We start from the raw sequence: 121,896 nt of genomic DNA, 5'->3' as shown, positions 1-121,896 counted from the left end.
CTGCTGCTCCAGAGAATAGGATCATTAGATGCAAACTACAGGAAAAGAGATTCCATCTAAACATTAGGAAGAACTTCCTCAAGGCAAGAGCTGTTCAACAGCGGAATTTGCTGCCTTGGAGTATGGTGGTCTCTCCTCTTTTGGAGGTTTTGAAACAGAGGCTGGACGGCCATCTGTCACAAGGAGGGCTTTGACTGTTTCTGAATGGGAAAATTGGGTTGGATTGGATGGCCCTTGGGGTCTCTTCCAACTAGGATTCTGTAAGTTTTCATGTTGGACAGATTGCAGGACTAATGATTTAAGCAGCATGCTAGCTTCCCATCTATGAAAAGATGTGGATTAAAAGAAAAAAGGAACAAAGGGGTGATAGTCAGAACATGGCACCCCAAAATAGTCTGAATAAACATTCACACCTCCCCCAAATATATAGGGCAGTGTTTACTTTTCTCCATCCTGTTCCGTTATTAAAGGCGCTTGCTACAGAGGCAAATTAGGAGACAGAGCCACAGCCACGGCTTTCGTTGTGGGTTTGGTTTAATTAGTAGAATCATTTATTTTGCTTAAAATATATTTAACGTCTTACAAAACAGCTTTATGACAAAAATGCATTTCTGTTCATAGGCATGAAGGCTTTAATACAGAATCCCAATTTTTCACTCTGCTTCCCTTCAACGTCTGCCCAGTCATTACTCACCTGGGAAATACTCCGCCACAAACCCCTTGAAAGAGGTGGGAGCCATGTTCTCATGACCCTCTTCTCGCTCATCTCAGTCGGGTCAGGTGCAGGAAACATTTCCCCGGGGAACCATTTTTTAAAAAGAACACTATTACTGAAAACATTGCATTTTTTCACTCGCCCAAATCCAAAGGTCACCCTTTTCCATCTGCTAAAAGGTAAGATTGCACACCTCCCATTCTGCAATTATAGAGCTTAAACTGGATGTTTAAGTTAGAGAACAGAGCACACGTTTCTTTTCTATTTTCTCTGGCTACTGCAGGAGGACTAGAAGTGAAAGGCAAATTAAGGAAAATGTAAGACTGGACTTTGCATGGTGCAATTTATAAAAACAAGGTGATGCTTTTTTTCCCCTCTATAAACTCAACCATCTTCACAGGTTTCAAGGTACTATTTTACACCAATAGGAAGGGGAAAAGGTATTTTTACAAGCCAGGTTTCTACAGCTCAAGCATGTTCATATCCCTTTAAGGAGTAGACCCAGCATCGTTCCTGGGAGCCAAGTCTTTATGTGGTTTAAGCACAGTGTATATATAAAAACCCCTATCTGCACACTCCTTGCCTACCTCCTCAAACCCCCCTTTCAATGGGCAGAATCAAGGAATTATCAGCTGTGCCAAGGAGACCAACCAACGGACTTTCCAGCATGATCCAGGATACCTAATATCGCAAGGTGGGATAGAGAAAGGAAAGGGCAGTCCAGGTATTATGGTGAGGTTTTAGTTTTCTATCCACTGTCTAGATAACTCACGCAGCAGTGCCAAAACACAATCAGAAGGGTCCTTTTTGCGCACCCATATGCCAATCCGCAAGCCTCGGGTGTCGACAAAGGTCTTCTCTGATGTTGAAAAAGGTCTTTGTTGTATCTGAGAAGAAGGTAGGAATCCTCTGCAATTTTTTTGTTAGAAGAATGACAACACAAATAACTCACAAGGGATCAATAGATGAGAACAGTCTTCATTTTGATGGGCTTGCCTGCATTTCCTCCCCAATTCTTTTCCAAGTCTGGGAGCACTGCTTGGGTCCTCTCATTTTACCATCTAGTAGGGCGCATACCAAGGAGATAGTCTTCCGCGGCCCCTAGAGAGGGAAAACACAAATACATCCTCACCTTTGCAATAAGTTTTTAACCACTCGGTTCCTAGAAAACACACCTATTTGCTTTCAAATACAACCATGCCATAGAAGGTGCATTCCAGATGAATCCATCTATGATGAACCCATCCAACTGCGGCCCTCAAGATAACGTTGGACTGAAAGTCCCATCAGCTCCAGCTTATGGGAGCTACAGTTCAATATCTGGAAGGCCACAGTTACCCACACCTAATTTAAGACTTCTTTCCATCCAATGCTCCACATAAGGAGAGATGCCACATACCAGCTCAGTCCCCAGAGAGGTCTAGGAAGGTCTGCCAGATGTCAAACTTATCAGCGCTCTCTTCATCTAAGCCGCTTTCTCCGTCGCTGGAAGGATCAAGATTTTTTTCCCCTGTTGATCAATATCTGGCCCTGACCAGGCTTTCCATCATATATATAATTGATTTCAAGTGCACTTGTCAGGCTGCATTGAGGGCTGCAGAACCGACCGCTTTATGGACAGAAAAGGTTACGTAGGTGCTGCGTTTTGGAAACTTGCCGCATGAAAAGCCACGTCTATGGCAGCATCTTTCAGCCTCAACGTTGCTCCAACAGAGCAGGTTTCTAGTCATTTCAATCATGTTTTCTCTCCTTTCACAAGGTTGGGCCACATCCTTCGGTCGGGGCTGATGGGAGCTGCAGTCTAAAATATCTAAAGGGCAGCAGGATGGGAAAGGCTGGTCTAAACTGGCAAACAGGTAGCTGCTCTCAGGCAAAAGGCAGCTCTCCAGATATTAGTAGACTACACCACCCAGATAACCGATATATGCTTAGCAATGTGAGGGATGCTGGGAGTTGCAGTCTGCTAACATCCAGGGGATTGCATTTTTAAAAAAAATTTATATCTTTTAAGCTATATTTTATTCTTTTATATGCAATTTGTTTTAATATTGTAATAATTTAATTCTGTTTTAATGTAACACTTTTCTATGTTTTTAATTGCACTGTTTCTAATCTTATAAGCCGCTCTGAGTCCCAGTTTTGGGGAAAGGACGGGATATAAATATAATAATAATAATAATATTTCATCATCCCCCCCCCCACTCTAAAACATCTGAATGATTCCTGTCTCAGTTTAATTCTATATGGTTCACGTTGGCATGTTTTTAATTGTATTTTTAATTGTAAGATGCTTTGAGTTCCAACTTTGGGGAGCGGGGAGTGGGATATTATTATTATCATTATTATTAACAGCAGCAACAAGAACTGCAGTGCCCAGGCTAATGCACCTCGCTTGGCACAAAAGGCAGACCTCCCATTTCAGGAAATCTGGGGCAAGGCTGTCAAGGCGGCACATTGATGCTGCAACAGCAACGCAGGTGACACATTTGCTCCCAGGGACACTCCGAACCAGCTGCGCCACGGTCACCGAGGTGAACGGCTGTCAGGTATGGCATGTTGCCGGCAGCAAACCACTGCTCACTTCTATCCCTTCTGATACGGGAGGGAAATAAATGAAAGCCCACTGCCAAGGGGTACTGCTCCAGCGCCAGATTCATTGCTTTCATGGAGCTGAACAGACCCTGCTGGCCTCCCAGGTGCCCAAATGATGTTAAAGCAGAGAGGCAGCTGCAATGGCGACAGCCCAGGCATTGGTGGCCTTTTAGGCTGGACTCGCTTCCAAGAGTCCCACAGAAAGACAGGACAGGAGAAAGATTCTCCTTCAGCTGCAGGGCTTGCTTTGCAGCTTTTTAGTAACTTCTGCAGATCCCCAGATGAACAGGACCCAAAGGGTGGAACTGTCTTGGATGAAAAAGCACCACCTGCACGGTTGGCAGGGTGCAAAGTAGTAGCCAGGAGGCGGCATTGCAAAAACAAGGGCAGAAGGTGGACCTCTAACCCAACTGCAGAAGTGGGGCAATGTCTCTTCTCAACCTTTCCTGCCATGGGCTGCACCTCCTGACTGTGCTCCCAAGTATTTTATTCTTTCGTCAGAGTCCTTCCCAAAATGGGGAAGTGATGGTCACCATTTTGGGAAGGTTTCTGATGAAAACAAGAGGTATCTAGAAGGTTTTTTGTGGGTTTTTCGGGATATGCAGCCATGTTCTAGAAGAGTTTATTCTTGACGTTTCGCCAGCACCTGTGGCTGGCATCTTCAGAGAAAATGCCAGCCTCTGGATTTTCCAGCAGAATCCTTCCTTATCTTCTCCCCACTGTATTTCTCCTTCTGTTTGCCTGCTCACCTGTAGACCCTTCCGCGTGGCCTTGCATGCTGCCCGCTGCAGAAGATGCCACGGCGTGACAAAGCTCCCCGGCCGTGGAAATGAGCCCGGGCACCGCCACGGTCGGTAGTGCTGATCCCTGGCATGTTGGTCCTTTTGGGCAGAACCTGAAAGAATATAGGAATCTAGCCTTGTATTGAGTCAGACCATGGGTCCATCTGGAAGAGTGCTGTCCTTTCTGACTGTCAGCTGCAGATTCCAGGAAAGATTCTTTGTTACATGTAAATCTATGGGGTGACCTTTGGCAAGTCACACTCTCTCAGCCTCAAAGGATGGCAATGCCAAACCCACTCTGAAGAAACATCCCAAGGCCTCATTCCCACTACCTTTTAAACCGGATCACAAATCGGTTTTGAACCGGTTTAAATGAAATGGTTTGCACTTGAACCGATTTGGAGAGAGCCATGCACTAGACCCATTTAACTTGCGTCTTTTTGACGCTGATTTTTCCACGTCTTTTTGGATGAATCGATTCCACGCCAGTGTGAACCACAAGCCGATTGGAATCGATTCAAAGTTCTCCTTCGGCCAGCTGGAACCAAATCATTTTGAACTGATTCATTCATGAATGTGAACCACAAATGGGTTATTTTACAGGGGAAAAAATGCGATCGAGGCAAATGTAATGGGAACCGTGGTCCGCTGTCGCCCATCAATTTGGACCGCAAACTGATTTATTTCTAAGTGGGGATGAGGCCCAAGAAAACCCCATGATAGGTTTGCCTTAGGGTCGCTATAAGTCGGAAATGACTTGAAGACAGGAAACAACAACAATCTGAAGATGCTGCTAGGGACTGAACTAGAAACCTTTCATAGAGACTTCTTCATTGTGCTCAAAATGGAGATTTTGGAATTCCTCCTGGACAGAAGGTGGAAGTGTAGGACAGGTCCTGGAAAAGGAGGACGTCTGGTCAGCTCAACATCTGAGCCTAGAAACACTCCTCTTTTGAACCACCGTTCCCAAAATCTCCCCAGCTCACATGGACTCTGTTGTCACCTGCTGCCTGATACCTTTCGAATGGAAGATATCCAGCGATACAAATGAGATCTTTTGCATGTAATGCAGGCATTCCCAACTCCAAATAGCTAACTTTTCCCTAAGGGAAAGATATCAAGGCTATCCAGTGTGCTTTGCCAAAAAGGCACCTACCTTAATGACGCGGTCCCTGAATATGCTCTCGTCCAGCTCCATGGCTGCCTTTACGGAGCTCTTGTCAGCAAATTCAATGTAGGCATACCTGCAAGAGGAGAAAGAGACCATCAGCCTTCCTTTAAGACCACCAAAAGCTCTTTCGTACTATTTACTGAGTTGTTTAAAGCATTTCACTGCTGTCTCTCAACCCGCCAGAAGTTAAATGGACAAAAAGCATTTAGAGCATTAAACTGAAAATGTTTAAGGTGCATCTGCACTGTAGAAACTATGCAGTTCGACACCACTGAAGCTCCCTCCTGGGATTTGCAGTTTTACAAGAACATTACAAGGTCTTTGATGCCTCGATCTCATAGGAGAGGCGAGATCAAATTTATTATTATTATTATTATTATTATTATTGTTGTTGTTATTATTATTATTATTATTATTATTATTATTATCAAGCCCTCTCTGCCAAAGAGTGCTGGTGACTCACCAAACTACAAATCCCAGGATTCCATAGGATCAAGCCATGTCTTAGACAAGCTTTTGAAGCTCAGTCCAATAAGAGATGGCAACTGATCCGTCCCCAGATGGCCTGATCCCTTACATGGATCTGCAATTGGAGAGAAGTATGTAACATCCAAGGATTTATGTCCCTTCTCCCACAATGGGATTCAAGGTGGATATTTGTTAAATATTAATTACTATATTAATGTATTCAAATTCATTTATTCCCAATGAGAGCCAGCATGGCGTAGTGGTTTCAGTGTTGGACTACAGCTCTGGAGACCAGGGTTCGATTCCCAGGTCAGCCATGGAAACCCATTGGGTAACTTTAGGCAAGTCACTCTCTCTCAGCCTCAGGGGAAGGCAATGGCAAACCTGCTCTGAACAAATCTTGCCAAGAAAAAAACCCATGATAAGGTTTGCCTTAGGGTCACCATTGGCTGGAAACTACTTGAAGGCACACAACAACAATCCTATACAATTGGACCAACTAAAAATGGCATTGGAACCAGGGATCTGCAATGACTGAGGAACTTCCCCAAATTTGGGGGAGCTACTTTTTCCAGGTAGCAACTCCCAGAATCCCCCAGGTGGGAACTTTACCAAGCCCTGAAGTCCAAACCAGACCTTGCCATGGCTGCAGTTCTGGTATCTCATCCCCATCTTCCTCTCCAGCTGCCCTCCCATCCCGAAACCTGTCATTTCTTCATTAATTCCTAATAAATAGCAGGACACTTGCCCTTTGGGGTGGCCAGAGAACTTATCACAAAGGATCGTCACCCGGTTGATCTTCCCGCAGCTGTTGAAATGCGACTCCAGTTCTTCTGCGGTTCCTCCATAATCCACCTGCAAGGACCACAGGCTCCATGTACGAGGCAAACTTTGCTTTATGTTACACTTTGCTTTATATTACACTATGCTAAAGACAGCTTGGTGTAGTGGTTTGGGTGATGGACTATGACCCTGGAGACCAGGGTTTGATTCCCAGCTTGGCCATGGAAACCCATTTGGTGATGTTGGGCATGCCATGCTCTCAGCCGATGGCAATGACAAACCCCTAACCAAAAAGTATTGATACCCTGCTCTTCAGCCACAAAGACTCTCAGATAGGTTTGCCTTAGGGTCATCATAAGTTAGAAATGGCTTGAAGGCACACAACAACAACAACAACAACAACGTGTTTTAAGCTGTTTTAACTTTGCGCTGCTGTCAGAACTGTTTGTTTATTGTTATTATCTTGGACAAAGTTTTCTGCCAATGGCTTATTTTTAAAGAATATTTTGCTTTAATTTCTTGGGTCACATGCTGGGAGAAAGAGGAGAGAGAGAGAGAGAGACTGACTACATCTACACTGCAGAATTAATGCAGTTTGACACTGCTTTAACTGCCATGGCTCAGTGCAATGGAATGCTAAGATTTGTAATGTTGTGAGAGGTTTTGCCTTCTCTGTCAGAGCGCTCTGGGGCTGGCACAAACTACAAGGATTCCATTGCATGGCACCATGGCATTTAAAGTGGTGTCAAGCTGTGTTATTTCTACAGTGTAGACGCACCCATAGAATCCTAGAGTTGGAAGGGACCCCAATGGACCATCCAGAGGAACCCACTGCTCAATGCAGGATCTCCAGCTGAACTAATCCATCCCCAGCAAGGGAGCTTTCCCGCCTCTTCTTATAAAGCTACAGAGATGGAGACCTTGCTGGGGATGGAGAGGCAAGACCAACTGGGAAAACCCAAGCAGCGTTTCTCAAGAGAGCCCTTTGGCGTCCGTCTCGCTTACGTTCCCCACGTAGATGGAGCGCTGGTCAGCTTCCACCTTTTCCTCGGTTGTCCTGGGTAAAGCAAGACCTGCAAAGAGGAAACCATCCTGCATGAGATCTGTAAAAGTCTTTATGGGAATCGCCTACCCAAAATGCTAACAAATATTGTGTTTAATTAAAGAACAAATGGTTATCAAATCCCCCTTAAACCCGCTAAGAGGTCTTAGCAGCCTAGACAATCCACACAGGGTTAAGTCTTAGTGCCTTCTAACCAGCTTTGCAGCATGGTGTTGTGGTTTGAGCATTGGACTAGGACTCTGGAGACCAGGGTTCAATTTCCAGGTCAGCCATGGAAACCCATTGAGTGACCTTGGGCAAGTCACACTCTCTCAGCCCTAGAGAAAGGCAATGCCAACCCTCCTCTGAACAACTCTTACCAAGAAAACCCCATGAGAAGTTGGCCTTAGGGTCGCCATAAGTCAGAAATGACTTGAAGGCACACAGCAGCAACAACGACGACAACAGCCATGCTAGCATCAACATTTTATACACCTGGGTGCTGGCGTTGAACAAGAACTTGCATATCTTGAGCTGTTATATAGGTTAGCCCACCTCACAACAATGACAAATAATCCTAACGGAGTTCCCATTATGGGGGAAACGTAAGATAAAAATGAAATAAAACAGTAAGAAGAACATTCGTGAGCAAACACAGCAGATACTGGGAAGTCAAAGGCTTTCATGGCCAGCCTCCATAGTTTTTTGTGGGTTTTTCGGGCTCTGGCCATATTCTAGAAGAGTTTATTCCTGACGTTTCGCCAGCATCTGTGGCTGGCATCTTCATCTTTTCTCAGAGAATGCCAGCCACAGATGCTGGCAAAATGTCAGGAATAAACTCTTCTAGAACATGGGCACATAGCTTGAAAAACCCACAAAAATCTACAGCAGATACTGTTTTTTCAGTGTTGCACCCAGTAATGGCAACCATTGCTTTCCATGAAAGGCAAGAAAGACAAGGAGTGGATTGCCTTTTTAGAGTCATGTTTCTCAGCTCCACAGTGGAGGTGCCCTCTCGGCCTTGGCAAGGCATGTCCCAGGGCAGCCTCCATCCCCTGGATGCCACCATCAAAGGTGCTTCATGCAGCCAAACAAGGGTCCCTTCCCAGCCCTGAGCAGCACCCAAAGCCATACCTGGGTCCGAACTCATGATGAGGCTCTTTGCTTCTGCTTGCAGCTCCTGAAGCCATTCCTCTTCTTTCTCCATCTCACGAACCTTCGCCTTGATGGCCTCCAGCTCCTGCGCATCCCAGAGAGGTACAAAATACCAACACAAGGAAGTGGTTGAGAGTGTCAAACTGGGGCTCCAGGAGGCCAGCATTTGAATCACTGGCGCAGCCATGGAAATGCATTAGGTGCTACTGAGCAAGGCACACTTTTTCAGCGTCAAGCTGCAGAAATAATGCGGTTTGATACTGTTTTAGTTGTCATGCTTCTCTCCTATGGAATGCTTGTTGTTATTTTTAAGCATGTTTTTCATTATGAATTGTTTAATTGTATTTTGGGGGGGTTGGGATATTGGGGTCGGGGACTGTATGTTTTAACATGTAAGCCGCCCCTGTTGTGCTACACAGAGAGGTGAGATATTAATAATAATAATAATGATAATAATAATAATAATAATTATTATTATTATGGAAGGCTGGGATTCGTAGTGGCACCAGAGGACTCCGACACAGAAGGATAAACGTGTTGCAAAACTACACATCCCAGCACTCCATAGCATTGAGCCATAGGTTGGCAGCCTTGGAAAGTAAAAGAGTTGCTTTTTTAAAACAAATAACGACAAATTTGGAAGGAAAGTACCCTTTGACTGTGTGTGCAATTCTGGGATGCAATTGTGTTGCAAAAGCCCTGCCGCACTCTGCTTAATCTAGATACCGAATGTTCCTCCACACTTTCTGCAACCAGGAGCAGTCAGTCTCTACTCACAGGATCCTCCGCTCGCAGAAAGTCCTTTGCATCTCCTTCCAAGGGGCTCAGCTTGGTCTGTTCTTCCAGGTGCTTCTGCCAGGTAGAGATTTCGGTGACATCCCAAGGGGAATCTGCAGCGGCCAAAGACGGAGGGTTGCACCACCAGGATCCGGCTTCTGGAAAGTGGGGACTTGGGGGAAGGAACACAAAAGCCAAGCTTTAGAAGCAAGACTGGAACTGTGAAGTCGAAGGCCTTCGTGGCCGACATCCATAGCTTTTTGTGGGTTTTTCGGGTTAAGTGGCCATGTTCTAGGAGAGTTTGTTCCTGACGTTTGTTCTTCTGAAGATGCCAGCCACCGATGCTGGTGAAACGTCAGAAACAAACTCTTCTAGAACATGGCCACATAGCCCAAAAAACCCACAAAAAACTAAGACTGGAACTCTTTACCCAGTTTATGGGGGAATCCCCCCCCTTTTTTTTTGGACTACAGCTCCCAGAGTTCCTTTCTAACCATGTTGGCTGGGGAATTCTGGGAGCTATAGTCCAAAAGAGTAAGATTCCCAAACTTTGTTCTCTTCCATGATCTGAGAAATCATATCCCTTCTAGTTTGTCCTATGTACCTTCATGTCAAGACATTTATGGGGACCCTAAAATGAACCCATCCTGGGGCTTTCTTGGCAAGATTAGTCCAGAGGGGGCTTTGCCTCTTCCTCCCTCTGAGGCTGAGAGAGTGTGACTTGCCCATGGTCACCCAATGGGTTTCCCTGGCCATGCAGGGATTTGGACCCTGATTTCCCATAGTCCATTATTCACACCACTACATTGGCTCTCTGTAATCCCTAGGATGCTCCCAGAGTCGTAGTCCAACCCTCAAACTATAATCTTCTGCATCCCAGAATTGTACACACCATCAACCTTATGTAGTTCCCCAAAGGGAAAGTTCCCCAAATTTGCCATTATTTGGCATGCTGACTCTTAAGATTAATTCCAAGGATGCTTGGCATGGCTTTCCTCTGAGGCTGAGAGAGTGTGGCATCATGCCCAAGTCACTCAGTGGGCTTCCATGGCTGTGTAGGGAATTGAACCTTGGTTTCCCAGAGTCCTAGTCCAATGTCCACTCCATGCTAGTTGGCTGTAATCCCTACAATGCTCCTTCAAACCCTGATGGTCTAAAAGTTCCAATCGTTGGACTACCACTCCCTGCATGCCACTCCCAGCCAGGATTCTGGGGACTGTAGTCCAACTTCTGCAGGTCTTCCAAAGAGGCAAGCCATGCACCTGCCCCAAACACCATGTAGCTGCTCCATAGGCCATGCAACCACGCGGGTGCACTCTGCAGAGATTTAAGTAGAAATACAGCACTGCAGGGACACATTGTGTGCAGAACAAACATTCAGGCATTATAATAAATAATAATAATAATAATAATAATAATAATAATAATAATAAAATAATAAAAGCTTTATTTATATACCGCCCTTCGAAACATCAGGCCGGTTAACAACAATAACAACATACATCCAATATAGATTAAAAACAATGCAATTACCTTGCTCCAAGTCCAAACATGGCTGCCAACAAACCCTACACCTGTTTCTCCCAGGTAAAGAAGGGAAGCCCACTCAGCTTGGAAGGAGCAACAAAGCAGGGAGGTGCCTCAGCTGTACATTTTGTGTGATTGCATTTGATACATCCAGAACCAATCAGGTGCCAAGGATGACCCATGGAGGTGGGGTTACCTTGATGGAGGCGGAGCATGGAAACACCTATAACAGGTGGCCCTCACCTGGCCCTCAAGGACTGAATGGATGGACTGTAGTTCCCAGTGTTCCTTACCCTTGGTGCTGCTGGGTTTTGCAGTTCAGCCACTTCTAGAGAACTGCATGAGAGCCAGCATGGCGTAGTGGTTTGAATGTTGGACTATGACTCTGGAGACCAGGGTTCAAATCCCACCTCTGCCATGAAACCCACGGGGTGACTTTGGGCAAGTCACACTTTCTCAGCCTCATAAGATGGCCATGGCAAATCTCCTCTGAACAAATCTTGCCAAGAAAACCCCATGATAGCTTCAGCTTCTAGTCTTCTAAAGTTGGAAATGATCTGAAGGCACACAACAACAACAACAACAACAGAATTGTATAGTTGTCACCTCTGCTACAGAGTGCTTTGAGATTAAGGAAAACTGTTGCTGGTCAGAGAAAGCAATATTGAAGTTAAGTAAGTAGTTACAGGAGCATGGTTGTCTCTTTGCAGCCATAAGGAGCATAAATGTTGAGCTATGCCATTCCTCTTTCTCTAAATTAGGCCAATAAGTACCTCTGGGTTAAAGCACCTGCATTGCATCCAAATGACCCCCCCCCCCCCCCAACAGGGCCCAGATCAATCCCTGGAAGCTTCATTTTGGGTGGCAAGGAAAACCTTTGCTTAAAAATCCTGGAAAGAGACTACAAGATAAGGTAGATGGGGGAAGTTGTGATCTTCCAGATCCTGGATTGCAGTTCCTGTCACCCACCAGCTGGGATGAGGATTGATGGGAGCTGTAGTCCCTCAACATATGGAGGGCCACAGGTTTTCTAGATGTGGTGTGCAGACAGTGCTCTGCTCAATGATTGCATTTGGCTCCATTTGCGCTTCCAAGGTGAAGCTTGTGATATCGGTGGATTCTTCCAACATGACGTTTTGAGGCAACAAAATCCGAAATCTCCTTTGCTCATTCTGATTCCCCAGAGCATTTCTAGGAGCTCAAGTGAGAATAGTTCTCTTCCCAGATGTTCAGGAAACTGCATAATATCTTACACAGATAACCCCAGGTAAGTCAACAGTGAATGAAGTCCCCGCTTTGGTTTTCAGTGGTTGCAGAGCTGCTAGAACCTGGTTTGCAATCTCAAAGGCTACTGCTGACTTATGGAAGTGGCATTTAGCAGCATTGTTCTAAGCTCTTTCTCATGCCTGTGGCCATTCTACCCAACAACGCAGAAGCACATATGGACAAGAAAGACCCTTTCCTTCTCATGCTCACTGAATCCTTCCTAGGTGCCATAACAAACCCTTCCTGTAGTGATGTTCTTTTTCTGGCTTTCTCCTATCCCCATGGCCTTTTTGGAAAGATTGTGGGTGGCTATGAAAGGAATGGGCATTTCTCATGTGCTGCCCATGTTATAGAGTTCCCAAAATGTATGTGTTCACGCTGCACCTTCTTGTCTATCCTTTTGCTGCATACGTCTTCCACAGAAGTTGTGTGCAATGCCTTTTTTAATGTTTTCCAAAACATAAGCAAAGTCTATGCCCAGGATGGGAATCACAGCATCCTGCAGGAGTTGTTGGACTATAAATCCCAACATTCCTCACCTTGGAGTGTGCAGGCGGAAGCTGTTGAGATTTGCAGTCCAACATCTGGAGAATTGACGAACTGAAAACTCTGATCTGGCAAACCTTCCAAAGTGTGGCCAAACAACATCAGAGTTTGTTCAAGATGACATAAATCATCAAAGAAGAAGCACATAAGAATCCTCTCCAGCGTATGTTGTTTGATTTTTAATGGGTAAACCATGCAATATATTTTAACCTTTAAAAAACATCATCACTGTTGCTAGTTTTAAATCAATTTATTTTAAGTTGCCCTGAGATCGTTGGCTATAGGGTGGTAAATAAATAAATCTAATTTAATTAAGCCTTGCAAATTGTTGTAATCTGCTTCTCTACTAAGGCCTGATTCCCACTACCTTTTAAACTGGATCGGAAAATGGCTCGAACCAGTTCAAATGACTCTGGTTCCCATTTGAAGCAATTTGGAGAGGGGGGCATATGATAAACCCATTTAACCTGAGTCTTTTTGATGTTGATTTTTTCCGCATCTTTTTGGATAAATTCATTCTGTGCAACTGTGAACCAGATGTGGATTGGAATAGATTTAAATGTGCCCTTCAACCAGCTGGAGCGGGTCCATTTTGAATCGACTCATTCATGAATGTGAGCCACAAGTGGGTTATTTTACAGCGCAAAAAATGCGATTGGGGCAAATGTAGTGGGAACGACGCTCCACTGTTGAATCGATCTATTGATTCAGATCACAAACCGATTTGTTCGTAAGTGGGAATGAGGCTTAAGTGAGCTAGGGATTTGTGCATAGCCTTGTTCTTTTGCCTGGAGCTGAGCTCCTCAAAAGTGGAGAATCTGCACCCTTGTCTCCCCACTGGAGATGACCCACAAAACCTGGCCCTGAAACATGGCAACCCTAGCCAACAGAGTCCTGGGAGAGCAATGCTGGGATTTAGAGTTCAACCGCATCTGGAGGGGTGCCGAATTTGCCTCTCTGCTTAAGTACCAGAAGGAGGAGGAAGCCAAAGAACTGGATCCGGATGGGTGATATTAAATTTTCTTTATTACACAGATACAGAGTTAAGAACAGACGTAACCTGAATCATAATGTTTACATCTTTCACAGGTCAAACATACAGTACATTTAGAGAAAGCAGGAAACAGCGAGGGACAGGGAAAGGGAAAAGGGGCACAGCATGCCAAAAAGAAGAGCTGGGGGGAAAGAAGAAGAAAACCAAAACAACCCTCCTATCACTTTTGTCAATTCTCTGGAATGGCCACAGGGGAAAAACCCACAAACACCGGGGCAAGAGGGGAAGGATGGGGGGTATTTTAAAATTTTCCTTTTTTTGTTTTGCTTAAATTTCTATTATTCTCCTCTCTTTAAATCCTCTTTGCAAACACACACCCATGCACCCAAACACACACTCGCGCACACATATGCCGGTTTGTACAAGTAATACCTGTCCTTCCCTCCTCTCCCCCCGCAAACCCTCTCTTCTGTTTCAAGTATTGCACAGTTCTAAGTGTGGGATTTGCCCCTCTCAAATACCCTGAGAGCATGGGGGCCGGGAAGTGCCATGCGTGCCTGGCAACCTTGAGGGGGGGGGTCTTTTTGGCAGAACCACTCCAGGGATGGGAGGAGACCTGAGGATGTGCCATATATATATGTGTGACCCCAATCCCGAGACGCTGGAGCCAGCAAAGTTAGCCGAGGAAAGAGTATATGTGGTTTCCTTAGAACTGCTTTGACCCACCGATAGGCAAAAAGAAAGCTTGAAAAGAAAAGAGTTCTACGGATGCCAAGGACTGGCAAAAAAAGACAATACGTTTTGTGAAGTTGAAGGCTTTCATGGCTGGCATCCATAGCTTTTTATGGGTTTTTCGGGCTAGGTGGCCATGTTCTAGAAGAGTTTATTACTGATGTTTCACCAGCATCTGTGGCTGCCATCTTCACTGAAAGATTCATCTTTAGTCTCTGAAGATGCCAGCCACAGATGCTGGCAAAACGTGCAGAATAAACTCTTCTAGAACATGACCACATAGCCTGAAAAACCCACAAAACCCAATACATTTTGTGCTTGACAGCAAACCAAGCCCGAACTCTCTCTCTAGAAGCCAGGCTGATTAAACTGAGGCTATTGTACTTTGGACATCTCAACAGACGACACGACTGAACGGAAAAGAGGATAACGTTTGGCAGAAGGCATTAGGAAAAGAGGGATGACCACGTTCCGGGTGGATTAAGTCAAACAAGGAAGCCACAGTTGCTGTCCTGAGTTGGCAAGATGGCTGGAGTGATGGAGATTTCCCATCTGGAGAGTTGCCCCAAGTCAAAGCTGACCTGAGGGCAAAGAACAACCACAGACTCTTACACACTGCACAGTTATAGTGCTTTTGATACCACCCGAACTGCCATGGCTCCATCCTATATAGTTTTGAGATTTCTGGCTTTATGCAGTGTTTCAAATTCTCTTTCAAAGGTCCCAGTCAGGAGTTCTGGGAGATGAAGTCCAAACCACTGAAAGCAGCGGTCCCCAACTTTTGGTCCTCCAGATGATTTGGACTTCAACTTCCATAACTCTTGACTGCTGGCCAAATTGGCTGAGGATTCTTGGAGCTAAAGTCCAAACTAAATGGAGGACCAAAGCTTGGGAGCCAGTGACCTAGAGGACCAAAGTTAGAGAATTGTGGGATTCTAAGCCTTTCCCCAAATTATAAATGCCAGGTTCCATCGGATGCATCCATAGCAGCTAAAGTGGGATCATCATGCTATAGTTGTACAGTGGGAAAGAGACCCGGGTCCTCCAAGGAAAGGAGATCCAGGGCCAGCCAGGGCCAAGGATGTGTTTTGGAAGGATCTGAGCCAGATTCTGCTCCTGAGCCACTTGTTTTTTTCTTTCTTTTGGAGGGTTGAGGGGATTCTAGAACGGTTGGAACTGGCTGGGTTCCCAGAATTTGCCCATCTGCTGGCGCTCAGAAGCGGAGTTTTAAAGCTAGATTGGAATTCTGTTCATTTCTGTGGTGAGCCTTTTTCTCTCCCTTTCCCTCTCATTTTGTTTTCAACCCTCCGAGCAAAGGTTCTCCCCCAAGAGACTGAGGGCCACATCTGACACGAATTCCCCATCTACTTCTTCGTGTGCGATGGAGCATAACATGGGAAAAGCATCCCTTTCCAAGAGAACTCTGTATGTGACCGTTTGCCCTTCATCCAGATCATTCTCCAAAAGTATCTTTGCACAAAAGAAAATGGCCAACACCGCTTACTTTTTTGCATGCCACACTTTTGCACAAATTGAACTATAAGGGTGGGCATCCCAAGCATTACCCTCGGAGGAAATGAATCCATCAGATTATTGGTCACAATGGCACTCTCTCCTGCCTATTTGTACTAGACACACAGGAGCAATTCAACAGGGAAAACTGAGGGTTGGAAGGAAATGTCAAAACTTCACATTTCTCATTTTGGATGGCAGATCTTTTGTAGCCAAAGGAACTCCCATGTGGAGAGAAAGTTATTGCATCAAACCAAGGTGCCAGCTTCCTATTTTGCATACTGGGGGAAGATAACAGAAGCAAAGGATAATGCAGTAAAGCCAGACTCTTCCAGATGAGGCATATATTTTAGGAGACTGCAGTATTTGTTGCTTTAGTTTTCAGGTTTTTTAAATTATCCAAATGGCATTTCAGATTATTTTCTGGCAATTCCAGGCACCAGCTGCAACATCTTGTTCCCGCTCTTTTAATTCCAAGACATACTGGAAGGGAAAAAAAGTCTCCTTCGCTGCATTCTCTTTTTAAAAAGAGTTACAAGTGGCACATTTGCACTATAGCATTACAATTCCATTCAAAATAAAACAACAGGAGGAAATTTGTTCTTCAAACCATAAGACTACCTCAGAAAATGATGCCCTGGTTTTTAAAAAAGACTTTGGATGAACCCTAGCTCAGATTCAGATTATCGCAACAAGCAGCCTGTCCAAAACGACGGAGTAAGTGAAAGCAGAGGCGACAATGTCTAGCAAACCCTCACAAAACCCAAGAAGCTCTGTTGCGAGAACCTGTCCTCCTTCTATCAATCTGGATAAGACCAGGAGAGGTATGCTTTGGTGCTGTTTCATGAGAAGAACCTATTCCTTTTTAGTGAAACACAGACTAGCTGCAGCAAGAGAGGCACAGGACAGGAATCAAGAACTTGGAGGAAGAGCGAGAGAGAGATCTGAGACGGTCTCATAATTCAGTGAATATGGAAGAATTTATTTATTGTACCCAAAGAGACATTGTGGCATAACTGTTTGATGCTGAAGTAGGACTTCAAGGGTTCAAATCCCTGCTTATCCATGAAAGCCCATTGCATGACTTTGGGTAAGTTGCACTCTCTCGTCCTCAAAGGAAGGCAGTGGCAAACCTTCTCTGAAGAAATCTTGCCAAGAAAAGCCCATGGTAGGTTCGCCATAAGTCAGAAACGACTTGAAGGCACACAAGAGCACCAATAATCTGAAAAGAGAGAGATGGAAAAGATGGGAGCAACCAAAGAAGATGCGATTAAGAACCAGCAACCGCTCAAAGAATGTGAGTTGAGAAGCCATTTGCTTACATACAGGGATCAGAATCAAGCTATCAATTTCCAAAGTAAGGAGTTGGATGGATGGCCAGTTGACCACTTGTTGTTGTTGTTGTTGTTGTTTTTAACTTGGCACATTCAATGCAAGATGTGTCTAACCCACAGACCTGGCTGCATCAAGCCAACCTTCCAAGTGGCATCAGTCCAGATCAAAAGATCGAGGAATGACACCATATCCTTGTGTCATCTGGATTCTGGAAGGCTGCGGCGTGAATCATAGCATGGGACTCACAAACTGAATCAACAGCCTGTTTTTTAAGAAAAAACATTCTACGCGAAAAATGCTTGTAAAAATGGTGTGAATTTGATCCTTCTGTGCCCCAAAGGGCATGGCTGACAGGGATGTCTGGCCACTGACATTCTGCTTTGGTTGGGAACCATTTTGGTAAAATTAGATATTTGGGAGAGGTCATACTAGAATACCGTTAAAGCTATCAGATTTGGGTCAGCGACTGAAATAGCCCCTTCCCCCATTTTTTCCTTTTAGCTTTTGGTCTGAAAATAACAATTATAACAGAGAGAGAGAAAACAACCTTTATCTCCTGGCATACTGCTAATTCCTAAGGATTTCCATCTGTCTACAGTTTCTCCGCCAGTTGGAGGTAGTCCCACAAGGTCTGGACACCGGGCGAACGAGAAAACGGCTAACACCCAAAGCTGCTAAAATCCCAGAACATATGGAGACGTTATTTTGAACGGCTTTAACCTCTCCGCCCCAAATAACCTCCGCAGCAAAGCCAGATTCTGGGAAGGGCAGCCTTTGCTTTCCCGGTTTCTGCAAAATTCCAAGCAGAAGAGCAAGTTTAGCAAAGAAATGAAGAATAGCACGAGGCCCTAATTCACGGCATAAACACTCCATTTTATATATTAGTTCTTTTCAGGACAATGATTAGAGAAACAAACCATGCACAAATACCATGTGAGAAATGTGGAACGCTAATTCTCTCCGCTAGTGCAAAAAAAAGTGGGTCTGTTATGCCTTCTTTTTGTTTGTAAAGACCCCAAACTGGAGGCAGGTAATGCAAGGTAACAAGGGGTGTGTGTGTGTGTGTATGAAAGAGAGAGAGAGAGAGATCTTATTCTTGTATATCTGCAAACTACAACTGCCCAAACCCTTTGGGGATAAAAAGAGTTTTAAAAAAGTAACTTTCCCAACCTTTGGAGGCAAGAAAATGCCTTGAGTAATTGTTGGCCCCCATTATTTCTATCTGTGCTTTGTAACTGCACCGGCAATGGGTTGGATTTGATATCCCTTCCAACTCAGCTATTCAATGGCTCTCTGAAGTTCAATGGCTCTCTGGTGGACCAGGCTGGCTCTTTTCCTTCCTTCCTTCCTTCCTTCCTTCCTCCCTCCCTCCCTCCCTCCCTTTCCTTCTTGTTTCGCTAAAATGAAGAGGTTCTTGCTACAGTTGGCCACAAGTTCTGCTAAGGCTGACATGTGGACCACAGGAAAACATACAAACAGAGGAAAGACACAAAAGCAGTGAGAAGTATCCAAACATCTTCCCATATAGGAATTGTAGGACTGACGATGACAGGAGGTGCAGGGATCCAAAGTACTAAGAGAAGGGACACAATGCCGTCTCCATGCTAAAGCTTCGGGAAGCCCCTTCTCTGGACTACAGCTCCCAGAAACTGCCCAGGCAATGTGGCCAAAGCAACCTGTGGGATGTTGGGAGTTGTAATCCAAAAGGTAACTTTCCCCTCAAGCTTTACTCTGGCTTCCCCAATCAGTTACTCACAGCAGTAATAAGTGCTAGAACCTTTTTTATTTCAAGAGTAGAGAGGGGAAGGAAATAAATAAAAACGAAAGTCAATAACACGATGAATTCTGTGAATTCCAGAAAAACAACACCTCCAAAGGAGCGCATGGATGTTTTTCTTTGGAAGCCTGTTTTCCTAACCTTTACATATTTCAGTGGCTTCTACTATTTGGCAAACATCTCATCAGCATCATCATCCACATAATTATTAGTATTTTTGGACCTTTGCAAATACTATATACATTCACATTTAACGGTACAGGATTCCTGCCCTGAGCCCATATGCCTGGGCAGTCTGTCTGGGGTCTCCCTCCCTGCAGCCACACTGTTCCCCCCATTCCCCTTTTATATTGCACTCCCGTCCTCAGCGCTTTGTACAACGATGCAAGAAATGCGATCAAACGACATCGTCTCCCCCAGACATGCATCTGTGGGTCTCCTCCCGGAAAGCATTGCTAAAAACCTGATGGGGACGGAAGACAATTGCTGACAAGAAGAGAAGAAAACCCAGACTGCCGAAGAGGGTCAGGGTTGGGGGACAGAAGGACCCTTGGAAGATGCAGGACTGGCGGAGAAGACCGTGGAAAGACGTGGGACAGTGAAACCGGGGTTTTTAATATTTACAGGCTGCCAACAGAGTCTTCGGAAGAGGGGCAGAGAATGACAAAAACACTTTTTCTTTTTGACTTGGGTGGGTGCTTGGAAGAAGCCAGGGTGAAAATCTGCCTGGGATTTGGTAGGTTATGGAGGGCAGAGAGAGGTAGTGGTGAAAAATACAACTCCAGGCAGAAAGTCCTAGTGGGCAGAGTTACTGTTTGCTGGCATTTGGAGCCGGAGGGGAGCGGGGAACGGTCAAGGATGGGCAAAAAGGATATATATCACAGGTATTTCTGAAAACAGTGCTCTCTCTGGAACAGGCTGGCTAGCTGGGCAGTGGCCTTTCAATTTTCTTTTTAATGCGCTTTGAATTTATTTGTTTTTAAAACTGCAAAAGCTTTATAATCCACCCACTAAAGGAGTTGGAGGAAGAGTTTCTGCCGCATCCATACACACACGCAGACACACAAACTTGCATTCAGACTTGCACAAAAGTGGTGGATATCTCTTTTTGTGTGTGTGTATAGGTGGTTTTTTTTTTTTTTTTTGCTTTATTTTAAAGGGGGGGAATGGAAAGAAATCTTCGGATCCCTTAACTTGCACATCTTGTCCTCCTTCAAGGGTACACCGAAACGTGGCGAAGGTCCAAGTGCACGCAGCCCCCTCCCGCCCGAATCCAAGAACCGTGAGGAGTCGAAATTTCCACCAGCAGCAGCAGCAACAACAACAAAAACCGTCGTTGGTAGAAAGTTGCCGTCGCTCTGCCAGACCAGTAAGATGTGTTACTCCTCATTTGCAAAAAAACAAAAAAAATTGCATATATATATATATATATATATATATGAAAAAATAACAACCACTCCCCACAGAAACGAGGAGAAAGAAGGAACCAACCAAGCAAGCAACCGAACGAAGAAACAAACGAAAAAGAAAGAAAGAACGAAAGAAACTTTGGCAGTGGAAAAAACGTTTGGATCTTTTTTCTTTCTGGTTTTTGTATTTTTTGGGTTTCCTTTGGAACAGAGGTGAATCTGGTATCTTCTTGGCTAACTAGCAAGGTAGTTTACAGGTAAGCTTCCTTCACTTGGTTTCGTCGGGTTCTTTTTTTGGATTTTTCTCTTTTTTATTTTCGTTTCTGTTTTACTTAAAGCCAAAGAGTTTGATGTTTTTATGGTTTATTTTTATTCATTTTTTTTACAAAAAAGAAAAAAAAGATCTTGCTTTTTGTAACTGAAATGGTTTACCTCTTTAAAAAAAATGCTTATTCCCCGCCTTCTTTCCTTTTCTCCTTTCAGGGAAAAGTTTTTTTGTTTTTCCCTCCGTTCACTCCTTTCACGTCTTTTTCTTGAACACATCTCCGGCAGAAAGGCAGACGGAAGTTATTGTCTTTCGTGGCGTCCTTCCCCGACCCCTGAGTCCAGATGTGCGGTATATACTGTATACCTGCAGACAAATTCCTCATCCGAAAAAATAATAATCAAAATCAAATCATAAATTCCCCCAAATCATATTGGTAAGACGTATCGTCATTAGCATCATCAGCGTCATCATCATAAGTATTTTTAAAAAATTGACAAGTGAACGGAGCAGGTTGGGTTTTTTTCCCTTAACTCCACTTAAAGCCCAGGTTTTTGAGAAGTCATGAGGATTTCGTGTGAGAGATAGAGGTCGTTTTGGAGGTCAAATGCGTGTCAGGTAGCTGAGGATTTGCATTCAATGCAGTTTTGTGTCTTTTATATTTTTATTTTTCATTTGGAGAGAACTGGTAGCAGCAGCAGCAGAAGAAGAAGCGGCAACTATTCTTGGTCAGTTTCCCGGTTTCCTTTTTCCCTCTCCGGTCTGTCTTAGCGAGACGCAGTGTCCAGAGGGACCGGCGTGGCCGGCGTCCCAGAACGTGAAGCTGCAGTTGAGCTGGAATCACTGGGGCTCCCCGCCACAACAGACACAGCGGCGATGGAGGTCGCCCCGGCCACCACGTCCGGTTGTGTTGACGCCACCGTCATGCCAATCCCTGTGGAAGACGGTGCTCCGCTTGCTGCCGCGGCCTGGAGTCCTTGGAGCGTCTGCCCACAGACATGGTGGTGCTTCTCCCAATCTTTGTGCTGGCAGAAAGATCCACAGTAGTGGGCCGTGTTGCATCCACTGCAGGTCTCGCTCGCCTTGCGCCCGCAGTTCCAACAGCTCTGCAGGGGAAGGCGAAAGCACAGAGGGTCAGGGCGGCGCGAAAGACATGCGGGAAGCAAGGCTAAGTGCCTGAACTGTCTACTCTTCACTGGGGCACGCACTGGCGGTCGCTCCCTTTTGGCCGGATTCCCAATGGGCCGTGGCTCGGGTCCATCAATTCAATCAATTCATAACATTTAAGGAAATGGGACAAGGAGAAAAAGATAAAAAAAGGAAAAAGGTTGGCCGGAGAGGGGCATGACCACCAAGCCTGGCCAACGGGCCCCCCGTCCGAGTCATTGGTTACGGCTTCCAGCCTGCTATTCTCGTGCCAAGCGCCAGGTTGGGAGAGGGTGTCACTACCTCACTGGAGTCCTCCTGCTGGTTAATGACGGTCAGGGCGTCCTCCGAGGCCTGGCGCTTGGCTTCGGCTAGGGCACGCTCCATCTTGGCACGCTCCGTCGTGATCAGCTCGTGGGCTTTGCGTTCCGCGTCGGAGACAGCCTTCTGGAGCTCGGACATGGCCTGTCGCTTGACTTCGTTCACGGCTTCTTCTGAAAGGAAGAGCACAAAGCAAGGCGGAAATCATGGAGAGGAGCTAAACAAAGACTGACCCTCAGGTGGGTTTACAGTCAGAGGGTCAAGAAAATTTGGGAGTTCTCCACATTCGCTGGGGTTAGGGCTGAAGGATCCCCATGAAAGTGGGAAAACCGCAAATAAGAAAAACACTATTCTTTTAGCGAATACCTCTCTAGTAATCTTCAGGTTCTCCATTGCAACTCTATGCTCAACATCTGCCAGAGGTTGATTATAGAATCGTGGCAGAGGACCTACAAATGCCTAGAGAAGTGTTTTCTCTACTCACTTCTATGTTCTCCAGCACTACTCTATGGTCAATTTCCAGCAGAATTTTGCTGGAAGGCCTAGAGATTCCTAGAGAGAACATATTAAAACTGCAAAAAATCAAATCCACAAAAGTTAAAGCCACAAATGTGGAGGGCCAACTGTATATGTGTATTTATGTTTATATATATATACATTGACAGTAACTATCGGTTTCCCCACCAAACATGGCCGGCTAAATGTTACCTATTTCTTTGTTTGGAATCATAACCTGACCCCCTCAAAGTGCTATATTTCATAGTGCTATAATCCCAGAATCCCATAGCTCTGAGTTGTGGCAATTACAGCAGAGTCAAACTGCATTAGTCAGCCCTTCGTCTCCACAGATTTTTTTTATCCAGAGATTCAAGCATCCACAGTTTGAAAATATTAAAAAAAAAAATACATAAATTCCAAATAGCAAACCTTAATTTTGCCATTTTATATAAGGGAGACTATTTTACTCTCCATTGTATTTAATTGGACGTGAACATCCACAGATTTGGGTATCCACAGGGGATCCTGGAACCAAACCCCCGCGGATACCAAGAGCCCACTGTATTTTTGCAGTGCAGATGCACCTTAAGTGAACCTAAAGATCTTTTGGAGAGTCTTTGCAAGTTGCACCCTTGGAAACTGTAGGAAGCTTCAGTTCTATGTATTAGCTGAGCTGGAGATTTGCATGAAGTCCTTTCCTCCTACCTGGAGCTAAGCCCCCCCAAAACTGGAGAATGTACACCCTCATTTCATGCCACAAGATGATATACAAAACTGGAGATTCAGGGCCAAGCCTTAAGATCTGACACTCCTAACCCTGTATCTTATTTCACCTAGCAACCCTACTCCACAAAGACTGAAAAAGTGGGTTACCACAGATGCCAGATGACATCTCTTCCCTTCAGCATTGGATCTTGTCCAGGGAGAAGACTAGAACAATTGCATCCACTGAACCATTGATAATCTGGCCCCATCTGTCTCAGCTATGAAGTGTTGGATGAGCCTCTTCTCCCCCCGCCCCCCAAAAAATGTACTTCCTTCCAACAAACTCACCAGCTTTCCGCCAGATTTCCTCCGGCATGTAGCCAGACAGAGGCCTGGATGCGAATTCGCGATGAGCATCTGACCGAAAGAAAAGGCAGAAAAGAGGAGGTGAGCTCTTTAGAAATGTTCACTGCTCAACAAACCTCCCCCAAACCCCTTTGCGCAAGCATAGCAGCACCCTTTAAAGAAGAGGAGCATTGCTGCAAATGCTCAATAGAATGTCCCCCATTCTGGTACCCTTCAGATGAGTCAGACTACATCCCCCATTCTCCCCAGCCAGATGGCAGGACATGTAGTCCAATGCATCTGGAGGGCACCACTTTCAGGAAGGCTGGCCTAAGAGGAACTCAGGTCACTTGCTCTGTGGTTCTCAATTGTTAGCCCTCCAGGTATTTGGGGCTTCAATCCTCAGCAAACCCAGTGGTCAAGGATCCTGGGAGCTCAAGTCCAGCAACAGCTGGTGGTTCAAAGGTTTTGAACTGGTTGGCTGGCTACTTAAGACAGAGTTGCCTCCCCTCTTCCTCCCAAGGTTTACAGTTCTGAATTCTATTGATTAGACTCAGCTAGAGCAGACCTACTGATTCCCACTGAATGGGGAGTCAACCACATACGTTAATCCTATTAATTCAATGGCTCTACTGTAGTGGAGACTAATAATGCGATGGAGGCCGCCATTTTGTATTTGAACTGCTATCAGCACGAACTGCCCCTCTCCATTGATACCTATAGGGGGAGCCTCTGTGTTGGCTGTACTGTTGTGGGGACGAGTGGCAGGGCTGGCCCCCTTCTTCATGTCCTCGGCATCGCTATAGCGGCGGATCCAATGGTTGAGCTCCTCACGGTCTGCCTCCTGACAACGGCGCAGGACAGTGAGTGAACGGCGGGTCTTCTCCACCATGTCCATAATGCAGTTCAGGAGCTGCTGGGCAGAAGCCACACATCAGAACTTGGCCAGATGGCAACTATAGATTAGCTAAGACCAAACCTGCTGGTTTTGCAAACTAGGGCCAAGCTCCTACGTTGGTGAGATAGAGCGTAACAGTTCTGCAATGCCACATTGTCAGATAATTGCTACGTTCTCCCATAAAATGTGTATCATGATGAACTGATGTGGAACATGCAACCATGGCCAAAGGCACCAAAATGTACTTTTTGGATTAATAGTAAAATATCACTTTTTTAAATCTCTCTTTCTAACTTGCTAAAGTGTTTCACATGTACTAAATCACTTCAGTTATTAATCATTTCAGTTATTCACACTATTTTAAATGGTCAGATTAGATTTACTGTTAGCATTTCCAGACTGGACAAAAATATCCAACTGTTTTTGTAGAAGAGCTTAAACATCTGTCTGTCATCCACAGGATGCCAGTGTTTGTCATCTATACAATGCCAGTGTCTATCGTCCATGGGATACTGGTGTCTGTCATCCACAGGATGCCAGTACCTGTCTTCTATGTGATCCCAGTGTTGTCATCAACAGGATGTCAGTCATTGTCTCAATGGCTGCACTACTGTAGACCCCTTGGCTTACCCTATGATGACCCTGTCCTCTCACCCAACAGCCCTAGTGGGCATTAGCTGCCACCGAAATCATACACCTGCTTATGCCACTGAATCCATCCCTCATCCAGATTCCATCCTACCAAAAGAATAACTGTGCTACCCATCAATTCATGCCCCTCAAATTTTGGGCAGCAGGATTTGGTGCCTACATTGTTGAGGTGTTTCCACTCTTCGGCCCATTCTCTGTCCGTTAGCCTGTGGTCAATCACTTCTTCTTGCCTGGTACTGTGCACAGCTGGAAAGGAGAAAAAGATGCCCATTAGAGAGGATGGAACAAGGCATGGAGCAAACCTCTTACAAAGAGGCACCAAGCACATTGGGAGGAAGTGCCAAACACAAGTGACTCCCAGGTAGAGAGGCAAATCTCTGACTAATTCAATCTCACACACAAGGGCAGTGAATTCCTGTAATTTTCTCCCACTGTGAGAAAAACAAACATTTCTGCACAGTTCTTTCATGGTATTTGTTCATCCCAAAGTGTTTTGCGAAACTGTTCTATGGAGTACATGTGCAAAAGACTCTGTTTCCAGTAGCAGTGTGCTATCACTATCTCAGCCACCCATGTAGATGATTTTGGAAAGCAAAAGATTAACCAGGCCTGTCCCAGCTAAATTGAGACAGCTGGAGGTCAACATCAGAATGTGTTCAAGAGGGCAAAATGTATTAGCGGTTGAGTCTCCCTTATCCAAAATGCTTGGGACCAAAGTGTTTTGGATTTTGGAATTTTGGATAAGGGAGATTTATCCAAACACAGAAGCTAGGAGAGGCTGTAGCAGTTTGCTTTTGCTGGAGTCAACTGGGAAGGACATGATTCCACCTCTCCTCTTCTCTATGCTAGGTTAAACTACTTTTGCACATGGAACTCAGTTTGCAGCAATGAAAGTAAGCTGAGGGGAAACCAGAAGGAGTAGAGAGAAACCAGGACATTTTAAAAGGCAGCTGAGAAAGTGGGAAGACAGAGGATTAATTGGGACTGCCCTGCCAAATAAGGACAACAATGAATGTGAGATTTCCAAGGCATTCCTCCCTCCTTCCTGCCACTCACCAGCTTGGCGGTGGCGCTCCCGAAGCTCCCGGGGGTCTGGGTGCCGGTAGGTGTCCCGGTAATGGTGCGCGATGGCCATGTCTTCGAGGCGGTAGTGCTGGGGAGGTGGAGGGGTCGGGTGGGGAAGCCCATTGGGCTGGTGGCTGATCCCATTGCTGGGGCTGTAGCGCTGGGCCGGGCTCATGGTGCACGGCCTTTTGCTGAGATGCTCCGGGTGCAGAGGGTCCCGCTCCAAGCCATTCTCTTTGGTCCTGCTTTGGGCAAGAAAAAGAGGAGACCTCAAAGTTGTTCTGCAAAGCCAAGACCACTTAAGAAACCGTTTGCAACAAGTATGCAAAGGGATCTTGCAGCACCTTTGAGATTAACTGAAAGAAAGAAGTAAGATCTGCTACAGATAATTTTCCTTCCTTCCTTCCTTCCTTCCTTCCTTCCTTCCTTCCTTCCAGCCCAAATTAGCATTGCTTTGCTATTTATGCACACCTATAAACCAGTATGAAAGGTCCCTGCTCCAAGGGGGGCTGCCTTCTAAAACAGACACTGGGAAAAGAAATTAAGAAGGCTGTCTTTATTTTTTATTTTAATTTTGTTGTTGATGATCTGCCTTCCTGTTGCAGCTGAGAAAGTAGAGTCTAGTCTACCAAAGCTCATGCAACAGCTTCTTTCTTTCAGTTAGTCTCAAAGGTGCTTTCTGTATACAGTGGGTTGATCCATGCTACCCAAATCTCTAGCACTGCAATAACTTAAAACTTCACTCAAGGTCTTATAAATAGCTGAGGCCCATACCTGTCTGGCGTCCTCCTCTTGCCCCCCTCATTGACTTCCAGAAGCAATTCTGAGGAGTCGATGGGAGAGGAGGCATTGGCATCCAGGAGAAGCTGCTCATGTTGTGCCAGGTACTGGGCAGGCGTCTGCTTGGCCATTCGGGCACAGTGGAGAAGCTCACGCTGCAGCAATGGCAGGTTGGCCTAGGAGGAGGAGGAGGAAAGAGAAGGGGAAGAAGAGAAGATGCAGTTGCTCTGTAGTTTAGGGCTAAGTAAGCACAACCTGACTTTGAATGAAGTGCCAGCTCATGGTTTACATGTGGGGGCCTGCTCCAAGTTTTAGTCCAAACTTTAAAGGAACAGCCCAAGGCCCTGAAGGAGGAGTGTGATGACCCTAAGGCAACCCAACATGGAGTTTTCTTGGCAAGGTTTTTTCAGAGGAGGTTTGCCATTGCGATCCTCTGAGATGGAGAGAGTGTGACTTCTCCATGGTCATCCAGTGGGTTTCATGGTCATGCGGGGAATTGGACACTGGTCTCCAGAGTCCTAGTCCAACACTCAAACAACTACACCACTTCTGTTGTTTCTTTGCATTTAAATCATTGGTGGGGGGCACCTTTTCACTGATGGAAAAAACACGTCAATGGCTCCCATTATCACTGCTATTTCTTTAGTCCTGCTGGTGCAATAGGTCTCTTCTGCTGCAGTAACAATTATATGTTAGAAGGGGATATGATTCTCATCCTATACCCCTCTTTCCCTCCTCACTATTCCCAAGCAGGCCAAGGTTGTTTTTACTCCATGCCTTTTGGGGTTTTATTTTTGGTTTTGCTGTGATTGCGTAATTATAGTTAAACAATAAGATCAAATTCTGTAATGACAGAGTTGCAGCAAAAATAAAAACAAAATTTGAAAGACAGGTAAGTACTGAGCTGGGCATTTATAAATAGTAAGATGGGGTTATGGAGCCAGTGCAGAAGGGATCAAGGGCTGCCAAAGCAGCAAACTCACGAAGTTGCAGAGAACTGTGATACTAAATGTTTTTGCTTCACTAACACAGTTGTTGCAAAAAACAAACAAAAAAAAAAAAAACTAGGCTGGTGTGATAAAGTCCTGCCTCTCTCTACTGAGAGGAACAGCTTCCTCTGTTCCTGAAATAACCTCCAACATGTAGCCTCAGTGTCTATCAATGGAAGGCATTTGGGCTCTGCTCCCATAGGGCCAGCCATGGTCTCATGGCCCTGCAGGATCGTCCTTCTCATTGCAAGCATTCTCGGTGGGAAGTGTTTGTAAATATGCCCCCCCCCGCGCTTGAATGCCAACTTTGCTCCTTCCACTCCCCACCCAGTGAGTTTCTCATGAAGCTTCAACCCCGAGAAGGCCATCCGGAGAAGGAGCCGAAGCAATTAAGCGGCAGCCCAGAGCAAAACCGAGGCTTTCTTTCTTTTCATTTTTTGAAAATGCTGTCACCAGGCCCTGGTTTCCTCTTCAGGCTGCCGCTGACCACCAGCCAAATCCCCATCTGTTGAACATGTTAGAGCGTGAACTGACGAAATGCACCGACGTGGATTCCTCCGTCGTCTCAGATCCCTCCCCCCATTTCCCATCTCTGCGTTCCCACTCCCCGCTCGCCTGCCCTGATTCTGGATTTGGAGAAAGAAAAATTTAAAGAAAAAAACATCCCTGGGAAAGGCACGCGGGGGCTGCCTGGTTGCAATTAATGTAATGAGAAGCATCTGGAGTCCAGGTTGGAAACAGCTGGAAGCAGGGTGTCAGGAGGAGAAGGAGGGCTGTCAGAAAAGTCCTTTCTGTTTGAAAACACTGACTCTCTCACGCTCAGCGGGCTGGGTCAGGAAGGACCGGGATTACAGGAAAAAGGAAACCTCTTTTGGCAAGAACTAAAGAGGTGGATGAAGGATAGGGGCCCCACATCCCATGGCTTTTCCCAGCCTTAAGATGGAGAGGAATCTCAGGGTAAGAGCTTTGAAAGGTGTCCCCATATATTTGTTGTTAAGAGTCAACTCTGATTCTTGGGGACCCTGCGAATGAGATCTCCATGGCCCCCGTCCTATAAATCCAGCCCCATGATCTCCCTGAGTCCATCCATCTGACGTGTGGCCGTCCTCTCTTTCTACTTCACTTTTCCCAGCACTGTTACCTTTTCTAGCTTGTTTTGCCTACTTGCAATGTGGCCAAAGCACAACAGCCTCAATTTTGATAATCTTGGCTTCCAAAGGGGTCTTGTAGCACCTTTGAGATAGACTGAGCAAAAGAAGTTGAAGCATGAGCATCGGTAGACTTGGTTTACTTCATCAGTGGCATGCTACAACTTCTTTCTCACAGTTAGTCTCAAAGGTGGTACATGATTCTTTTGTATATTTTTGCTGTTGAGCCCTGGTTTGAGTGCTGGACTATTGGACTCTAGGAGACCAGGGTTCAAATATCTCCTCGGCCATGGGAATCCGCTAGATGACCTTAGGCAAGTCACAGAGTCTCAGCCTCGAGGGGGGGAACAAAAGCAAACTCCCATCTGAATAAATTGTGCCAAGAAAACCCATGAAAAGTTCGCTTTAAGGTTACCATAGGTCAGAAATTACTTCAAGGCACACCACAATAGAATATATATTGTAGAATGAGTACCAGTTATGTTGGTGTTGAGGGATTCTGGTGGCATTTGATTCCTGAACCCCAAAGGAACCTTCCCAAGCTCCGATCCTCAACAATAAAAGTGCTTTATACAGTGGGTTGATCCATATTACCCAACCATAGAGCTATAGTTTCACTTTAATTGCCATGGTTGAGTTGTATGGTACCTTGGGATGTGCAGTTTAGGAAGGGGCATTTGGAGCTCCTCTGGTACCTACCCAAACTACAAGTCCATAGGAAGCAACTCTGGCAGTTAAAGTGAAATCAATAAAGCTATAATTGTGTAGCATGAACAGGCCACAGTGGGGTCAAATCAGGAATTGATCCAGACAAGGGGCCATCTTATAAAGGGGCTTACCTTCAAGAACGGGATGACGAAGGGACGCAGCGGGAAATTGGTGGCCTCCTGGAGCTTGGAATGGAATTCTTCAATGGTCAGCGTGGAATTCTGCAGGATGGGGAAAAGGGACAGGTGATGAACGGCGCAGTGGCACCCCCACATATTCCCCAATATTACTTTGGTCCCCTCGCCACCAGTAAGCTTTCCAGGTGACACTTCCATCCCAAAGCCTTTGAGGCCATATGTAGCCCACAGGCTTCATTTTATTTATTTCAATTGTATTCATTTATATCTTAAAATATCTCTTTCCCACCCCAAAATCACAAATTCTTGAAGTGGCATACAAGTAAAAACCAATAAAAATGCATTAAAATTCATCTGAAGCAACGAACAATAATTACAGTGGGTCCTTGGTATCTGCTAGGGTTTGGTTCCAGGACCTCCTGTGGATACCAAAATCCATTGATGCTCAAGTCCCATTATATACAATGGGATATTGTTGTTGTTGTTGTTACAGTGGGCCCTTGGTATCCACTGATTTTGGTTCCAGGACCCCCTGTGGATACCAAAAAACTTGGTTGCTCAAGTCCCATAAATATACAATGGGGTATTATTATTGTTATTATTATTGTTACAGTGGGTTCTTGGTGTCCTCTAGGTTTTTGCTTCAGGACTCCTCATGGATACCAAAATCTGTGGATGCTTGTGTCCCACAATATACAGCAGAATAGTAAAATAGTATCCCTTATATAAAATGGCAAAATGTACCATATTTTCCGGCGTATAAGATGACTGGGCATATAATGCGACCCCAACTTTTCCAGTTAAAATATAGAGTTTGGGATGTACTCACCGTATAAGACTACCCCTCTTCCAACGCACACCAAATAAAAATTTAAAAAACATCAGATTTGATTTCAATATGGTAATTTAAATTCAAATGCTTATGACATGCAGGTCCTTAGCAGGCAACCTTGTTGTATACAAAGCCTACTTGGGTTGGTTAGCTCTCCCTGCCTGCCCAGTGCTCCCTGTCTCCAAGACTATCAGGGCAGTAGCTGCTTTCATACGATCGTCGCATATGGTGGGGATGCGGCCGCAGTCATTTTTGAGTTCCCCCCACCATATGCGGTGACCGCAGATTCTCCAGTCCAGCTCGGATGTTTCAGCACCTGCCCTATAAGACAACCCCCAACTTTTGAGAAGATTTTCCTGGGTTAAAAAGTAGTCTTATACTCCAGAAAATACAGTAGGTTTGCTTTTGGGGGAGTGTTAAATATTTGAAGCCACCAGCGGTTGCAGAATCTGTGGATACGAAGGTCCGACTGTAACTAGGGGAAACTGGGATTGCACTGACCACAAGGCCAAGCACCAAGGTGCGGACGCGCTCCCCGATCTCGGGAGAGATGTCGTTGCCAAACTGCTGCAGTGTGGTGAGGAAACGCTTGAGCTTGCTGAGCTGCCGGGCACCGCAGGCCGGAGGGAGTTGGTGGTTGGAGAGGGAGGCAGTGGAAGAGGTTGCAGGGCCATTGCTGAAGCCATTGGGGGTGGACGGTGCTCCGTTGATCGCTGTCGGAGAGTGGCTGCTTCCATTCATCACTGCAAGGGGAGAACAGAAAGCAAAGAGAGAGGTCAGTAATGGCAGGGCTAAGCCTTCCTTGCCTTCTTTCACCTCTGAGTTAATTGAGTGCAAGCTACTTTTGGACTCAGATGTCATTTGCTAAAATTGGAGAAAGCCAAGGACAATGGGAGAAGAAGGAGAAACCAGGACATTTTAAAAGCAGCTGGGAAAAAATGGGACCGCAGAGGATTAATGTGGACTACTAAACTGGGCCAGATGGAGGGAATACTAAAATTAGCAGGGGTTTTGTGTGCATGTGCATTTTGTAGCATCATAGAAATTCTAGACACTGGGACATTCCTAAGAAAACACAATTTGCCTGGGGGCTTTTGTGTTTCGTCAATATCCCCCAGTTGCATCATGGACAGAAATTGGGAAAGACTACAAGCAGGATGGTCTGGTGTCTGAACCTCCACCGATTCATGTCCAGAATTTGGACATGTCACTTTTTTGGACAGCATATCCCAGAATCTCCAAGACAGCTTGCAGTCCAAAACCCTCTCATTTTTTCCAAATGGTGCATTTCTCGTTTTGCTACTCTTTTTTTATAGCTTGGATATTCCCTTGAAATCTTGAAGTCTATAGCCTGGAGAAGAACTGATGAATGCAAGGGAGCAAACTGCTCCTCCCACGATTCAACTTGATGTAGCTGAATCACTCAAGTGGTAGGCGGCCGCTGGGCTGTGGAAGGAGAAGGCAGTTTGCTATCTACCAGTTGCATCATGGATGGAAACTGGAATGGATTGCAAATCCTCTGGAGTGTGTGTGTGTGAGAACAACCTTACAAACTATTCCGCTGGCTAAATCCAGTCTGCTATCGCTAAGGCAAGTCAGCTCAAAGCAAGGAGGCATGCAATCTCAGGAGAAAACACCTGACTTTAACATTTTAAGGCAGAAAAGACCTGGACTGGTGGTAAGGTTGCTGACAAACAAAAGGTGAGCAGAGTCACAGGGGAGTGAGTGCACAAACTGACCATGGCAACCTTTCCTTGAAGAAACCTTGCCAAGAAAACCCCATGATAGAGTCACCTTAGGGTTGCCATGTGTTGGAAATGACCTGAAGGCACACAACAACAGCAAACTCTATAACAATAATAATAAAAATAAAATATTTATTTATATCCCGCCTCTTCCGTTTGGGGATCGAGGCGAGTAACAACAGAATTTATGCAGTACACAATACAAAAACAATAAAACCCACAAAACCCTGACCCAACCCTCCCTCCCATGCTATAACTGGCATGCCACAGCACACACAGACACACTCTCTCTATATATATAAATGTGTGTGTGTTGTTTTTTCTTTCCCATCCCAAAGTGGTAAACAAGCACTGATAAGCTCTGCCCATGAACCACAAAGCATGTGAGATAAGCATCTTCCCTGGTTGCAAAGACTGTCCTCCCACCCTGCATTTTGCATGCAACTTTTGGCTGGAGCAAAGCAAACTTTTTAAGGCTGTTGAAAAATCCAGTGTGAAAGAGCCTTTGGATGCATACGTATGTAACCATAACTACACTTCTTCCCATCCCGTTGTTCCCATCCAACAGGTGTTGCAGTTTTTCAAATAAGTGAAACCACACAAACCGCTTGCAATAAATTGTTTTTCCTGAGAAATCCTGGAAGCACAGACAACCACAAGCCTCTTCTTCTCCAAAATGAGAAGACAAAGCCTTTGTCTCCAGCATTTTAGGGGACATATATGTGGCCGGCACACCCCAAAGGAGATCCTGTCCCCTTACTTTGGAGAGGAACCTACAAATCCAAGCATCCTTTTGGGGAAGGAAAGTCAAGCTCTCCAAGTTTTCGAGAAGGCCTTGAGACCATGCCAGGCTTTCTCCTCGTGCTTCCTTCCCGTCCTTACCTGCCACTAACCTTTCTCCTTGCTTCGTCCTGGCACTCCCTTTGAAAACTGTGGCCTCTCTCCAGGATTTTGGGCCGTTTCCCCGGGTCTCCTGCTCGCTCTCTCCAGCAGGACAGGGAGACGCTGCTTGCTAAAGAGGTGCCGAAAATAACCGCCTGCCCACAACTGCTTTTATTCCAGTGACAGGTGTGTTACTAAGTTAAACTCACACACTTGTCTCTGACGTTTTGGGGACGGAGGAGGCTGCGCCGTGGTTGTTGGGTCCCCTTCAGCAGAAGGTGGTGGTGGCAGGGAGGGTTGTTTGGGAAAGTGAGGTTGAACCATGGCACCTGGGGAACTAATGCCAATTCAGTTCTGGACCTGTATCACAAAGTGCCATAGGCGATAAGACTGGATGGGCAACTTTATGGGGGTGCAGATGGTTGGACATGTTTGCTCCCTACAGAAGCTCTGCTCTTCACTCCCAAGAGCATACCAACAGAACCAAGCAAAGCATCTGAGGAAGTAGACTGCAGTCTGCAAAAGCTCATGCTGCCAACTCCTTCCTTTCAGTTACTCTCAAAGGTGCTACAAGATCTCTCTACATCTCTGATTCTACAGACTAACATGGCTATATCTTTAAATTCAAGTGAAGCAAAGAATTACAATATTATGCATTCTTTGCACAGATTGCTCCATTAACTCCACTAACTCCATTAACTAGTTTTTGTTGTTGCTGTGTGCTTTCAAGTCATTTCCGACTTATGGCAACCCTAAGGCAAACCTAACATGGGGTTTCCTTGGCAAAATTGGTTCAGAGGGGGTTTGCCTTTGCCTTCCTCTGAGGCTGAGAGAGTGTGACTCACTCAAGGTCACCCAGGGGGTTTCATGCCCAAACAGGGAATCGAACCCTGGTCTCTAGTCATAGTCCAACAGTCAAACCACTATGCCATGCAGACGCTCCCAAGTGCGGAACCCTAAAGCCTAAAGTTGCCTGGAATCCCATACTGGGAGAAAGGCAGGGTATTAAATAAATAAATAGGCTTTTGATACCTTTAAAGCTTGGATGGAAACCCAGAGCAGACTCACTACTGGCACCACCCACCGTAACCAACAGAAGGGCCATTCTGCCATCCCTGGGGTCAATAGTAAAACTAGTGTGGCCCCAGGGATCCCCCTCCTGTCCAGGGAGCAAAGCTGTGCTATCCAGCCTATACATCTCTCTCTCTCTTTCTCTCAATAACTCTCTCTTTCTCTCTCACTGGCAGGTACGTTTCATCTTACTTACAGAGACACACCATGGACCATTTCAAGCAACCATGAAAACGGCCGCGGGGCAGAAACATCGGCAGCCCAGCATCTCGATCTGCAAGCAAAATAAAACATACGCCATCAGGAGAGACCAGAGGCGGCAGGGTACTTTCCCCAGACCCTGAGCAGAGTGGGGCCAAACTGGGCTGGGCTGCCCCACTCTTAGTGGCCAGGGTCTCATCTGCACTGCAGAGTTAATCCAGGTTGACACCATTTTAATTGCCATAGTGCAATGCTATAGCATTCTGGAGTTTGTAGTTCTGGGAGATATGGTGGGGACCCTTGGTATCCACTGGGGTTTGCTTCCAGGACCCCCATAGATACCAATGTCCCATTAAAGACAATGACATAGTAAAATACTGTCTCTTATATAAAATGGCAAAATCAAGGTTTGCTTTTTGGAATGTATATTATTTCTGAATATTTTCAAGATGTGGATGGTTGAATCCATGGATAAGGGATCCATGGATACGGAGGGCCAAGTGTATTTAACCTCCTCTGTCAGAGAGCTCTGGTGCCACAACAAATTACAAATCCCAGGGTACCATAGGATAGAGCTTATGACAGTTAAAGCAGTGTCAAATTGCATTATTTCTGCAGTGCACATTTAACCCAGGTACCTCCTGGTAGGACCCATGTTTAACTATACAGCCTGGGAAGGAAGCTTCATTCCAATATGCAAACGTAGATGCAACATGTTTGTGTGAATATGTGCCTTCAAGTCACCTGTTGGCTTATGGCAACCCCATGGACTTCACAGGGTTTCCTTAGGCAAGGAATACTCAGAGGTAGTTCTGCCAGTTCCTCCCTCTTAAATATAGCTAACAACACCTAATATTCCTTGGTGGGCCTCACAACCAAGTACTAACCAGAGCTGTCCCTGGTTAGCTTCCAAGATCAGACAAGAATTACAGTATTTAAACCCAACTTCACATGACTCCTGAAAAAAAATGTAGGCCTAATTCTTTATTAATCTCAACAACTGACTGAGCTGGATGTAGAAATACTAGAAATTTGGGGACTGAAGGACAATTTCATTGACAAATTCTTGGTCAATGCCCTCATAATGCCTCCCTTCCCATAGCCCTCCCCTTGCATATCTGCATGGAGATTGCCAAAAAGACCTACCATTGCTGTTTGTTCCTCGGTCCACAATCCTGAGCCTTTGCCACCCCAATGCCAGGTGGTTATTAAAGCCATCGGTTTAGGCTGAGCATCTTAGCTGGGCTCTTAGGGCAACAGTGCCAGCTGTTTGCTAATATCCACTCGAATTAAGTGTAAAAGTCACGGCTTCCAATCCGCTCCTTTTCCGATCCTCTAAGCGCTTTAAATGCTTCCACGCAGAAGAAACAGCAGGAGGGGGGCTAGGCTTGGTGCCGGTCCTTCCAAGCAAGGCTGGGGGGCATGCATGGCAAGTCCCCCCTTTCCAGAAAGCCACGAATCAGCTGCATTTGCAGCAAAGACACCACAACGAAAGGCAAACCCCACCAGATTGCAAGAGTTGGATCTCCTTTCCAATTAGAGAACATTTGGTTCCTAAAAGGCAAGTTAGAGCTGATTTACGAGAGATATGCCACTCATAATCTAGGAGTGGCAGAAGTGGTAGGACAAGAATTAGGATGAAGAGAGTAGAAGGGGAACATGCAACATCACATCCTGATGGATAATACAGTGATGGAAGAAGGATTCCTTGAAGCTTGAAGATTGGAAGGCCAAGGGTGCATCTACACTGTAGAAGTAATGCACTTTGATACCCCTTTAATTGCCACAACTCCATCCTATAGGACCCTGGGGTTTGTGGTTTGGTAAGTCACCTGAACATTTTTGGCAGACAAGGCTAAAGATCTTGTAAAACTGCAAATCTCAGGATTCTACAGTGGTGTCAAATGGCCTTAAGTGGGCCCTTGGTATCAAGTGGGGTTTGGTTCCAGGACGCCCTGTGGATACCAAAATCCATGGATGCGCAAGTCCCATTATATACAATGGGGTATTATTATTATTATTATTATTATTATTATTATTATTATTACTACTACTACTACTACTACTATGGGACCTTGGTATCTGCTGGAGTTTGGTTCCAGGATCTCCTGTGGATACAAAAATCTATGGAGTCCCATTATACACAGTCCTATACTATTATTATTACAGTTGGTCCTTGGTAATGTTATTTTCTGCACAGAAATGTTGTTGTTGTTTGGATAGAAAACATTATCTAGGAAACTTGTTTTCTGTGCAGAAATGTTGTTTTCTTCACAGGATATGCTGGCAGGACTTTTTGTGCAGGGAAGTTTTTATCTCAATTAGAAATGTTATTTCTCTGTGCAGGAAATGCAACAATTTTCTCCACACACACAAACAAAATCCCTGTCTATTTTTCATGAAGAATAAATCCTGAGCTGCAAAAATTCTCACTCTTCTAGGATGCTCCCCATGAGGTTTCCCGACATTTGGAATAAAAAGACAGAGTTTGGCCATCTTCCAGATATTTTCAATTGTTCTTTCCACTCCCAGCTTTATTTTCCGTGCTTTTCTGGCCTTCCCTTCAAACAGTTTTTCCCCCCTTATGAAACACTCTCATTTTGCAAGGCTGGTAAAGCAAAGGAGACTAGAGACCTTGCAAGCAGAGTGATTTATGGGAAATACATGCATTTCTTTTCACACCATTTATTTTGGAGTTGCTTTGGGGCACAAGAGCCCAGGGGTGGGTTGGATGAGCATGGAAAGGTTCTGCAGAAATGGCAAAGCCCAGCTCATTATTACTCAGAAAAGGGATGTCAAATCCTACGGCCGATTTTCTATGGCATGAATCACGCAGAGATGCAACTGGGGGATACCTGGATTTCGCAGTGCAGCTGCTCAGTTTAGAAAAAAATACTGCGATAGGTTGTATTTAAGGTTGCCATAAGTCGAAAACGACTTGAAGGTGCATAATAACAGCAGCAGCAGCAGCAGCAGCAGCAGCAGCAGCAGCAGCAGCAGCAGCAGCAGCAGCAGCAGCGTATACTGAAGTCTGTTATGTGCACTATTTCATCTCTTTCCAGAACTTGGCAAAGCTACTTTTTAAACTCCAACTCCAACTCTATGAGTCGATTATTCTAAGGGAATTCAAAGCCCCAGCCTGGATGGCAATTATAGTTATTGCTGGTATTGAAGGCTGCTACATTTCCTAAACCATAGCTTAGAAAACTTACTTTTGGAGTATGACTCCCATAATCCCCCAGACATCATAGAAATGGTAGTTATGGTGCCACTGAAATTTGTCACATTCTTTAGCTCAACAGCCAGTGCAGTTCAGAAAACCTAATTCTGGGTGACATTTCCCAGAATCCCCCCAAGCCAGCATATACCTAAGACTCTTAAATTCCATGACTGAGCCCCCGTCAGAACTTAGAAAAGTGTGTGTGTGTACATACATACATACATACATATATATCAATCAACAGCTACTAGGATTGCCAGCCAACATGGCAAGTGCTCGTGCTTGCAAGTGAATTCTGGGAGCTGTAGTCCCCCAATAGGAAGATCTCCCAACCCCCACCCCACCAAAGCTTTGCTTCACAGCTTTGATTTCAAACAGATTCAACTATGGAAGGATTGCTTTTCCAGGGCCACAACTCATGTGACATTGCCATTCCTTTGAGCACATTTTTCTTTTATGATGAAATATATAGGCTGCACACTGGCACACATTTGAGTTGAGAAGCCCAGGTTGTAACAAGGTTTGGGCCATGGCCCGCCTCTCATTTTTAGAAATTAATCCTAAACTGCAGTTGTCGATTTCATGGTCAGTTTGGAAAAGCACGCACACAAACACCCTTCGCCTAGCTGCCAGGGTCGAGCTGTCCTCCTGCTTTTCTCTCTGCGATCTGCCTCCTAGCAGCGATTTCCAGCCTTGCTCTCAAAACAGCTTGAGCTGAGAGGGAGAAAGAGAGAGCTGGCATCCGCAGAAGCAAGCTCTTCCCACGGCCGTTCGTCGGAGAAGGAGAACAGGGGGAGGTTATTGCTTTCCTGGCACTCCAAATGGGATGCCATATGGCACTGCCATTCGTTCGAAAGCAGAAGCAGCGGCAGCAGGAGGAAGAGGCGAGGAGCGACACAAGTGGAGGTGGACGTCATCCAAGCCCACCCAGCCTGGCATTTGAAGCAGCTCCAGGTCTAGGGAGAACCGGAACCATCACAGCATGGACGTGGGTGGCATGGCATCAGGGGCGGGTGTGCCGGCACAGCTCAGGTTGTGGATAAATCTGGGAACCAGGTCTGGTTACAGAACCTGCGCAGGACTCTAAGGACATGCAGTGTTTCGGTCACATCATCCTCCCAGGAATGCTGAGAAACAGCCTGCTCAAGAACACCAGGACCACAACCCTACCTAATATATGTCTGGGAATCTGCACGCTAACTGTGCAAATGCCACCCGACTGAACCAAAGACACCCAATGTGCAACCAAATGCTCACACATATATCTATGTGCCATGTACATCCTTGTGCATTTATGCACAGTGTGTACCTCCATGGAGCAATGGTGTCACGTGTGGCGTTCTGCTTCTGCAAGCTTGAACTGGGCAGAGGCCAGGGTCTAACTTGAATGCGTAAATGAATGCCCATGTGCCTGTGCATCTGCATGAGTATATGCACATCTCTGTATGCATGCATATTTGCATAAGCATGCACATCCCTATGTGCATGCACACAACCACATGCACTGATGTGTGCACTGGACTGCAGATCGGTACCATGGGCATAAATCCATTTATGCAAGCTGGAACTGAATGCAGGTATTCTGTATCAGACCAAAATGTCCAGCTATTCCTGCAGGGGAAGTTACACATGTGTAATACGCCAACAGGATTCCAGCCAAGAACAATCAGACTCACAGCCATTCTAGTCTGGCATTCCATTGCCACCATGGCCAACCACTGGAAGGATCTGAATGCAACTTCAAATTCTGTTGTAACCACTAATATAAACAGCCTCTGATCCTGGTGCCTAGCCAAACTGACTAGTAGCCACAGATGGTCCACTTTCCATGAATTTATCCCATCCTCTTGTGAAGCCATTTCTTTTTTCCTAGGCTTCACCCCCATCCCACAATCCCTGCTGCAGAGGTCATTGTGAAATGGATCTGTTTCAGTTCAGGTAGTCGCCCAGAGTCAATGGAGGGCAGAAAAAGGACCCAAGCCAAACTGAAAGGTTGCGAGATATTGCTAAGATGTTCAGAAGCCCTGGCAAAACTTGGGTGCCAGCTATGCTGGTCAGAAACCCCTTTTCATCAGAGTTTGGAAAAAAGAGAAATGCTTTTTTGGACTGCGGTGCCTAGAACCTCCTTGCCAGCAGGGGTCTTGGCCATGGTAATCCAAAAATTGTCCTCCTCCTTACTTTTCTCAGCTGAGAGCAATAGCCCCTCCTTTGCAAATTCTGAATGTAGTAAATATATATGTATATATATTAACATCCTCAAGCTGTTTTTTTTCCTGCCTGGCTTTTGCAAGTCCTGCTTCTCTTTCCTTCTCAACTTCATTATGGCAAAACCACTATTCTTGCCCCAGATGACCCTACAAAGGTTGGCATTCCTTTAACCAAACTGTACAGCAGATTCAAACAAGTTCTTTCAGCTCAAGGCACTCCACTGCACTTTAGCTTTGCCCAATTAGTCCCAGCAAACTCCAATTGATAGGGATGGCTCTGCACCCAAAGCAAGGTGCCATGGTGGTGTTCACACTCAGCATGTTGCTGCATTGCACAGTGGAAAGGGATACAAGCAGAAAGGTCCTTGATCCAGAGCAAGCCTTCCAAGGAAGGGAGGGAGGTCACTGTATGTCACCTTCTATCCTTGCCCCAGTTCCTTGCTGGCTTTGGTACCCATCCCTATGTTTGATGGGAACATGGTTACTCACTGGGGTTTGGTGTAAAGGTGGGATGTCGTGTCGCTCCCTGCGTGGCAGCTGGCGAAGGCGGTGGCATGTTGGGTGGCGTGGACCGGGACGGCGTCTTCACGTCAGCTGGTGAGTCTGGCATTGTTGCTGCCTTATTCTCTGTACTACCTGCAAAGCGGGAAGAAAGGCACAGAGAAAGGAAGGAGGAAAGAAAGAAAGGGAGGGAGGAAAGCAAGATCAGGACAAAGAGGTAGCACAAGGCACTATCTAGCCAGGGAGATGGGGAAAATAATATGCATACATTGCTATTCCTCTGTTCTGACGCCAGCAACTAATACTTAGTGCTATACTTCCTCTGAGACTGGAGGTTCCAAACAGGGATCTGTAAGTAATCTCTAACAAGCAATATCAACATGTCTTCTCTCACTTAGCTTCAAACCCAGCCTGATCTTGGATGAAGTCAGAAACCATGATTTTTACCTAGACTCCTCAGAATTGCTAGCATTCTGAGTGGACTTTCTCTGCATTTCCCCCTATGATCTGAACTTCTGGCCTCTGTATTGGTAATATATAGTTCCCATCCTTGTAATGTCTATCCCATTTAACCTACCTTTAATTCATTAGCTTTTGTATGAGTGTGTGAACATTGCAACCCTTTTACTGTCTTAATAAAGCTACATTTTAATCTTGCATTCTGGAATCTGGTTTCTCAGAACCAATAAACGCAGGCAAAAGATCCTTAATTTTTAAAGTTACCAAAAAGCCTCCTTGCTGCTCCCTTGAGTTAATCAATTAATTCAAAATTAATTTGTAGCAATTTAGGTAACACATCACTGTTTGTGGGGTGTTGCCATGGAGTGATACAAGGATGGGGTGAGAGGGGCAAGGAGTGTGTGTGTCTGGATGCCAAAGGGCATTCTGTCGACTGATGCAGCTGCCCAATCTTTGCAGAGGCACCTGCCACTGAGTTTCCAGGCCGCTAAGTTTCTCTCCTTCCCTGCTCCATCGGAGAGGATACATATGAGTTTGACGGATGGACGCCAGTGCGCTTGCAGCTGTGGCGCTCCATAACCGAGCCTCGCGGGGCAGCCATGCCGTGCCAAGACCCTGACGCAAACCAAAGAAGGAAAGCATCCCCCCTTTGCTGCTCCTGTTTGGGGTCACCCAGCATCTCCTCACAGTGACACCGCCTTTGTAAGATCAGCTGAGCTTTGAAGCAGACGGGCGCTGCTGATAAAACTCTAATCTGTGGCACATTCCTAATCTGCTGCAACTGTTGCACGATTAATTGAACCTCACAGAGGAGGGAGAAAGAGAGAATGGACACAATCCAAGCTAAATAAAGCTGCCCAAATGAGATATTATTGGGGTTTGCAAAGACCTAACACTGAACTGAGTAGAAGCGCGCATAGAAAAAGGCTCTCTTGCCACAGAGGTTGGATGCTGAAATTCTTCAGAGAGGGATGGAGGGGTTGTAAAGCCGAGCATCAAAAGAGCACCCAAAAGTTTTGACACAGAGGGGGCACATGAATATAGAATGGTATAGTTAAATGGTGTCCCTTATGGCAAGCACCAAGATATGCTTTTGGGAATTAAAAAACTATATCAAGCCATGGTTGAATTTGGGAATTAAAAAACTATATCAAGCCATGGCTGAATTTGTAGGTGCAGAATCCATGGACATGGAGGGCAGACTGTTGGGACGGAGGGGGCAGGAAATGGTTCATTGGAATCTGCTGGTAACTTTAAAGTCTAGCAATCTTATTCATTTGAATGTAAGGGGATCTTAAATGCCTGCAGGTTTTTGTGGGGTGGGAGAGGATATCTGTCACTCCAGCATGTAAGTAAAAAGCAGCAGACCATGGGCAAAGTTATTTTCTCAGACTGCAGCTCCCAGAAATCCCCCAGACAGAACTATTCTGAGTTCTGTCATACCTGCAATATCTCCCTCCCAGTCATGACACACGTTGGTAGCAATCCTGCTGGTGACTTACACAAGTGTAAGATCCCTTATGGAAGCAATTGGACATTTTGACCTGATACAGGATGCCTGCATTCAGTTCAAGGTTGCACAAAATGAGTTATGCACATGGTGCCACTCTGCAGTCCAATGCACACATCAATGCACATGGTAGAATTCAAAGATATAGCTGTAGTAATCTATAAAATCAGTATGTAGAGAGATCTTGTAGCACCTTTGAGACTAACTGAAAGAAAGAAGTTGGCATCATGAGCTTTTGTAGGTAGACTAGTCTACTTCCTCCAATGCATCTGAAGAAGCAGCCTTAGGTTTATGAAAGCTCATGCTGCCAACTTCTTTCTTTCAGTTAGTCTCAAAGGTGCTACAAGATCTCACTACATATCAATGCACATGGTGATGTTCATGCAGATGTGCATGCACACAGCAGATATCCAACATTGCCATTCAACCAAAGGGCTGCATTGCACAATCAATGCAAACTACTACATGCAGAGATTTATGTGGTACAACCCCAATGTAAGGTCTTGGTCAAAGATCAATGCCATATTATTTGCCCATAAGTGATGCCAAGAGCAAAGTGAAAGCTCCAGGCACAGCTTTGAGATGCCAAGTCAGATGACAGAAGATGTGGCCCTCAGCTGGCCTTTGGGAAGGCCCCTTGCCAGTCCCAGATTCCTTGGAGAGCAAAGACATGTCACTCCAGGAATGCAAAAGAAAAAGAAAATCAGATGCCCTCTGTTCCTGGCAATGTGCTCAGGTTCCCAAGCTGACAGATGCCTTTCCATGGAGGCTGTGAGGGCTCTTTTCCAATCTTTTCTCCCCTTTCCAAAGAACGACACTTTGTGGAGGGACCTCTGGCAGGCTACCATCCTTGGAAGCATGTCTTTTGCCCCAGCAAAGGCAGCCTGCCTGCCTCCCCCTCGCCATTCCCAGCATGCAGCCATTGAGTTTGGGCCAAGAATTACAAGGCAGCCAGAAAGCCCTGCCGGTGATAAATCAACTCCTGAGGCAGGTCTGGCTGAGGATGAGGAGAAGGAGCACAGACTCCCCAGTTGACCCAGACTTGTGGAGTCCTCTTGGCTCCGAAGCCCTTCCTGGCATGGCAAAAGCACAGCAGCCCTGTCCTCTCCGATGCCCCTGGGATACATAAGGCAGCATCCAGTTGGTGTCCTAGCATGGGTAAGCTCCCCTTGGCAAATGGTGAGACATGTTTTGTCAAATGCACCAATTAAAAACTATTATGCTCAACCTTTCCCTTAAATTTCAGGCTATTGTTAGTCAAAAGTACCAGTTAGTCAACAACAGGGTTAGGCCTGCTCTGGTAATGCTCAATCTGCTTTTCTTTGAGATTCCCAAATGCTTTAATAACTCTGCAGCTTCCATGATCTTCCTTGATTCAGAATGCATTTCCTTTAGCAAGGTTCCCGCTTATTTTGTCCTTATGGTCAACCTCTGGTGACCATAGGCAAGTCCTCTCAGCCTCAGGGCAAAGCAATGGCAAACCGTCTCTGAACAAATCCTGCCAAGAAAACCCCATGATAGGTTTGCCTTAGGGTCACCATAAGTCAGAAACAACATGAAGGCCCACAACAACAACCTTACTTTGCCTTTATGGTCAACCTCTGACCTTTTCCTTCCATATGTGCCATGATTTTTGCTCACTCTGTTCCAATGTCCATTACTCCATCCATTGAACTTAAAAAGCTGAACCAAGCAGGGCCAGCCATATATTTTGGAATTGTTTCTGAGAGCAGATTTGGGGTCCCACAAAAAGACAACAATGTTTAGCTGTGTAATTTCTGTTGCGTTGTCATTTTCAAACATTTGGAGAGGAGCTTATGGGATTTCCCCCCTTGGCCTCTTGTGCCAATTCACTTTAGCTGGCTTTTGCATTTTGGCTCCAGAGGATGAGCAGCTGGACACCATTTGCTGCTCTGCCTCAGGCAGCAGAAAGTCTTGGGTCAGCTTTGGAGCCAGTGGTTCAACCCCAGAACCCATCTGCAGTCTGGAGCAAATACAAAGTGATTATGGACAGCTTCTGATCATCTGCAGAATAATTTTCTGTTGTGAAGGTGGATATTGAGCCAAGGAAGTAGAGTTTCTCAAGGGGAGAGAAGGGCTGTGAATCTCTCTGCCTTTGCTTTTTTAAAGATTGCAGTTTGGTCCTGATTGTATTTACTTTTATGGCCCAGTTTGCACATTACGTATGATCAAACCTGAATTAGTTATCCAGTGCACAACCCAAATAAGTGCCATTCCTCTGACTGACACTGCGTCTACATTGCAGAATTAATGCAGTTTAACTGGCATGGCTCAAATGCTATGGAATTCTGGGTTATGTAGTTTTGTGAGCTATTTACGCATCTTGGTCAGAGAGCTCTGGTATCAACAAACTACAAATCCCAGGATCCCATAGGATGGCGCCGTAGCGGTTAAAGCAGTATCAAACTACATCCATTCTGCAGTGTGGCAACAGCCAAGATTGCTGCGGCACCAGAGCTCTCTGAGAGAGAAAATAAATACCTCACAAAATTATGAATTCCATTATTTCATAGCATGAAGCCATGGCAATCAAAGTGGCATCAATGCATTAATTCTGCAATATATATGCTGCCCTTTCAAAGTTTTGATTAAAACCCAGAATCACTGAAACAAAAGGGACAGGCCCTCACTTCTTACATTCTGAGATGCAAAATTTGCACAAAATAACTTTTGGGGACTACCGCTCCCATAAACCCAATGGCTGGGGCTTCTGGATCTTGTAGTCCCAGGGAGTAACTTTCCTAAGCCCTGCTAGGATGATCCCATTGCTTCTAAATATTCAGGCTGCCATGTTGGTGCTTGACACATTTCGGTGTTCGGCTTTAAACAGACAAACACCTAAAGACAGAAGGTGTTAAAAAAACCCGTTACATGGATCAGCAGTGTTTTTGTTGTGCAATAAATAATTTTCATCACTTCCTCTGACTGAATAATAAAAACAAAGACTGTCTTGAAAGACCTGTTTCTGTAACATTTTTAAAATGCTGAAAATGAACATAAATATCATTGCAACTGAACAGAGCTTTTGAAACTACAAATTTCAAGATCCTTTCTCCTTCCCAGCCAGTGTGGCCAGAGGTAGGTTTGGGACTGTAGTCCAAAATATGTAACTTTTCCAAGCTTTGGAAACAAATGAGAATTCTGATGCACAACCACTGTCCTAATAAGAAAGTAACCCGTGCCTTTAATTGTTAATGGCCTACATTTTATGGTTTTCTAGCTCAATTGGACCCACTGAATCAATGGGATTTACCTTTGTGTTGACATGTCATTCAAGAGTTGATTCAATGGATCTACTCTAGATCCATTGCAATGTCATTCCACCATTCCCTCGCTCCCTATAGACTTCTAGGGCCAAGATCCCACACCAATGATACAGAGAGTAATTTTTCACTCACAGTTACACATTGATTGTGCAATGCTGCTCTGCGAGAGAATTGTGACTTTGCACAACTGAAAGCACAGCTCAATGCAAGTGTGCACCTATGTGCACAATGCACACCTGCAAAGCACTCCATGTGCAATGTGCAGTGCAATGCATAATATACAATTCACAAACACAATGGAGCAATGGCGCAACTCTGCCTCCACAACCATGAAATTAATATAGATAATCCCCATCAGAGGAAAACATCCATTGGCTTCTCTAAGTGAATTTACAGTAGTCCAGCCTATAGGTTTGCCTCAAGAGGGCAAGAAGTTAACATAGACAGACTAATGAAAAAAGAAATTGTTGCTGTTGTGTGCCTTCAAGTCATTTCCAACTTCTGGCAACTCTAATGCAAACCTTAGGGCCAACATCACCATGTTGGAAATGACTTGAAGGCACACAACAACGAAGGTGAACTTATTTTGGTGAGATTTGTTCAGAGGAGGTTTGCCATTGCCATCCGCTGAGGCTGAGAGAATGTGACTTGTCCAAAGTGGGTTCCTACAGGTTGAAAAAGTCTTTCCCATCCTCAGCCACTTGGCTTTTTCTTTTAATTGGAGATCCCAAGGATGAAACCTGGGACCTTCAGCATGGAAAGCTGCTCAAATAGATCCCCATAGCTTCGTGCTCCAGAGGACAGATACAGAATGAATGGATTCAAACTCCTAGAAAGGAGATTCTAACTAAACCTTAGGAAGAACTTCCTGATGGTAATTGCTATTTGACAGTGGAATATTTTGGAAGGGACTAGTCTCTCCTTTGCTGAGGTATGGTTTTTGTTTTAAAGTTGGATTCCTCCCTGCTCCTCATGCTTCATCTCTGGATTCCTGCAGTGGCCAGGGGTTGGGTTACATGACCTTTGGAGTTCCTTCCAACTCTTCTTGAGTCTATTCAGTCTAAGATCTGCTACTTCATTCTTCATTTGGCTAATCAGGGATGAGAAGACAGCTTGCCAGAAACCCCTCTCTCTTCCTGGAAGACTTTTCTTCCTTAGATCCTAACTTCTGGGGAAAGATACTGCATTCTGCGCATCCTCAGAGGTCCCAGGGCAGTGCATGTAAGCAACAGGGCTCAGCTGCGGCGTTTGAATCCTTGGCTGCTTGCAAATCCCTTCTTGGGCCCAGATCCCTGCTTATTTCCAGACAGTTCTGCTTGCGCCGATAAATTTTCCAATCCTCCCTGTGCTGTTTTTGGAAGTGTTGAGGAGTGAGAAGCATCATGTGAAATACTGCGCATTGCCCGGACCGATGACAGCATTCCTGTGCCTGTTGATGCCTGAGAACGGAGCCTGGCACGGTGTGGGACCGGCTGACCCCCGCCCCCCCCTTTTAACGTTTCCTGATTTATTTATAAATCCCATCCTCCTGAGTGACAGCCAGCAGCTAAACAGCAGCTGGGAGAGCCCCATGCAGAGCAGATGGAGGAGACCAGAAGTCCTGGCATGTCCAGACGGCTGTCATCCTTGTGGGAGAGACTGCAAAGGAATCTCAGAGCAGCAGCAAGGGCGGGAAAAAGGCATTGCTTTTGTGGGGTGGGAGATCTGGTTTTTACGGGGTGGGAAAGTAGGGGTGCCTAGAGGCAGGGGCAACACTAGGAGTGTGTGAGGGGTATGGACCACGCCAGAGGATACCCCAAAAGGGGTGGCACCATTGCACCCAAACATTTGCCTTTGGGAAGAAACAGGCAATGGAATTCACCTGCATCCCTTTAAAAAGATGAAGAGGTGGTGTGAGTCGGGTGAGGTTCAATGGGAGGGGAAAGGAGAGCCCCCCTCCGGTTTTAAAATACATTAAATTTAAATTGAATTGCTCCAGCCAGTGTGGCTAGGGACCTAAGGGATTGGCCAGAGCCAGTGTTGTGGTCTGAATGTTGGACTAAGTGTCGGGTTGTTGACTAAGTTTGAGTGTTGTGACTAAGACTCTGGAGACTAGAGTTGAAACTGCTGCTCAGCCATAGCAATCCATTGGGTGGTCTTGGGCAAGTCACAGACTCAGAGGAAGGCAGAGGCAACCCCTCTCTGAAGAAATCCTGCTAAGAAGACCCTGTGATTGGGTTGCCTTAGGGTCCCCATAAGCTGGAAATAACTTGAAGGCACACAACAGCAACAACAACAACAACAACAGGGTCTAGAAAGGCAATTTCTGGTTTTCAAAGACAGGCTGGATCAGTCTGCAAAGGGCTCTTGTAGCACCTTTGAGACCAAGGGCGCATCTATTGTAGAAATAATGCAGACTGCCATGGCTCCATCCACTTTAACTGCCATGGCTCCATCCTAAAGTATCCTAGGATCTGTAGTTCTGTAAGGCACCAGCACACTAAAGAACTTGTAAAACTGCAAGTCCCAGGATACCATAGGATGGAGCTACAGCACCTAAAGTAGTATCAAACTGCATTATTTCTACAGTGTAGAGGCACCCTGAGAGAAGAAAAAACTGGTAGAATAAGCTTTAGTAGACTGAGTCCATGAAGGCTAAGCCACCAACTCCTTTCTCTCAGTTAGTCTCAAATGTGGTCCAGATCCCATTGCACAGCTCTGGTTTTGACTGATAATAATTAACAAAAATGTGTATGAACATAGACATTTAAAAACACTGAAAACAATAATCGTACATTTACATTTTTCTTCCATTCTCAGCATTCTCCTCCACTCATTGGCTTCCATCCTAGCAGGCCTTTTGCATTTGTACTGTCTCTTATCATATAGGTCATTTTGATTCTAATCCTATATATCTAAAGACAATTACCATATTATATAATATCTTTATCACTTTTAGTTTATAAATCCTATAGTTGTAAGCTCCCCCTTGCAATGATAAATCTTTTTGGAAATTCAACAGTGCAAGGAAGCCTGCAACCTATTGCAAAGAGGAATCATTGTTGCTCTTGGAGGCTCCCAAGAAAGGCCATTTGTTCTCTTCTTTGGCCAGGAATGGGGAGGTCTGGAGAGGTTGGGGGGGGTCCTTGCAATGAGCCTTGAGGGGCTACACACAGCCCCAGACCCACCCACCCATTGCCCAGCCAAGCCCAAACTGATCTGATCTTCCCAGGCCAAAGTCCGCCTTGGTCATGCAAAGACTGGTCAAGTTTAGCAGGGATGCTGGGCTGCAGGACAGAAAGCCTGTGCTTGTGTGCTATGAAGGTATTTGCCAAAATAAATAAATACATAAATAAATAGAGGATTGGCCCTCCCCCATTTGATGGAGCCAGGGTCTGGGAACTGAGCTTCCTTCACTCAGGCAGGAGTTTGTAAATGTCACAACATCCCTGTCCCAGTCCCCCCCAAGCCATGACTCAAAGGATGGAGGAATGAATGTTTTCTTTCTTTTTTTTCCTTGGGGTGGGAAAGGGAATGAGTTGAGGAAGGAGAGAAGGGAGAAATAATTTGTCCCAACTGCAGAAAGTGGTGTGTCTGCTTTCAGACATCTGTTTTCCATTAGGGGCTGAGTGGCAGAGACGGAGAAGCGAGGATCTAAAAATGAAACAGGGCTTTGCTTTCTTTTCTCTGAGGTCTGAGGTTTAGGGGGAAGAAGGGGAAGGATGGATGGATGGATGGATGGATGGATGGATGGATGGATGGATGGACGGACGGCTTTCCATCCAGATCCTGAACCTCCCAGTGGGAATGGGAGGCTGGGGTCCTGAGGTCCCCCTGTCTTCCTATCTGCCCCCATTCATCTCATTTGAACCTCTCCTTCCTCCATTTGCACCCTGGTCAATCTCTTCTCTTGCAACTCAGCTCCTTTCGAACCCATCTGGAGTTCACAGTGATATGGGAGACAGTGTGTCTGAACAGTGCTTTTAATAGGGGACAGATGTGCATTCAAGACCCCTAGGGTGACATCTGACTGCCACCGGAACTGGCCCAAGACATTTGTCGGTCTGAAGCCAGGGGCAAGATGGAGACAAATCTCCATTCAGTGGCAGCTCACATCAATGGGAATGGTGGTCCGCTCTAGTTTATAGTCTGAACTTTAAATGGCCAATGCAAAGTAGCGTGCATCTACACTGCTGAAATAATGCAGTGTGTTGGTGTTGTTGCTGTGTGCCTTCAAGTCATTTTTGACTTATGGCGAACCTATCATAGGGCTTTCTTGGCATGTTTCTTCAGAGGCGGTTTTGCCATTTCCATCTCTCCTGAGGCTGAGAGACTGCAACTTGCCTAGGGTCATCCAATGAGTTTCTATGGTTGAGTCGGGATTTGAACCTTGGTCTCCAGAGTCATAGTCCAATGCTCAAACCAAGCTTGGAGAGCATAGTGTAGGAAATTGGCAGTTATATCCAGATCCCTTTCTGGCTTGTGAGAAAAACTGTGGTGAGAGAGATGCTCAGCACATAATTGAAAGAAAGAGAGAAATATATCATCTCCCACCTAAGGTCTTTGGAAAAGGATCAGTCTCCAGCCCCAACTTTCCCTGCCTGGCTCCATCCGCACTGCAGAAATAATCCAGTTTGACGCCACTTTTAACTTCCATGGCTCCATGCTGTGGAATCCTGGGTTTTTCAGTTTGTTGCGGCACCAGAGCTGTATGGACAGAGAAGGCGAGATGTCTTACCAAACTACAAAGCCCAGGATTGCATAGCATTGAGCCAGGGCAGTTAAAATGGTGTCAAAGTGGGCTATTTCTGCAGTGTGGATGTAGTTCCCTTGGAGGAGGGCGGCTGAGCCAGGAGGAAAGGGTTAAAACAGGCTATGGCCTAACATCCCAGCATTTCATGCTCTTCAAATGAAACCCAGATGCCTGGGGGGGCGGGGAGAAGAAGGAGGTGTAGGGAGTTGGCCCCACTGCCTTCCAAATAAAGGCCCTGCATTCCTGCTCCTCTCAGCTGCCGGGGACCATGGAGCCAAGAACAACTCCTCCGATAAGCTCACTAGGGACATCTGGATTGTGTTAGGCAGAGCGAACATCGGCAGCGCTGGCGGCAAACTGGAGATGAACTACAGAGCCGGAGCATGTGGGAAAAGCCAGAAGGTTGAAGAGGGATATGAGGGAGAGGAAGGAAAGCAAGGCTGCCCTATCTCCTTGTATGCATGGGTCTTCAAACCCCATGAATTTCATAGTACAATCCCTGCATTGGGCCAACCCAAATCCCCCATTTTCCCGCTAGGACTTACAGTAACTTACATGTTGAAATAGACCCAATATAGCTAAATAGCCTAAACTTGCATTGATTCCCAAATTCTGATCCTCCAGATGTTTTGGATCTCATCCCTCAGAATTCCTGATGGTTGCCCAAGTTGTCTAGGACTTATGTGGGAGCTGAAGTCCAAAACAAGTGGAACACCAAAGTTTGGGAGTCATTGACCTAAAGGAAGCAGATCCTATCTGATCTTGGAAACTAAGCTCAGCCCAGGTTAAGGCTCAGGTGGGAGACCACCAAGGAATCCCAGGTGCTGTAGGATATATTTCAGAGGAAGGGACTGGCAAAACTATCTCTGATGATTCCTTGCTTAAGAAAATGCTATAGGCATTATCACCACAGTACAGATTTCCCTAGAAGCACCAGTTTCATCTGATCTTGGAAGATAAGCAAAGTCAGCCCTAGCTAGTACTTGGATAGGAGACCGCCCATGCAAAACCAACTCTGAGGATTCCTTGGTAAGAAAGCCCTAGGAAATCCTTGGGTTCACCATAAGTTAACAGGTGACTTGAAGACACATACACATACAATATTGGTATTATCACCACATTCCTGTCTGATCTTGGAAGTTAAGCAAGGGCAACCCTGGTTAGCACTTGGATGAGAAACCTCCAAGGAATACCAGGTGCTGGAGGCTACATTTTGGAGGAAGGAACTGGCAAAACCACCTTTGAGTATTCCTTGCCTAAAAAACCCTATGAAAATACATGGGGTCACCATAAGTAGCCAGGGGATTTGAAAGTGCACAACCATGCATAATATAGCACAGGATCTAACCCTAAAAGCATCAAATCCCATCTGATCACTGAAGCTATGTAGGGTTAGTCCTGGATAGGATTTGGAGGACAGACCTTCAAGGAATATGGCTACAGTTATTGGGGAGCTGATAGGGGAGAAAAGACTGTCCTCTGCATGTTCCTTTGCTTCCAGAGGGAACTGGAACTTCACAGACCTATTAGAAGATATTCCATACACTTCGCTGGTCCATCGCCAGTTTTGGCAAGGAGCGAAATGCAAAATTGTGGTGTTAAGAAGTCACGCTGCCTCCGCCTCACCTTGGCCCTTCCTTGCTATTCATTAGCCTGTGATGCCGCATCTTCTTCCCAGGACTGTTCAAGGACTCGGCACACCTGAGGCCAGCTGCTTCTCCTCACAGCTGGGCTTCCAGCCATCTGTCTTTTGGCCGGCAGCCTGCCAAGGCCTTTCCTCTGGCATTCGCCAAATGTTTCCCTCTGCTTTTCTTTTCTGCAGTGGGCAACAACGCTTGGAAAGAAAGGTGTGCATGTGCTTTCCCATCAGAGGCCAAAGCTGAGCTTCTGCCCTGGCAAGGAAACCATTAGACCCTTTCCCCTAAAGGTCCGATCATCCTTTCGACAGGGAAGGCTTTGAGATGAGGACTGGAGCCTGGAAAACTTACTCTTTTGGACAAACAAAATCTCTCCAGCCAGCGTAGCCAGCATGGAGCTATACTGCAAAAGAGAGCAACTTTTCCAAGCTCTAGATAAAGGTTGGCATTATCCACAGAGCTTTACTGGATGTCTCATATGCACAACATTTCACAGATGAAATCTGTGAGCACGACTTATCAGAGCAGGCTCAGAGGAGGAACAAGAAAGGAGTGGCTGCAGTGGTTTGCCTTTGCCCAGGTCTTCTGGGAAGAGCAAGACACTAACCCTGCTGAGTACAAAATACATTTGCACTTTGAACTCAGTTTGCATCAAATGACATAAACTAAGGATGAAGGCAGAGAATGGGAGGAGGTGAGAGAAACTGGGACATCTGAAAAGCAGTGGAAAAAGTGGGAACTTTCCCCCTAAGCCCCATCACACTTTATTTTCTGCTGACCCACTCTGGGGTAAATCTGAACATTTGGACACACACACATACAGAGTTGCAGCCTTCTCTAGAACCTATAGACATGTTGGACTGCAAATCCTATGCTGGCTGGGGTTTATGGGAATAACAGTTGAACACAGATAATTTGATAGCCATCTTGAAATATCTAGAGGGGCACATCGTGTAAAAGATGGAAGGGAGATTATCTTCTGGTGCTCCAGAGACTTGAAGATGAACCAGTGGTGGATTTGAATTACAAGAAAAGAGATTCCATTAGGAAGAACCATTTTGCTAAAAGTGCTGCTCAACAGCAGAATAGATTGCCTTGGCAAGGGAAAGTGGAGATTATCCTTAAACAGAGGTTGGAATGGCATCTTTCGTGGGTGCTTCCTTCATGATGAGGTTGGACTACGTATAAAGATTTTGCCGTCCCGTCCAACTCTATGATTCTATGAACAGATGGAAGGGCTCTCTGTTTCCCAGCTATCCTAAAAAACAGCAAGAGTTGTGGAGCTGCTGTCCTGAGAACAGTTTGTGCCTCGGTTCACACATTCCCAACAGAAGCTGCAGCAGAAATAACGGGCACATGTGTTGAGTGTGACAGAAGAGCCCCAGATGTTGGAATAAAGCATGGCTTGGAAATATCTGAAAATGTCACATCTCTATCCAGGGATGTTTCCTGCTTGGCGAAAGAGGTGCCAGCCAGTTCCATACCCAAGCCTTTGGATGCACCTGGGAGACAATGAAGAAAGAAAGGGATGCAGCAGATTCCTCCTTCCCAGCTCTCCCCTCGAAGTCTAGTGAGAAGAAGCCAGGGAAAGATGGCATTCCTGCCCTGTTTGGAAGATGAAGAAGGCAGAGGAAGAAACCATGGCTCTGTTTTACAAGCCTTCCCTCACCATTGTTTATATAAACAGGTAAATTGTTTCGTATCTCAATTAAAAACATCTGCCACATAAATGAATACCAATTAACTCATCCTGTTTTTAATTACTCTGTTAATTACACACAGGCAGCAGCAAGGATGGCATGGGAATAAGGCAAAGCAGGCAGGCGAGAGGGAAGCCCCCTCCTCTTCTGCCATACTTTAACCACCACCCACCTACCCACCCAGGCACATGCCAACTCATGCCCAGCTCAGCTCTGAAATATGCCCAGTTCATGATGGATTCAGGCAGGGAGAGGATGGGACAGAGCCACCCAGAAGGAGAGTTGCAAAGTCCTCCCCTGAGGTTCAGGGGGGGGAAAGATATTTGGGCACCAAGACCATTTCACAATCCCCCACCTCACATTTTGCACCCACATTACCATCTTCTGAGCGGGAAGGGATGCTGATGCCCATTGGGACTGACAGAATGGAGGGTAGGACCCCCAAAGAATCAAAGGAGTTTATCACACGAAGGAGATTGGGAGTTTATCCCGTGAATATCCTGGAAAAATCATGTAATTACACGAAACAATTTCACATGACATTGCACAAAACCCGCCATGAAAGTGGTCACAAAATAGCATTAACACACATCTTTTTACTTTCAGGATTTCAGCGACAATGCATTTCTGATATCGCTTTATTTGCACAACTGCGTGTGATCATCATTCACGCAATTACTCGCCATTTTTGCTTTATTTGTGGGATGTTTTAAATGCACTTTAATCTCTCTTTAATGCCAAAGTTAGCCCCAGTGTCATAAACTCCATAGACTCACAGAGCTGGAAGACAGAATAACATAGCATAGCATAACATTTACATTTCTATACTGCTTATTAGTGAACTCAGCACTCTCTAAGCAATTTACAATCTGTAAGCCAACTTCCCCCAACAAACTGATTACTCATTTTACCAACTTACAAAAGGATTGAAGGCTGAGTCAACCTTGGAGCCTTGCCTGGGGTTGAACTCACAACCTTGTGGCTACAGGATTGGCATTTAACCACTGAGCCACCAAAGCTCCTACCCCAAGATGCGCAAAGGGTCATCCAGTCCAACTCCATTCTGCCATTCAGGAATACACAATCAAAGTATTTTCAACAGATCATCATCCAGCCTCTCTAAAAAAATCTCCAAAGAAGGAGACTCCACCACCCTCCAAAGCAGTAGCATCTTCCACTGTTGAACATCTCTCACCACCAGGAAGTTCTTTCTACCGTTTAGATGGAATCTCTTCTCTTGTGATTTGACCCCATTGCTCATCTCTGGATCAGCAGAAAACAAGCTTGCTCCATCCACAGTATGACAACCCTTCAAATATTTAAACATGGCTATCATGTTTAACTGTCTCTCCTCTAAGCTAAACATACCCAGAGGGTGTAGTGGTTTGCAGACCTTTTACCATTTTCACAGAATCACAAGACTGTAAGACAACCCAAGTGCGCTCTAGCTTCCCTGTGATGGTAAAGCTTTGAAAGAGTTCAAAAGGGAGTTCATCACCTTGGACAGGACTTATAAACTTCACACAGGAAAACAAGAGAGTTTGCATGGCAGAATGAGGTTGGATTGGATCACCTTTGGGGTCTCTCCCAACTCTATGATTCTATGAACTCCTAGATTTCTAATCCAACACTCAAACTGCTATACCAGGCTGATTTTCATAGAATCATAGAGTTGGAAGAGAACCCATTCAGTCCAATTCCCTGCCATGCAGGAACTCACAATCAAAGCACCCTCAACAGATGGCCATCCAGCATCTGTTTAACAAAACCCAAAGAAGGAATCTCCATCATACTTTCAGGGAGCATCTTCCACTGTCAAACAAAAAGTTCCTCCTAATACTGAGGCAGAATCTCTTTTCCTGTTGCTTGCATCCATTGCTTTTGTGTCCTATTCCCTGGATCATCAGAAAAGAAGCTTGCTCCATCCTCAAGATGACACTCCTTCAAATACTTAAAGCAGGCTATCATAGCACCTCTTAGCCGTCTCTTTTCCAGGCTAAACATACCCAGCTCCCTAAGTCTCTCCTCATAAGGCATGGTTTCCAGACCCTTCACTGTTTTGGTAATTTGTGACTTAAATAAAAATTGCACAGCCGTGCACAATCCCCCGATAGGAAGACTGCAGTGACTTTACACTCCAATGCAACCCACCTTGCCATGCAGGCCTGCTGGTGTTGCTGGGCGATCGCCCTGCCTCTTGGCTCAGTGGGACCAGGTTGCCCTAATCCTTCCCGGCTTGCATGCCTCCTGGTTTCAGGAAGCGTTCCAAGTGAGCAGATGGAGGCGCCGGGAGTCGGGTGAAGTGGGGTGTGTGTGTCTGTGTGTGTGTCTGTGCATGAAGAAGCAGAGGGAGAGAAACAGATAGAGAAAGTGGTGGGGAGGAGAGAGAATGGAGCACAGCTAGAGCATCACTAAGTGGGAAGGAGAGACAAGAAGATCTTTTATTTAGCTCTTTCTGCAAGCAAGGTTGTTGTTTCTCCCTCTGCGTTTTCCCCTCTCCCAGGATTGGGAGTTTATTGTTTTGTGGTGGACCTATGAAAGGATATAGATGAAGGGAGGCTCCCATAAGCAGAGAAAGGTACATGGGGAAATATTTGACACATGCACACCTGTGTTCCTCATGCATGGCAGAGATGTCTGCTAGTCAAGGGGGAAAGATATCCCCCAAAGCCAAGTTGTCAGCCACACTGCAAAAATAATCCAGGTTGACACCACTTTAACCACCATGGCTCAGTGCTATGGAATCCTGGGATTTCTCGTTTGTTGCAGCACGAGAGCTCTCTCTGGCACAGAAGGCTAAATAGTTCACAAAACTACAAATCCCAAGATTCCACAGCATTGAGCCATGGCAGTTAAAATCCAGCTGCCTTCTGCCATGCAGCAAGACACAATCAATGCCCTCCTGTGACAGATGGCCATCCAGACCCTGCTTAAAAACCTGTAAATAAGGAGATTCCACCACCCTCTCAGGCAGCAGCATTCTCCTCTGTTAACAGTTCTTACTAACAGGAAGGTCTTCCTAATGTTTAGGTGAAACCTCTTTTCCTGTAGTTTGGATCCATTGCTCTCATTCCTATTCTCTGGAACAGCAGAAAACAAGCTTGCTCCATCCTCAATATGACACCTCTTCAAATATTTAAACAGAAGATCATGTCTTCTCTTAACCTTCTCTTCTCTAGCTCCCTAAATCTCTCCTTGTAGGGCTTGGTGGTTTCCAGACCTTCCACCATTTTGGTCACCCTCCTGTGGACACCCTTCAAGCATGTCCAAATCCACCTTGAATTGTGGTGCCCAGAACTGGACACAATATTCCAGGTGAGGTCTGACCAAAGCACAATAAAAATGCACCACCACTTCCTCGAAATAGACACTATATTCCTATCAATGCAGCCTAGAATGTAACAAGCAAAGTTTTTAGTTATTTCCACCTGACACTAGTCTCAGGCTTCCCCTTACAAACTCTACTGACGGAGACTGATTCTTCATTGAAATAGTCTTCATCCTTCCCCAAAAAGGGGCCAACACCCTGAGAATCTAACCCTAATCCAACCAAAAAGGAATAATGACAAAAACAAAGCCCATGTTGGTCCCAAGCCAGTTGGATTCCAGCTGTCCCAAATCTAAGAGCCTTTTAAGCACAGGAGACCCAAGCCAACTTCTGAAGTTTTCCTTTGCTGGGATTCAGCACAACCAGAAGGAAGCAAAACTGTGTTGTTGTTTTTCTTCTCCTCCCATGCCTCCTTTTGGCATTTTGGCTCTGGTTTCTAGGGGAAATAGGACACATTCCATAGAACAGACAAAAACAAGGAACAGCTTTCTTTAGCAAGAGGCAATGGAATCCTCTTCAATTTCCCACCCTTGTTTAGGAGAAAAATCCCAGGAGTCACAAGGGAAAGGAGGCATTTTGCCTCTGGGGTTTCAGGGCCTGACCAAGGGCTCGTCTACACCAAGGTGCATTATGCGCACTGCTATGGATTTTTGCACATTTGCCTCCACGGTTGTCTTTACTTTCCTGAGCAAATTTACATCTATTTGCATCTATTCACCTGCTTTATATCTATTTGCATCTGTTCACCTTCCCTCTGCTGAAAATGTGCAGCCATCTGCACATTTGATTGTTGACCATTTAAATTGTTGTAATGGCTATGAAAGAAATTGAAATGGAAAAAATGAGGTTAAGATCAGCTGAACTTGATAAAGAGAGGGAATGTGCCATTTAAATAAATTTATAAAAGGTCAACAAAGGAAAACACACACAAAGAGAGTGCGGGAGAGATTTCCAAGGTGGTGGTCTTGCCCTGAGATTCCTCCCTGTCCCCCTGAGGATTGGAGAAGACGGACCAGGCCTTGAGGTCTGGGAACCTTAGAGATCTTGCCCTGCTGGTGCCACCAAAGCCCACTAAGAGGAGCTCCCATCCTGGGAATCATCTCATGCAGGTCTATTTTCTGGGGAGAACATGGACTGGGTGACCCTGGCAGCTTGACATTGGTCTCATTGGGAAGAGAGGCATCATGTGCTCTCCACCATTTTGCTGATGGTTACTAGGAAACAGAGACCAGGCAGCTGGGCAGCTTCCTGGCAGAACAGGTGGGAAGCTGAGCCCTTAATGATCTTGTCACTAGACAAAGGAGTTGGAGACCAGCTCGGTCAGGGAACAAATGAACGCACCGCTGTTTACCAGCTGCCTTGTGCTCACATAGAAGCAGAGTGGCCTCCCTGACCGTCCTAAGTAAATACCATCCAGCCCTTGGATGGACGGATGAAGCCGCAAGGAGGCAGAGCAGGTCCAGAAAGGGCGGCTGGGAAAGAAATGAGATGCCCAAGTGCAACAGTTGTGCATGTGCATGTGTGCAAGCGTCTGCATGCAAAGGCAAGATATGACAAGGGTGCACCCATGGAGCAGTTGAGCAAAGGTGGAGAGCTCAGAATACAGCCAGCCCTCCACATCCAATGATTTTTTTATCCACACATTCAAGCATCCACTGTTTGGCAATATTCCAAAAAGATAAAAATTCCCAAAAAACAAACCCTGATTTTGCAATTTCATATAGGAGACACTATTTTATTATCTGCTGTATTTAATGGGATGTAAGTATCCATGGATCTCGGTATCCACCGGGGGAGGGGGCTGGTACCAAACTCCAGCAGATGCCAAAGGCCCGCTGTGTAACATCTTGCAAAGACACAGGCTCATTTGCGTCCAGACTTTTCCATTAATTTTCTTAAAAAGAAGGGTGTTACTCGTCCACATGGTTCTAGAAAAAAATCCTGATTCAAAAATATAGAACACAAAGACCTGTGTTAACACAACTCCCTAATCTGTTTCTTCCTCCCATTCTGAAACGTGATGCTGGAGAAGAGCCCTGTGGCTACTATGGACAGCCAAAAAGACAAATGAATAGGTCCCAGAGCAAATCAAGCCTGAATTCTCCCTAGAAGCCAAAACGAATCAATAGAGGCTATTGTACTTTGGATAATAGTGACATAGAGATGACACTATTAAAGATAACATGACTCACTGGTAAAGATGGAAACGTTTGGTAAAGTGGAAGGCAACACTGCAGATGGATTGGTTCAAACTAGGAAGCCACATCTGCCCTGAGTTTGCAGGACATGAGCAAAGCTGTTGAAGGCTGGGGATCTTGGGGGAAACTCTTATGCACTGGGTTGCCCTAAGTCAAAGCTGTTGTTGTTGTTGTTGTTGTTGTTGTGTTCCTTTACGTCATTTCTGACTTATAGCGACCTTAAGGTGAACCTATTCTGGGGTTTTCTTGGCAAGATTTCTTCAGAGGAGGTTTGCCATTGCCTTCTCTTGAGGTTGAGAGAGTGTGACTGACCCAAAGTCAGCCGGAGGGTTTTGATGCTCAAGCTGGGAAGCAAACCCTGGTCTCCAGAGTAATAGCCCAACACTCAAACCACTATGAAACACTGGCAGGTCGAAGCTGACTTGATGAAAATCAACAGCAAAAGCAATAAGCCATGCACCCAGCAACATGTGAGTTACTTTCAAAACAATCACAACAAGGAGAGACAAAGAATGTGTCCTGAGTAACAGGAATGAATTTTTTTAGAAAGTTACCTGAGGCCCTCTGCATGCAAGAAGCTTACACTATGGTGGAGCTACAGAGCACATAATCCACATTTTCCTCTCCGCATCCAGTTGCCAGGAGAGCCCAAAGGTGACACCATGCTCACCCTCCCTCCCTCCTTCTTCCTTCCACGATTCTGTTCCCGAGCCATATGTCTGGAATTAAGCAAAGCACTGTTTTCCCAATGTGGGACTGGAAACATATGGAAACGAAATAAATCAGTGGAGTGCAGCAGGCTTGGTCTCACGGCTCTAGCCTGGCTTCTCTCAAATTGCTGAGACGCTGAGCACACATTTAAGGTCTCCCACAGGAAACTTCTGTTAGGTTGAGGCTGAAAAAGAGCCCCTGAGAACCAAGAGAAAGCCACCTCTCTTTCTCTTTCCCTTTCTCTCTCTCTATATAAAGTTCAAGCACTAGCTATGCTAGTTTGGGGATTCTGGGAGTTCTCATCCTGAAAAAGGAACTTTTCCAAGCTCTGGATCTGGAGCAAAGGCCTTGACTTGTATTACTGCAGTCAGGGAATCTTTAAAATACTGGCCAAGGTTTTACACAAGAGTTGCCTTGAGTGCATCGCCCCAGGCAGATGCACACAAATCTTGCAATGCAAAGCTTGGGTCAAATGGCAATGTTGTGCCAACTGAGTGGAGACCTCAAATGCAGTGCACAACTGAATGTGTGTGTGCATCCATTCATAATGCAAATCCGTTTGAAATTGCACCCATGTGCAATGACATAACATTGCATACTTCTGCTCCGTCAACTTTGAACCTTGCATCTGTGCCTTCAAATCACTTCTTACTTATGGTGACCCCAAGGTGAACCAATCTCGGGGTTTTCTTGCCAAGATTTGCTCAGGGGAGATTTGCCTCTGAGAGAGTGTGACTTGCCCACAGTCTCCCAGTGGGTTTCCATGGCCAAACATAATCTCAGCATGTAAGACAGCAGATCCTTTACTCCTCCAAATTGTGTTTCCATTTTTAAAAAGTTTACAAGTGCCCGGGGGGGGGGGGGCACACAAATGAATTTGGGGCTACATTCAGCCCACCAGCCACGTTTTCTCCACATTATTAGACAAAAAAGGTGACCAGCCCTCCCCAAAGTCTTTTAGATTTGCAAGCAGTCTGTTTGGAATGATCAAAGTGCAATGCATGCTACTAAAATACTCAGGCAAAGTGTACCTCCTTGTAATGTACACAATTTCAAACAGAAATCCATGACACATTTAATCTATGCCAGCTGCCAAACATCCAACTGTACCTGTCAAATACATCCAGTCCTACTTTTTGTACTGTGTGTACAGGTTGGGATAGATAGGACCGGGTTTATATTTGGCTAATACTGGAACTTGGCTGCCCCAAAGGTATTTCTCTTTGTGTGGCACAGGAAATAAAAATAATAATAAGAAGAAGTTGTGGGCAGAGATAAAAATTTCACCTCCTGATGGACAACTGTTCCCATCCTACACAGGAAGTGCCACCAACAGGTTGTTGGAAGGGGACGATGGGAGCTGTAGTGCCACTACATCTGGCAGGACCCAGGTCTGAAGAAAGCCGGATTGCATGAATGATGCTGACCTGTTTTGGACCTCTCCACCACCCCAGATGTGCTTTTTAGTACAAGAGACGCTAAATATGACAAGGAACAAAAAATACATCTGCGTATGGATGAAACGCGCCCCATCTCCCACCGAGTAAGTACAGCCAACGCAGCTTGCAGGTCATGATGCTGGGATCAAAGGGCACCATTTGTTTCTATGTTTTGGATCCCCACATCAGCCCCTTTTTGGGGTAACTGACAGTGATGGAAGCGGTATGACCACACACGCGCACACGCCGGCAACGGCACTCTGATGTCTTAAGCATATTGATTTATGAGCCCTGTCAAGTCATAATCGCAGAGGTTCATCTTGCTCACACTCCGGAGTGGTTTGCTCAGGCGCCTCTCCGGATTCTTAACTCACAGGCAGCAGACGCCCTGGTTTCCTAAACAAGAAATGTAAGGGCTTTGCAACACCCTGGACCTTTGAGATGTGGAAGTCCCACACCCCTCCTTGAGCCCTGGGAATTGGGCATCAAGCCTGGAGAGTTATCAGAAGGTTGGCACTCTGCACATGCTCAAGGACATATAATTTGTGACACACCAGCACCCTTGGGTTGCACCCAGAAGCAAATTTCAGCACATCATTTGGTAGTTAGAATGCCAGACCAACACTTGATAGATTCAGTTTCATGGGGGACCTTGGAGCAGGGAAAGCTCTCAACCTGTCCTACTCCACAGGATTATTGTGAGAAGAAAAGTGAGGAAGAGGAAAGCCATGTAAGATGCTTCGTATCAAGAAATGCAGGATATAATTGCAGATCACATCAATAAATAAGAAAGGCATTCTCCTTTCCATCACGATGCCTGTGGAGCAGCCCTGAATGCGACATCCCAAATTTAGAGCCACATCTGGGGCACTTCAAATTGATTTACAATGGCACCTCATATCTTTCTGCTCCTCTCATATCTTTCCCCCATCCTCTTCCATGCTATTTCTCGCCTTCAAAATGAAGATTTGTCAAATCATTACATCTCCAATCATCAGAACTCTGTCCCTGCTTCCCAAAACCCACTGTTGCAGGAAGGCCAGCGACAGCCAGTGGGTCTGGGGCCATACCTTCCCTTATACGCCTTCCTTCTCAACCACACCCTTGTAATTTTCCTAAGGAACCATTGCCTCAACCTACTCACGCTTTACCATGGGATGCTTTTTTAGGGCATAGAACTAACTAACCAGTCAAACCAGGAGCCCTAATATGACCACCACAGGACAAAGAAAGCCCTCCTTGGGGGAGCTATGGGGCTACTGATGTGAACACATTGAAGCTGCAGTAGGAGCCAGCCTGGCATAGTGTTTTGAGTGTTGGACTGTGACCCTGGAGACCAGGGTTCGAATCCCCGCTGGCCATGGAAACCCAATGGGGTGACCTTAGGCAAGTCACATTCGCTCAGCATCAAAGAGAGGCACTGGCAAAACACTTCTGAACAAATCTTGCCAAGAAAAACCTTGCCATAAGTCAGAAACCACTTGAAGGCACACAATGACAACAATAAGGGAAGCCACTGTCATTTCAGAAGCGATCTTTAGGGCTTGTTCCTTAAGGCAATGTTAAGGAACCTGGGCACTACACTGATGCCTATTAGGTACAATCATCTCTCACAGACCACCAAGGATTTAGGGACCCCCACCCATCTAGAGACCCCACTATATGCTTCCCACATTGCAGAGGACCCACAACTACTATTCTCCAACATACCAAGGACCAGCACCCTATTTATGCCCATGGTCTACTACAGTGAGCTTTTTCTTCCCAGGAAACCTCCACCTTGGGTATGTTGCTTGTCTCTATGGAACTGGGAGAGTTTTTTTTGTTGTTGGGTGCCTTCAAGTCATTTCTGACTTACAACGACCCTAAATATGGGGTTTACTTGGCAAGATTTGTCCAGAAGAGATCTGCCATTGCCTTCTCCTGAGGCTGAGACAGTGAGACTCACCCAAGATCACCCAGTGAGTTTCACGGCCAAACTGGGAATCAAACCCTGGTCTCTTCCAGAGACCTACTCTGCTTAATATATAAAGACCAATTTTAGTCAACGCCAACAACGTAGGGTTGATCGAAGGGGATGGCGGCGTCTCTCCATCTCAGTGGGTTCTTGTGCCCATGCTTTCAAGCTGGCTTTGGTACCCAAGGGTGGGGCGGCCATCGCCCTAAAGGTCATGCTGTCCGTTAGTGGAACCCACACCCTAAAAACAAAAGGAAGCTTATACTTCCCCAGGTTTCAAAGGTGCCCACTTTGGAAACATCTCAGCCTGCAAATCTCAGCTGCGGAGGCGCAACCGATGCCACTGTGGTGAAGCAAGGAGGGTGCACGACAAATGGGACCGGTTCCTACTTTCAGCTGCTACTAGTCTCCCCATCCCTGAGTCCCTAAAGCCACCATTTTGCCCTTCCAGAGGAGCATTCAGGATCCCTTCTCTCAGGAAACCACTTTGCCCAGGAAAACCCCCTTTTATAGAGAAGAAAGGCTGAGAGAACATGGCCAGGTTGGAGTACCATAGGCAGGTGAAGTGCATCTGGCCACATGTGCCTTTCCCTTTCTTTCTCTTTCTCTGCCTTTGTTTGGAAGCAGCAGCCAGGTCTAGAGGGATGAGTTGGGGGCTTCATTCCCAAATAGGAAGGAAAGAGGAAACCATCCTCCCCATTTTTGGAGGGACCCTGGACAGATCCAAAAACATGTGTGCTTTGAGTGCCTTCTGTTTTCTGATTTATGGTAACCCTAAATCATAGGGTTTTCTTGGCCAGTTTTGTTCGGAGGGAGTTTGCCATTGCCTTCCCCTGAGGCTGAGAGAGTGTGACTTGCCTGTGGGTTTTATGGCCAAGCTGGAAATCAAAACCAGGTCTCTTGAGTCCCACTCCAACACTCAAATGCTATGCCACAAACCCAGGCTAAACGCAGAATGATGGGCTCTTAGAGCTGGCAAGGACCGCTGCAGGTGTGTGTTGTCTGCCTGCAAGATATTTCCCACTTATAGATTTTAATATTATATATTATACATTTCCAACCCTATTGTGGGGTTTCCTTGGCCAGATTTGTTCAGAGGGTTGTTTTCTTGCCATGGCCATCCTCTGAGGCTGAGAGAGTGTGACTTCTCCATGGTCACCCAATGACGAAGCAGGGATTTGAACCCTGGTCATGAGAGGCAGTATGGAGGAGTGGTATGAATGTTGGGCTACGACTCTGGAGGCTAGAGTTCGAATCCCGAATCGGCCATGAAACCCACTGGGTGACCTTGGGCAAGTCACACTCTCTCAGCCTCAGGAAAAAGCAATGGCAAAACCTCCTCCGAACCAATCTTGCCACGAAAACCCTATGATAGGTTTTAAGGGACGGCTGGGATGCTGTAGTGATCCATAGCGCTTGAAGGAGTTTTCTCTTTTTCAAAAACTGCGTTTTCTTCTTATTACAAGCCATCTCTTGTAATATTGGGATCCTTGAATTCTGTCGGAATGGATCTGATTGTACCGTCCTTTTGTAAACAGTTTTACCTTTTAAAACTGCACTTCATTCCTTTCAAAGCCCCTCTTTTAATATTGGGATCCCTGAATTCTGTCTTAATGGACCGCTTCTCTAGGTTCCCGCCTGCGCTGTTCTTTTAATCTTGTGAGCCGCTCCGGGTCTCAGTTCTGGGGAAAGAGGGGCAGACAAAGAAGAAGAAGAAGAGGACCAAGAAGACGACTACTAATACTAATAAGAAGAGTCTCCAGCAGAAGTTGCAAAGGACTTGAAGGCACACAAGACAGAATGGTAGCCCAGCACTTAAACCACTAGCCACACTGCATCCGTCCACATATATCCCTGCCCTCCCAATATCCTGGGAAGGAAAAAGGGGGGTGGGAAGAGCCCCCCCAAACCAGATCTGCCCCCTTGACCCCCTTTCTCCGGGTCCGAAGCCCCAAAGGGGCAAGGCATCCCATGCCACTGAATCCCCCTCCCTCCCTCCCAAATATAGGGGTGCCCCTTCCTCCTTTCTCTTGCCCCCACTTTAACGCCGATGGGGGGCACTTACAGTCCTGAGGTCGAGGTGGAGGTGAGGTAAGTCTCCCAGGAGAAGAAGGAGGAGAAGTAGTAGTAGTAGTAGTAGTCCAGGTTCAAAGAGGAGGATGAGAAGTAGTAGTCCTGGGGGAGCCAAGTAATCCAAAAGCAGCGGAGGCCTCTCGGTTTGGGTCGCCAAGCCAGGCTGGAGGGCTCCAAGGGTCCCGAAGGCTCCTCGTCCTCCGGAGCAGCAGTCCGGTCCTCTAGCGGCCTCGGCGCTCCAGGAAAAGTCTCCGGGGTCTTCTTTTTTTTTGGGGGGGGGTCCCTGCTTTCAGCTCTGCCTCCTCCTCCTGCTCCTCTCCCTCGGTTCCTTGGCTGCTCGCCCGGCACCCGATGATGCCCAGCGCCCGGGCATTTCGGGGGGCATGGCCCCTCTCTCTCCAGGAGCCCCTCAAGGAAGAGCAGCAAGGGCAAGAGCCAGGGGCCTTCTCCTTCTCCAGGACGAGGGAGCCTCCCCTGCCTTGGCCCCGGGGGCCATTCGGGGGCAGGGAGGCAGGGACCCCCAAAGCCCCACAGAGCCAGCCAGGGAAGGGAGGGAAAGAGAGAAAGAAGGAAGGGAAAAGAGAAAAGGAAGGAAGGAAGGGAAAGAAAGAAAGAAAGAAAGAAAGAACGGTAGGAAGGAAGGAAGGAGAGGAAGAAGGAAGAAGAGAGAAGGAAGGAAGGAAAGAAAAAAAGAAAGAAAGGAAGGAAGGAAGGAAGGAAGGAAGGAAGAAAGGTAGGAAGGAAGGAGAGGAAGAAGGAAGAAGAGAGAAGGAAGGAGGGAAGGAAGGAAAGAAAGAAAGAGAAGGAAGGAAGGAGAAAGGGAGAGAAGGAAGGAATGAGAGAGAGAGGGAAGGAAGGAAGGAAAGAAAGAAGGGAGGAAGGAGAGGGGGAGAATCAGGGAAGGGAGATGCGGGGCTGGCGTGGGTCCTGTGCTGGGAGCTGAGGCGGCTGCTTCCCCGGCGCTCTTTCCTCCTTTCCTTCCTTCCTTCCTCCCTTCCTCCCTTCCCTCCTTCCTTTGCCGAGCGGAGGCTCCCGGGCGGAGGGCGGAGGGGGCTGCCTGGGGCAGTCGGAGCCCCTGCCTCTCTCGGCTCCTTCTGCTTCTTCTTCTGGCTCCGGACGCGGCGCAGACTAGCTGCGCTGCTGGCTGGAAGAGGAGGAAGAGGAGGAAGGCCAGGAGGAGGAGGAGGAGGAGGAAGGAGGCATGTGCCCCGCTGCTCTTCCCCGGGATGCCGGCAGGGGGCGCTCCCCGCCCGCCCGCGGAGCCTGGCCAGGGCCCCCCTCCTCAGGGCCTGGCTCCCAAAGCCTGGAAGGGAGGCTGGGGCTCCTGGGCTCAGGGCTGCTTTAAAAAATATATCCTTTTAATGTTTTATTTTTCTTTTAAAACGTGACATTTCCCCCAAACCTGCCCTTGCGATAATATATGCAAATACATTGAGGTTGTGCTTATGCTCCATCAGTGAGACCTCCTTCTCTTGGCCGATTGTTGCAAGCCTTCGAAGCTTCACAGGCTTCTTCTTCCTCAGGCAAAGTGTTACACACCAAACAGGAGGGGGAAAGATCATCATCATCATCATCATCATCATCATCATCATCGGAGATGTCAGTCAGATGCCGGCATGTTAGTCCATGAGTCCCAGTCCTGGGAAAAGAGCGGGATACAAAGACATATAATAAACAAACAAACAAACAAATCTTTCACTCCTTAGTAAAGATGGTATAATGGGGAGGGTACCTATATTTTGTGCAGGCAGGCTCCTCCTCCTCCTTCTGGCCATGATATTATAATTTGAAGGTATAATTTTAAATTTGGCAAGTTGTTTGTGTCACAGCTGTTAGCGCGACACTGAGTGGCATATGGGAATTATGATTGACAAGTGACAATAGGGCAAAAAAAATACGACTAAGGATTCTGTATGGAACAGGAGAAGGAGGAGGTCAATGCGGGGACGGAACCATGAGTGACCGCACCGGGGGACGCCAACCCTGGAGACGCCACTGCCCTCGGCCACAGGGACTGATCCCAAAAACATCCTCCTTTTCCAGGACCAGAGGCTGCAGAGTTTGCCCAGTAGTCCCTTGGTGTGGTCTTCATCCCTCTCACTCCCCTATTGATGCCATTAGACTCATTCCCAGGAGGTTTATCCCCTTGTCTTTTTGCAAGGCTGAGACAGTGTCTCCTTGGGAGGGTCTTTGGACCAGAGAAAGCTCTCCCCTCCAGACTGCAGGACTTACTCTATACAGTCGGTCCTTCTTATACACGGATTTTTTATACACGGATTTAAGCATACATGGTTTGAAAATGTTCCAAAAAAGTATAAATTTACCTTGATGTTCCATTTTTTATTAGGGACACCATTTTGCTGTGTCATTATACTTAATGGGACTTGAACATACACGGATTTTGTTATACACGGGGAATCTTGGAACCAAACCCCAGCGTATAACAAGGATCCACTGTATATACTATGTATAAGTCTAGACATTTAGGTTTAAAAACTGACCCCCCAAAAAACTGAGTCGACTTATCCATGGGCCAATGTAAGTGCTGTACTTTAACTCATGCATATATAAAACCATCCCCTGGTGAAAGGCAAGAGTTTAATCCGCCCTGGAAGCATCGATCCCCTTCTACTCTCCCATCCATTCAGTACAAATGAATACAAACGAGTACAAAGAGTTATGCCTGCTGGGACTTTGTAACTTCTTTGCCATTCTTTTCCCTTACTTCAACCGTTACATCTTACATTACATGCCCCTAAGTTTTACCCTCGACTTATCCATGGGTCATAGTAAAATCCATAATCTTGGCCCCAAAACCTGCCCCCGAGTCCTACATGAGGTCGACTTATAGTCGAGTATGGAAAAAATCTACTAAGTTTGTCAAGGAGCTCAATAGAGCCAAGAATAACTTCAGGAATGGAAGTTAGGAAGGCCAAGATGGGATGGAGGAATGGCATGGAGGAAGGAGAAGAGATGGAGGGGAGCGGCCGATTGAATGAGTTGAAACTGGCCGTTTAGAAATTTTGAGAGGCAGAACATAAAGGTGGTGTAAAAGAAGTCCAAAATGTGACAAACACGCCAGCAAGGCAGGTGCCATTTTAAAAGTTTCTCCTCAGGAGTAGAAAGGGAATCTTAGAAGCGTGCCAATGAGGTGGGCACCATTTAAAAAAGTTCTTCCTCAGCAGTAAGAAGGAATTCTTACAAGCGCGCCAATGACGCGGGCACCATTTTAAAAGTTTCTCCTCAGGAGTAGAAAGGGAATCTTACAAGCACACCAACGAGACGAGCGCCATTTTAAAAGTTTCTCCTCAGGATTAGAAAGGGAGCCTTATAAGCGCGCCAGTGAAGGCGAGGCAAGCTGCCGTTAAAACCACGTTTACCTCAGAATTTAAATTCCCATTTAGGTACAAGATTCTCTAAGAAATCGCAGCGCAAGCGCTGTCGTTAAAACAACTTTTACCTCAGAATTTAAATTCCCATTTAGGTACAAGATTCTCTAAGAAATCGCAGCGCAAGCGCTGTCGTTAAAACAACTTTTACCTCAGAATTTAAATTCACCAGAACCGAACCATCCCTTTGAATACACTATAGCCCTACTCACTCGCTTTTGTTCCTTTTAATGTATGTTTTTAATAGTTAACTGTGTAATTGATGTTTTAGGGGAGGGTGGGAACTATTGGGGCATGAGGTTTTGTATGTACACTCATCCCTCCATATTTGTGGCTTTGATTATTCACGAATTTGATTAATATGTTCTCTCTAGGAATATATAGGTCCTCCAGTGCAACTCTATGGTCAACTCTAACTAAAAGTTGCACTGAAAGACCTAGAGGTTTATCAGACAAGGGAAACTGGAAGTATAATCCAATGGCGATCTGAACGCAATCATGGGGTTTAATGTTATTGCGTGATCGACTACCACACGCAATTTCAGGCAATGGGAAGTCAGTCCAAATGCAATCGTGGGGTTTCATGGTATTGCGTGAGAGGTGATCACACGCAATTTTGGGCAATGGCAAGCTATTTTCGGGCAATGGGAAGCCAGGTAGAACGCAATTCAAATTCACGTAAATTCACTGAACTAGCGAATTCACGTGAATGCGTTCTGGTCCCACTTTTTTTTCATTTGAAATTAAGAGAAATTCCTCCCGTGTGATAAACTCCCTAGAGATTCCTAGAGAGAACACTCTACTAGGCCTTTGTAGTTCCTCCAGTGCAGTTCTATGGTCAGTTCCTAGACGCTGCTAGAGTGGCGGACGACAAACAGGAGTTCACGTTAATGCGATTCCGTTCAATGACAGGACAATAACGCTGCAATCTGAAAGCCTTTTGCGGGATTGCGGTCAAAGACCGTATACGGATGTGACAGTGAACCCATCCTTATCCTGTCTGTGTGTGATAATCTTAGAAACTGCTCTCTGCTCCCCTTTAAAGGTCTCCTTTTTTTGTAAGGTTATACAGAGGAAGGATGACATTTCCCATCCGAAGAGAAGGAGATGACATTTCCCTGTGCATTGACCCTCCTTCCATAAAAAGGCAGAAGGGAAGCTTTTGTCTGAAGGCTGAGCAGGTCTCCTCCTGCCCTACGGATCGAGATTTGAATGCTGCAAGGGCACAGCGATGATTTTGGCCCAATATGACATTTATCTCCCCGCCAGCCAAGAGACGGATAACTTATTCATGGCTGGAGTTATCAGCTCTCTCCTTGCAAAGAAAGATATCTCTTTTTGATCCAGGCCTTGGTGTCAGGATCAAAAGTGCCCCTGCCGCCGCTAAGATCCTGCTTCCAGGATGGCACACATGCCAAGATTTTTTAACCTGGCATGAATTGGGGGTTTAATAGGAGACGTGTCCATGTTTGTCTCCTAAAAGAGGCCTTTCAATCAAATTTCTCCCTGACTGGCATCCAAATCGCTAACAGAAAAGCTGGGCAAATTCAAATTGGTTGTTGCACGCAGAAAGGTTGTTGTTTTTAAACAAAATGGGAAGGATGTTCTCCTTTTATTCTCAGTGTGTTGTTTTAAATCAAGGGTCTGCAAAGTGTAGTGCTGGGTCCGCATGTGGCATCCTAAGGATGTTTTTGTTGTCCTTAACAACTCCAGAATCCCTAGAGGTTTTTTCTTTCTGGCAATAATAATACACTCATCCTTCCATATTTGTGGCTTTGATATTTATGGATTTGATTAATATGTTCTCTCTAGCAATATGGTACTCCAGTGCAACTCTGTGGTCAACTTTAACTAAAAGTTGCACTGAAAGACGTCCTAGAGATCCCTAGAGAGAATATCTTATTAGGCCTTTGTAGCTCCTCCAGTGCAGTTCTGTGGTCAGTGTCTGTCGGACGTTGGCCACAGAGTTGCCCTGGAGGACATAGAGATTATTCCTGGAGAGGTGTCCTCTCAAGTAAAAATATGGTGTTTTTGTTATTTGCGGTTTTTCCATATTCACGGGGGTCTTGTGCCTCTAACCCTAGCGAATATGGAGGGACAAGTGTAATAATACAGTAATATGCAATAATGCTATTGTATGGTTCAATGCAGACACACAGGGGCATCCATGCAATATTCCCTTAGCACAGAGTAAATACATGATGCGCACTTGCAAAGACAAGACACAAAAGAACATGCTGTTTGCACAATCCTGTTTCTGCCACTATGAGTTGAATATGTCCATTTCCAAGGATGCTTTTTGGGGCTCCACCTGTGTGGTGTGACCTATGCATGCATATGCCCCTAATAAATCTGACTGTGGTGGTTCAAAAGTGATGGTAACTTGGATTCCAGGACAGTGGGAAAATGGGATGTTCCCACAGGGACGTTAGTTCACAGAGAGCTGTGCCCTGACTGAGCATTTCTTGTGTTCCCAGGATCTTGGGCATGCACCCCCAGTCCATCTCCATCTGCACAGCCCTGATATGTGGAGCTTGGAGAGAGAAGAACCCATGTTGTCTATCTCCCAGAGCAATGGAGCAACCGGCTTGCCTTGCGATTGATATCCCCCGGATGCAGAGGTCTCCTGCCACCCTGGGAACAGCTATCAAGTCAGCCACAGACTCACAAAAGGGCTTCCTTGAGCAGAGAAGGTAAGAAGTCCCTCCTGATGTGATACAGATTCACTTTTCCTGAGCCAAAATGCTTGGGACTGAAGTATTTTGGATTTTGGAATACTTATACAGTGGACCCTTGGTATCTGCTGGGGTTTGGTTCCAGGACCCCCTGTGGATATCAAAATCTGTACATGCCTAAGTCCCATAACAACAACAACAACAACAATTTGTTTATTTATATCCCGCCTTTTCCAGAAGGAATCATAGAATCATAGAATCGTAGAGTTGGAAGAGACCGCAAGGGCCATCCAGTCCAACCCCTGCCATGCAGGAAATCCAAATCAAAGCATCCCTGACAGATGGCCATCCAGCCTCTGTTTAAAGACCTCCAAGGAAGGAGACTCTATCACCCTCCGAGGGAGTGCATTCCACTGTCGAACAGCCCTTACTGTCAGGACGTTCCTCCTAATGTTCAGGTGGAATCTCTTTTCCTGTAGCTTGCATCCATTGTTCCGGGTCCTGTTCTCTGGAGAACAGGACCCGGAAGCAGAAAATAAGCTTGCTCCCTCTTCAACATGACATCCTTTCAAATATTTAAACAGGGCTATCATATCACCTCTTAACCTTCTTTTCTCCAGGCTAAACATCCCCAGCTCCCTAAGTTGTTCCTCATAGGGCATGGTTTTCAGACCCTTCACCATTTTTGTCGCCCTCCTTTGGACACGCTCCAGTTTCTCAATGTCCTTTCTGAATTGTGGCGCCCAGAACTGGACACAATATTCTAGATAAAGGTAAAGGTAAAGGTATTCCCCATAGACAAGGTTGTCAAGTCGTGTCCAATGTGTATATTATTATTATTATTATTAATCACAGTGAACCCTTGGTATCCGCTGCAGTTTGGTTCCAAGATCCCCTGTAGATACCAAAATCCATGGATGCTCAAGTCCCATTAAATACAATGGATAGTAAAACGTAATCCTTTATATCCAGTGGCAAAATCCAAAGTTTGTTTTTTGTAAAATATATAATTTTTAATATATTTTTCAAACCATGGATGCTTAAATCAGTGGATTAAAAAATGGGTGGATATGAAGGGCTGACTGTAACAGAGACAAAGAACATCTTTCACTTCTCATACAAGTCTATAAATCATGGAATATCTCAGTAGACAATTTGTTATTACAACAATTGGTATACATATCTTCAGTTTTAAATATTACGTATTTAAATATATTTAAGTAGTTTCCACTTCTATTTTTCCAGTTTTACTTATCATTAACCTAAACATTAACATTCTCATTGTATTATAGTAGATCCAATACGTAATGGGATAGTAACATTTGTGTTACAACCTTAAAGCTCTTTTGTACCTTAGGAATATTTACAATGTTTTGAGTATATTTTTCCTCTGATTAGTTGTGGTGCTGTTTATCTATCTATCTGTTTCTCATCCACTTTATGACTTTCTTTTATAGCACTGAACTTCATCTATTAGCCTGTAACATATATTCCCCTTATCTCAGAGAAAGAGATGTGCTGTTTGAGTGGGATAACACTTTAAGTTTCTTCCATCCACCCCTCGCTGCCCCTTAAATGCCAGTTTGGGCTGCGCTTCCCCTCCCAGATATATGCCCAGGCTCATAATTTCAGCCTATGGAAGTCATAATTTACCACTAGGAGAAATAACAGTCTGTTGAAGCTGTAGGGCTGTAAAGGTATGTTAAATGCCACACTGGCCACCTTGGCTCAATTGCAGCTTAACCACAGCTTTCATCCAGGGGTGGCTAAAGGCTTTTTCAAAAATTACTGCTGTGCCAAAGGGTAGCACCATGCAAGGAAAAGGGAGCCCCTTAGAAGAACTTGTAATGGAGGAATGCAGTTTAGGTGTCCAAAGAAAAGAGGCAGGCAAAGCGACCAAGAGCATGCAAACCGCAGCAAATAGGAAAGTCCTAGGTGTGGCTGATTGTCAGTTTCTGTAGCCTTCCAAATGTGGTTGGACTACAATGCCCAGATCTGATGCAGTGGCGTGCCTGGAGTCAGTAATGGGCTGGATGAGGGAAAACCAACTCAGTCTGAATCCAGAGAAAACGGAGGTGCTCGTGATAGGTTCACCTGGCCCAGGGATGGCGGTGGTTCCACCTGTCCTGAATGGGATCACGCTTCCCGTAAAGGACTCGGTACGCAGCTTGGGGGTGCTCCTTGACTCGTCGCTCCACCTAACATCTCAGGTGGATGCGACGGTCAGGAGCGCCTGTTATCAGCTTCGGCTGATCCGCCAACTGCGTCCCTACCTGGGCCAGAGGGACCTTGAAACAGTGGTACATGCTCTGGTAACCTCTCGTTTGGATTTCTGCAACGCGCTCTACATGGGGCAACCCTTGTACCAAACCCGGAAGCTACAATTGGTACAGAACATGGCAGCCAGACTGGTCACTGGTACATCCAGGACCAGTAATATAACACCTGTACTTAAAGATCTGCATTGGCTGCCTATTCGCTTCCGGGCACAATACAAGGTGTTGGTTATAACCTATAAAGCCCTACATGGCTTGGGCCCAGGATACCTTGAGGACCGCCTCTCCCCATACGATCCGCCCCACACACTCAGAACATCCGGGCAGCAATTATTGAGGGTCCCAGGGGCAAGACTATCCTCCACTGCAAGGAGGACATTCACCATCTCGGCCCCGACCCTCTGGAATATGCTGCCCATAGAGCTCCGCTCGGCCACCTCCCTGGCACAGTTCAGGAAGGATCTAAAAACCTTCCTGTTCAAGCAAGCATTCCCCGAATAAGTCCTAGTTAGCCCCCCCCTTTTTTTTTTTTGATGGCAATGGTGAACTGGCTAGAAGGTATTTTAATGTAATTTTAATGTATTTTTATTGTATTGTACTTTGTATTATGTTGTACACCGCCCTAATTGATAGAAGGGCGGTATAAAAATAAAGCTTTTATTTTTTATTATTATTATTTATTTATCTCCTACTTAGCAACTCACAATTGTTGGACTGCAACTCCCATTCTTTGGTAGGGGTTCTGGGAGTTGCAGTCCAACACTCGAACCACTACACCTCACTGGCTTATAAAGTGAACCTATCACAAGGTTTACTTGGCAATGTCTTTTTCAGAGGAGGTTTGCCATTGCCTTCTTGGAGGCTGGGAACGTGTAACTTGCCCAAGGTCACCCAATGGGTTTCATGGACAAACTGGGAATCAAACCCTGGTCCTGAGAGTTGTAGCCAAACACTCAAACCACTGTGCCATGCTGGCCCACGTCATTGCAGTACACTAATAAGAGGCCAGACCTCAGTCTTCAGATCCTTATTAGAAGATGAGGTTTGGTGATGGGTCAATGCAGGCTACGTGGGACTAGTGAAGCTTTGGAAACGTATGTTGTTCTTCTCCCTGCTCCCCATCGAATCTTGCCAACCTAGGCTTTCAGTGTGTGCTTGGTTCCCCTTGGGAAGAAAGGCGAAGAGAGAGAGGTTGATGATCAACCCCAGGGGAGAAATGTTCTTTGCATGGTCCTAATGCATTTTTGGAAGGCCTTTCCAGTTCTCCCAGGATGAGGTATAACAGAAAAGAATATGAACAACTGAAAAAAAAAGGGAGCACAGACGTCAACCACAAACTGAGCAGAGAAACTGCTGCTTTGAACCAGCCATGAGTGTTGGAAGGAAGCAGCCGACTCCATTACATCCTTCAAGGTGACTGTCCATGTCTGTCTGTAGAAACACATTGTAGAAACAGCACAGGGTAGAGCAAGTGGAGGAGGCGAGGCTCAGTGGAAGAATACAGTTTTCTGGTGAAGTTGCCTCATAGTTGGACTAGGATGCTGGGAGACCAAGGTTCAAATCTCAGTTCATCATGGAAACCCACTGAGTGACCTTGGGCAAGTCATACTCTCTCAGACTCAGAGGATGGCAATGGCAAACCCCCTTGGATTTAATGTGCTAAGAAAATCCTATGATAAGTTGCCTTAGGGTCACCATAAGTCAGACACTACTTGCAAGCACACAACAACAACAACAACAACAACAACAACAACACAAGGAACCCAGATAGTAAATGCAGGGAAAGGTTTTTGTTTTTTGTTTTTAGTGCTTGGGGTACATCCATATGGCATAGCTGTAGATGGCTTTCATCCCATTTTAATTACTATCACTTGACCCTATGGAATCCTGGGTTTCATAGTTTGGTGATTGACTTAGGTCTTATTTGCACTGTAGGAATAATGTAGTTTGACACGACTTCAGCTGCCATGACTCTATGCTGTGGAATCCTGTGATTTGTAGTTTGTTGTGGCACTAGAGCTCTCAAACAGAGAAGGCAAAATGTCTACAAACTCCAGAATTCCTTAGCATTGAGCCCATAGAAGTTGAAGTGGCATCAACCACTCTAGCACCCTACCACCATCCATATCTCTCCATCACTGACTCCATCTGTTCTCAGTCCTTTTAGCCACAATGGGGCAGAACTGAACTTGGGCCTTCCAAATGCAAGGCATGGACCTGGGGCCTTTGCTTACCACCCTGATCCTCCCTCAAAATCCCACTTTTTCCTTCTTTCTCAGCATGTGCCACTTTCTCTTCCAACCCCATCAGCCACCAAGAGACCTGAGCTCTGGGGCAGCAAGTGGTCCAGCAGAATATATGAATTGGGGGGAGCATCCTAATGAGTTTATGTCCATCACCTAGACATGGGATTGTTGGCTCCAATAGCATGGACTGAGCTTCGGGGATCAAGGGGTCCATATTCTATCAACTTCTCCTTTCTCCTCCTCGTTTCTCTTTTTCTCTTCTCCCTTGCACTTTGATTATATATATATATATATATATATATATATATATATATATAGAGAGAGAGAGAGAGAGAGAGAGAGACAGACTCTCAGTTCCACCATCCTTCAGTGCTGCAGTGTGCATTAAAATTAACTCTCTCTATGCAAATCATTGGTAAAAAGATATTATATTTAAAACACACACACACACACACAGAGAGAGAGAGAGCTGGGAAGAGAAGGGTGTGAAAACCCATCTCTTTGTTATTCTTCCTTTCCAGAAGAAGAAGAAAGGAAGCAAGAAATGCTGGGACTGGGCTGAAGCTGCATTGGAGTTCCCTTTAGGCATTGTTGTGTTGTGTTGTGTGTGTCTCTATGTGTGCCTACCAGCAGCTCCAGGGCTGCCTCAAGAGGCTTTCCTCCCCCATTGTCATTGCAGCCTGCAAGGGTGTTTGCTGCTGCTGTCGCTGCTGCTTGTGTTTTTGTTTTGTTTTCCAACAAGCATCATGTTGGACATATGGTGCCTCTCAGCAGGGCTTTGGGGCTTTGGGAGGTGCTCTGGGTTGTGTACAGCAGATCCTTTTAATACTAAGCAGATCCCCAGACTCACTCATCTGTCCATCTCTGTCAGGAGGATCTTCCCTAAACTGCAGAGAGAGGGAAAGATGTTGGAGCATAACATGAATGCTTGTGCCTATAGAGTTAAAGGAGTGCCTTCCTCGTTGTTGTTAGCTGCCTTCCAGTCAGCTCTGACAGTGACCCTGTGGATGAGACAGCTCCAAAAATCTCTATCCTCTGCTGCCTTGCCCAGATTCTGCAAGCCCTTGCCCATAATAACTGCCCTGGTTGAGTCTATCCATCTGGTTTGTGGTCTTCCTCTCTTTCTTCTATCCTCCACCTTTCCTAGCATTATTGTTTTTTCTAGTGATCCATCCATTCTCATGATGTGGCCAAAGTATGATAGTCTCAACTTGATCATCTTAGCTTCCAAGGAGAGCCCTGGTCTTCTTGGCTTTCCATGTACTCTTCTCCAGCACCACATTTCACCTTCCTCATAGCTTCATTGACTACCTCAACGGTCATTTGGTCAGTGTGACTGTGAAGGAGTCACTTCCTACTATCTCCTCCCACTCTACTAAAGGTTAAGAGTTTTACAGCTCTTTGCTCTGAATCCTCTCCCCTTTCCACCGTCACCCAAGATGGATGCAGGCACAAGGCTATTCCCCTGGAGATGTTTTTTCCTTCTTACCTGCATACATGAGGGTCAGCTCTAGGGAAATCTTGTATTAAGTATATTTTTCTCTACTGATTACTTGTTTTTCTAGAACCTGGATGTATTCTTGGAAACAGTAAAGTAAGTCTTATTTTTACCCTACTTATGTATCCTGTTTATTTACCAGATGCTCAGATATATCCTGTTGGGGCACACGCTACTGCTGCTGCACTTAATATATGTAATTCCTATATACTATCCAAGAGGTTACAGACCCACCATGCTCCTGCCGTTCTCGCCAGTGGGAATGACATTTACAAAGATTTACATCTATAGCTCCAGGGTTCAAATTCCCACTCGGTCATGGAAACCCATTCGGTGACCCTTGGGCAAGTCACACTTTCTCAGCCTCAGAGGAAGGCAAGGGCAAACCCCTTCTGAACAAATTTTGCCAAGAAAGCTCAGTGATACATAAGTTTGAAAAGGCACATAACAACAATTTAAAAAGATATATATTGTAAGCCCCTTTGCACCTCAATATGGGAAGAAAGATAATAATAATAATAATAATAATAATAATTTGTTGGACATAGTGTTTTTTTATTTCAATGGCATCCTCTTTGCAACTGACGCTTAATGTCTCATGTTCAACAACATGACCAAATGTCATCCTTCTTCTTCCTCTTCTTCCCCTCTTCCTCCTCCTTGTTTCTATATTTATTTATATCCCATATTTTCCCAAGATAATAACTCAAAGTAGCTTATAGCAAATGTTAAAAAACACGTAGTTAAAAATTCACAACATACCAACGTTGAAAAGAGAATAAACAATCAAAAAAATTAAAGGCATTTTAAAATATACGCCATTAAACATGCACAAACACACACACATGACAACATCACAAGGGGCTGTTTCCTAGGTCTTGGGTTTTGACCTGAAATCTCAATCCAGACTGGACAAGCTTGTTCCAGACACAAGGTGTTGCACCTCTCACAAAGCATCAGGGCAGGTGTGTACACCTGTGCATAGGAGGGTATACACATATGTTTGTTGCACCTACGCAACCTGGCACCCTTCCAGAACCTGCCACCTGGGCATCTCTCCTGCTCCTTTTTGTTTTCCTTTCTTCCTTTCTTGCCTGCTAATTTTCCTTACTCCCTTGACAGCTCCTGCTCTGAGTTGTTTGCTGAGATCATAGAGTTTCCGAGTACACAGCAAAGAGCTGATTGGTATTCAAGTGGCATTCCCCTGGCTCATAAGTATATGGCTTCTTTTAAAAAGAAGAAGGGGAAAAAAAGAAGACAAAGCTGCCTGTGGCATTAATTTATCACACTTTCTGCTGCACCACAACACTCAGGGAAGTCCTTCCCTTGTTCATCGAGTGTGGCCAGCTTCTGTGACAGTTTCCACAGAGAAACCCAGATCACCAAACTCATCACAAGAACAAAGGGGAGTTATAATAACCAAGAGACACTGTGGCATAGTGGTTAGGGTGTTTGACTACAACTCTGGAGACCAGGGTTCGATTCCCAGCTTGGCCATAAAACTCACTGGGTAACCTTGGGCAAGTCACACTCTCTCAGCTTTGGGGGGGAGGCAATGGCAAACCTCTTCTGAACAACTCTTGCCAGGAAAACCCCATGATAGAGTCGCCTTGGGGTCACCATAAGTCAGAAATTGCTTGAAGGCTAACAACAACAGCAACAGTCCTTATGTATGTCACTAAACAGGACATAGAGAGCTGAGAAGACATCAACCTTTAGACTGTAATAACAGATGCTGTATTATTTGGAGAGAGAAGCCAGAGTCGGCTCAGTACAGCCCTGTATCTCCATAGCTGATGAATCTGGGAGATGCCCCAGCTGTACTCCTTGGGTGGGATCAGCAGCTGTGCAGAGAGGAAAGACATGCAAAGGCTTCCAAAGTCAGACACTCAGAAGCTTCTTGACCTTTCAAGCTCTAAACATCTGGAAGCAACTCATGGCCATGCCTTCTGGCTTTCAATAAGGACCCAAGAAGCTGGCTTTAAAGTGAGTCACACTCTAGTGGCACCCTTCCTCCTAAGCAAAATACAGCTGACCCTCCATATCCACAAATTCTTCATCCACAGATTCAACCATCCATGGCTTGAAAATATTTTAAATATATATATAAATTCCAAAAACCAAACCTTGATTTTGCTGTTTTATATATGGCACACCATTTTAATATGCTATTGTATTTAATGGGACTTGAGCATGCATGGTTTTTGGTATCCAGGGGGGATGTCAAGGGCCCACTGTATTTTGCTTTGCTAACCAAAGATGACCATTCTGCATTGGACAAAAACATCCAACCGCTTCCAGTGGGGAACATATACAAGCGTAATGGGGAACTTATGCCAATAGGAAACTTTTTCAAGCATCAAGCAGATCCTGGCCACAGTTTTCCTGATTTGCAAGACCCATTTCAAACCAACCTCAGCAGTGGTTCTCAACCTTCCTAATGCCGTGACCTTTTAATACAATTCCTCATGCTGTGGTGACCCCCCCCACCATAAAATTATTAATATAATAATATAAAATATGTGTTTTCCTATGGTCTTAGGCGATCCCTGTGAAAGGGTCATTTGAACCCCAAAGGAGTTGTGGCCCACAGTTTGAGAACCACTGCACTACAGCAACACTCTCTTGTGTGCACATTGGTGTGCGTGTAGTCACAACCCACTTGCAAGACTGCGCCGCTGCAGAGGTGGCCCAGTTTGCCCATCCTCCCACTCAGAAAGACAGCCGCACACTCCTTTGCACACTTTCCCTGCTGTTCCTAGGTGGGCCATTGGTATTCCAAAAGCAGCACATTTCTCCCCATTGATGCCTGGATGCGTTTGTCTTAATCTCAGTGTCTAAATCCAGCTCGCAGCTAATCCCAGGAGCCAGGCTGCAGAGGGCATGTGGCTGCCTTTTTAATTTCATTTGAAACAGAAGCTTTCTCTCTCTCTCTCTCTCTTCTTTCTCAGCTCCTTTTTTTTGTGGTCCCCCCCCCCCCTTTAATTCAGGGTGGAATGTGCAGCGGAGATAAGGGACTTGGAGGCAGCCAGTGGGCTGAGGAAGTTATCGCCACTTGCAGCTGCATCCGCCTGGGTGACATCTGCAAGGAGCCAGGAAGTTCCTCTTGCCAGTTCTTGAGAAAGAGAAAAAGTCTGGGCATGTGTGCGTATGTGTTGGCGTTGGCAGGGAAAGCAAAGGGACCGCATTGTTTTGCTGATGTTGTTGTTGTGTTGCCAGTCCCCAAGGTGGTTTGCTTGTTACCAGGGAATTTTTTAAAAATGTTTTCCTCCACCTTCCCCCCTTTCGCCTTCACTTCGCCGGGACGTTCCAAATGCAAAGCAGGTGCTCTGCCACTGAGTAGGGCAGAATTTAGGAAACACTTGCACCATCGCTTTCAAAAAGTGCCCTGATTTGGGAGATATTTTTAAAAAGTTTTCCTCCAAGACAAAAAAAGTCTGCAGCGTAGGAACTAGGGCCCCATACAGACAGTCCAAAATAAAGCTGCTTCAGGTCACTTTGGAGGTATGCTGTTTAAATGATGCATGCATCCTAAGAGTCCGAAAGCTGCACCAAAATTGTGCTCCAGTTCTTAGGACTGGATCGTGGCTTTGATGCGGCTTCCGGACTCTTAGGACGCATGCATCACTTAAACAGCATACCTCCAAAGTGACCTGAAGCAGCTTTATTTTGGCCTATCTGTATGGGGCCTAGGAGAACCTAGGAATTCTGAAAATTGGGTGTCAACACATAAAATGTCTTTCTTGCATGCCCTCAAATTCCCCCAGTTTGGCAGGAGCAGCCTGATTCATCCTCCATCATTCCTCTTCCAGCCTTCCACTTTTTCAGCTTTTTAGAAGGTCCCAGTTTCCGTCCTCCTCCCAGTTTCCCCTTATTTCAATTGCTGCAAAATGGGTTTGAAGAACAAAAATAATTTGCATTCAGTTAACACAGTAGTGGGGAGAGGAGAAGACAAGGCAGAATTTTCCCCTTCCTGGTCAGCTCAGGCAAAAGCAAACTGCTGCATCCTCTCCTAGCTTCTTCCTCATGAATAACTTTTGCCATCTTCACTGCACTCTGGTGTTACTTGGCCATATGTGTCCTGGTTTCCATCTGGGAAAGGCTGCAGGACACAGACCAGAAGTTGGAAAACGTTACCTTTTGGGACTGCAACACCTAGGATCCTCTAACTAGCATGGCCAACAGGATAATGGGAGGTGTAGTCCAAAAAAACATACTTTCCCAAACTCTGGGAAATTGCAACCTGAGATGACCACACAGCTCTACATGGATAGCCTGGCCTTTGTCTGCCCTTCGTTTAGCAAAAGGAGGAGTTATTTTTTTGTGAATGGAACAGAACAGAGGCATTTTTGGGAATGCAGCCAAGGGTCCAGCCTGGCCTTGGCCACCTGCCCCATTCCCAAGTTCCCAGGCTAAAAACAGGTCCTTTTGTTATCGGTGGGAGAGGGGTGGCTCTCCTGGTGTGAGTCCATTTCCCTTTTTCCTAGCCGCACCCGGTCTTTTGCCGGTGGTGCTCCGGGAGATAACAGGCCTTTCTGGATCCTGGCTGGGGCAAAAGGTGGACTGGGGTGTGAAAATGCATCCCTGCCAAAGAACAAGAGGGGGAACTGGGAAGTTTACTAAGCTACCCAGCTGGTAAAACAAACATTCCCTTGCCAGCAATTGCTAAAAATGCATCACCCTTCTTTTTTCACCCCTGCCTGTCCACTCTTGCCTAGCGCAAGAGCATAGAAAACATGGAAGTATAGAGCTGGTGGGTCCCAGGGTGACCAGACATCGTCTTTCTCCAGGACATGGCCTACATTTCAACCTTCTGTCCAGGAGGAATCCCAAAATGTTCTCCATTCAGGGTGAGCAGACATCCTCGTTGTCCAGGACATATCCTACATTTTAGCCTTCTATCCAGGAGGAATGATCATTCCATTTTTTTTTCCTGAGTTGGAATTTGAACTCGGGTTCAAGTTCAACACTCCACATGCAATGGCCTTCTCCTCATTCAAAGAGATGGGCCTCCAGACTGCAGAAACAATGTAGTCTGACACCACTTGACACACCAACTGCTATGATTCTGTGTAGAATTCGGCACTTTGTGTAGCTTTGTGAGCTATTTACCCTTCTCTGTCAGAGATCCCTGGCATTGCCACAAACTACACATCTCAAGACTCCATAGAATGGAGCCACAAGAGTTCAAGTGGTGTCAAACCGCATTAATTCTGCAGTGCAGATGGCACTGATTCTGCATTAGTTAAACTGCATTATTTCTGCAGAGGATGAGACTAGATCCTTTCCATAGCCACAATATTGTCATTCCTGCCACTCTTGTCGGCACCTTCTTTTCATCCCTATTGTATTCTCCGCAATTTTGAGATACACTTTCCAACATTTTAGCCTGTTTACCTGTTGCCAAAGTGTGTGTAACCGGCCCACTCAGCTTTCCCTTACAGTGCCCAACTGCCTCCTTCGTCCTTCCTCCACCCATTTAGAAAATAGACCCATTTCCCAGCTGCTCTGCCAACAGGATCCGGGTATACCATGTTTACCCTGGACAGCTCCCTTCCGACTGACACCTGTTTGCCTTGTTGGAACAGCCCTTCCCTGGCTCCGAATCCCTGTTTGATATTTGGGATGAGTCAACAGCTTGTCTCTCCGTAGGTCAACAGAGGGAAATAGCGTGTCTCTGTGTGTGATTGTGTGTGAGTGTGATGCTTGGAAGGAAAGCGGGCATGTTTATATCTCTGTGCATGTGTGTTTGTAGAATCAGAGCCAGTCTCTTCTGTCAACTTCAGCATCTCACCAAAGAAGTACACAAAATCCTCAGAGCCATTTCTGTGGTTCCTAGTTCCCCCACCAAAAAGTGTAGGCTTTCACCCTTTCCAAAGGAAAATAATGTATCGCAGCTTCTGAAAGACCTCCAGGAACTTTTTCAATTGGTCACTTGCTCCTTCTTTCCTGCCTCCAAACTGTTTAACACCAAAAAATGTCCACTTTTCAAAATTATGCGGGTAAAAGTATATGTCAAGCTTTAGAGCTGGGGAGCCAGTGTGGGAGATCAGGGTTTGATTCCCAGCTTGGCCATTAGACCCACTGGGTGACCATGAGCAAGTCACACTTTCTTGGCAATGGCAGACCTCCTCTGAACAAATCTTTCCATGAAAAACCCTTGATAGGGTCATTGTAGGGTTGCCATCAGTCAGAATTGACTGGAAGGCACACAACAGCAACAACAAGTGGTGGAGCTACTTCTAGTTTCCTCATTGTTTTTTGCAGTCCGTGTGTCCCCCAGGAAATCCTACAAAGCTTCACCGACCCACATTGTGTCTTCCTCCATGCAGCTACCAGAAGCAGAGCAGTCATGTCAGCCATGACAATTGTTGACTTCCATTTGAGAACTGGTTCTAGATTTTAGTCTAAACTTTAAAGGGTCTAAAGATCCAAGGTAGCAAACCCTCTTATACATCAGTGGAAGCAGTCAGTCTTTTTGTCTTTAATGGAGTCATCCAAAGTTGAATAGACCTAGGGTGACCAGGTAACCTACATTTCAATCTTCTGTCCAGGAGAAATTCCAAAACCTCCTCCACTCAGGATGACCAGATATCCTCTTTTTCCAGGACATATCCTACATTTCAGTCTTCGGTCCAGGACAAATTCCAAAATGTCCTCCATTCAGGATGACCAGATTTACCCTCCTTTTCCAGGACATATCCTATACAATTCAGCCCTCTGTCTAGGAGGAATTCCAAAACGTCCTCCATTCAGGAGGACTAGATATCCTTCTTTCCCAAAATATAACCTACATTTCAACCTTTTGTCCAGGAGGAATTCCAAAATGTCCTCCATTTTGAGCACAACTAAGAAGCATGGATTTATATTTATATGAATGGTGTTTTTTAGCTTTTATTTGGTCATGCCCTCCCTATGACTTGAACGTCCAACATTTTGAAGTGCCTCATCCTCCTTTGTGGTTAGGACATCAGGGTCACACTGAGTAGGCCTCAGACAGGTCTGTCCATTGAAGTTCAGGCTGAAGCCCAGAGCAGATCTGTCGCCCCAAAAGGAAAGGTGACTTTGTGTCTCCCGCAGAGTTCCTATGGAAGACCTTCCATCATCTCATCCCACCCCATCTCATCCACTCCTGCATTTTCTTCTTCTTCTTGCCCAAGCTGTGGGCTGGTCTTGCATGGGATGGAAAGAGAGGGTCATGTCCCATAGCAAGAAGGGAAGGTGAAACAGCTGTGCCTTGGCGATAGTGTGGGTGGAAGAGAGGGAAGGCAGCTGCGCCCTTCCTCTTCCCCCCAACAGGAACCATCTGTCTCAGTGGCTAAGGAGCCCAGCTCTGCATTGCCTTACCCACCGATCTGGACCGATTTCCTAACAGCTTCCCCTTCGTACTTCCCCACACTTGGAGGCAATGCAAAGGCCAGGATTGAGCAACCTTCCAGACTACTTGATGAAGGGCTGGTAATCTGGGACAGTCATATCCCTTCCCATGTCATAGCAAGAGGGATTGCTTTCATATCAATCAATCAATCACTTTCATATCAATCACTGAATGGCGCATAAGGTTCTCAGGGCTTCATCCAAAGTCTTGAGGCTTGGCCCCTTTCTTCCAGGCCTCAGAAATTAATACAGTTTGACATAACTGTAACTACCATGGAATCCTGGGATTTGTCATTTGCTGTGGCACCAGAGCCCACTGACAGCATGCCAAAACACACTGTAGAAATAATCCAGTTTTGATACCGCTTTAACTGCCCATTGGGATTGGAGCTTTGTAAAATAGTTAGCCTCCTCTATCAGAGAGCTCTGGTGCCACCACAAATGACAACCCCAGGATTCCCTAGCACTGAGGCAGTGCAATTAAAGCGGCCTCAAACTGGATGATTTCTGTAGTGTTTTCAACCAGAGAAGGCAAAATATCTATCAAAAAAACCTCAGAATTCTCTAGGATGGCACCACAGATGTTAAAGCGGCATCAAACCCCATGATTTCTGCATTGCAGAAGTAGCCTATCACTCCTGAGCTATAATGAAGGCTCTCTGGAAATGGCGGAAAGTTTAATTTTGGAAATGTTTTTCTCTGAGATGCTTTCAAGTGCAGTCATGAAGTCAACAGACTGGTTGAAGGTGAAGGCAGCTGGGCTTCTGCCTTGCTGCTCTGTCCATCACCAGCTGCACTGGTTTTTTTATCAACATGTAGATCTAAGTCAGTAAAGATCCCACACCTGCATCTTCCTCCCTGCTGCAGATGCTCATATTCTATGCACCAGTGACTCCACTGAGATAGACACTGGGCACCCCATCCACACATACCCACAACGCATCCAGACTGTTATTATAGTTGGGGAGTCCCCACTGTACCCCACCTCCTGGCCATAAAATCAGTAATACTTTCATTATGAGCAATAGGGGAAGCTGTTTCATTGCTCTCAGCACAATGGGAAGGGGGAAAACCTCCTCCCAGCTCAGAGAAGCTGCTCTCACATCTTCTTACCCAAGTTAGGTCCAAAAAGGGAACACAACTTAGAAGGGACCCCCCCTCCACCCACAGCCCTCCCCTTCAAAACAGATGCTGAGTATTTCTGATCACTTCCTCTCTCAAACACAGGATGAATTCAAGCCTCAACTGGTCTCAAAGTGGACTCTCTCTCTGTCCATTTCTGGTCTCCTTATTTGTTATCGTCATCATTCTAGAAGTCAAGTTGACTTTGACTTACGTTGACTTTACAAATGACTTAAGCTGACCTCCAAGAGATCCTGGCTGATATCCTATTTGGTATAAGTCCAGCTTCAGAGGAAAGCAACCCCTTTGAACAAATCTGGCCATGAAAATTCCCCAATAGGTTCATCCTAGAGTTGCCAGAAACTGGAAATTACTTATCCATCATCTGCATCCAGCTTACACCATTGTAACCCACTTATTTGGTCACATTGTATGGGTCCTACCATACAAAGGTCCAATTCCCCTATCCTGATCCTCTTGAAGTCTCAGTCAGGCCCTCAGGAGTCCCCCAAACATTCACAGTCCCTTCCCTATAACTCTCATTGTTTGGGTGGATTCCCAAACTTGTCTGGGTTTCCCCTGTTCTAAAACCAAGCCCAAAAGCTTAGCTATTGGCAACTTGCAAGTAAGTTTTAATATGTGTAATTGTTTTTAACACAGCTGTCTTTATTCTTACTGATCATGCATGCATTCTGCATTTTATGCTCTTGTGATTTTGTCATAAGGTAATTTTGATCTTGAAAACCGGGTTGAAGACCTTCAAAACAAATGAAGGAATAAACTTTAAGTTTTCATTGTCATTATTTCATTGGTCTGCTTGTGTTTATCCAAAGCCAAACAGCTTTGAGATTTTATTGCTGTATTAGTTTTACTGTTTTATACTGTGTACTCCTGTCCAGTGCATTTTATTGTCTGCTCATTTTACTGGGTTTTAAATGTTATTTGCTGTCTTTCCTGGAAGCTGCTGTGCACATTCCTTTGAAATTGAAAGTTGGGATAATAAACAGCTTGGCTTCCTCTTATCTTTAAAACTAGGAGCATGGATTGTTAGTCAGATCTTTGCCTGAACTTACAGAAGTGGTTGGACATTTTCATCTGATGAGGAAAGTCTACATTCAACTCTGGTTTGTGGAAGTAGAGGTGTGCCTGTGGTGTCATTGGGCATGCAGACACACATTGCACATGGACATGCGTTGTGTATTTGGTTGTTCACTCAGCTGTGTATTTAGTGCCTTGCTTGAGTTGAGTTGTGCCTTGGTTGAGTTGTGCAATCTTGCCATTCACTTACAGGTTGTAAACTGCTTAGAGAATGCTGAGTTCACTATTAAGCAGTATAGAAATGTCAATGCTAAATTTGTTGTTATTGTTGTCCACCCTCGAGTCGATACTGACCCATGGTGAGGAAGCCCATGGAGATGAGACATCTCCAAGACTCTCTATCTTCCACGGCTCTGCTCAGGTCCTGCAAATTCATAGCCATGGCCTCCTTAATAGAGTCCATCATCCATCTGGCATATGGCCTTCCTCTCTTTCTGCTTCTCTCTACCTTTCCTAGCATTATTTTTTTCCAATGAGTCTTGTCATCTTGGCTTCCAGAGAGATTTCTGATTTGCTATGCTCTAGGACCCATTTATTTGACTTCTTGGTTGTCCATGTTATCCTCACCACTCTTCTCCAGCCCCACATCTCGAATGAATTAATTCTCTTCCTATCCGCCTTCTTAACTATCCAGCTCTCACATCCACTCAGGGTAACAGGGAATACAATGGCTTGTATGATTCAAACCTATGTGCTAAAATGCTAAATGCTAAATTCAAACTAAGGGTTGTGCAGTGCATTGAATGCATTACTCTGCGGGTGGAGTTTTCCACCATATAACCCTGATGTAGGAAAGCTAGCCTGGCATAATGGTCTGAGCTTTGGTCTACTACTCTGGAGATCAGGGCTCGATTCCTGGCTCAGCCATGAAATCCACTGGGTGACCTTGGGCAAGCCACATCCTCAGGGAGGGCAATGGCCTCTGAACAAATCTTGCCAAGAAAACCCCACGATAGGGTCACCTTGGGGTCACCATAAGTTAGAGACGACTTGAAGACACACGACAACAAACAAAACAGGAACTGACCCAGAGTCCCTAGGGAAATGACAAGTGGCAGATCACTGCTGTGGCATATTTTAAAAAGAGAAAGAAAGAAATCTCCCCTCCTGCAAGAGATTTTGACAGCTGTCCAGAGAAGTCACTCTGTTTGGCCATTTGGACCAAAGCATTGTCCTTCTTCATCTCACAGCCATCTCAGAAATCTGAGAGGTACAAAGTCACCCTTGAAGACAAGAATTGCTCCAGGAGAGGTTTGTGGGGGCTGCCAGGGATGGAAGGAAGGGGGGAAAAGAGTGAGAAGTCATTAAAACAAGCCCTGACCAGAGAGGGACTCAAGAAGAAGCTCAGATAAATTATTTCTTTTTTAAGAAGAAGAAGAAAAAGCAATCAGAGGGAGGTATGGAGTTGGAGATAAGCAAGAAGACAGAAAGGGTAAGGGTAAGAGAGGAAAAGAGAAATGAGATTAGGAGAGAGGGAAGGAAATAAAAGCTAGAGGAGAAGAGCAAGCAAGCAAAGGGGAGGGGGAACTGGCGTGGCACCCCGCCCCCCAAGCAGGTGCCATATCACTCCTCTCCATCACATTAGCCCAACCTCGAGTAGTTTTTCACCAAGATTGGAGAGATCAGGTAGTGGAGAGTGTGCAGCTGCCGCAAGGCCGGGTGAATAAGCACCTGCTTATCTCGGCCCAACGGCTGTGCGCAGCTCCAGATTGTGTTGGGGATGAGGTGTTGGCTGCGCACAGCAATTTCCATATCAGCAACCTGCAGCCGCTCCAACCGAATAAACACAACAGCCACGTGGACAAAAGGTTAATTATCAATTTTCAGAGAGAGAGAGAGAGAAAGCGAAGGAGGGATGGAGACAGAAGTGGCAGGGGAACTCAAGGAAGAGCCAGTGATGTCCAGTGGTGAAGGTGGTTTGGTCCTGGGGCACAATTCCTGCCCACAACCTGGTGCAAAGCTGATGGTTAAGCTCCATGCACCAAACTGAAGTGATTTGGGGACCACCATTTGCAAAAGCCCGCTGAAAAGATCTTGCCAAGAAAACACCCATGATAGGTTTCCTTTTAGGTCACCATAAGTTGGAAATGACTTGAAAGCACACAACAACAAGAGCAACAATGACAACAACAACAAACTCTAGTAACCAACAGGATTCAGACTTAGAGTTGCCAGGTAGCCGTTATTATTAGTGACATGGACATTACTGTGTCAATACTTCTACTGTACAAGGTGCAAGTGTTTGATGTGCAGAATGCAGCAGCTAGGAAAAACAATATGGTTCTAGGCTGCATCAATAGGAGAATAGTGTCTAGATTGAGGAAAGTCATAGTACTACTTTATTCGGCTTTAGTCAGACTTCACTTTGAATCCTGTGTCTAGTCCTGGGCACCACAATTCAAAAAGGATGTGGACAAGCTGGAACTGTGTCCAAAGGAGGGAAACCAAAATGATGAAAGGTCCAGAAACCACCAAGCCCTCTGAGGAGCAGATTAGGGAGCTGGGGATGTTTATCCTGGAGAAGAGAAGCTTAAGAGGGGACATGATAACCATGTTTGAATATTTGAAAGGATGTCATGTTGAGGATGGAGCAAGCTTGGTTTCTGCTGCTCCAGAGAACAGGACCCAGAGCAATGGATTCAAACTACTGGAAAAGAGATTCCACCTAAACGTTAGGAAGAATGTCCTGACAGTAAGAACTGTTCACAGTGGAAGATGCTGCTTTGGAGTGTGACGGAGTTTCCTTCTTTGAAGGCTTTTAAACAGAAGCTGGATGGCCATCTGCTGGGAGTGTTTTGATGATGTCTTCCAGCATGGCAAAAGGGTGTTGGACTGGCTGGCCCTTGGGGTCTCTTCTGACTCTTGGATTCTATGAAATATGGCAATTTATAGCTGTTTCTGTCACCCACAGGATGTCAGCCAACCTGTGGTTGCCTTGTTCCAGTTTCATCCATGCTTTAGCCTCTCAAGGCTACTCCCAGGCAAGTTCTATGAATGGAGGTGCTGGCAGATAAGAGCAGGAGAGCGCTCCAGCTTTTCTCTCCTTTTCATCCACTGGCTTGCCATCTGGGCTTCTCATCTTTCAGCACAGGCCATCCTCTTATCATCAAACCTCTTCTGGATTTATGTGCTGTTGTCAGGCCAGGGGTTACCGATAGAAAGAGAGAAGGGAGGGAGGACAGAGAAGGAACAAGGTATCCTGGCTTCACAAGCCCTCAGAGTCCCAGGAAGAGAGATGTGTGAACATTGGCGATGGGGCTTACATTATCTCTCAAGCACGGCCGCTTGGCCTGCCTTTAATCCCATTGCCTGGGAGCTTGGAGAGCATGATGCTCCCTGCCTTCTCACACTCCATGCCTCTCTCTAGACCAGCGATGAGGGAATAATAAACCACTAAGCAGGGCCATGAACTCCGACTGCTTTCTTGCCACTGGTGAAGGGGGGGGGGGGGTAAGAAAGGCACAGGTCTTCCTCATGAGCCACTAAACACTTTGCCCTTTTGATTTCCTTCTGCCCCTCTGTTGTGGGAGAAGGCAGTAGTGGAGAGACAAGGTAGTGGCTGGTAACTCCTGTGTCATCAGGGGACTCTGGAGGTCAGCCAGGGGTGAAATATCAGGCAAAGTCCATCAGAGATGAGACAGAAGCAGCCCCAGTCATGTAAAAGAGCTTATCAACTAGGCGTACATAGTTTTCAGAGTCCAGACAGTCTAGGTCAGTAGGGTTCAGCAATAAATCCAAGGCATCAATCCAAGAATGTGGCCAGTAGCATGGTCAGTTTATGGTGCAGAATCCAAAGTTGTTTGGAAACATGAACCAAGAATCAAGAGTGTTGCTTCCTCCAGAATGGTCGGTTGTTAGCAATGACTTCCCAAGGGAGTTGCTGGAATATTTATAATCTGGCAGCCTCCTGCAGCTGTTGCCTGATTAATGAGCGTTTCCTGTGTAAGTGCTGTACTCTAACTGTTGCAGCACCTTCTTTTCTCATCTACATTCAGCTGTGGTGCATACTGTTGAGTCCATGTCCCTGTGCTGTGGCTGATGTGTGTCTCATGCACTGGCATGTCCCCCTATTCTTCTGTTTCTGTGTCTATGTCATAGCCTGAACCTGGGTCCTGGAAATGAGGCATGATACAGGGTTTCCTCTGAAGATTAAAAGAGCTGTCCATGGTGCCGAACAATTCAAGGATGGAGTTCAGTAGCTGGCATAGCTTCTTTAACTAAAACCGAGAATGGACTCGCCTGTCACAATCCATCTTATGGAATCTGAGGGATCCAGTGCAGAGGAGCCAGATATAGAAAGGCCTCTGACTCCAGATGACATACAGCAATCTGAGCAGCTAGTGAAGAATCCAATTGACAAGAAACCAGAGTTGAGGGACACTGAAGAAGTATACTTATCATTTGTAAAATGTCTTCATGACAAGGAAAAGCGGCAGAGGCACCAACACCACTTACATAGGAAATACTGAGCAAACAGGCACCCACTGTTTCAAGATCAGGTAGCTATCAGTCCCACAGCAGCTGCTTGACTTTTGTGTGTCCTGTTTGTGGATTTATTTGGATTCTTGGCCTCTGAAGTGGTGCATAATGTATGTCTTTCTGCGATGGCATCTGTTATCATGACTGTGGGATTGTGGCATGGATAGGCCCTTGTTACTGCACCTCCTGTCATCCTTGGCAAACTCCCTTGACTCTTTGTGCATCACCCAAAGTGACTTGGTTAATCCATATCTGCTTCTTCTGGCACTTACCAGAAGTCAAAGTGCATTGCCACCCTACTGCTATGGGAGGGAACAATGCACATCCTCCTTCTTTAGTGATTCTTGTGATTCTACATCATGCATGTGCACTTTAAATCTAATCTCCCATAGTTACACAATGGTTACACTACACCACTCTTTTTTGCTGAATACAGACATCGTGCAACTCAAGGAATTCCTACCAATGTGCTTGGTGAATCAAGTGGAATTTAGGAGCTCTCATTTCCTACCAGTGGCTCATCATAAACCTCCTGACAAGGAGCTAAAAATCAAGCAAAGGGCAGGAGGGTAATCTGTAATCCCAGATGTCCCAAGCACTGTTTATTCAATGGGGGCCTCTCGCTTGTGGGAAACCACTTGCTCCATGAAGCAAACTCACAACCAAAATCACAGTGCTATGTCACATGAATGTTGGGAAAGTACGAGATTCGTGAAATTGTAGAGAGGAGAGGGCCAAGAAGGCTGCAAGTAAAAAGTGGTCAAAGAGAATGTGGAAGAATTGGTTTGGGGGTCACAGCAGTGCTAAATCTGAGATCAAGCCTGATGAAGATTTTTGGAGTCACAATGGTCTTTAGATGTCTTTGCAACCAATGACTTGAAAAATTGTCTGTTTTCCTTTTCTTTCTCTTTCCCTCCTTCTTTCTCTCTCTGCTCTTTCCTTCCTTCCTTCCTTCCTTCCTTCCTTCCTTCCCATCCTCCCTCTCATAGTCTCTTCTCTTCCTTCCCTCCTTCCTTCCCTTCCTTAGTTCTTTTCCTTCCTTCCTTCCTTCCTTCCTTCCTTCCTTCCTTCCTTCCTTTCCTTTCCTTCTTGGCCTCTTTCCTCCCTCCCAGCCACTTCCCTGGACACTTGGCCTGGGGCTGGCTGGAAGCCCTGGGAAACCTGAGAGGCGTGTGAAAGGCCCCCTGCCTCCTTCCTTGCTTGGCCTTTTCCCAGGGCTGCCTCTGCCTCTGTCCCTAGGCTTCCTGCCCCCCTCCCCTCCGCCAAACTGCATCCCAAATCTGAAGAGAGATGGGGCCCATCTGTCGCCCAGCCCAGGAGGAGAGCAGATGTGCCCAAGATTTCCCGTCTGGCTGGCAGCCCCTCAAGGAGGGCAGGACCCCCCACCTGCCAACCCCCCCTCTCCATCTAATCCCCTTGCCCCCCCCCACCCCCAGGCCTGGTTTTTGGAAAGAAAAGGGGGGCAAGAATCCTCAGCCTCCCCCCAAACCCCCTTATTTTGCTATCTTATGTATGAGACACCATATTACTATGCCATTGTGTTTAATGGGATTTAAGCATTCATGGATTTTGGTATCCACGGTGGGAGGGGGGAGTTCCTGGAACCAAACCCCAGAAGATACCAAGGGCCCACTGTATTTATATTTTAACATTTCATAAGGAAATGTCATTGTTCAGATTTTACAAATAAAGACGTTTAGGAAGAGGAGGAAGCAAAGAGATCAGAGCCTCCCAAGTCTTGAGCAACTGTTGCACCCCACTGGGGGTCCTGCCCCACGTTTAAACATTGGACTCTAGTGATCAGGGTTCAAATCCTCCTCTGTTGCATCAAGCAAAGCCTCTGGGTGACCCTGGGCAAGTCACACTCTCTCAGCCTTAGAGGAAGGCATATCCCCTTGGACCAAATCTTGGCAAGAAAGCCCACGATTGGTTCATCTTAGGGTCGCTATAAGTCAGAAAAGAAGGCATAGACCAACAACAACAAAATACAAATGCATCATATCTTAACAGGGCAATAAGGAGGAGCAGAAGACATGGAAAGAGAAACATACCAGCCTCCATCCACTCCCTGAACTCAGCCTTGAAGTGATCCAGCTGTTGAGAATGGAAAGTTTTCTTCTGCAACAACTGCAATGGGTTTTGCTTCTTGTAATATCAAAGTGTGGTTTGGTGGATGAGGAGGACTCTGGGAGACCAGGGTTCAAATCCCTGTTCTGCCACAGAAAGGAACTAGGTGGGCTTGGGCAAGTCACACTCTTTCAGTCACAGAAGATGGCTATCACCTGTAAGGCTACAGCATATTTGATGTGGCATAATTAGGATTAGCCATAGACCATGCTCTCTGGAGGATGGTGGGAGCTGTAGTACAAAAAGTCACGTTCTCCAAGGTCTTCATATACCTTGGGGGGAAATGTCATCTGTCCCCTTCAGCCAAGGCCCCTGTTTGTTGGACTGTGTCATGACACTCTCTGTCTTAACCTGAAAACCTGCTTGTCTACCAGCCAGTTAGCCAGCAACACAAAACCGAATCCAAGTGACTTTTGTCATTGTTGGATGGCGAATCTCTTGGCTCAGATGGTGACCCTGTAATGATCCCATAAACCTTGAAGTGAATAAATGCCAGTAATCCCTTTTTAAATGCAGCCCTCCGCAGGGAGAGAGAAGGAGGATTAGGAGCATCCCAGCCATGCAGGGGTTATAGGGTCTCTCTGCCACTCCATTGGCCCCACTGCAGCTGTGCAGATATGTCAGCCAGGAGGGCTTGGGGTGGGCTCTTGGGACCGTCTGGAGATGGCCACGCCATCTGAAGTAGCCCCTTGTGGGATGTGGGGTGATTAGGATTAGTTGCCCTAAGGGAGGAGTGGCACACGGCAGAGAGATGATAATGTCAGACCCCTGGGGAGCGATGGGGAAGGGGGATTAGTTTTCTTCTGCCGTCTCTCCAAAGAGGTTGCCATCTGCATCTCTCCCTTGTTGTGTCTTCTGCCTAGAAAACCCAACTAGGCCACGCTGGAGGTTGTTTGGAAATGAGCCTTCCAGCCATTGGTGTCACTGGGGTTGGCATCAACTGCTGTGGTAACTCATGGTGTCATCCCCCGCACTGACCTCCTCTTCCCATACCAAATCCATACAAAATCCTCAGTAATATTTTTGTACTAATTTATTCATAAACCATAATTCCCATATATCCCTGAATGGAATGGTAATAGCTGTGGCATATACAACTAACAAAGTTAACATTAGACCGAAATAAAGAACCTTATACAATCAAAAGAAATGGAACAAAGGAAGAATTAGCATGAATGATTAAAACAAGCAAGAGTGAAAATGATTAATAAATTTATTAATAAAGAGGAGAGATAATGAGGATTCATCCTAAGTAACGATGGATCAATGAAAAGGCAAAGGAGGGTGGCAACAAGTGGGTCACACAATATGTTATGTGAAAATATAAAACTAGGTAATAGAACGTTTATGTAGTAGATGAATTTCAATTTGAATTGTGAGAAAATAAAGAAAATTAGGGTATATATGAGTACAGGAGGAAATCTGCATAGTACTGTAGAACATAATTGATGGAAGTCTTATAAGGTAATTGTGATGATAACAAAAGGTGAATACTTTGAAGTTTGAACCAATTTATTTTATCTTCATCTTCTTGGATTGTCTGAGATCTTCATCATCTTCTTGGATTTCCTCTGCTGGATGTGGACTGGAGTGATTTACCTGTAGCTGCTTCTCTTAGGTCCCCTTGGGCCCTTGCTGGCCTTAGGCATAGGGCTATTCTACCTTACATTTTCTCCAGTGATGTCAATATGATTACACAGAGTGTACCCTCCTTTCCATTCGACCATCACAACAACCTTGCGAGGTGGATTAGCTCAAGATCATCTACCAAGCTTTGGGGGCTCAATGGGAAATTGGAACCAGGGCCGTCCCGGGGTGACTCTCAGGCTGACGCCAAGCTGGCGAATCCATGTGAAGGTTACAAAGAGAGACAGGAGCATGTGGGCGAGGGTTATAATCATGGAGGGAACGAAGTTTGCAAAAGCTTTAATTGAAGTGCTGGCTGCCATTAATTATATTAAAGAGCATGTGAGAGAGAGCCAGCAACGGGCTTTTTATTAGCTAATGAGGAATTCCATTTCCCCCACCCTTTGATGTTTGGAAGGCTAATGGCTGCTAAATTAAAATGAGTTGGTTTCCTCTCTCTTCCCACTCCTATAGCTCCCTTGGTTAAGAGCAAGTGAAAAAAGTCACCTGGATTTGTGGAGGTGTGTGGCAGGGGACCTGAACTAGGAAAGGGAGAGAAAGGAGGGCATTGAGCACCAAGCAAGAAATTGGTTTTGTATAATGCAATGGTTTTATCCTTTTAGCATCTCTGGCCTGTCCAAAGGAGAAACTCAACCCCTCCCAATCCTTCTGTTTGTTGCTGGCGTGATGTATAGTAACAGAAAATGTATAGTAACTGCACCATTAAAATCATTATTCTGCTGAAAAGGTTCCATCTCCTCCTCCCAGGGCACCGACTAGTGTATAGGGCAAGGGATTAGGCCCCGGAGGCCAGCAGCTGGCAAAGGGAACATTGACTGCCCTCCGGAGAAATCTCCAGTCCCTGCCAAATCCAGGAGGAGAACCATGCTGGCGTCTGACCTTTTGCCCTAAAGTGGACTTCCTCGGGCCGATCAGAAGGCAAATTAAGGGCTGCTGGGGGTAAAAGGAAGAAATGGGGGGCTGGAGGAGAAGGGATTGGCTGTCATTATTTTGCAGTATGCAAAAAGGCTTTGGGGAAGAGGGCAAAGAAGAGGCAGCTCAGTGGCAGCGTCTGGGGGAGAATAACGCAGGCAAGGAATGTGGGGTCCCAATGGCAACAGGTCTTTAAGAATGATAGAACTGGAAGGGTCCCCCAAGGACCATCCAACTCCATTCTGCCATGCAGGAATACACAATCAAAGCACTCCTGACATCCAGACATCCAGCTTCTGTTTAAAAACCTCCAAAGAAGGAGACTCCACTGCACTCTGAAACAACAGCATACATACTTGACTGTCAGTCAACCTCATGTATAAGTCGAGGGCAGGTTTTGGAGCAAAAATTATGGATTTTGGTATGACCCATGGATAAGTCGAGGGTTAACTTAGGGGCATATAGCAAAGGATCTAAAGGATAAAGCAAAGCGCTAAAGAACATAAAAAATCCCAGCAGGCACAATTGTTTGTGTTCACACTAAAGGCTGGATGGATGAGAGAGTAGGGGTGGATAAGTGCTTCCAGGACAGATCATACAAGGAGATGGTTCCTTTTTAAAAATAAGAGTAGCACTATATAGCACTAATATTGACACGTGGTCAAATTTTGGGGTTAATTTTTAGACTAAAATTTCTAGACTTATACATGAGTATATACAGTGTTCCACTGTAGAACAGCTCTTACCATCAGGAGGTTCTTCCTAATGTTGAGGTAGGATCTCTTTTTGTGTACTTTAAATCCATTGCTCTGTGTCCCAGTCTCTGGAGCAGCAGAAAATATGCTTGCTCCATCCTCAATATAACATCATTTTAAATATTTAAATATGACTATTGTTTCATCTCTTATTAGGTCAAGTAGGTAGAGGTGGGTCCCATTGCAGTGGTTTGGTTAATCCACTTTGGCTTTTGAAGGAGGTTCTTCCCATTCTAAGGTGGTCTTTTATGGGACTTGTCAAAGGTATTGAACTACACTCATCCCTCCACATTCGCTGGGGTTAGTGGCACAGGACCCCTGTGAGTGTGGAAAAACCACAGATAACAAAAACACTATCTTTTTACACCTCTCTTGGAACCTCTAGGTCCTCCAGTGCAACTCTGTGGTCAACATCTGTCAGACATTGACCATAGAATTGTGCTGGAGGAGCTACAAATGTCTATAGGGAATGTTCTCTCTAGGAATCTATAGGTCCTTCAGTGGGACATTTGGTTAAAGTTGACCACAGAATTTCCCCAGAGGACCTAGATATTCCTAACAGAACATATTAATAAAATCCATGAATAATCAAATCTGCAAAAGTCAAAGTCTCAAATGTGGAGGGACAAGTGTATATTCCTCACCAGCAAGTTTCAGCACCACTAGCAGCACTGGTAAAACAGATGGACTGCAAAATGGCACCCAGTAATAAGCTGTGTTATGCAGTGTTGCTATTCTGCGTCGGGGTTGCACACTGCTGACACAAGGTATTCTTGCATGCACATACAGTATGTTTAACATCTGCTTAGAGAATGTTGGATTGCAGCCTTAGTGTATAATTCTACATGTGAAAGTTTTGACTGTGTAACCCCAACCGACAGTGGAATACTGGTTTGAGTGTGTTATCTGAGCTGGGAATCAGGCTTTTAGTCTTATGAAGCTGAAGGGCTGAAAGTGGACTCTTAACACAAAGCTTTTTTGCTCTTTATGTCCATTGTTCCTGGCTTTTATTTATCCTTTATTCATATATTGACTTGATTCCTATGCCACCATTCCTAGGAGAACATTCACACCTCTGGACAAAGGGGAGCCTATTTTTGAAACAGCCTCAAGGCCCAACTCCCCTTAAACTGCCTTCCCCAGCAGTAAGGTCAGAAGTGTTTATCTTTTGTAAATTCCCCTACAGAAGCAGTTGGGTGTTTGGGCCTGATGCAAAACAGCCATATTTGGTTCAAGTTTGCAAAAGTGGAGCTGAGCATCAGGTCTCATTGCACATGGGGTTGCACTGGGCATAGGTGGACATGCGCATTTGGTTATGTGTTCTGCTCCCATCTTGGTCTGGTCATACCATGCTGCCATTCAACACAAAGTTTGTGCAGCACAATTGGTGTATAACTCAGCATGCCAGAAGTTTACAGTAAGCAATCCCAGTGTATGATCTCCACCAGTATGTTCCTATGTTTCAGAAGGAGTGCTGCCTGTATTTGCTATGGATCTCCACCTGTAAACAAACCCCAAAGCCACCTGAAAGCTCCTGTGTTTGCTCTCCTTCCTTCAAAGGTTGCTCTGAACATTCCCAGCCCTCAGAGAATGGTGGAACAGGGCCTGGCATTCAGCTCTACCCAACCTTGAAAAGAAAGAAACCAAGGTAGAGGAAAGCAGTTGACAGGATAATTCTCTCCTCCTCTTTCTCCCCGCACCCTTCCTTTCTCATCCTTTTCTTTTTGCCTGCAATGTGGGAATGGCAAAGAGTGGGAAGGAGGCGGCAAAGAAAGAAAGGGTGGAAAAAAATCAGCTATCAATGGCCCTGCCTTGATGGGAATAAAATATGCACTGAAAGACATTAAAATGGAGTAAATAAAAGAGATAAAAATGGAACGATCAAGCCGGGAACTTCTTCTCCTCTGATTAAAAAGAGTGGGGAGGAGGGAAAAGGGGGGAGACGGTGGAGGGGTGCGCTCCAACCCTTGAAGAGGCAGCTGCTGTGCAAGCCGAAGACTGATAAAGGGTCCTCGGGCTGCCTGTTTGCAAGAGATAAAGCCAAGTCCCAGCTCTGCTTGTCCTCAATCCAAGTCTTACCATCAATGTTAATACAGCCTGACAAACTGGCATTTAAGATAGAATAAATATAGGCTGCTTCTGCTATTACCTAGACCTTATTAATCTGCTTGCAGGCATTTAAATGGCGTTAAAAATATGGAGTTTACTACTCAGTGCTTCAATAGCTCTGCAATTTATCACGTTTCTCCCTCCCTCCCTCCTCTGTCCGCCTCCTCCGCCTTTCCCATCTCCTGCCTCTTTGAGCTATTGTCTCCCATTCCCAAGTGACCTGGGTTCTTCTTTTAAAGTGAACTTAAGGATGGGACGGGAGGGCAAAGGTGCTTCAAGGTCAGACAGGTGGGAGATGATGTGCAGTGGCATCCAGAAAGCACCTGGGATGCATTGGCACAGCACTGAGGTATGAATAGACATCAGAGGCCAGAGTTAACAAGGCTGATGGGACTTGGGAAGTCAGCTGAGATCCTATGTCAAGGGGACAGAGTGTCATGTTCTACTCATGACAACAGTTGTGCAACTCCACCTTTTTAGTGAACTGTGGCATTGTGCAATGCAGTGTGAATCTCAGTGAGCACACTGAGGATGGAGCATGCTTCTTTGCTCCAGAGACTAGGACATGGAGCAGTAGGTTCAAACTACAGGAAGAGATTCCACTTAAACATTGGGAAGAACTTCTTAATGGTAAGAGCTGTTCAACAGTAGAAGATGCTGCCTTGAAACATGATGTAGTCTCCTTCTTTGGAGATTTTTAAGCGGAAGCTGGATGGCCATCGGTTGGGATTGCTTTGTGTCTTCCTGCATGGCAGAAGCGGGTTGGATTGGATGACCCTTGGGGTCTCTTCCAACTCTATGATTCTTTGAAAATGTTTTAAGCCCTATGAGGAGCATCTTAGGGAGCTGGGTATGTTTAGCCTGGAGAAGAGAAGGTTAAGAGGTGACATTATAACCATATTTAAATATATGAAGGGATGTCATATTGAGGATGGAACAAGCTTGTTTTCTGCTGCGCCAGAGAGCAAAGGGTTCAAACTTCAGAAAAAGAGATTCCACCTAAACATTTGGCAGAACTTCCTGATGGTAAGAGTTGTTTGACAGTGGAATACACTGGCTTCGAGATTGGTGGAGTCCCCCTCTTTGGAGGTTGGCTAATCATTGGTTGGGAGTGCTTTGTGTCTTCCTGCATAGCAGAAGGGCATTGGACTGGTTGGCCCTTGGGGTCTCTGCCAACTCTGTGATTCTAAAGAGAGCATTCTGAAGTTCTCTAGTTCCTAAGAGGCATTCTTAGAGATGCATTTGACAATTGCAGGAAGCTGAAAATTGGCTGGAGTGATCTTTGTATGTCCGGGTGTCCAGCTTCACAGCCCCAACGACTGCACTCCATCTTTGCTTAGCAGAATTCTGCTTCCACCTCCGCCGCCACCCCACCTCACCCACCCAGTCCTCAACCAGCTTCTCTTCTCAGCCATTAACAACCTGAATGATTTCCCTCCACTGAAGTGAGCGGCTTAAATAGCGTCTTTAATTGCCCCCTTTGATGTATCTCCCCCAACCAGGCTTTACTTTATAGGAAAGACGGAGAGTCATTAAGAGAAGCTCTTAGCAGAATCAACTATTAATGAGACAACTGGGCCAAGGCAGGAGATTCCTCTCTCTGCTGGAATGACAGGGGCAGGATTCCCTATGGAAATGGCACCAATGCTTTCCAGAGAGAGACAGCCGGAGGGGATGCGCCTTCCCTCCTCTTATGCTCCACACCTGTAGAGAATGACACAGGATTCACCACAGACTTCACCAGTTCTGAAAACATATCCAGGCATGACTGTGTTGTCCATATAGCAAAGTGCAAAATCCACAAAACAGGGGTACCTTTATTGGACCAACCAAAATAATGGGTATTTTTTTTGCAGTTCAGGACTTATTCTGCACAAAATTCACCTATGTCAATATGTGTGTGTGTGTTTGTGTGTGTGTTTGTGTGTGTGTTTGTGTGTGTGCAGAAATGCAAAATAGAGCATGAAAAAGCATTTTCACTGTGATTTTGTTGGGTGTGTATGTGTGTGCAAAAACTGTTTCTGGTATCTTGTGCCTCCTTGCTTTATGGGGGGAGGAGTATTAGCACAGAACGCACTTTGTAGAGAATTTGTTTGTAGAGAGATCTTGTAGCTCCTTTGAGACTAACTGAAAGAAAGAAATTGGCAGCATGAGCTTTCCTAGACTTAAGTCTACTTCCAAATGCATCTGAGGAAGTAGACTTAAGCCTACGAAAGCTCCTGCTGCCAACTTCTTTCAGTGAGTCTCAATGGTGCTACAAGAGCTCTCTGTGTACTGATTCTACAGACTAAGATGGCTATATCTTTGACTTCTATTGTTTTGTTTGTAATGGTTGACCATTTTCTTGCTGGGCAGACTTGGTGTGCCAAGGGAACCTTTCTCCCAGAGGATGACAGAATCTGCAAATATTTCTAAGGTCTGTAGAGCAGAAAAGCCACCCCTCCTCCTTGTACAGCCGCTTCACAATCTGGAAACCAGACTCTTAGGTGGAAGAGTGAATTGGATGGTCTCAGCCTAGTCCCTAGTGGACACCTGGACAAATGACAGGATGGCCCTGTTCTCCAGACCTGAGGAGAGAAAGGCTTATGGCTGAGAGAGAAGGATGGAAAGAAAGGCACTGACCACCTCACAGGACGATATCACATGGCTGAAATTGGAAGTATAATCCAGTGTCATCCTGAACGCAATCAAGCGCATTGCGTTATTGCGCGAAAGGTTACCGCACGCAATCACTGGCAGTCCGAACACACTCTGAACACAATCATGCGTCAATCTACAGTTAAGTAAATTTGGTGAACTAGTGAAGTCACAAACCCTGTTCCTAGGCAACTCCGCACTCAGTGCACTGTTGTTTGGTGTGATGTGCATGTCTCCTTTGGTCCTGGTTCCCCCCCATCTGGAAGGGGGGGTTTCCCATGAATCCACGCTGCAATTCTGCTTCAATTTTGCTTCCGCTTGCCCTTCAACATTGCTGGGGGCGCCCCTGCTGCCTGCGAATGAAGAGACATGGACTGGGAGCTATTGGATAACCATTACATTCATGTTTTAACGTGACAAGAGTGAATATATGCTCGTTTTAACGTGAATAGCACATGTTCTTTCAACCCTTCTTCCCGCCCGCCCCCAACCTCTTTTGTAAATTTTGGGGTTCCTTGGTTCCTCTCTATCACTTGCCTAAATATGCTATGCTCCAGTCATCTGGAGTCTCACTGAGCATGCGCAAGGGTGCCAATTCGCAATTAAGAACCCACCGATGTGATGGCTTACTTTGCACAGAATCTGGGTCGCGCTCGGGGAGGCCATTACAGCGAATTTAAGCTGTGATAACTAAACACGTAATTGCGTGAATTTTTGAATTGCCCGCGCTATCTTCTCTTTTGAAACTGAGAGCCTCCTGTCCTGTTTTATAAACTCCACAGAAATACTGGATCATACTTTTAGGAGGAACTCCCAGGGTCATCTAATCCAACCCTGCAAGAGAGCATGAAGGCCTAGGTTGCAGCTGCTGCCATATTGCAGAATTAATGCAGTTTGTCACCTCTTTAACTGTCATGGCTCCATCCTATGGGATCCTGGGATTTGTAGGGGCACTTCTTGATGGATGGACCAGCCAACCAAAGGTTTATCTTACACTTAGCTTGCAGTTGTAAGCCGCTTAGAGACTGCTTAGTGCGGTATGAAGTGGTATATAAATGAAGCTGCTATTGCTATTGCTACTAACTGTCTTTCCTCCCCAAGACCCCTTTCATAGATTGCAGGAATGGAGAAAAGGACAGAAACCTTTCAGATCCAGCTCTCTAACCCACTCCTTCTCTGCGCTCTGGGAAGACTAAGGTTTCCTCATTTGGGTTTTTTCTTCTTCTCTGTCTGTGTGTGTGTGTTAGTGAAAGAGAAAGCTCTTCTCTTGGTGATAATTATTGGAAAGTTCAGAGCAAAGGGAGGGAAGGGAAGAAGAGAGAGAGAGAGAGAGAGAGAGGGAAGGAACCCAGGGAAAGCGAGCTATTAAAATGCAGGCACACAGCTTGCCTTTCCAGCAGATGTTGGCATAATTAGAGAGGAAAAAATTATGAAATTAATTTGTGGTTCAATGTAAATTTCAGCGATGGGGGGAAAAGCGTGGCTCCAATCACCTCTTGCGCATAGAAAGCAGCATGTGCCCACACTCTCGCACACACTCGCACACACACACACACACAAAACAGCACACACCAGCTGCCGGGGAAGTGGTAATTGTCAGAAGGTATCCAGGGGGGAGAGACTGGCATGAAAAACAAGGAGAGGAGAGGAAATGGGAGAAATAATTCATCCTCTTAAAGGTGCAGGTGCTCTTTTCTTGGAGCAGGGATGGAGGGGGGGGGGGGATATTTCAAGCTTCTCCCAGGTAAGAGAATAGGAAACAAGGTAGGAATTAGGATGGCGAGGGAAGGGCAGGATAGCAAAGGCAAGGATTTCAGGTAGAATGCATATATATGTGCAGGCAAATGTAGGAATTTGGTTGACATAAAGACACAAAGTGTCCCCCAAAGCATCTATGGCATGCCATGCAATCTATGGCCTGCAGTGCCACAGGGAGCGAAATGAGTGCACTTTAGAAAGTTTCCCAGCTTAACCATAAAGCCCACTGGGTGACCATGGACAAGTCACATGCTCTCAGCCTTAAGGAAGGCAATAGCAAACCCCCTCTGAAGAAACTTACTAAGAAATTATTATTATTATTATTATTATTATTATTATTATTATTATTATTTATACCCCGCTCCTCCAAACTCTCAAAGTGGCTTACAATAAAGTATAACAATATAATAACATTATAACCCTACCCCTCCCAAACCCTCCCATCAATAATAATAAAATACAATTTTAATACTACTACTAATAAAATACAACCCCATGATAGGTTCGCCTTAGGGTTGCCATAAGTGAGAAACAACTTGAAGGCACGCAACAAGAAAGATGGCTAGTGACCCCACTGAACAAGATGACCCAACTAACAATTTTAAAATGCCTTGCATTGTGTTGACTTTCATGCTCATGTACCATTTTTAGTCACTGGGAAACAATGGTGAAAAAGAAATATTTGATCTGCAAGCCATGACTTAACACTGTCTGGAACAGCAATGAGCAGACAGGGAGTTTGAACTCCTTTCTTGGGATGTCATGGCTCTGGTTGACCCTTAATCTGGAATCCTGTTGGTTTCTCATACTTGCATCAGTTCCCTATGGAAGTGGTTGGGCACTGCAGCTCTGATGCAAAATGGCTGTATTCAGTCCAAGTGGATTGCGCATGTGGATAGGGGGAAATGGAGGTGTCTGTCTCATTCACATGGGCAGCATGAGTTGATGTCAACTCGAAGGTGGTTAACAACAACATCAATTCTTGTATCTACAATGTGTCTGGACTCTAGGCTTGGAAGATAAGGACTAGATAAGATCCTCAAGTGTAAAGATCTGCCACTGAAAACCAAAGTCAGATTCTTCATGCCATTGTATTTTCTATTTTCTATGTATGGATGTGAAAGCTGGACCATGAAAAAAGCTGACAGGAATATCAACTCAGTTGAAAATACAGTGCACCCATGTCATACGCAGGCACCTTTTACATGGCTTTCAGCTTACTCTGAAAGCTGTGAGATGGAAGTTGCAATGGCACACATGCCATGCACAAGCCCCATTATTTTCAATGGGGCTCGAGCATACTCACTATTTACCTTACGCAGAGGGGTCCGGAACGGATCTTCACTTAAGGCAAGGTTGCCCTGTATGTCCTGGAAGAGAGTTTTACAGATAATATGGGCTGTAAAAAATGGACAAATAAATGGGTCTTAGAGCAAATCAAGCCTAAACTCTCCCTCGAAGCCTAAATGACTTAACTGAGGCTGTGCTACTTTGGACATATCACGAGGTTCTATGTTTCAATGGAGAAAGAGGAAAAACCACAGTACAGGTGGAGTGACTTCATCAAGGAAGCCAGACTTTGTAAGACCTTTGTTGTTGTTGTTGTTGTTGTTGTTGTTAACCAGCCTTGAGTTGATCCCAACTCATCGCAACCCTGTGGATGAGACATCTCCAAGTCCTGAGCAGGGCTGTTCCTAACAGAGGCCCTTGCAGGGCTTCTCATTCAGAGGGTTGCACAATGGCACATAACAACAACAAATGGATTTTAGACTTGATTCCACTTAGCCTGGTGCATCCATTTTGTTTGGCACTTGTGCTGGTTTTTGTTGTTGCTGTTTAAGTGGATGCTGCAGTAAAATGCACGACCATTGAAAATGTCTTTGCACTTTTCAAATGCTCAGTAATGTGTACGGAAACACTCCCATCACCAAGAAAGGTCCCTTTGGACTTGAAATGGTGATATTTCCATATTCTATTCTGTCTAGTAAATAGCAAGAGAAGTTCACAGGTGCTGCTTGGTGTTAAGTAGGAAGTATCTGTCCACAAAGCCCTGGTGCTGAAAACCAAAAAGGGACTGAGAGTGTTAACTGACATGAGGATGTATCTTAACAGCTGGCCATAGATAAGAGCTTTGGAAAAGTTACTACAGCTCCCACTTGGTACGCTGTTTGGAGGATCCTGGGGGGCAGCAATCCAAATAAGTAACTTCCCCAAGCTCTGGACTCTTTCATGGCCAACATTTAGACTCTTCAGCAAAGCTTGGGGAAATTAGGTTTTTGGTTCTCAGCTCCCAAACACCTCAAGCCCTGGCTATGTAATGGCTAGCAAGTTTTGGAAGCTATAGTCTAAAATACAACTTTCTCAAGTACAGATATGCACACTATAAATCTGATTCATAGCAAGATTAGGGAAGCCACCAGTTCCAGTTTTTGAATCTTTTTACAAAATAAAAAAATTAAAATGGGACCGTTGACCCTAGGAGTTGTTAGCCCTAGAGTGTTCCTACACTGTGGAAATAACGCAGTTTGACACCAGTTTAACTGCTGTAGTTTCACTGTATGGAATCCTGAGATTTGTACTTTTACAAGGTCTTTAGCTTTCTCTGCCAAAGAGTGCTGGTGCCTCACTAAACTACAAATCCCAGGATTTTGTAGGATGAAGCCATAGCATTTCATAGAATCATAGAATCATAGAATCGTAGAGTTGGAAGAGACCACTGGGGCCATCCAGTCCAACCCCCTGCCATGCAGGAAATCCAAATCACAAGCATCCCTGACAGATGGCCATCCAGCCTCTGTTTAAAGACCTCCAAGGAAGGAGACTCTATCACCCTCCGAGGGAGTGCATTCCACTGTCGAACAGCCCTTACTGTCAGGAAGTTCCTCCTAATGTTCAGGTGGAATCTCTTTTCCTGTAGCTTGCATCCATTGTTCCGGGTTCTGTTCTCTGGAGCAGCAGAAAACAAGCTTGCTCCCTCCTCAATATGACATCCTTTCAAATATTTAAACAGGGCTATCATATCACCTCTTAACCTTCTTTTCTCCAGGCTAAACATCCCCAGCTCCCTAAGTCGTTCCTCATAGGGCATGGTCTCCAGACCCTTCACCATTTTTGTCGCCCTCCTTTGGACACGCTCCAGTTTCTCAATGTCCTTTTTGAATTGTGGCGCCCAAAACTGGTGGTGTCAAATGGCATTATTTTGACAGTGCAGATGCACTCCTAGTCTAGTTCTGGTGTGGGCTAGTTTTGTCTGGAGTAGTGATTTGAGTGCTGGAATAGGGCTCCAGGAGTTCAAATCCGCACTTAGCTGGGGATTTCCCAAGCTCTGCATTTCTTGGCTCAGAGATCAAGAGCCCAGGAGAGTTCTCTTACTTCTCTCTCCACTTGTTGCTCCTCTGAAAATGTATAGACAAGTCCTAAAGGTGACAGCCATCCATCCATTGTTGATACGCATCCTAAAGTCTAAAGGGCCACAAACGTGCTGGTGTCTATCGTATGCATTAAGTTCCTTTCAGAAAGTTGCTGGACATCTTGTCTGATGTGGACCATCCATCTTCAGTCTGTGGAGCTGCACATGAAGGGCCATTGCTCATGCAGACTAGCATGCACAGGCAAATAATGTCCATGAACATACTCATGACTTGTGGATGCAATTCAGGTGTGCAACCCTGCCACATAACAGCACAAGCCTTGCACAACCCAATCCGTGCATAACTCCACATGCAGAGATGTAGAATTTCAGCCATTCCAAAGATAGTAAGAGACAGAGCTTGGAAATTACTTTTGGAACTTAAAATCTCCAGAAATGCCAAGACAGTAGGGCCATATTGTCTGGGGGATTGTGGGAGCAGTAATCCAAACAAAGATCCTTGCGGTGTTACATGGCACACCCCAAATTGCATCCACATGTCATGCATCCACAAGCTCAGGGCCTGCTCAGCTGAGATTTCCTAAAAGCTCCCAAGGAGTTTGTTTTATGGGGTTGTCATTAAGAAGAACCAAGGGCTCCTTTCGGTTTGCCTGCATTTCAGTTCCTGAATCAAGAAGGCGAAAGGAATGATTCCAGCTCACCTGAGAACATCCAGCCGTGCTCTCCTCCCTTTGATTTCCTTTCAAGGGTCCTTTTGATCATTAAAGCCATTTTAAAGAAAAACAATTGTTGAATGATAACTCTCAATCTCCTCTCTTTTCTTTCCTTTCCTTTCCTTTGCTTTATCTTGCTCACTCGTTCCCTTTATTCTGATGCCGAGAAGGTGTAGACTGTCTCATTTAGCCTTCTATTCCCCTGCGGTTTCTCAGAGACCTTAAGCAGAGATTCCAGGTTTAATGAAGTCTTTTGTGACCATGGTGACTGCCTGGTTCTTTTGATTAAATTGGCTTTTTACCTGCGATAACACAATGACATGTTTTAAGTTCTTTCCCCATCACCACCCCCATGTCTGTTCTCCTTTCTTAGACACCTAATGAAAGTCCTCCATCCTCCTTTCCAGACATGAGAACATGGTTTTCCAAAGAGGCGAGGAAGGTGCTGGTTTGCATGGGACAATGCGGCTGCATTGCACATCCCAATAAGCGGTGGACCTTCCCAGCTTGAAAACCACAATTGCACCTGTGATTATTCCCTTCAGATGCCAGACTTAAAACTGCTCCTTCCCCAAGCGACCTTTTTGGTTTTGTGCAGCTACCTGGAGCAATTTTCACAGCTTGATTAATAAAGCAAAAGTGAGGCGATAGAGTTTTATTACTTGATGGATCAACATCTTCAGGACTTAACAGTCCTGCCATGTGGATCGTTAAATCAGTTTTCTGCTACTCCCAGAGGCCTTTTGCAACCTTACCATAGCTTCCTCTTGGTTGCATGTTCAATGATGCTGGGAGAGAGCAAAGAGTAACCGTGCAAAGCAAAGCCAAAATTGGGGTGGATATTTTGTCTGTCTTGTGTTGATTTTACACCATAATATTATAATACCATTCAATGACTCCGGATGGGACTAAGCCACAGGAATAAGGTTGCAAGAAGTAATATAATTTCATGTAACAAGTTAACTTTTTGGTTAACAAAAGCCTTAAAAAGTGACATTTCCAAAAGAAGCAGCATTGGAAAGAAAATGGCTTTATTGGCATAACAATGGATAACATTTTCTAGCTACTTTTTGATGTTGTTGTATAAAAATTAAATAAAAAACTATTTTAAAACTTAAAAAAATATATATTATGCCATTCTGTTCTTTGCCTTCTCCTCTTGCCTAAAAAGTAATGGAAAAGTAGCTAAATAACAAGCACCTTAATCAAGAACACAATGAGTTACTTTTTAAAAAATGTTGCAATGGGTAATATACTTGATAGTCAAGGCTAAGAGTAGGATTGAGGCCACTTTCTGTGATCTCAGCCTGAACATCAGAAGCAGCAGCAGCCATGGAAGACATTTGGGTTGCTCTGGGATGGGGAGCTTTCTTGGGGATGCAAAAGTGCCCTTACGACTACAGTCGTCCCTTCAGATTTGCAGCTTTGACTTTTGCCGTTTTGATTATTGACGGATTTGAGTAATATGTTCTCTCTAGGAATCTCTAGGTCCTTCAGCATGTCTCTATGGTCAACATCCACCAAATATCACACTGGAAGACCTAGAGATTCCTAGAGAGAATACTTTTCTGGACATTTGTAGATCCTCCAGCATACTTCTATGGTCAATGTCCGGTAGATGTTGACCACAGATTTGCACTAAAAGACCTAGAGATTCTTAGAGAAGTATAAAAACATCATTTTTTTTTATTTGCAGTTCTCCCACTTTCATGGGGATCCTTCACCCCTAACCCCAGTGAATGTGGAGATCCCACTGTCCTCCCCTTTTATGGTCTGTCCCTCCCTGCCATCAGGTCCCATGTTTGTGCCCAACTATGCGCCAGATCAAGGACGTAGCCGGGGGGGGGGTTTGGGGGGTCGGAACCCCCTCTATCAGGCCCTGGGGGCATTCAAGCTCCTTCCTCCCCCCCTCCCCTCCATTAAAACCACGGCGAGGGAACAGAGGAAAGACAAAACAAAAGTTCCCCTTTTCCCTCTGCTCCGTGGCTTTAATGGAGGGGGGAGGGAGGAGGGAGGAGGAAGGAGCTTGAACGCCAGTTGCAAGGTCAGAGAGAGGGGGGGGGAGAGAGAGAGAGAGAGAGAGAGAGGGAGTCCCTGTGACTCCTTTCGCTTTCGTTTTGGAAGAAAGAAAGAAAAAAGGAAGGAAGGAAGCTTCTAAAAGGAAATATAAAAGAAAGAAAAGGTGACTTCTAACTTTTAGCTGTTATATCCATGTACAATATAGAATAATAATAATAATAATAATAATATCCCTTACCCAAAATGCTGAGGATTAGATGTATTTTGGATTTTGGAGTTTTTCAGATTTTGGTATATTTTTATACAGTATGTCTGATGGGATATACTGGGAGATGGGATCCATGTATGTTTCATATGCATCTCATAGACATAGACTGAAGGTAATTTAATGCACAATATTTTTAAAATAATGTTGTGCTTCTGCATACTGAGCTTCAGCAAAACCCTGAGACCACTATGCCTTGTATAATTCAATAATTCAGTAATTGATCTAAACCTTCAGGATTTCCAAGTTTCCTTGAGTTGGGGGTCAGACCAGATGCTCTCAGGGTCAGTTTTGGGTTTTGGAATAATTTAGGTTTCAGAAGTCCAGAGAAAGGAGACTCAGACTCTACTCTGGACATTTCTCCTGAGAATGGACTCATGTTTTCAAAAACAGTCATTTCTGGATTTTTGCAACAACAAAAAAGAGGTGGGTCTGTGATGCAAAAAGGCAAGAGGCTTCCTTCCAGCCTTGTTTTTTCTCTTTTTTAAAAGACAAATAGAATAAAATACAGTTAGCTGGCCCTTTTTCAGCATGTCAATGGGGATGCTTTCATGGAGAGTTCCTGCATGGCAGAATGGGGTTGGACTGGATGGTCCTTCTAGGGGTCTCTTCTAACTCTATGATTCCATGATTCTGTAGCACTCTGAGCCTACTGTGATTTTAATAGTTTTTAAATGTATAAAGGTATAAAGTCTTATAATGTAAGCCACGCACTGATGGACTATTGCACTATAATTTTTTATTGATTGATTTTATACCCTGCCTTTCTCCCAAAATAGGATTCTCTTAAAGGGGTTTGTTTAATATAAAAAGAAAGGAACCTATAATGGCTTGGAATTAAAAATTATGGTAGATAGATAGATAGATAGATAGATAGATAGATAGATAGATAGATAGGTCTTGGAATTAAAAGGTGTGTGTGTGTGTGTGTGTCTCAAAATTAAAAATCCCTCTTGGAAGTGGGAATGAAATGTGTGGATGCAGCCTGGGTTCGTAGCTCAGCTCAGATGTTGGAATACAGTGTCTCAAAGCATGAGCAGAGTGTCTCTGAGCATGAACAGAGTGGCTGCCGCTCATTGCTCGAGCAGCTGCACTTTGCTTTATCGAGCTGAATTTATCTGATGTAAACACCTTCAGAGGAAGGACTCAGTTTGCATCTGCACTGAAAAAATAATCCAGTTTGATGCCACTTTAACTGCCCTTGGCTCCATGTTGTGAAATGCTGGGATTTGTAGTTTGTTGTGGCACCTGACAGATGACTCAACTACAGTTCCCAAGATTCCATTGCACGAAGCCATAACGGAAGTTAAAGTGGTGCCATCAAGGTGTCGAGGGTAAACGCTCGACCCTCTTTTTGTGTCTTGGGGGGGGGGCTCTTAGCCTCTCAAAATGGTGGCACTTAGTCTTGACCCCCCCCTTCCCAAAATCCTGGCTACGTCCTTGGCCAGATGGACCCTGGGTGTCATAGACCATCTGATCTGATCTCAGCTGCTTTTGGCAACAGCCCCTCTTTGGCTTTGGAGTTGTTTCTTTCTCACTCGCTCGCTTGTTTGTTCCAGCTGTTCTCAAAGGTGGCTGAAGGGGCAGCTTCACTTGGAACGGTTCCATTCCAGAGGATTATGGATAATGCATCTGGAATGCCATGCGCTCATCCTGCCTTGTGATTTATCTGGAAATCAAATTCCAGTAATCTCCCCTGCCATCTGGTTTCACGTCTACGGTGCTCAGACAGCACACATGTGTATCTGTGCAGAGACAGTGGTGGATAGTGTCTCCCATGTCATTGGGGCAAATGCATCCACTCTGGGTTTTAGCCTGAATTTTAAAAGAGGGGCTGAACATAATTTGATGGTTTCAGAGGATCATAGCATCACAGACCAACATCACAGACCAACCCTCTGTCATGCTGAAATACACAACTACAGCACTCCTGAAAAATGCCCATCCAAACCCTGTTTAAAGATCTCCAAAGAAGGAGAATCTACCAACCTCTGAGGCAGTCTTCCACTCTCAGACATCTCTTAAAGTCAAGAGATTACTTTCACGTCAACTCTGAATATGGTGATGAACCTACTTATCCTTATGGTTGTATTTATTATAGTTATGGTTGTGAGACCTGGACACTGAAGAAAGCTAATAGAATGAAAACCAACTCATTTGAGATGTGGTGTTGGAGAAGAGTGGTGCAAATACTCTGGAATGCTAAAAAGACCAATAAATTGTTCCTAGGGCAAATCAGACCAGAACTTTCCCTAGAAGCCAAGATAAGGTTATCATATTTTGCCCATATCAGGAGAAGAAAGGACTCACTAGAAAAGATGACAAAGTTGAAGAGGAAGGCCATATGCCAGAAGGATGGATTCATTAAGAGAAGCCATGAATCTGCAAGACCTGAGCAAGACAGTTGAGGACTTGGAGGTCTCTCATTCATAGGGTTGCCATAGGTCAAAGTCAATTTGAAGGCAGTCAAAACAACAGGCTTATCTAAGGTTTTCTTGGATTTCTTCATAAGAGGTTTGTCATTCCTCTGAGGCTGGCAGATCTTGCCTAAGAGCACCCAATGGTTTTCCAAGGCTGAGCGGAGATTCGAACCCTGGTCTCCTGGAGTCCTAATCCCAACACTAAGATCACTGCACCACACCAGCTTCACACCTACCCTCCTCCAGTGCAAAACCATCTTCCTGGCCTTCTCAGATCCATCCTTCCCTCCCCACACCATTCCTTGAGATACGGGCAGCAATATTTTCTGTGAGTGTTTGCAAAGAAATACGCTGAAATTATTCTGCAAGATGGTGTGTGGGGTTTATTTTTTTGGAGGGTGGAATAAATTGTTGCAGGAGTCATATGTTCATGCAATCTCACTTCATTTTCTCCCATCGCCTTGCCGTATATTCCTATAGTTCCTATATAAAACTATATAGAACTGTAGGTGACAGCTGCATGCCAGAGAGGTAAATTCTTTAGTGGGAAATGTAGCGATCTGTGCACTGCTGCTCATACTTTTTGATTCCTGGCTTCGGGTTGTTGGAATTCTTCAGGGTGCATGTGTGCGTGCGTGCGTGTGTGTGTATGTGTGTGTGTGTGTAGCAGGGGAAGAACAATTCTTCTCCCCTCCCCAATCTTCCTTTAAAGCCGTTTGTGTCCCTGCTCTGTTCTGCCTCCTGAGCTCATCAAAGCTCTCCCATTATTCTGACATTTGTGCGCATCACGTACCGGGAAGAAGTAATTTACTTAGAAGAAATTAAAAGTTCATTTTAATTGAGCGCACACTGCAGTATGCAAATGAGCAGTGCATTATGTACACTGATGCAGAGACAAAGGCAGTCATCACCGGTTAACCCTCGGCGGGCTGGGTCCTTGCAGACACCATGGCGCCCAAATCTTGCCTTTTGCCCACCTGGCCAGGAAGGCTTAAGGCCAAGACTTTGCAAGCAAGGCTGCTGCAACAGAGCAAAGCGGAGAGGGAAGAGGACAGGCCACCAAGAGTGGGCTATCAAAGCCAAGGAAGGGCTTGCAGTTTGGAAATTTCGATGGTAAGGAAAAGTGATGTGATAGAATACCAGGCGATGGTATCCCTAGCAACTGTGGGAAAGAGGGGATCTGTCCCTGGTTGGTGCAGCATCCTCACCTTGCAGCAACTGTTAAAATTCCCTTGTTTACACATCAAGAGCCTATCTTCCCTTGTGCCAGATTTACCCTCTGCAAAAGAGCACATGCCATCTAGGATGGTACCTATAGTTCAGTGCCAAACAGATATTTTGCAAATATCTTGACCCTTCATGTCTGGCCATGATCCCTTGTTTTGCAAATACAGGTTCTTTGTGCTGCCAATGAGAAAGACAGCATAGTATAGTGGTTTGAGTGTGGCACTAAGATGCTGGAAGACCAGGGTTTGAATCCCTGGTCAGCTACGAAAAACCCGCTGGGTGACCTTGGGCAAGTCTCTCAGCCTCAGAGGATGGCAATAGCAACCCCATTCTGAAGAACCTTTGCAACACTTTGGGACAGAATACTGGGAGGAAAATTGTACAAGGTTCTCCCTTGTTGGCCATTCTTCCTGGGAATTTTTCAACCTGAGAATAAACAATAATGATATTCTTCATTCCTCGCCCTCCCCATTCTTGCCCTGAGCTATTTCTGCTCCGGTAGGAAAGAGAAGAGGGATGTTGGGTGGCGGTGGGTGAATGAAGCTCCCTCTTTTTACTACCTGTCAAACCTGGGGGGGGGGGGGGGTATTTTTTTTAATGACGGTGCAAATGAAACCAGTTCACAGATGTGAAATGACAGCCAGCTGCAGGAGACAGACAAATTATTGCTGAGCCCGGTTCGAGACGCCCACAGCTTCCAAACAAAGGGAGCCATCTCGACTCACTCGGATGAGCAAGAGACAGTGGGGGAGGCAAGAGACAAGCTGCCGCACTCTTTTCCCTGCTTGCTGCTCCCTCGAACCCGCTTCATGCTGTGCAGCCAGCGCAGAACAGTCCCAGATTGGAAGCCCTGCTTTGTCTCTGTTCTGCAATGCGCAACTGACGTGCCATTTCTGGACCCCTGGAACACCCCTGCTTACCTATGGTTCCCAAATTTCAGGGCCTGGCCTCTTGTCCCTGGCCTTCAGGGTGTGTGTGTATGTGTTGTGTACCTTCGAGTTGTCTCCGACTTATGGCAACCCTAATGCAACTCTATCATGAATATGATTTGTTCAGAGGAGGTTTGCCATTGCCTTCCCCTGAGGCTGAGAGTGTGTGACTTGCCCAAGGTCAACCAGTGGGTTTCCATGACCAAGCTGGGATTCGAACCCTGGTCTCCAGAGTTGTAGTCCAACACTCAAACCATGCTGGCTCTCGAATCTCATGGGGAGAGAGCTGCTCCAGGCAGCCACACTGAAGGATGGCATTTGGCAGTGTTGGTGAGCATCATCTGCACAGAAAATAATGGCTGGCATCTTCCTAGGTAGTTACAAGATCATAAGCTCAGCTTACAACCTCGTAACTGTTTGATATTCACATTTACAATCATGGCACCATTGCCACAACCATAAATATCTCCCCAAACCCACCTTATGGTGCCCATAGAGAGTGATGGAGTTCAGTGACACTGAAGGATGGCACATCCAGGCTCTTCTTGATAGTAAGCTCCAGTGGCAGAAGCAGGTTGTGGGGTCCAATCTCAATTTTTTGTGGCACCAATGCTTCACTGCACCATTATAACTGCCTTACAAGATGCCAGCCATTGTTTTCTGTGCAGAAGATGCTTTCCCTGCACAGAAAATGCTATTTTCCAAGTGAAAGCCCACATGCAAATATTTATAGTTGCAGCAATGTTGCCACAATTGTAAATAAGAATACAAAACAGTGATGAGGTTGTAAGCTTAGCTTATGATCTTGCAACCGCTTAACAAGATGCCAGCTACTATTTTATGTGCAGAAGATGCTTTTCATATGCTATTTTCTGAGTGAAAACTCCACATGCAAATTTTGTGCCAAACTGTGAAGAGTCTCCCCAGTCTGGGATTCTCCTTGCCATGGTTTCCTGATGCTCAAGAAATATGTTTGCCTACCATTTTTAAAAAATATTTTGGAAACTTCTTCCACCTCCACCTCCAGAATGCTATGATGGCCAAATGGTTGGGAAGGTGATTTCATTTTTAAACCACTCTTCTCTTTGTCCCTCCTTAGGTGACTAGGCAGGCCTGCCCAAAGGCCTTGGAGACTTCCAGCATCCTCCAAAATCCACATTTTCCCCTTCCGCAGGCGGTTTGCACAGGCATCGCCCAGCGCTATGACTTCCAGATGGCACCCGCGAAAGAGTTAAGTCCTCTGTGATCAACACCGAGAAGCAAGTGGTAAACAATTTTCCCCTCCCTCCCTCTGCTAAATTAATATGCAAATTCCAAGGCCCTTCCCCCTCCCCCTCCCCCTCTTTTCTCCTGCTTCAAAATTAGCGAGGTAGAAGGCTCAGGCTAATTATGCACTCAAACGAGCCAGCTTCGTTAATGTAGCTCTGAGAGGTGGCTGAAACTGATTGTAAGCCCATGAAATTTAAATTCCAGCATGGCGCTGCCTCTGCATCTGGCACCACTCTGGCACAGCCTGGCGCATGCAACCATGTGGCAGCCACCAGCAAGAAGCATGCCTTTGTATTTGCATACACACTCATTCATGTGCATGCGCACACATATGCATTTCTGGGCTGCAGAATCCCCAAGAAGCATGCCCTTCGTCTTTGCACACTTGGGTACAATGGCACACCCACAGGCATTTTCCTAAATGCCTGCTCCAAGAGTGCAAGGGTGCACAAGAACACCTACAGTCAGCTCTCTGTAGCCACGGATGCCTTATGCACAAATTCAACCATCCACCATTTGAAAATATTATATATCTATTGATTTTGTCATTTTATATAAGGGACACCATTTCTATGCCATTGTATTTAATGGGACTTGAGCATCCATGGATTTTGATATCCCCAGGGGGTCCTGGAACCAAACCACAGTGGACACCAAGGGTCCTCAGTATATATTTGGTTTCAGAAAGAAGGACACTGGCTGGGAAGTGGTCAAAAAGACCACTTATTGAGTGGAGGGATCTTTATTTTCAGCACATCTGTTCTGTGCAAGGCTTTGAATGTTGGTACCCACAAAGAGAGGGGTTTTAACAGTGGTACTTAGGTCATTGGAGTCATGGATCCATTTCTGATTTTATTTTGAACTTTAAAGGAGAAATCCACAGTTCTGAATTTGATCCCTCACAAAATAGGTCCTGCATTTTGGATAATCTCTATAAAGTTTAACGTTTTGAATAGTAATTGTGAAAAGCTTTTTAAAAAAATTAAACATTTTCTCTTGATTTGTGTAACTCTCTTAACCATAGAATCGCAGAGTTGGAATAGACCCCAAAGGCTGAGAGTCCAGCCCCGTTGTGCCATGCAAGGAGACACCATCAAAGCACTCTTGACAGATGTCCATCCAGCATTTGTTTGAAAACCTCCAAAGAAGGAGACTCTGCCACCCTCCAAGGCATCTTCTTCCACTGTCCAACAGCTCTTACAAGGTACTTTCCTTGCTGTAACAAACTCAGTTTTTAAAAACAGGGCAAGAAAACATGAGTAAGAAAGAGATGTTTGATCAAACTCTTTCCTGCAAGGCCAAGGTTTCCCAAATTTATTGGTGTGGGGGAATATTGAGAGCAGCAAAATGCTCTGGTGTTGCAAAACTGTTACCAGATGTTGACAGCAGTTCTTTTTCCATGCGTCCGAGGGATCAAGGTTTTGGTCTTGGGTGACTTTGCTATGCAACCACAGTTGAACAAAGAGGGAAAGTGGGGAATGAATTATCTGCGTGTGGGAATGGAAAGCAGGATTACACATCTCCCACATTCTCTGACAGGGTAAAGCACTTAGGTTTTTACATTCCAATTGGTATGATCCAAGCTGCATCCAACATGCCAAGGGTTGCTGAGAAGCAATCTCCCAGATTACCCTCGTAGAGTCTAACACCCAATAGAATAATATCATGGCATAGTGGTTTGAATGGTGGACTGTGACTCTGGAGACCAGGATTCAATGCCCAGCTTGGCCATGAAATCCACTGGGTGACTTTAGGTGTGTCACATGCTCTCAGCCTCAAGGGAAGGCAATGGCAAACCTCCTCTGAACAAATCATGCCAAGAAAACCCCATGATAGGTTCGCCTTAGAGTCTCCATAAGTCAGGAACAACCTGAAGGCACACAACAACAACAAGAACAACAACAACAACAACAATATGTAAACAGGTCAGCCCTCCTGACCAACTCCTGCTTGAAAAATCCATTCTCTCTTTCCTGATTCCAATATCTGTTCAAAGCATCCATAAGTATGTCCTTGATGACATCTATAAGAAGTAGCTTTAATGTATGCCAAAGAGCCCCATGGCACTTAAGGTGCAGCTGCCAAGGAGACAGAAAATGACACCTCTGATCCATGCGAGGCTGTGCTCCCTTTCAGTGCCATTCATTCTCAAAGGGGTGACATTTGCATGTTTGCAGCACCCCGAATCTTCAAAGAAACTCTGCTGCCTCTGGCTCAGAGGGTATGTTTTTGATAACCCAGATGTTCATGCACAATGCATGGCATGCCTGAATAAATAGATAAATAAATGCAGAGTTTTCCAAACCCACTGGATAACTGGGTTCAGTTAGGAAAAGTCACCAGCTTCACAAATCCACCCATTTGGTTTGATGTGCTGTTTTTGGAATAAGAAGAAGCAGATGCAGTATTATGAAGCAAATATTTGAGCTGTTGGATACTATGCAGTTGGTTTTGTGTGGTTTTTTTTAATGGAAATAAATGTCACACTTGAGGTCAGCTTATGTCTGGTTGCACATGGAGGACATGGGTCATGTACAAATGGATCATATGCGTCTCTTTAAACCAAATGTAGAACACCTTCTTTGGAAATCATCTCTCAACCATAGCCTTGTTGCATCGTTCCTTCCCATCAAAAAAGTAAAAACTCCAGATTCTCCATTGGGGTTTCTCCCTATCCTTCCAAAGATCTGTACTGGGGGTTGTGGGTTCTTTCACACCAAGGAGCGATCTACATCTTCTCTGGCTTTTATAGACCCAACTTTGAAGCTGTTCCCAAGCTGTTCTCTTTGTTCAGTGTCTCTACATTCCCGAGGAGATGAAAGGTGGAACTTGTGTGTGAAACCTGAATAACCGATGAAGAGGTTTGGAAAGGAGCAGATCAGAGAGGAGGAATGGAAGAGGCTTGTACAATATCTTTCCAGCTTTTTGGATGGGAAAGAAGAAATGAGTAATGAAGCAGAGACACTCTCTTATGCCCTGATGGTGGTTTTCCAGAGAGGTATCCTGATGGGACCAACGAAGAAGTTCTTGCATCTTTAGTCGGATGGCATGGATGAAACCCCAGTGAGACTTCCAAGATCCAGCAACAGTGATTCCTGTGGAGACACCAAAACAATGGGATTTAGACATGGTGGGTGCAAGGCTGGTTTGCAAGTGCATGTCCTTCACTCCAAGACTGCTGTGTTTTTGACCCTTTTACAGAGAGGAAAAAGAGTGATGTTTGCAGTGTGTTCTCATCAGATGGACTGAACATGATATGCACCCCATCTCATGGACTGGCATCCTATTAATGTCATGTGCAGAGTGATGGGGAGAAAGTGCATAATGGTTTATCCAGCTGACAAGGTGTAAATGGAGCTGTGTCTATGGGACTGTTCTGCATGCCATCGCACATTACAGAGGGTTCATCTACACCGGAGATTCCCAAACTCTAGCTTTCCAGGAGTTTTGAACTTCACTCTCAGAATCCCAGACCATTGGCCAAGATGACTGAGGCTCCTGGGTGCTGAAGTCCAAACCACCTGAAGGACCTAGGTTTGGGAAGCATTGATCTGCACTGTAGAAATCATGCACTACTTGAAGGTGCTCCAGCTCCAGCCGATGGAATCCTGGAATTTGTAGTTTACCAAAGAGTGCCAGTGCCTCACCAAACAACAAATCCCAGGATTCTATAGGATGGAGCCTAAGCAGTTAAAGTGGTGTAGACTGCATTTTTTCTACAGTGTGGATGCACCCAGAGTAGCATGCGAATGCCTCTATGCGTCGCATTTGTGCACTGGACACTCCAGTTGCACAAGGAGTTGTGTGAGCCATGCACCTTGGGCATGGAGCCACATAGCATCACATTATGTCGGTATCAGAGTTGGTAATGTAACTCCTCCAGCAGAAATCTACATTAGGCTGAAGCTATGGAGAATCTCAGCTAAGGCTGGATTTCTTCCAGAAGGAAGCCCAGGCAGTTTGCATTGTTTAAAAAATGGGAAGCGGGATCCTGTGACACCTTTCGGTGGGGCTGGTGGCATAGGCGACATTCCTGGTGGATGGTGCCCGTGCCTTCCCTTCCCTGCCTTGTTCAGCTGGTTTTTCTCCCTCTGACTATGATGCATGGTGGAGTTAATTTGGTGTACTGCCATTAATTCCAGCACAGCTGTTCCCCCCTCCCTCCCTCCCTCAAGGCATCTCGCTAATACGTGGCTTCAGAGCCTCTCAGCAAATTAACATCATTTGTTCTCCAGAACATGTTTTTATTTCTACACGACATGCATAGCTTATTACCAGCCGGCCAACTTGGGGAAGAGCGGGGAAGGAATGGGTCATTGGGGAGGGGCTCTGCCCATCAAATCAATCTTCCCCCTCCCCACCTTCCCACCTTTTGTCCCTTGTTCAATCTGCCAGGCGGAGAAAGGACAGGCAAAGGAGGGCTTCTTCATCATCATGATCCTACGGCTGCCATGCTGGGCCCATTTTCCAGCACCTTTTTTTGCAAACCAGAAGTATCCTGCAAGTTGCAACAGAATCGATTTAAATTTGCCCTTCGGCCGGCTGGAGCAGGTCCATTTTGAATCAATTCATTCGTGAATGTGAACCACAAGTGGGTTCTTTTATAGGGACAAAATGCAAATGTAGTGGGAACCAAGATCCCACCCTGCTCTTCTCCTCTCTTTGCTGAATTAAATGAATGCAAATTACTTTTGTGCTTTGAGCCCAGGGTGTATCTGCACTGTAGGAATAACGCAGTTTGACACCACTTTAACTGTCGTGGCTGCACCCTCCATAATTCTGGGATCTGAAGTTTTGTGAGGCACCAGTACTCTTTGGCAGAAAAGGCTAAAGACCTTGTGAAACTATGAATCCTAGGATTCCATAGGATGGAACGACAGGCCTTCAAGTGGTGCCACATTGCATTATTTCTACAGTGTAGATGCAGCAGTGGAAATACACTAAGGACAAAGGAGGAAAGTGGGAAAGAAGGGAGAGAAATTGGGAAATGTTGAAAGCAGCTGAAAGACTGGGATAGCAGAGGATTAGTCAGGGCTGTCCTTGCAAAAAGGGGACAGTTGGAGGATGTGGGATTTTGTGATTTGCATTACTACTGCCTCTGATTTCTACCTTTCCTTTCCCCAAAACTGGGGCTCAGGGCATCTCACAAACTGAAATGACTTCAAGGTAGGTAGAAACATACAAAAGAGCAACGTTCAAGTTGAAGAATTAACCTATTCACAATATTTAGACAATTCAAAACACACGCTTGTAAAATTGTAAAAAGCAGTTAAAAGCAGTATAATTAAAAACCGTAGTACAGCACCTTCTTGGGAGCCCTTCCCTTAAAAACCTGCCGTTTTAAACACCTGTTTTTAAAAAGTCTTTATTTATTTCATTATTTTATTTATTGGATGTATAGCCCACCTTTCTCCCAAAATGGGATTCAAGAAGGCTGCTGAAGGAAGGACATGAAGAATGTGGCTCCCAAGGAAAATAGTTTTAAAACATAGGGGCAGCCACCAAGAAGGCCATGTCTTGTGTCTCCTGTGAAGACTGTGGGACTAAGGCTGCATCCACACTGCAGAAATAATCCAGTTTGACACCACTTTAACTGCCATGGCTCCAGGCTATGGAATTCTGGGAATTGTAGTTTGTTGTGGCACCAGAG

The 121,896-nt window shown here is 45.5% G+C and overlaps 2 protein-coding genes and 1 long non-coding RNA gene across 12 annotated transcripts; 1 reads left to right on the top strand and 2 right to left on the bottom strand.

Moving 5' to 3' along the window:
* Positions 1–582: 582 nt before the first annotated feature.
* On the bottom strand, positions 583–11,038 carry LOC149305828 (embryonic polyadenylate-binding protein 2-B-like). Of its 2 annotated transcripts, none has more exons than XM_089540530.1 (8): positions 11,019–11,038; positions 9,486–9,657; positions 8,676–8,793; positions 7,517–7,584; positions 6,477–6,583; positions 5,246–5,333; positions 4,057–4,202; positions 583–1,816 (listed from the first exon to the last, which is right to left on the bottom strand). In XM_089540530.1, the coding sequence occupies exons 1-8, from the start codon at positions 11,036–11,038 to the stop codon at positions 1,777–1,779; spliced, it is 759 nt and encodes a 252-aa protein (XP_089396656.1). In that variant the 3' UTR covers positions 583–1,776. The 2 variants fall into 2 exon arrangements, with proteins under 2 accessions (XP_089396656.1, XP_089396657.1); XM_089540531.1 differs by having other exon boundaries at positions 8,688–8,793.
* Positions 11,039–20,929: 9,891 nt separating this feature from the next.
* Positions 20,930–67,081, bottom strand: LOC149305827 (transcriptional corepressor CBFA2T3-like). Of its 9 annotated transcripts, none has more exons than XM_089540686.1 (13): positions 65,922–67,081; positions 65,401–65,538; positions 40,887–41,033; positions 34,966–35,043; positions 31,573–31,814; positions 30,234–30,323; positions 27,252–27,433; positions 26,469–26,722; positions 25,573–25,658; positions 24,581–24,776; positions 23,867–23,935; positions 22,298–22,488; positions 20,930–21,954 (listed from the first exon to the last, which is right to left on the bottom strand). In XM_089540686.1, the coding sequence occupies exons 3-13, from the start codon at positions 41,005–41,007 to the stop codon at positions 21,616–21,618; spliced, it is 1,848 nt and encodes a 615-aa protein (XP_089396812.1). In that variant the 5' UTR covers positions 41,008–41,033; positions 65,401–65,538; positions 65,922–67,081; the 3' UTR covers positions 20,930–21,615. The 9 variants fall into 9 exon arrangements, with proteins under 9 accessions (XP_089396812.1, XP_089396806.1, XP_089396808.1 ...); XM_089540680.1 differs by lacking the exon at positions 65,401–65,538 and adding an exon at positions 50,688–50,840; XM_089540682.1 differs by lacking the exon at positions 65,401–65,538 and adding an exon at positions 50,688–50,840 and having other exon boundaries at positions 22,298–22,485.
* Positions 67,082–110,264: 43,183 nt separating this feature from the next.
* Positions 110,265–117,579, top strand: LOC149305826 (uncharacterized). Its single transcript, XR_016271712.1, has 3 exons — positions 110,265–110,299; positions 116,077–116,243; positions 117,271–117,579. It is a non-coding gene; the product is annotated as an uncharacterized LOC149305826 (long non-coding RNA).
* Positions 117,580–121,896: the final 4,317 nt, after the last annotated feature.

This window comes from Sceloporus occidentalis, unplaced genomic scaffold (assembly GCF_023333645.1).
Source record: "Sceloporus occidentalis isolate IW3139 unplaced genomic scaffold, rSceOcc1.0.p SCAF_10, whole genome shotgun sequence".
Lineage (NCBI taxonomy): Eukaryota > Metazoa > Chordata > Lepidosauria > Squamata > Phrynosomatidae > Sceloporus > Sceloporus occidentalis.
This window is presented reverse-complemented; position numbering and strand designations above follow the sequence as displayed.

What these genes read in the sequence shown, in the direction of transcription:
- LOC149305828 (XM_089540530.1), bottom strand. Translation starts at nt 11,038, where the DNA reads ATGTTTGGACTTGGAGCAAG. An exon ending in GGACCCAGGTATGGCTTTGG is followed by an intron (nt 7,585 to 8,675) that starts GTGCTGCTCAGG and finishes TCCTCTTTGCAG; the next exon opens with GTCTTGCTTTACCCAGGACA. An exon ending in TCAGGGACCGCGTCATTAAG is followed by an intron (nt 4,203 to 5,245) that starts GTAGGTGCCTTT and finishes ATATTCTTTCAG; the next exon opens with GTTCTGCCCAAAAGGACCAA.
- LOC149305827 (XM_089540680.1), bottom strand. Translation starts at nt 50,790, where the DNA reads ATGGAAGTTAAAAGTGGCGTCAAACTGGATTATTTCTGCAGTGCGGAT. An exon ending in CCTTGGTGCTTGGCCTTGTG is followed by an intron (nt 30,324 to 31,572) that starts GTCAGTGCAATC and finishes CCCATCCTGCAG; the next exon opens with AATTCCACGCTGACCATTGA. An exon ending in AGCAGGAGGACTCCAGTGAG is followed by an intron (nt 21,955 to 22,297) that starts GTAGTGACACCC and finishes CTTCCCCTGCAG; the next exon opens with AGCTGTTGGAACTGCGGGCG.